Source organism: Acanthochromis polyacanthus, chromosome 7 (genome assembly GCF_021347895.1).
Source record: "Acanthochromis polyacanthus isolate Apoly-LR-REF ecotype Palm Island chromosome 7, KAUST_Apoly_ChrSc, whole genome shotgun sequence".
In the NCBI taxonomy this organism is placed as follows: Eukaryota; Metazoa; Chordata; class Actinopteri; family Pomacentridae; genus Acanthochromis; species Acanthochromis polyacanthus.
In genome coordinates this window covers 36,195,802-36,332,932 of record NC_067119.1, presented here as the reverse complement: position 1 = coordinate 36,332,932, position 137,131 = coordinate 36,195,802, and the positions used below count along the sequence as shown (strand labels likewise).

The 137,131-nt window shown below is 40.3% G+C and overlaps 3 protein-coding genes across 5 annotated transcripts; 2 read left to right on the top strand and 1 right to left on the bottom strand.

Moving 5' to 3' along the window:
* Nucleotides 1–18,148: 18,148 nt before the first annotated feature.
* On the bottom strand, nt 18,149–40,868 carry ptar1 (protein prenyltransferase alpha subunit repeat containing 1). The gene is made up of 7 exons (XM_022219956.2): nt 40,737–40,868; nt 32,280–32,449; nt 29,503–29,569; nt 29,120–29,224; nt 26,843–27,089; nt 25,456–25,814; nt 18,149–23,937 (listed from the first exon to the last, which is right to left on the bottom strand). Exons 1-7 carry the CDS (start codon nt 40,820–40,822, stop codon nt 23,559–23,561), a joined length of 1,413 nt encoding a protein of 470 aa, XP_022075648.1. The 5' UTR covers nt 40,823–40,868; the 3' UTR covers nt 18,149–23,558.
* A 9,157-nt stretch (nt 40,869–50,025) lies between these two features.
* apba1a (amyloid beta (A4) precursor protein-binding, family A, member 1a) lies at nt 50,026–127,363 on the top strand. 3 transcript variants are annotated; one of them, XM_051950662.1, is made up of 14 exons: nt 50,026–50,329; nt 52,049–52,142; nt 68,390–70,017; nt 76,149–76,247; nt 76,364–76,403; nt 96,746–96,891; nt 103,966–103,998; nt 110,139–110,225; nt 112,932–113,117; nt 113,217–113,396; nt 113,743–113,955; nt 117,726–117,845; nt 117,954–118,094; nt 121,671–127,363. In XM_051950662.1, exons 3-14 carry the CDS (start codon nt 68,461–68,463, stop codon nt 121,740–121,742), a joined length of 2,874 nt encoding a protein of 957 aa, XP_051806622.1. In that variant the 5' UTR covers nt 50,026–50,329; nt 52,049–52,142; nt 68,390–68,460; the 3' UTR covers nt 121,743–127,363. The 3 variants fall into 3 exon arrangements, with proteins under 3 accessions (XP_051806622.1, XP_051806621.1, XP_051806623.1); XM_051950661.1 differs by having other exon boundaries at nt 50,027–50,329; nt 68,387–70,017; XM_051950663.1 differs by lacking the exon at nt 103,966–103,998 and having other exon boundaries at nt 50,029–50,329; nt 68,387–70,017.
* A 5,864-nt stretch (nt 127,364–133,227) lies between these two features.
* LOC127534860 (uncharacterized) lies at nt 133,228–136,041 on the top strand. Its single transcript, XM_051951149.1, has 4 exons — nt 133,228–133,355; nt 134,387–134,450; nt 134,719–134,794; nt 134,992–136,041. Exons 3-4 carry the CDS (start codon nt 134,720–134,722, stop codon nt 136,039–136,041), a joined length of 1,125 nt encoding a protein of 374 aa, XP_051807109.1. The 5' UTR covers nt 133,228–133,355; nt 134,387–134,450; nt 134,719.
* Nucleotides 136,042–137,131: the final 1,090 nt, after the last annotated feature.

The window sequence follows — 137,131 nt, the reverse complement described above, 5'->3', positions numbered from 1 at the left end:
CCCACTTAACTATTTACTGCTGAAATTGACAAGTCTATTCTCCTGCTTGCAAAAACAAAAAATACAACTTAAACCATTTTCGTTGCTTTACATGCACAACTACAAGGTAAGTGAAAATTAAACATTTAGTAATGTTAAGGGCGGTAAGTGAGGACAGGGCGGTAAGTGACGGAGGATGTGGTAAGTGACGCACTTCCTGTAAGACGGATAATTCAAACAAAGCGCACTCACACATTTTCTTGCTGATTTACTTCCCCTAATCCTTCAACTTTAAAATAATAATAATCAGTAGAAAGTGGAAGTAAGTGTCTTTTAGATCCACTCGAGAGCACAGCGAGGAATATTTGGCCAGTCTGACGGAGTCCATAGATCGCTGGTACGACACGCTCGTCATGGGGAAGCCAAACCAAACCTCAACCCCTGCCCGGAGCTAAAGCTACGAAGCTCCGGGATAATGTTTCATCTGAAGCCATTTCTCCACCTGGGAACGACTCGACGGATGTTCTTGTCTCTATAGATAAGAAATTGTCCAGTCTCGACGCCCGTCTGAGCCTGCTGGAAGTGCTCCATCAGGAATTCCAGGCTATACGCCAGTCCCTGGAATTCAGCCAGCAGCAGGTGGAGAAGCTGACGCCGGAGAACACGAGCCTCAGAGAATTGGTAAAATCCCTCACCGAGGGGTTCATCCGACTCTCAGAGGAAAATTAAAAAATTAAAGTAACTGTGACTGATCTCCAGTCCCGGAGCATGAGAGACAACCTGGTGTTCTCTGGAATCCCGGAACAGACGGAGGAAGACCCCGAGTTGACGGTGAAGAATTTCATCCAGACTCACCTGAAGCTCCCGGAGGAAACCGTTAAAAACATCGCTTTCCACAGAGTGCACCGTCTCGGAGGGAAACGACCCGGAGAGCACAGGCCGAGACCCATCATAGCGAAGTTTGCTAACTACAAGCAGAAGGAGCAGGTGAAGCGTCAGTCCTGTTCCCCATCAGGAAGAAAGCTATAGCTGAAGGCTCTCGTGCTGTCATCGCGGTGGAGAAATTTATCAACGGTCAACTGTACCACGACCGGAACATCACTCCGTGGCTCTTCTGATGTCAGGTGATGTGCTTGATCTCACTCACAGTGTCATTATACATAACACTGCCATAAAATAATTAATACTAAATTTAATTCCCGTCTTCACTGCACTGTTCACAGCACCAATGCCCTTTTTAAATAATATTTTATTTTTTTCACTGTTATTCGTTTCACTTTTCACTCTTTTTCTTTCTCACCTTTTCACAGTTCACCATTATTTCACCTGTTATAATCATTTAAACCTCACACACAGACATGAGAATAGGATTTTGTTGACATACATCAGCACTATACACAGCTCACATAAACACATTTACTTAAAGCTTGTTGGAACAGCACAACCACGTTTGAAAATATTTAACAGGGTGATTCAGAATGCACACTTAGCTGGCATGTATGCACGTATGTGGCCCCTTTTAGATATAAGCTCTGGTAATATGCATGTAGCACTTACTTTGGTTGCTCAGTCATGAACACACTAAGGTTTGTCACTTGGAATGTGCGTGGAGCTGGTACAGGGGAAAAGAGACTGAAAATCAGTCAGCAGCTGCAGAATTTACAAGCAGACATTGTCTTATTGCAGGAAACTCATTTATCAAATTCATCATTGGATCTTCTTCCATCAGCACAGTTTCCACATGTGTACTCAGCCTGTTATAATTCCAGGCAAAGAGGAGTAGCAGTCCTTATAAATAAAAGACTAAACTTCGGTATTGATAGCACAATTGCAGACCCACAAGGCAGATTTATTACCTCCGCCAAGCAGGTTATGCGATCGGGTCCGTTTATTTATTTGTCCGTCTGTGTGCGTGTCTGTGGACAGGATTTCTCGGAAACTGCTTGTCGGATTTTCATGAAATTTTCACCAGAGGTGGATCTTGGCCCAGGGAAGACTCCATTCAAATTTTGTGTTGATCCGGATAAGGATCTGGATTCTGGATCCGGATTTAGATTTTCCAACTTCGTATCATTTCTCCAAAACTAATGAATCGATGGGAATGTAATTTACAACAACGTCAGATCTTGGGGTTCTCATCAATCAGTGATAATGTGCAGGTCCTACATGTATGTATCAGGATTTTGGATCTGGATCCAGGTCTGGATCCAGAATCTGCAATTTCCATAGGACAATTTTTCTAAACACTTACTGGGCGGATTTTCACGAAATTTTCACCAGAGATAGATCTTGGCCCTGAGATCACTCCACTGAACATTTATGGTGATTTGGATCAGGATCTGGATTCTGGATCCGGATCTAAATTTTCATACTTTGCAACATTTCCTTAAAACGAGCGATGCAAAGGCGATGAAACTCACCCGAAGGTCAATCTTAGGCCAGTGTTTAATCACGCAAATATTAAAATCAAATCTGTCAGGATTCTGGATCCGGATCCAGATCTAGAATCACATTTTTTAAATCAACAATTTATCCTTGAACCACCGCAATATTCACATCAAATCAGGATCAAAATAGATCACTGCTGATGATGGACTTTGACCAGCAAGCATACTGAAAAGAGGAGAACCAAGTAACTTCATAAGATTTTCACCTCACATTCGGCGGGGAGGGGTGTGTGTGTAAAATTCTTGAATCATATTCATACAAGTACATGTACACGAGTGTGTCATGATGCCTATGTTATTATGTCATTTAATTTAGTGACAATCATCATGACAGAATTAACTTTTCTTGTTGCAAAAAAAGATCTTGCTTTACCATCCACAGCTTCCCTTGGCAGAGGTCAGAAATCTCAGATTGCTCTTGTTATAGTTGTATTATCCATCCAAAATGTTAAACTGTGCATTGTGAATGTACACACGTGGACAAAATTGTTGGTACCCCTCAGTTAAAGAAGGAAAAACCCACAATTCTCACTGAAATCACTTGAAACTCACAAAAGTAACAATAAATAAAAATTTATTGAAAATTAAATAATCAAAAACAGCCATTACTTTTGAATTGTTGATTAACATAATTATTTAAAAAAACAAACTAATGAAACAGGCCTGGACAAAAATGATGGTACCTCTATAAAAGATTGAAAACTATTTGACCAGAGTGACATGATTAACTCAGGTGTGTCATTTAATTGACATCACAGGTGTTTCCAAACTCATAATCAGTCAGTCTGCCTATTTAAAGGGAGACAAGTAGTCACCCTGCTGTTTGGTGAAAAGGTGTGTACCACACTGAACATGGACAACAGAAAGCGAAGGAGAGAATTGTCCCAGGACATCCGAAAAAATGATAGACAAACATCTTAAAGGTAAAGGCTATAAGACCATCTCTAAACAGCTTGAAGTTCCTGTGACAACAGTGGCTCATATTATTCAGAAGTTCAAGACCCACAGGACAGTAGCCAACCTCCCTGGACGTGGCCACAAGAGGAAAATTGATGACAAATTGAAGAGACGGATCGTTGGAATTGTATCCAAAGAGCCCAGAGCAACCTCCAAAGAAATTAAAGGTGAACTCCAAGGCCAAGGTACATCAGTGTCAGATCGCACCATTCGTCGTTGTTTGAGCCAAAGTGGACTTCATGGGAGACGACCAAGGAGGACACCACTGCTGAAAAAAACTCATAAAAAAGCGAGACTGGAATTTGCAAAAATGCATGTTGACAAGCCACAAAGCTTCTGGGAGAATGTCCTTTGGACAGATGAGACCAAACTGGAGCTTTTTGGTAAGGCACATCAACTCTATGTTCATAGACTCAAAAACCAAGCATACGAAGAAAAGAACACTGTCCCTACGGTGAAACATGGAGGAGGCTCAGTAATGTTTTGGGGCTGCTTTGCTGCATCTGGCACAGGGTGTCTTGAAAGTGTGCAAGGTACGATGAAATCTGAAGACTATCAAGGCATTCTGGAGAGAAATGTGCTGCCTAGTGTCAGAAAGCTTGGTCTCAGTCGCAGGTCATGGGTCTTCCAACAGGACAACGATCCAAAACACACAGCCAAAAACACCCAAGAATGGCTGAGAGAAAAGCGTTGGACTATTCTAAAGTGGCCTTCTATGAGCCCAGATCTGAATCCCATTGAACATATGTGGAAGGAGCTGAAACATGCCATTTGGAGAAGACACCCATCAAACCTGAGACAACTGGAGCTGTTTGCTCATGAGGAGTGGGCCAAAATACCTGTTGACAGCTGCAGAACGCTCATTGACAAATACAGAAATCGTTTAATTGCAGTGATTGCCTCAAAAGGTTGTGCAACAAAATATTAAGTTATGGGTACCATCATTTTTGTCCAGCCCTATTTCATTAGTTTGTTTTTTTTAAATAATTATGTTAATCAACAATTCAAAAGTGATGGCTGATTTTGATGATTTAATTTTCAATAAATTTTTATTTATTGTTACTTTTGTGAGTTTCAAGTGATTTCAGTGAGAATTGTGGGTTTTTCCTTCTTTAACTGAGGGGTACCAACAATTTTGTCCACGTGTGTATGCCGAACAATAAAGCACCAGGTCCAGATGGTTATCCAGTTGAATTTTATAAAGAATGTTGGACAACATTGGCTCCCACCTTTCATAAAATGGTAACAGAAATTAAAAACAAACAAAAAATACCTTCAAATAACTTAGCCAGAATTATTTTGTTATTAAAACCAGAAAAAGACCCCACACTTCCATCTGTTACCGTCCAATTTCATTAATAAATGTAGATCTTAAAATTATCAGCAAAGCTCTCGCCAGTAGAATAGAAAAAGTAACCCCCCTTATAATACACCCTGATCAAACAGGTTTTATTAAAGGGAGACATTCTTCTACTAATACACGCAGATTAATTAACATAATAGATTATTCCACAATACATCACTTAGAATCCTCAATTATCTCGTTAGACGCAGAAAAAGCATTTGATTGAGTAAACTGGAAATTTCTGTTTGCAACATTAAACAGATTTGGTTTTGGGCCATCTTTTATAGACTGGATAAAAATCTTTTATAATAACCCGGCTGCTTGTGTTAAGACTCGGGATGGGAATTTCGACTAATTTCCGAACCGACTAGTCGCCAATAAAATTAGCGACTAGTCGGTTCGGAAATTAGTATTGAACTTGCAATTTAACCCTTTAAGCGCCAAAGTCGCAATATTGCCACAAGCAACATTGCTGAACATAACAAGCCATAGCTTCAAATATACTGCCTCATGTGCCTCATGTACTGTACACCAGGAGATGGCGGACATCTGGAACTTCAATCTGAGCATCAATTGTGGGCGTGTTTTCATGCAAAGTTTTGGAGTTTACAGAGTTTGAAAACCGAGGAGACCAGAATCGCCGTCGGAGCGTATCAGAGCGCAAGACGGCACATTTTAGAGTGAGAAAACTCACCGTACCGAGAGCTCTGGTCAACACTGACAAAGTACTTTGTCAAGTAATGGCTGACTCATATTCTGAAGAGGAATATTCACCCTCTGATGAAGATGTTCAGTCATCCACTGAGACAGAAAGTGCTGCTGCGTCTGTGCATAACGGCAGCGGGCCGGTGCGCCATGACAGTCCAAGCAGCACATAGTGGAGCCAATGCTTTGCTTCGGGGTGGCAGGAAGGGACGTGGTGGGTGTGGCTGGAGTGGTCAAAACACCGCTAATGATGAGGGGGATAGTGGGGGTTGAAAAAAGAGACATGCATATGCTACTGGCAGGATCAATCAGGTAGCCCAGACGGGACGAGTGTGCGGCGCACGGCCGAGCGAAGAGCTGCATGGCGGCGCCCGGTCGGGACTGGGGGCCGCGAAGCGTGGCTGTGCGGGGGGGCACACTAGCGTTTAACCGACTAGTAAAATACTAACCGTTTAATAAATGAGTCGACAATTAACCGATTAAACGACTAGTCCGCACATCCCTAGTTAAGACCAATGACCGACCAGACTTCTCCAAGTTTCTGTTTGCAGAGAGGCACCAGACAGGGCTGCCCACTTTCTCCATCACTTTTCGCCATCTTTATTGAACCTCTTGCAGCTGCCATAAGACAAAATAAAGACATCAGAGGAATCCAAGCCAACAATATAGAACATAAAATAAGTCTTTATGCAGATGATGTATTACTTTTCCTAAATAACTCCAAATCATCTATCTCCCAGACAATTACGCTTATTAATAAATTCTCATTGATATCTGATTATTCTATCAACTGGTCTAAGACTACAGCCATGCCTATTAATTGTGACATACCAAGAATGCCTAACATCACAATACAGTTTGGAAACCTCAGATATCTAGGCATAAATATCTCTCCCAGGATATCAGAACTTACAAAACTAAATTATGTTCAGTTATTGAAAACAATAGAGGATGATCTTTTACGGTGGAAGCACTTACCCATATCACTCATGGGGAGAGTTGCCACTATTAAAATGATGGTTTTACCTAAAGTTAATTATGTATTCTCAGTGATACCATCCAAACCATCCTCCTGTTGGTTGAAATCACTGGACTCACATATATCCAAATTTATTTGGAAAAACAAACCTTCACGTATCAGTTTAAAGACTCTACAACAGACTAAAGTTAGAGGTGGACTGGATTTACCTAACTTCAGTCACTACTTCCTAGCTAGTAAGTTGCAGTATATTTCCAAATGGCTAAAACCTAGTAATGTAGATGAGTTATGGTTAGATGTAGAGCAAGCAATATGTGAGGACATAGCCATTTCTGACTTGCCATTTATCAGCACAACTATTAAATCTCATCAGTGTTTCAAAAGCATTAATATCAGCTCCTCTTTAATGGCTTGGTGGGAATTTCTAAAATTAAGTAAGTCTTCAGTCATTCCACGTAAACTTACTCCAATCTGGAATAACCCTGACATTCTGCAAAATAAAAAGATGATAAATTTTACTCACTGGAGAAATCAAGGGATAAAACAGTTAGAACATATCATAGAAGATGGTAACTTTCTGTCATTTGACACACTCACTTCACAATATGGAATTAGCAACACAAAAGTTTTAGAATACCACCAACTTAAATCTGTTATAGGAAAAAAATACACCCTCAACCAATTACATTGACAGCTTCCTCTTAGGGTAGAAGAATTCTTAAGACTTTGTCCCCCAAAGCTATTATCAAAACTATATAGAATATTATCAAAGTTAGAAGATACAATCTTTCTTCCTACAGCAAAATGGGAAGCTGACCTATCCAGTAACCTTAATCAAAATGCATGGTCACAAATATGTTTAAATACCTTTAAAATGACAAAGAACTCAAATATGCAACTTATACAATTTAAAATTCTGCACAGAACTCATTATACAGGACAAAGGATGTTCAGGATGGGTCTGTCCCATTCGGATATTTGCTCACACTGCAGTGATAACATGACTGACAGTTACCTCCATGCCATGTGGTCCTGCGCACCTGTGCAAAGGTTCTGGCTTGAGGTATGTGAAGACCTGTCATTATGGTTTAAATGCAACATTGCTGCAAGTCCCACACTATGCCTATTAGGTTATCTAGGTGAAATCAACATAGGATCTAACTCTGTATGTATGGTTCTCACCAGCTTATGCATCGCAAAGAAAACTATCCTTATAAATTGGAAAGTCAAAAACAATTTGAACAATAAGCAGTTTAGGAATCTTTTATTAGACTACATCAGCTTTGAGACAATGTCTGCAGGTTTAAAGGATCAGTTAGCTGATTTTCGTTCCCTCTGGTCCCCTGTGATCAGTTCCATCACCTAATGTAAGGGGTGAATTGGGGCCTCACCACCTTGGCGGTCGGATGTTGGTGTGGGGGGCCTGGAGACTGGTGTGGGGGGCCTGGGTGCTTGGTGCTGTCTTGGCGGGGGGGGGGGGGTGCCCTGGATCTTGGACTGCGACGGAGGCACCGGTCCATGCCGGGTGGTCGTCTGGGGTGGCCGGTTCCCCTGGTGGTGTTGGCCCTCTGCCTGGGCGGGCAGGGGTTGCCTCTTGGATGCCTGGGGCCCAGGGGCCTGGGCTGTGCCCGCCCTGGGCCTCCGGCCCCTGGCGGGGTCAGCGGCCGCCGGTCTTGGTCGCCTGGGGCCCGGCCCCGCTGGACATTGGGGGTCCTGGCCGGGTTCTCCCTCTGCCCCCTTCCGGGCCGATCCGTGGTCGTCCTCGTGGTTTGGTGGCTCGGGTCTCTGCTCTGGGATCAATGCCGGCTCGCCTGGGTCTTGTGGGCTCTCAAGCCTGCTTCTGACCTTCACGGAGGTCAGAGGTCATAGTTGCATGATCACAGTCACAATTGCACCGTACTCTGCATGTGGACATAGCAACCATGTTTTCTTGTGGGGTGTTAAGATTGTCCTGGTGCCAAAATATCAAAAGACATGTTTCCTCAGTTTGTTCGTTTCACATAGATGTTCTGAATAATTACTAGCTGTGTTTCCTAACAAAACCCGTAGGATGCTTTCCGCTGTGTCTTTGTTAAGGGGTACTAGCTTGTTGTCTGTTGTGTCGGTTTCAATTGAAAGATTATTGTATTCTTGCACTCTTCCTTTTCTTTTCTCTATCCCCCTTTGTTGTTTTTTTCTGGGGTTTTTTTCCTGAGTTTTTGTTTCCCTGTCAGGTCCGGCAAATTTATGTGTATTTAACTAATCAACAAGTATTCAAACTAAATAAATTACTGAACATTATCAAGGGGGAGTCTTATACTTATAAACTCCCCTTGGAAAAGCAAACTTGTGTGGCACAATGCAGCAGCCAGATCCCCATTCTGCCTGCTCTGTTGCTGGACAGGACAAAAAAAAAAAAGTAATGTTAAGCTTAGCTAATCAGAAAAATCCTCAAAGCCCCCTTCCTCACTTTAAATCCTATGATGAAGTCAAGGGGACTTCTCAAAACAGAAGATCTGCTGTGAAGGAAGACAATCCAGCTGTTTGAAGAACATTTGGGAGGCTAGTGTTATGCTTCAGCGGAAATTGATCTTGAACAGATGAAGAAAGTTTCTGAATTCTCTTGATGTAATCATAAAGGAGAGGGGCTACATATGTCACTGGCTATAGACCAGAAATGAATTTTAATTATTCACTATATGTTATTTTGTTTTTTACACTTATCCTATAATTTGGAGGCCTATTAATGTTCCCCAGAGAAATACAAAAGTCACTTTTTCTTGTTAAACCTTAAGGTTTAAAGTTTGGCAACCTTTTGAATTGAGGGAGAATATGCAGCAAACTGTGCTACCAGAAACTGAATATGAGTAATTATATTGAAATCTGCATTTAAATACACCTGAATTGAACTGTTGAAAGCAAAATTGGAATTTACATAATACATTTTGAGTTTTCATGAATTAAATTAAAACAGTAATCTGATCAACATTGATCTGATTGTAATAGTCTGGAATAGGGACCATCAGGACCAAGCTTAGTTTGGGTTACCAGCTGCAGTGGTTTGGACAAACCCTTTTTCGAGCAGTACCTTATAAGAAGAGCTGTGAAGCTAGCTGTTGACCCACTGAGGAAAAAATTGTCTCCAAAACATCAAGAGTGTGAAGCTCATCACAGTGATCAAGCAGGACTTAGAAGATGTTCACGGGCAGGTCTCTCCAATAAAATCCTCTTCCGTCATCACCCAGCATTGCCCAGCAGCCTTTCCACCTGATGGACTTGCTCAGGTGATTTCCACCGCAGTTATTGTAGCCAGAGGTTTAGGCCTCTGCCTATTTTTGAGTAAATAGTTTTGCTTTTACTGTGGCTGCATGCATGTGATTTACTGCAACATTATTTGTAGAATACACAGTATACTGAATGTGGAAGTTTTTTGCTTAGGCTACAAGTAAACAACTGTACTAGGGCATATGACAGCAAGTGTTGAAAACAGGAGCTACTCTTGTTTCCAAAAAGAGCGACAGCTGATGCCAATAAGATTATTAATTAATTATGATATATAATTATTTGTAATTATTTCATGTACTGGTGTTGAGAAACGAACATATACAGAAATTAGAGAGGTTTCACCACTACTCATTTAAATTGCTGTTTAACTGAGGTCACATGGTGATGATAATGGTTCACAAATAACCTCATAATTTGGAGACATCAAAAATGAGTGCCCATGAAAAAAACCTGCTTTCTTAGTGTAGGAAACTTATTGAAGCCTCTGAGTGCACATTCACAGGACAGAGTGCCTCACCTCCAGACACACTACTTGCCTGGAGTATTTCAGGAGGTCTATCACTGCAGATATGCTTGAGTTACTGAAAAAGCAAAGCAATTTTTACAGTGTACAAAAATCTCCACATCACAGCAATGTTAACACCACTGTTGACTCAACAGTGTTGAGGAGCTGGAAATGTTGATTGGCCTCTACTTGGGCATGGGTCTTTGCCAACTGCCAGGAAATTTGACAGAAGTGATTTATGAAATAGGCAAGAAGAAGATAAGTGCTGGAAGATCCATCCATGACTCGATACAGTTTGCAAACAATGCCTAGAGATCACTCCAGAGGAACACAACTCTACTGATTAGCAAATGGTGACTTTCACAGGGACTCACAGCCCCACAAAGCAGTATGTCAAGGGCAAGCACCACCCAGAGGATTGGAAATTTGGGGTCGTTTCATCTCTGTGAGTTTGTTTTCTATTATGGTGGCACTGGGAAAAAAATGTCACTTGGCATGAGGGTGACATTATGGCCAATCTGTATGAAACTCTCCCATCAAACTAAAACTACAAAGTATTTATGGACAACTTGTTTTCTTCAGCACCACTGATACTTGAGCTCCTTCAGTGACAGATCTGCTTTGTAGATTGCATGTGTCACAAAGTATAAGCACCACATGAGGTCACAGAGGTGGTATGTCTGTTGTGGTAAACCATAATGCTAGGCCTTGTTAACACGTGGCAGATGTATCACCACTACTTGGTGCTCACAAGTACCGAAACAAAAGAGCTTCCATGCACAACTACAAGGCAAGTGAAAATTATACAGTTTTCACCTCGTGCATTCACAAACGCTCCACATCACCTCCCAAGAGATGTTGTGTTGGAGATCCAGATAATTTTCATGTGGACCAGGTTCACATTGGCCTGTGAAATGTGACAAGTGTGGCCAATGCAAAATCAATGCAACATCCACCATCTGTGAGAAAAGCGCAGTGCATATAAAACATTATTCAAGCATGGCACTGAGAATGCAAAAGTTTTTGTTTCTACATTTTGTTTAAGTCTGTTGCTCAGTTCTCTATAGCTACAGAAACTCATTGAGGGGATTTCCAATATGATTCAGCCTTATTCATATTTCATTAAGTTTACCAATTTTAGTGTTTTAAAACAAATATGGAAAAATATTTTGTTGTTTAACCTAAGAAGTAAAGCTATAGTTAAGTAGACATGCAAAAAAAGGACATGTCTATTTTACCAAGCAGAAAAGACTGTCCAGTTGATATATTTTCACATGAGTAATAAATTCACCAACGCCCAACATGATATATATGACACTGGTGGTGGTATTTTGAAAGAACTATCAGAAATAAAAAAGGGAAGTCAAGCATGTTGTTCTTACAGTATAATGCCCAGTAACCAGATTACAGTGACATTAACACTGACTTCCAATCTAAGCACAGCAGAATGATGTTTTTAGAAAGATAAAGGTAATTCAGGTGCTCATCATCATCGTCTCATGATAACCTGTTTGTTCTCTTAACTAGTTAGCTTTTGTTTCATTAGCTAACAGAAACTTAATTTACCACAGAAACTGTAATGAACCTTCAGTCCTGGATGCAGACCTCCACCTGCAGCGACTGTATTCAGAAGGTTTTATCTTCACCTTGTACAGCAGCAGTAGGAGGAGACGTCCATCCATCCATCCATCCATCCATCCATCCATCCATCCATTCTCTATACACCGCTTTATCCTCACTGGGGTCTTTGGGGGTGCTGGAGCCTATCCCAGCTGACTCGGGCGAAGACAGGGGACATCCTGGACATGTCGCCAGTCTGTCACAGGGCTACATATACAGACACACAATCACACTCACATTCACACCTACGGGCAATTTAGAGTAACCAATTAACCTCAGCATATTTTTGGACTGTGGGAGGAAGCCGGAGTGCCCAGAGAAAACCCACGCATGCACAGGGAGAACATGCAAACTCCATGCAGAAAGATCCCAGGCCCAGTCTGGGACTCGAGCCAGGGATCTTCTTGCTGCAAGGCGAAAGTGCTAACCACAATACCACTGTGCAGCCCAAAAAAATTTTATTTTCAGTAAAATTTGTCAGATAATTCTGCATCTAGTGCACAATTAATCATATATGATTATGACTATATAATATTTCCATAAATTCAGCTAGTAAAGGTTTGTGCCCTGGATGTGTGCATAGAGGAACATTTTAGTGTGAAGAAAACTTGACAGTGCCATCTGGTGGACAAACAATGTAAAGGAGAAATTGCTCCTGTTTGTTGAAAAGTTTTTTAGCAGTTACATGAGGGCAGGAGAAAGATGAAGGATGACAATCTCTGAGCAGCTGGAACTGATCGTTATCTCACAATCAAAGTAACAAATACAATGCCATGATGAACTCCAACTGAGCAAACTTTGGACTGTTTTGGCGAATTTTATAATATTCTAATTGTTAGTCATCTACTTTGCAAACTTGTGTTTTCAGTGTATTTTTATGTTTTGTTCTTTTTGTGGAGCCTGTCAAAGAAGAATTTCTGTCACTGTTTGGGACAGACAATAAAGTCTATCTATCTATCTATCTATCTATCTATCTATCTATCTATCTATCTATCTATCTATCTGCTTGAACTGTACGATGCAGTACAATACAAATGTAACAGGAAAATACATATATATTTTTCATATGTGGACATACAAAATGCTAACCTGTTAAAAGAAAGGTAAGATTCAATATTATTTTTCAGTTTTCACTAACACTATGAAATATCAGTCTTAAAGTCTGTGTAAATAAAAAAACAGGATGAACTGTGTTTTTGTGGGTCTAGCCTCCACTGTATCCTCAGATAGTCCTCCATTTCCTGCTTCAAAATGAGCATGAATCTAATGTGAAATATATGTGTGCCCTGAAGGATATAACCAGAGCTCAGAACTCCACAGCTGCCCAGTGTGGAAACATATTGCACATCTGGTTACGGTTATATTCAAAACATCACATCCCAATATATAACAGAAGGTCTGCTTCTGCTTACCCAGCAAAATACTTCTTGATTTTTTTCTGTGCAATGATAATGATATAACAATGTGAAATGAAGATACAGATGCATGTCAAATTAAAAGAATAATCAATGTGAAGTGTCTTAGTAAGTTGTTGGGTCACCATGTGCTAATGGAGCAACTTCATTACACCTTGATACTGATTCTCTAAGTCTCTAAACTCTACTGGATGCATGAAGCACCATTCTTCCAAAAGATATTCCCTCATTTGGTGTTTTGATAATGATGATGGAGAGTGCTGTCTGACTGGGTTAAGATCTAGTGACTGTAAAGGCCCTGGAATGTGATTCACATCCTTTTTCATTCTCATCAAACCATTCTGTTGCCCTTTGGATGGTAGCATTATCATCCTGGAAGAGATCCTCCCGTCAAGACAGAAATGTTTCATCATTCAATAAAGATGAAGAAAAAAGCAATGTTGTATTAACTGGCCAGGATCCCTGCCATCTCAGGCTGGAGTGAAACCATAGCAGCAAAATGCCTCCACATTTCAAACTTGAGGCAGCTCAGTTTGGGGGATTAATCTGTAATTAGATCTTTTTGATGGTAAGAAGAAGTTCATTGTGCTACAATACTGGTATTTGGCTATGATGAGATGTTTTTAGCTGTCTTCAAACCAGAAACTGAGCCTGAGGTATACAGGGAATTGTGTGTCCCGTATACAGTTAATTAAAACATCTTCGATCTTACAAATGCATTGACTGCTGTACTTTAATCAAGACAAAAATGCAACCCAAATTTCATAATACAGAGACACAGAATGTGGCATGTTATCTGTATGTAAAAGATGCTCAAGGAATCTGAAATGGGGCTGCACAGTGGACTGGTGGACAGCACTCTCGCCTTGCAGCAAGAAGATCCCCAGTTCAAATCCCAGCCTGGGATCTTTCTACATGGAGTTTGCATGTTCTCCCTGTGCATGCGTGGGCTTCCTCCCACAGTCCAAAAATATGCTGAGGTTAATTGATAACTCTAAATTGTCCATAGGTGTTAATGTAAGACTGATTGTGTGTCTGTATATGTAGCCCTGTGACAGACCTGTCCAGGGTGTCCCCTGTCTTCACCCGAGTCAGCTGGGATAGGGTGACTCGGGTGAAGAGTTGATCCCAGTGAGGATAAAGCGGTGTATAGAGAATGGATGGATGTAATCTGACATTTTTCGTAGTGATGTTATAATTTTGCCATTAATATGTGGCAACATCATGACACCACATTACCTGATCTTACTTTCCTATCTTGCAGCCATTTTGTTTCTAAGAATTTGCAGGTCTGTCAAAATACTTTGTGACTTATCCTTGTGAACATTAACTGATTGATTTCTCTCTCAGCAGTTTGGGATGGTGACCACAAGTGTGTCCTGTCTGACTGCCCTGAATGCACCTTTGCTGTCTCACTGCATCAGAGAATGCTGGTGAAGGCGTTATCAGTCAAGTAAAGTTGAAAAACAGTACTTGTGTTTTGTTTCCAAACTTGACACCAAACAGGTTGAATACTTTTTGGAAATCTAAATTTAGTTAAATATGTTTTCATTCAAAAGTTAATGTCTGGTTTACTTATCTGTTTTTTTAATCATAGAATATATTTTCATGTTAATGAATGTCTGCTTAACTTGTGTACTTAAGTTAAGCAGAATGGTTACAGCTATCCGTGCCATCATTGTGATCTCACATGTATTAAGCTATTGCAGTCTGTGAAACATCTTTGGCTTAACTAGTTCCTGCAGCTGTAAACTATCAACAGACACCAGAAGGATGCTTACACCATGCAGCATTTGATGCTGTCATTTTGCCATTTTCTGGTTACATTAATGGCTGGTGTGGAAGTTCAGGGATGTGAGTTGACAGACACAGAGAAACACACTAGAGACTCACATGACTTAGGTTGTGAGTAAGGTTTACCGACATCGGAAGTGACACCAACAGAGCAGCAGTGCACACAAGCAGAGCCAGCATCAGTTCTGAGGATCCTCTCTGATCTTTGGGTATATATTGTAGTTGGGAGGAGGTGAAATTTAGACCACAGACCATTGTGGGGATAACTAGTCTAATGTCAGAATAGTAATATTCAATATTAGAGTTCGCTTTCAATATTAGAGTTGCAGGGCTGCTCCTCTTCTTCTGATTCTTCTGGCATATCTTCCTCCTATAGCGTCTGCCTGTCTGAAGACCATTGTGACCTCAGAAATGGGAAAGAGTCATCTTTCCTTCACAATGGCCATGTATGAGTGAGAAAATGTAGTTAGCAATATAGCCTATTGTAACAGTCTGCTTATAGTTTCAGTGATTTTCTTTGAATTGAATTTGAGGTCAGATATATTGTTGATAAGGCATCTGACAAATGGGATCCAATAATTTTATTGACAGTATAACACAGCAAAGACATGGAAATTAGTGTAGCTCTTGACATTTACTGTAAAAAATAATCTTTACAATAACTGGGGAGATATTTACACTCAACAAAAATATAAACACAACACTTATGTTTTTGCTCCCATTTTTTATGAGATGAACTCAAAGATCTAAAACTTTTTCCACATACACAATATCACCATTTCTCTCAAATATTGTTCACAAATTTGTCTAAATCTGTGATAGTGAGCACTTCTCCTTTGCTGAGATAATCCATCCCACCTCACAGGTGTGCCATATCAAGATGCTGATTAGACACCATGATTAGTGCACAGGTGTGCCTTAGAATGCCCACAATCAAAGGCCACTCTGAAAGGTGCAGTTTTGTTTTATTGGGGGTGTCCACTCCTCTTCAATGGCTGTGTAAAGTTGCTGGATATTGGCAGGAACTGGTACACGCTGTCGTATACGCCGATCCAGAGCATCCCAAACATGCTCAGTGAGTGACATGTCCGGTGAGTATGCTGGCCATGCAAGAACTGGGATGTTTTCAGCTTCCAAGAATTGTGTATAGATCCTTGCAACATGGGGCCGTGCATTATCCTGCTGCAACATGAGGTGATGTTCTTGGATGTACGGCACAACAATGGGCCTCAGGATCTTGTCACGGTATCTCTGTGCATTCAAAATGCCATCAATAAAATGCAGCTGTGTTCTTGGTCCATAACAGATGCCTGCCCATACCATAACCCCACCGCCACCATGGGCCACTCCATCCACAACACTGACATCAGAAAACTGCTCACCCACATAATGCCATACATGCTGTCTGCCATCTGCCCTGAACAGTGTAAACCGGGATTCATCCGTGAAGAGAACACCTCTCCAATGTGCCAGACACCATCCAACGTGAGCATTTGCCCACTCAAGTCGGTTACGACGACGAACTGGAGTCAGGTGGAGACCCCGATGAGGACGACAAGCATGCAGATGAGCTTCCCTGAGACGGTTTCTGACAGTTTGTGCAGAAATTCTTTGGCTATGCAAACCGATTGTTTCAGCAGCTGTCTGAGTGGCTGGTCTCAGACCATCTTGGAGGTGAAGGTCCTGGTCTGGTGTGGTTACACGTGGTCTGCGGTTGTGAAGCTGGTTCGATGTACTGCCAAATTCTCTGAAACGCCTTTGGAGACAGCTTATGGTAGAGAAATGAACATTCAATATACCAGCAACAGCTCTGGTTAACATTCCTGCTGTCAGCATGCCAACTGCACGCTCCCTCAAATCTTACCACATCTGTGGCATTGTGCTGGGTGATAAAACTGCCCCTATCAGAGTGGCCTTTTATTGTGGGCAGTCTAAGGCACACCTGTGCACTAATCATGGTGTCTAATCAGCATCTTGATATGGCACACCTGTGAGGTGGGATGGATTATCTCAGCAAAGGAGAAGTGCTCACTATCACAGATTTGTGAACAATATTTGAGAGAAATGGTGATATTGTGTATGTGGAAAAAGTTTTAGATCTTTGAGTTTATCTCATAAAAAATGGGAGCAAAAACAAAAGTGTTGCATTTATATTTTTGTTGAGTGTATTACATTAACTGTGATCAATAATACAAAGCCAGTGTTGTGTTACACTGCCTTTCTTTTTAAAATAGTCCAAATGTTCTCCATTGGATTTAAATCAGGTGATTTACCTGAACCTGAAACTCTTTTTGGCAGTGTGCTTTGTGTTGTTATGCTGGAATATCTATCCTCTGTCAAGCTGCTGCAGACTGGGGCTCATCTTGTCAGACAGTATTTGATATATCCACAGGCTTTCATTGTGCCATCTATAAATGTTATCTTGGCAACACCTTTTACACTCCTGCACCCCCCCATGTCATGCCCCACATCGTGGTGGCCCTGGTCAGGTTCGTGGCAAACATGCTGGACCCCATCTGTGCCCAACAAATGTTTTGGTCTCGTCTGACCAAAGAATGCACTTTCATATCCATCAGGACCATTTTCATGTTTTTAAAAAAAAAATCAAAGTCACATCTAGCAGCTTTGTACTTTCTTTTCTTGGATGCCATTCAAAGTCACTGAGCTTATGTTTTATTTTATAACCCTACTCATCATACATGCAATCATGTCTCTCAGGACTTCATACTTTACTGTTCAACTTAAAAACAATGAAATTACTGTTGGGTGCTACAATTGCGAAGCATTTAAATGATACTGCATGCTATGAGTTATGCCGTGTCATGATGGTACTGATGTATGTCAGACTCCAATAACTGCAGGAAGTGTCATCAAAGTAGCTGCAGTAATTGAGGTTATTTTGCCCAAGGAAATCACCATGTCAGAGAATGCACGGTAAGAAGAGTGGACAGAGGAAACACAATATCAGAGAAATATGAAAATAATAGGATAAACCTTTTCAGACAGTGTTCCCTGGGGAAAAAAAAAAAATTTGACTGTGGCCAACGTTACATAATAGAAATATGTAAATAGAGAAAAGGTAGAACCCTGGCCTCTATCTCACCTTTACACTGCTGACCAATCACAGCACGAAGTAGGTATGAACAGATAAGCTTTATTTTCTTAGTAAGCAGATCATGAAACACTGAAAGTGAAGATATATTACTTTCACTCTATAAATAAGAAAACTGATGAGATGATGGGGGCATAGCCTCCCCTGAAGTCAAATGAATAACAATTTAAAAACAAACAAAAAACAGATGCTACATTACTGTTTTGAAAAGCACGTTGAACCTTTAAAAACATTTCTGCATAGGTAGTCTTGTATTCAAATCTCATGTGCAAGTATGTTAAAATACTCCCACAATACAGTTCTGATATGCACCTATTCCTGATGAATACACAAAATAATAATAATAGTATTAATAATACGAGCTTCAAGATTATCGATGACCATTTACACAGCCATTCAAGCTGACAAAGCATCAGACTTCAACTCTTACGCTGAAGGTTCTAAAAGAAGCTAAGAGTTATATGGAAGCACATGAAGATCGACTTAAAGTGAGCCAGGACGTTTTTGTCTATGCAACCTGTGCACACAGTGGTCACTAAAACCAAATTTCCTTTGAATCTCAAACCACTATATACGGAGGTGACAACACCCAAACTGCATCAAAGACTCAACATTTATGCTCCTGCCACATTTCTGATGTGATAAGGAATACATGTGACCACATAGTGTACGGTGTGAATACTTTTGTGCCCATATAAATAATGGCTATACTGGTAAGACATTATCATCTGTGAAAGTTCACGTATTTTCTCATTTGCGTGTCTGGAATACCATCGACAGAACTAAAAAACTTGTAACAGCATTCCATAACATCCTTAGAGAAAAGATGAAGTCTGTTCAAACTGCAGGCCATTCTGTTTTTTGAGGAACACAGGTCAGACAGATCTGTTAGACACAAATTTAAGAATACCATTCTTATTTATTTTAATCAGAATAGATGACAGATTATAGCAGGAGGAGCTACACTTTCTATGCAAGTGCACCCTCTTATAATATGGTGGAAAAGGTTCAATATTTTTCACAAGACATTGCTCAAAGTGATACATATAGAGAGTTTACTATATGAATATAGTACACTCAGAATGCATACTTAAATATTTGAAGCCCTCATTTGTTTTAACTTTGATGAGATCAGCTTACAGCTCCCACCCACCCCTTCCAAAATATAAGAATACTGCAAAGAGGGCCACAGAGATGTCAATCAAGTACACCTAGATACAAGAAGTCGAATCAGCTAATTAACTGACAATACCTGCAAACAGCCTTTCATTTCTCAGTCTGGTTCAGCACAAACAACCACAATCATGGAGAATACTGCTGACTTGACACTTGTCCAGAAGACAATCACTGACACCCTCCACAAGGAGGGTCAGACTCAGAAGCACATCTGAAAGGGCTGGCTGTTCACATATTAATGAAAGGTAACTGGAAGTAAAAGCATGGTAGGAGAAAGTAAAAGGGATGACTGCAGACCTGAGAGAATGATCAAGAAAAGCAGATTCCAGAATGTGGAAGAGATTCACAAGCAGTGTACTGAAGCTGGAACCAGTGCATCCAGAGCCACCAGAACAGACGTGTCCAGGAAGTGGGCTGAAAATGTCACAAGTCACTCCTGAACATCCAACAAATCTGAAGCATCTTACCTGAGCTAAGCAGAGAAAGAACTGGAGTGTTGCTAAGTGATCCAAAGTCTTCCTTTCAGGTGAAAGTAAATTTTGCATTTCTTTTGGAAATGAAGGTCCCAGAGTTTGGAAGAAGAGTGGAGAGCCACGGGATCAAAGCTGCTTTCAGTCTCGTGTGAAGTTTCCACAGTCAGTGATGATTTGGGTGCCACGTCATCTGCTGTTGTTGATCACCATGAATAATCAGGTCCACAGCACAGCAGGCTATGAGCAGAGTTTGGAGCACTACATGGCTTTGTCTACTGAAGAACTTTTCAGAATTTGGATATTTTTGTGATTATAAATCCTCTTGTAATTGATCTATGTTGATCCTTTGAATATTATCAGATTGATTTCATGTGTACTGATCCTAGAGTATGTTTTTCATTTTGAGCAAGGTCTGATGAAAATATTGAACCTTTTCCACCATGTTCTATTTATATGAGATGCGCTTGTATAACTGACGGGATGAACTGTGCAGGTTCAGCAAGTAACTTTAAAGGAGAGTGCTCCAAATTATTCCTTAACAAAGACATGATGTGAATTGTAACCCTGCTGTTGTTAGCTCTATTTTTATGCAGTAATGACATAAAGCAGCTGGCATACTGATACCTAGCTAGTTTGTCAACCCAAAAATGATTGATCTTGAAAGTCATAACTGTCTTCTATGTGAAAGTACACTCTTAAATTTATACTGCACATTAGTATGAATATGTGCATTAAGACCAGGTGATTGCTGTGCTGAAATGGGCTAAAAAACATTTTACAGAAACTGGCTAGAAGCCCTTTTATCTATTTAAAATACATCCATCACAAAATAAGTGTGAACGTGTTCAAAGAAGTGTTTTATACTTGGAATATTTCAGTATGAAAACAAAATTTGTGCAATAAACAGGCTACAGTGTTCAATTTGTTGCCTTCAGTAAAACATTTCACCAGGTGGATGTTTAAGAAAGTAACTCTTGATGAATTCCATTCCTGCTCAAGTCAGATGTCACTCTCACATTAATCCTAAAATTGAAGCGTGCTGGTTCCTTTAAATTTCAACAAAATGTACACGTCATATTAAGGATAGGGGATGACTGATGTCAGAAACTGTCAGCTCAATTGGACAAGAGTTGGAATATTTTGTCCCCATTTTTCATTCTCTATGTGGCCAAAACATTGTCAAACACCACTGTTGCATTTCTGTTTGCAACCAAGTCTTCTTTCTCAGTGTTTTTCTGCTGTTCTTCTCTCCTGTCAATCATTTCGCACTGTACATGTGAAACCTACATGTCTATGCAAACTCTGCCTTGAGAGTACATTGTTTTTTAGAAACTCAGGGTTTTCAAGCACCCTTAAATCGGAGTAAACTATGTTTGATAAGACAGACCTCTAGATTAGCCGTAGAACATGAGAACTGTGGGAGGTTTTTTTTGTTGTAGCAGGATGTGTTTGACTTTACATCACATTTCCTGTGATGCATCTATTGCAAATATTGTCATGTCAGTAGTGGACAAATATAAGATGAAGCCTTACTTCCAAACATTCTTGAAATCTTGTGTTCGAGGTGCCTCCAACAAGGGTGTAGGAAGCCCTCAGGATTATTTCTAATCTCTTGGCTCTGATGCTTTTGGGGAAACACCTTTTAATTGTAACAAGGTCTGTAAAGTCGTCTTAGCCCTAAAATGCTTAAAGGAAGCTATAGGGCAACATAGCTGCTACTTAAAAAAAGCATTTGTCATGTAGTTGTTTAGCAATGACACTACACAAAACAATAACCGATTAATATCATTACATAATTCATAGTGTTCTTAATTTTTGACCTGTTATACACGATACACCTGTAACACATAAAGTAGTTGTAGTAACATCAGTTTGTAGCACCAGTTAATATTTAGGGAACTCAATTCCCCAGCAATCTGTCTTTCAACGTCAAACATCTGTGCTGCTGAAGTAGTAAAGCTGATATTTCTCTGCGCATCTATTTAAGCGCTTCAGGCTGCATGAAGACTCCTAAGTTTGACTTGTTCACAGAGCTTTCTGTTGCTGTAACATTTCACTCAGCTACATACTTAGAACATACTGAATAGATTTACTACTAAAATCATATAGAACCCAACCGGGAAGTAGCAAAGGATCAGGAAAAGAAAAGAGAAAGAGAAAATGGCATGGTTTAAAGAAACGTTACCACCTTCAGAATGGAAATCTAATAAACCATCAAGAAGAAAAAAAAAAAAAAAAAAAAAAAAAAAAAAAAAAAAGAGTCTGGCTGTGCTTCAAACCTACTATTAACCAAGGAAGGCTGACTGAATTTTAAGACATTCATCAAAAGTGGCATAAACATAGGTTATAGAAAGTCTTTCAAGACAATTTAATCAGTGTAATGGTCATTCATTTTTAATTCCAAATTGATATAATTAGCTCTAAAAGGGCCAAGACTTAAAATACCTTATTGCCTTTAGTGTTAGTTTAAAAATGGATTCCTTTCCTACGGTCCTTGAACATATCAGGTGTGATACTGGGAACATTTACCAAACCTATGCTTAAGATTGGGATATTTCACACACACACACAAAAAAAAAAACAACACTTCATTCTAAAATCATCAATTAAAGATTCTCCAGAAATAAACTGTTCGCATCAGATTCCTATAAAAGAAATTTCTGCACTTTGAGAGTTTTCAGGTAAACTGCAGACTGCTTAAACAGAGCAGAGAGGAAACAAGGATAGAAACAAATTAGAGGCCGAGAAGACAATAAAGCATACTTGCACAATACGATAAATGTACAAAATGTACAGGGTGTAACAAATGTACGTATGCTGTATGTTCTAATTAGGTCAAACAGCACAAAAGACATTTCTGAGTTTTCTCTAGTTTCAGCTCTGGTTGTGCCGTTACAACTGAGGTGCAGAACTTAAAAATATGACAGGAGCATAAGATGCCCAGACACTGCTTGGAATTCAGAGGGCTAATAATAAAGTACAGATAATTAAAACATAACGTTTTATTTTAAAATATATTTGCTGACTTTGATAGCAACAATTTTATAGAATAAAATTTTTCCTTTCATTATAGTTATATTACTCAAAGCCCTTTTAAAAATATAGCTTTATTTCATAATTGCATTTTTCTGACACTTGTACATGTAACTTTTCTTTAAAGAGTGGTTGCTACCATAGATATTAGATTTGTAAAAAGGAGGGAATAAGTTCTAAGAATGTATCAAACCATGTTACATCTTATTCATTCTTTTATACTGTATTTCAGAATTTCTTGTCCACTCTTGTCCAACAATTGTAATTTAATAAGTCTAACAGAGTGTAAAATCTATTCTGCTCTCACCTCTGACATTGTTCTTGCATCTGTGGCAGCTTCATTTAAATTCTCTGCTGAAAAATTTGAACAAAAAATAAGTAAGGGGTGCAGATGAACACCTGCTGGCAATAAAATAAAATGTGGGAATTCCATCTTCGGCATTGAAACACCTGAAATAAGAAAACAATCTACTAACAGACGCACAGTGGGGAGATTTCCATTCTGAAGGGAACTGGCTCAGATGAAGCTCAAGAGAATCCAGATATTTGTGAGGGAAAAGATCCTCATCCTCTCTACCTACTGTCAAGAGGATAGAACAGTAAATAGGCTGCCCCATGACTGGTTTCTGAAGTCACCACTGCATTTAAAGTACGATTAATTTAACTCAGTACTATAGAAAGGTAAGTTGATCCTAAAACTAAGACTAAAGGCAACTTGAGTGTTGAGAAAGAATGGAGCCAACTGTTCTCTTTCTCAAGACCGCAGGCCAATAACGGTGTCTAACCACTTCTTGTACGCCACGGCGAAGCGTCTCTGCTCGGGGTTACAGCAGCTGTCCAAAATACTGTTAACAAAGCTGTGCTCAGAGGTCAGGGTGGGGGTGCCGGGCAGCAGGACGCCTCTCTTCAGTCGCTTGCTGTCATGCGGGTTTGGCAAGGACACCCTGTCTAGCTCCATAGGTTCACTAGCATGGCTCTGCCCATTCACACTCTCCTCCCGGCCTGCATAGCTTTGAGGGCTGGCCTCTGGCATGCCTGGATCACAGTCACTGAGGTGAAGGGAGTTGCTGTCTCCTCTGCTACTGCACTGATGCTCCCTCTTCCACTGGTTCAACAAGTAGAAGACATGTCGCCTGGCAGGTGTGGAAATATAAATTAACAAATACATTTCAACCTATTTAAACAGGCTGCAATATTTTTACTGCACTGTTGGATTTTTGCACTTGGGTCTTGAAAATACTGTTTGAACTGTCAGAAAAGAAAGATTTTCCCGTAAACAGTGCATTATACTTTACAGATGATGTGCCTTGTGCGTTACAAAGTCTTAATTTAGGTCAACAATTGTATAGAGTAAACGAAAAAGCAGCAAGGAGATAATCAAGTACAAATACCTCAGAATTGCACTTAGACAGCAATTTTGTAAATGCACTTAGTTTGATTACATCACTGCTTTCTGCAAATGCAAAGAGCAAAATCATACAAATCTGGAAACCCATTAAACCTTACAACAGCAGCAAAAGTAGAGCAGTTAATATAAACCTCTTGGCATCAGGACATACTTGTAAAATGTCTGTACAATGTATACTAAATGCTACAGTACACTAAAAATGTGATGTGCTTTTTCACCAAAAGATCCAGGAGTTCCAACTTCCCACGAATTTATGAACAGGAACTTTGCCAGTGGTAAAAGTTCCTCCAATGCTTTTGGGAGGTAACATTTTCCCCACAGAATTTAATTTATACCCTGATTGTTAAGGGGGAGCTTCACCCGGCCGAGTACTAAAAATGACCAATGTTGAAAGTTTCATATTGCACAAACTTTTTAAGATAAGGTATGCAACCTGTACATTTTTAGAGACCTCTAAACACCAACTTTACTGTGAAACCAAATTTGTTTCATTTTGAACAACTCTATTCAAATTAAATACTGTTGAATTATGGAACCCGAAATAACACTTCGTATTTGCCCCAAGCAAAATCTCATGCAATATTTAACATAAAATGATACCAATGCACCACATAGTACTTTAAGTATGGACCTGTGCACCTATTAGGCATTTTGTCATATTTCACTGTGGTTACCATGGTAATGAAACCAAACAATTACTACAAATATTTTCGTACATAAGTCAGCATAGAATGAGGTTATCAAAAAAATGGGTGCATTCTACATAGCCTATACTACTAGCATGCCAAAAATGGGAAGTTTTGGTCAAAAGCGTAAGAAGATAAATTAAGGGGCAGTTTATGTGTTTCCGAAAATCAAGTTTTGAGAAATCGGCACTTAAAGTTTATGATTGATGATGACTAATTATATAAGCAATCAAAAAAAACAACAACAATTCATCAGGAGAAAGAATACATGTTTAGGTATATGATAATCATCTTTTTTAAAATTTGACTTTTTCACCCAAATCTATCATATTTGAAGGTAAAGCTCCCCCTTAAGATAAAAATACAGGTAGGGGACTTGAGTTTCTCAAAAGATTCCTGTTCCCTGGGAAAAACACATTTTTAGTTTAACCGGAAGATCTGAACTATGAGTCTACTTTATGCAATAATGATTTTCACAATTTATTTACTAAATATTTTGAAGAGAAGTATTATAATACATCACTGCAAAATGAACATGTTTAGCTCTGTGGGCTCACCTGTGACTCCAGAGCGTTTCGTGTCCAGGAAAGGACTGAATCAGATCTGAGCACAGTTCCATCTCTTGTTGAAAAAGCTGAAGGACTGTGGTGAAGCTCAGTTGTCTGTCATCCTCATTGGCTGCCTCTGCTCCTGACAGCTCCCCATTAGTCTGACTGCAGCTGTGCTGGTGGGGACCGCTACTGGGTACTGTGCGGGACCAGTGCTGGGATGAACCGTTGACAGTGGCCAAAGCTGAAGTCTGGTAGTGCTCAGTGATCAGCTCCTTGAGCAGGAACTGGCGGTAGTGAAAGCCACTGTGGTCCGACACATGCATGGACACCCACAGGCGCATAGAAGACAACTCATCATGGAAAACCTGCCAGGAAACATGGTCACACAAGTGCTCATGAAGAAGAGGAAACTAATACCGAGGACTCACGACATTTACTAAACAGACTGATTGCAATAGGGTGTTGATTTTTTATTTTTTTTCACTCAGTACATCAAGTTTCTATTTTTGATACTGACACATGATCAATATACAAGCAGTAAAGGTTAACAGGTGGAATTATACTTCTTTTTGGCCGATAGATTTCTTCAACAACAATAGAAGAGGAATATCACAACCCCTTAAATATGACAGTCAGTATCAATAACATCTAAAAATCTCTGATTCGTAATAGCACAACAAAACAAGAACGCCAGTGAATGTATTTTAACATAAAGTCATATTTGGAAAAACTTGTATTTGAGCATAAAAGTTGTAATAAATGTAATAATAAATAAAAACACATTACTGTTAATATTCTTTCTCCAAAAAAATACAAAAGCAGTGGTGGCTGCATTTCTATCCTGATAGAAAAAAGAATGCAAATAACAAATAGGACTTTTATTGCAATAAATTTCAACTTCATTGCAGTACCACAAGAAATGACTGATTGTACCATGGTGCAGTCTTTTCCCAACACTGGCAAGCCATCTGTTTTATCACAGGATTTTTTGATAAATTTATGAATCTACGGGATTTGAGCTAACTACATAAATACAGGTGTGAACACAAACGTATGTATACTTGTAAAAACAATGTATATCATGGTCAAATCATTAAAACACGTGTTTTATCAGATAAAGCAATCATGCATTTTGGGTTTCATGTTAATTTATGATAGGCCTTTCTGATAGAGTCTGCTGGGTCAAAATTATATATACAGCAACTTGAATGATCAGTTTTAGTGATGTAGAAAGTGTTCATCAAACTTTCTCATGAGTGTTTATGATGGACCACAGCTGTTGTATTTTGTGAGTGAATTTAAATTTTCCAACATAAAATGTTTATTTTTCCTATGTATGGAAACTTACGGCCCACCCTGTGCATATAGACACTATGTACATAAAGATTCTTACTTTGCCATTGCCTTTGGCCATGTGCTGCAGCACCCAGATGCGGTGGGACCAGGCATTGTAGTTGCTGGGATAGCGGCAGGCAGCATCAGAGCATACCCTCATCTCTTGGTGGAGAGTCCTGGTCAGATGGTCACTGAGCTGTCGGCTGCTCTCTGCATTTGGCTGCTCTGCTTCACCCTGCTGCTCCTGAATCTTATTGTAGCTCACAGCATGGAACTGATCCAAATTCTGCTGCAGCACCCAGCGCCTGCAGGAAGACATTGTCTGGTAGGTTAGATAAGATAACTTCAATAACTGAGTGTGTAGCTACTGCTTTGTACAGTAAAAAAAACATAAGTATCCTTTTGCAATATCACTTATTTTTAAAACCATATCAAACCTGTGATTATTGAAACTAAATTGCACAGCTGTATTTTCAAATGAGTCTCAGTGAATGAACATGGTTTCAGAATGACAGCAGAACTTTCTCCATTTTGGACCTATGGGCTGCGTCTAGTGGCTCCACATTGAAAAGAACTGGTAGAGGAACTGACAAATTGATTCTGTGTCTTTATGATGGAAAATGATTCACAAAGTGATCAGCTCAGAAATAGAGGGAACACAGTTGCAGCAGTGATCATAATTACTTTACACTGTCTCTGTTATAGTGGATATACTAAAATACTGGCTCACAAGATGATAAGACAAAACAGAGGGAGACAGTATTACATGAAACACTCTTTTCCAACTGGAATTAAACTGCTGTGACCATTTGACTAACAGGACTCTACAGCAAACATTATTTACAGAAGGTTTTTTGTTTGTTTATGCGATCAAACATTCAGCTTGTCAGATTAAAAATAATGCAGATATTAGTAACAATTACAAACAATTTAACATTAGGGGTGCAACAAATAAAGTCAATGGCCAAATTACTTGCTTACAAATTCATTTGTTTAAATTATTTGGTTATTACTTTGTGACATTGTCTTGTATGTTTAACATGCCAACTTGGAATGCTCTTCCATGAAGGCAATACCTGACTGAAGTGTATCGCAAAGTAATGTGATAATATACAAGCACAGAGCACCTTCTGACTGTCTGGGGTCATAAGTTCATTGCACATCACCACTTAGAGGAACTAGAAGAAAATCGATGAAGCAAAAACAATAATAACCACGGCTACCAACAGTGTGTTGCAATCCTTGTAGCCTGCCAGGTTTAAGTTGACCTTCACCGGGCTGAAGCACAGAGTAGAAGTCTTTTAAACAACAGTTACTGCCAGGCAGTTTGGCTTGACCCAGGTACAATGGTTCTAACACTCACTAGTGACATTCAACACTCTTGGCTCCATCGAGTCAACAACCTTAGTCCAGTTTTAGAACTATATTCTCGCTACATTATTACTAGGCATACCTTAATGCCATCAGACTGTTGTAAAACCACACTAAAACCACTTATTCAAAAAAGACACTTGGCTGCAGTGGTGTAGCCTACTGGTCATTGCGGTGGACCTTCAAAAAACCCAGTGTGTTTTTAGCAGATTTGTCTGTTTACCAGCTTGCTATTCAGGGTGTGCATGTGAGAGTGTTTTTCTGAGGTTCCAACCAAGTTTTCATCAAAATTTAGTAAAGTTGAGCATTGGAAACTGCAGTTCGCTGCAATTCACATAAACACAAATATCAGGGATGGGATCAGCAAGTTCTGATTCTAGCAGAAAGTTGTTGGGGGGGGGGGGGGGGGGGGTGCGCGGCGGCGGCGGCGGCAGGGCAACTTCCAATCGCTGGTCCGTTTACAATCGTCGTTAACGTCGTTACCATCGCGTGGGAGTATCAGCGACAATAAAGTGTTCAAACTTTAAATGAAATCGGCGGAAATCCGCAGATCCGCGGTAAATTCCCATCCCTGACAAAAAGCGGAATTCCGCGAATTCGCGGAAAAATCACATCCCTGAAATATGTGAGTATTACAAAAGCATACAACCAACATCTTTGCTGTCTTTATTGTTAGCTAGCAAATACCTAAAATAAATTCAAGCTATGAAAAAACTAAAGAGCCATTCAGTAAGAATATTCAGTTTCACATTCAGTGTAATTCAAAGGCCTCAGGGTTGATTATTTGTTTCAATAAGCGACAGATTAGTCAACTATCAAAAAAAGTCCTTGTCTGCATCCCAAAGGGGTCCACTGACTTCTGTTGTACACTCTAAATAAATTGGTTAGAACATTATAGCAAGTGTGGATTTGTGAAAGTGACAGCATTTATAGAAGAATAAGGTGCTCTTCAGTTATTTTTTACCTGTGTATCCACGTCTCTGGGCTCTTGGGGAATTTGGTGAGGGCCAGCTGGCCCAGGTAGAGGTCCTTCTCTGGGTTAAGAACCCCACACTGCAACAGTTCCTTTCTGTAACAACAATGAGTCCTGCTTTACAAAAGATCTAGACAGGAGACTACATGCTAAGGTGAGCATAGCATGCTTTGGCCACTGTCACATGTTAAGCAATGATCATATGTTTATCCATAGAGGTTTCATAGCAAGTAGCCAAAGTACCAGTCTCACTATGTTCAGCTTGAAGTATTTTGTCTCAGTTTGTTAGAAGATGTTCATCATCAAGGGCATGGGCAATAAATAGCTGACATTCATGCGAATGTATTATTTTGTTGTGTGCAGCTGGCCTGTACCTGACATTCCATGCGGTGGTAAAGTCTGGGTTGAGCAGCAACAGAGTGCAGGTGATATCCACTAAAGCTGAGAGAAACACAAACATGAACACCAATCTGATTTTCTACTTGGAGCAGCAATGTAACAATATATTGGTAAAATTGGGAGCTCCTTGACTAATCACTTCAATCATTCAAAAATTAATTTCATGACCCATTTCAGACCACTTATTCAATCACTGGCCTCACTTGGTAAACCAATCGAAAACAAATGTGGCAAGATCTGTCAATCTTGAATTACTCAGATTAAAAAGAGATCAGGGGCTGCCAGAAAATTTAGAGTAACAGTCATTCATAAGAAAAATATATCACCAGGATACAGCATTCATGTATGATTAAAAATGCATAAAACTTAAATTATTGAATCAGGCATGTCATTGGGAAATTACCAAATAAGTGAATCCTTGGAAGCGAGGGAGCAGAGCGACCGAGCTGGGGGGAGGGTTTGTGAGTGGGGCGGGGCCCCCCTCCCATGCAAGAAACCTTTGAAATTTAAAGGCTGAAATGGTGCATTCTGGTGAACTCTGACACCTAGAATTCTTTAAACATGAAGGCTTAAAAAAATGTCGGTATGGGACCTTCTAGGCACCCCCCCAAAACAGCACAAAGTCATGCTAATGTGATGAAACCAAATATTTATACTGGATTCAAATTTGAATGAGCCACATGAAGTCATCACTATGTGTGCTTTCCGATTGACCATGGGAGTGAGCCTCTTCTGTTGAGGAACTTGTGGGGCAATGCCACTGGGTTGTTGCAAGCATAGACATAATAAAGAGTAGACGCCGCATCGACCGCCACTGTCCATTGGGGCTGACGAGCGGTGGGGTCGCCATCTTGGTCCGGTCAGCCGCTCCACTCAGCGCTGTTTGACAGCGCATTTAATCCATCTAACTCTGAATATTAAACTGATTTTCACGCGTTTTTTTTATTTTTTGCTGCAAACGTCATACATGTAGCTATGATACAGGACAAATGGTTCAGCGTATTTTACTATTCATAGCGGGAATAATAGATAATAATAATAATAATAATAATAACAGGTAATAGAATATTCTGATATTAAGCTCGACTGTAGACAGGTATTTTGCAAACACTGTAAACACACACACGCATACACTAATATATGTTAGAGAAGCAGATAATGGCAGTAAAGTCAATTATTTTGATAATTTGAAGAGACAATATACGAATACGCTATATATACATATATAAACAAAATACTGACTAATGAACACATTTCTATACAAAACAATATATATATATTATCATTTTCTGATATATATGTAAGAATTATATTGATAGTCTATATATGATTTATATAACTAATAATTTTCTCTGATATATTGATTATATTAATACTCCATCTATGATTTATATATATTCATTTTCTCTGATATATAACTTCTATTGTTTTATATAGAAATATGTGTTCATTAGTCAGTATTTTGTTTATATATGTATATATAGCGTAATCATATATTGTCTCTTCAAATTATTAAAATAGACTAATTGGCTTTACTGCCATTATCTGCTTCTCTAACATATATTAGTGTGTGTGCGTGTGTGTGCCTTCACAGTGTTTGCAAAATACCTGTCTACAGTCGAGCTTAATATCAGAATATTCTATTACTGTTAATCCCGCTATGAATATTAAAATACGCTGAACCATTTGGCCTGTATCATAGCTACATGTATGACATTTGCAGCAAAAAATAAAAATGCGTGAAAATCAGTTTAATATTCAGAGTTAAGATGGATTAAATGCGCTGTCAAACAGCGCTGAGTGGAGCGGCTGACCGGACCAAGAGGGCGGCCGTATTTCTCGCTGCGCAGCAGCCCGAGCGGCGTCTACTCTTTATTATGTCTATGGTTGCAAGTACACACTACTGATCCCGTATGTTTGGTCCTGTTGTCGCGTCTCTTCCCTCCGCCGGGTGAAAAAAATTGCTGGGCATTTGGTGGTTAGAGCGCTTTTCGTACAATTTCCTGGCATGATTTTTCGTTTTCATGTGGTCCATCAGCGCTTGGCATCCTCTGTCGCTGTATTTTGTGTCAACGTCGCACACCATGCACCTCGCTTTCCCAGCTACATCTAACTTTCGATAATGCTCTCCAATCGTTGTTTCCAACTCGTGCTTTTGCCAGCGCACTGTTGACAACTACGTGCGAGCCAACCCTATACCCCTTACACCCTTTTTTTTCTCATCGAATTTGGGCAATTCACGTTGGGTCTCAAAATTGATACCTCGATACGCGAATTTTCGCAGATCCGCGACCAAATGACATGCCTGTTGAATACAAAAAAATAAATAAAAAATGGCACTTCAATAAAATCGGATTTAATCTTCTGAAATTCTGAAAACAAATCTGTCACTACGGACATAATTTGTCCATAATGACAGACAAATATAAAACAGAAATACAGGCAGTAGGGTGCATAAAGAATTGCTAAAATCCATTTCATTGTCAAGGTGACTTCAGGGACCCAAGGCTTCTATGTGTAACAAGCACTACACTGTGCACCAGCTGCAGGAAACATTATGAAACTTGAATAAACTTGTACAAACTACAGCAATATTTATACTGTCTGCATCTTCTTCATGATTATGGTTGTGGTTTACAACAATTGTACAAATATGTTCTGGCCCAGAAGATAAATAGTTGCAAGAGACAAAACCTAAAAACAAATATAGTCTGCCTCCTGAAATAATTTACTAATGAAGACATTCAGTTACCTTCCCTGTCGAGCCAGTGTTTGCGTTGGCGGTAGAGCAGCAACTTGTTGTGGACATATGGCAGCAGAAACTTGACACACCAGCTCTCAACACCCAGCTTGTTTTCCACCAACACAATGGGACTGCGGTTGCAGCGGGCCTCTGGACATGGAATCACACCAATCTCATCACTAAGGGAGCAGACAGCAAGAATGAGGGCTAAGAGTGGAATTAAATTGCTTTATATGGACTTTTTAAAAAATCATTCTGAAAACACATCATGTGGCTTTTCTTGTGGTATATTCATATTCTTAGGAATATCTTGATTTCTTTGGAGACAGCCGAGTCTCAGAGCCATTAGAACTGGTCCTGTCTTGGGATTGAACAATTAATCAATTTCAGAAAAACAATTAGCAAATCAGAAAGGTTGCAGTTTAGTGTATGAGTTATGCAGGGCGCCTGAGCAAAGGTTTCATTTGCTCTGTTCTACGAATTCACGCTGTCCTCTTTACGTGACAGTCATGCTCACAAATCAGGGGTGGCCAAAGGCAACTGCATACAGCGCTAGTACAGTATTCAGCACAGATGGAATTAATCCATCCTGTTTAATAGGGCCTGCCCAAATAGCAATTACTGGGCTCCTGATATTCGGCCTCAACTGATGACGAATATTCAGATCGATTCATTTTGAAATCTTTTTTTCACTTCAACTTAAACAAGTCTTCTTTTGAAAATTCTTGTCAAAAAATACAAACAAATTAAAATTGGCCACAATTCAATACTGGAAAACAGTGAAAGGAGAAAACTTCCAATAGGAGTTAAAAATTTTTCCATAGGCATTGTAGAAATTATTTCAGTGCTGTTCCTGAGCCATAAACGAATGACCTACCTACTCCAATGCCAGAGATGGTCTCCAGAACGATCCTATTACTTTCTAATTAGAATTTCTTTTATTTTTTTAAGTATTTTTGGCAATTTTCTAGTCTGTAATTAAAGAACAGTAGAGGAGTGATGGAGGGGGGGGGGGTTCAGAGAGGAAATGACTCAGCAAATCAGCCTTATACAATTAGAAGCAACTCATGTCTTAGAGTTTTCATTTTGTATTAGTATTAAGAGCAGCTAATATTCTGATGGTATCTTATATAGTAGTGCCCAAGCATGTAATAAACCATTACATGAGGAAAATAGAACCACAGTTTGAATTTTTAAAATGATATCACAAGTAAAATGGCTAAATCTGTCAGAAAACCAGCAAGTAATTTAATAATAATAACTTAGTCCTACTCTGTATTCCAGGCTACAGTATCTGAAAGTCAATCAGCCACAGCCCAGCTTTTGTTGAGTTTCACTGTTCTTGAGGCCTCCTCAAATGCATGTGCTGATGCTCACCACAAGCATTTCAGTCTGAAACATCTTGTGTGAGCAAAAGGACACGTGTCTCAACTTTTAACAGTACTGTTTCAACCACCCTTAACACTGTCCCACCCATTAAAACCACAAAGCTGTTTGGTTTTTGTCTTAGGCCTCACAGCAGCTTTACAACAATAATGTCAAAGAAGAAAGGAAAGCATTCAGAAAGCAGCGCAGAAAGGAAAGAGGAGTATATTACAGATATTATTTCTCAGTATAAGGCTTTCCTGAGTAAATAACAGTCAGCTATAAAAAAAAAAAAAATACCAGAATACAATATTTTTCTGATATCATCACAAAGAAGTGGAATGCTGTAATCTTACTGCATTATTGCCAAGTGTTTTCATGTGGTAGGTCCTATCACTTTTTCCAGTTCAAGCTCCTGCTAGAATATAATGATTAACAACGGCTCTTGAAAGACAAAGTTTATCACCTCAAAATTAGTATTATTTCATCTGTAAATAGTCTGATCATCTCCGCAATTCTAAACTAACACAGTTTCCATAAGCATCATCTGCCCTCCAAACAGCATTCAGGTGGCAATTTTTTAACACAAATTCTGGTTTCTAATCAGAGTAGTTCTGACAAATATGTTATGATTCATGTTGCTTGTACATTTTTGCAGGTACCCTCTGATTCATAACAAACGTGTAATTCAAGTGGTCAGTGGTACACAGAAATTGCAGGTCTACAATCCTCAGTCAAATCTGATTAAAAAAAAAAAAAAACAACGCTTGTAAAGTTTGGTGATTTTTTTCCCCCTAACATAAGGCTTAAAAGTGTTTTTTTGTGCAGGTTATGCTTCTACTACATATGCAACTTGTTTCACACCACTGTGCTTCTGCAAGGGCAACAACACAATTAGCAGAAATGCTTATAATACACACGTGGACAAAATTGTTGGTACCCCTCAGTTAAAGAAGGAAAAACCCACAATTCTCACTGAAATCACTTGAAACTCACAAAAGTAACAATAAATAAAAATTTATTGAAAATTAAATAATCAAAAACAGCCATTACTTTTGAATTGTTGATTAACATAATTATTAAAAAAAACAAACTAATGAAACAGGCCTGGACAAAAATGATGGTACCTCTATAAAAGATTGAAAACTATTTGACCAGAGTGACATGATTAACTCAGGTGTGTCATTTAATTGACATCACAGGTGTTTCCAAACTCATAATCAGTCAGTCTGCCTATTTAAAGGGAGACAAGTAGTCACCCTGCTGTTTGGTGAAAAGGTGTGTACCACACTGAACATGGACAACAGAAAGCGAAGGAGAGAATTGTCCAGGACATCCGAAAAAAAATGATAGACAAACATCTTAAAGGTAAAGGCTATAAGACCATCTCTAAACAGCTTGAAGTTCCTGTGACAACAGTGGCTCATATTATTCAGAAGTTCAAGACCCACGGGACAGTAGCCAACCTCCCTGGACGTGGCCGCAAGAGGAAAATTGATGACAAATTGAAGAGACGGATCGTTGGAATTGTATCCAAAGAGCCCAGAGCAACCTCCAAAGAAATTAAAGGTGAACTCCAAGGCCAAGGTACATCAGTGTCAGATCGCACCATTCGTCGTTGTTTGAGCCAAAGTGGACTTCATGGGAGACGACACCACTGCTGAAAAAAACTCATAAAAAAGTGAGACTGGAATTTGCAAAAATGCATGTTGACAAGCCACAAAGCTTCTGGGAGAATGTCCTTTGGACAGATGAGACCAAACTGGAGCTTTTTGGTAAGGCACATCAACTCTATGTTCATAGACTCAAAAACCAAGCATACGAAGAAAAGAACACTGTCGCTACGGTGAAACATGGAGGAGGCTCAGTAATGTTTTGGGGCTGCTTTGCTGCATCTGGCACAGGGTGTCTTGAAAGTGTGCAAGGTACGATGAAATCTGAAGACTATCAAGGCATTCTGGAGAGAAATGTGCTGCCTAGTGTCAGAAAGCTTGGTCTCAGTCGCAGGTCATGGGTCTTCCAACAGGACAACGATCCAAAACACACAGCCAAAAACACCCAAGAATGGCTGAGAGAAAAGCGTTGGACTATTCTAAAGTGGCCTTCTATGAGCCCAGATCTGAATCCCATTGAACATATGTGGAAGGAGCTGAGACATGCCATTTGGAGAAGACACCCATCAAACCTGAGACAACTGGAGCTGTTTGCTCATGAGGAGTGGGCCAAAATACCTGTTGACAGCTGCAGAACGCTCATTGATAAATACAGAAATCGTTTAATTGCAGTGATTGCCTCAAAAGGTTGTGCAACAAAATATTAAGTTATGGGTACCATCATTTTTGTCCAGCCCTATTTCATTAGTTTGTTTTTTTAAATAATTATGTTAATCAACAATTCAAAAGTGATGGCTGATTTTGATTATTTAATTTTCAATAAATTTTTATTTATTGTTACTTTTGTGAGTTTCAAGTGATTTCAGTGAGAATTGTGGGTTTTTCCTTCTTTAACTGAGGGGTACCAACAATTTTGTCCACGTGTGTAGTTATTTATGGCCTCTGTGAGCTAAAATACACAGGCAGCCTAATTCTCATTTACAATAATTCACTACATGTTTCTGTCCAGTAGAACCTGCATAAGAATATGCACAGATCTACCTCCTTCAAGACAAGAATTATAAAAACAAATTCCCTCACCTTAATAACTATGTTTAAGACATGAAAACTCTAAAAGCGCAACATTTTCTACAGCTGGATGAGAATAAATTTCAGCCATTATTCATGCCACAGAATTTAGGTAGCATTTAACTAGTACACTGCTCCCTTTTGCTAAATCACATGTAAAAGCCCATGGAGTCCATTCACTATGGTAATGTGGCCACTAAATCAATCAGACAAAGCTAACCATGCCCTCATATCCCCACTCAGCCAGAAACCTGGGTGTCATGATTGATGACCAGCTGACCTTTAAGGTTCACGTGGCCTCAGTTTCTCGATCTTGTCGTTATGCCCTTTACAACATCAGGAAGATCAGATACTTCCTGACCCAACACGCCACGCAACTTCTGGTTCAGGCTCTTGTGATGTCACGCATTGACTATTGCAACTCTCTTCTGGCAGGTCTCCCTGCATGTACAGTCAAACCTCTACAGATGATCCATAATGCAGCAGCACATCTGGTCTTCAACCAGCCCAAAAGAGCTCATGTCACTCCCCTGTTCATCTCCCTTCACTGGCTTCCAGTTGCAGCCAGAATCAAATTCAAAACTCTCCTCCTGGCTTACAAAACATTTACAAGAACAGCCCCAGCCTACCTGGATTCCCTGATCCAGGTCTACTCCCCTTCACGCCCACTTCGCTCTGCATGTGAGAGACGCCTGGTGCTTCCAGCCCAGCACGGCTCCAAATCTCTAGCTAGACTCTTCTCCACTGTTGTTCCCAAATGGTGGAACAAACTACCAAACTCTGTGCATTCTGCCGAGTCCCTTTCTACTTTTAAGAGACAATTGAAGACTCAACTGTTCAGAGAACACCTAGGCACGTAAAGCTGCTGTCCGGAGTTTGAATCGCAGCGTCTCCCAAAACACTGTTGGTCCCACCCTCCCTCCCCCTGATTTCGCCCCTTTATTTGTGCACGCGCGCAGTACATGAGGAGTGCCCAGAGTGCTGCAGCATCTTGCCTGTTTTGCTGTTTTCCACTCTTCTACATTTACTAAATAATAAAGGAATTACGTTAGAATGCTGTATTGAGTCTAACTTGTCCTAATACCAAAATAACATGAACCTGCTAGGACGAACGAGTAAAGTTTCAATATGTGATTACACTCGTGTATCCCTCTCGATGACGTTGTTTATCAAACTTAGTGCATTTACGCGTGTATATGTGTTACATTGTTTTATTTCCATCTAGAGTTTAGAATTGCACGACTCCTCTGACGAAGAGCATGTCCCAGACGCCCCAACATCTTCCTCCAGAGGTCGGGCATCTAAACGAAGCCGTCAGGCGGTGGTCGGGGAGCGACGCGAGCACCCCGAGCCAAAGAACGTCCTGCAGTCTCTTGGCCTGACAAGCCGTGGGATTGGTAACCTTTCTGGAAGTTGCTGATCCCTGATGCTCTCTCCTCCATAAGCAAAACAAATGTGCGCGCGGTTGCGTAGTGCGTAGCTCGCCCACCTCTGCATGGGCTTGCTTGCTGTGCGCGTAACCGTTGATTGACAGCATGACAAAGCTGAAGCTCGAACTTGATTGGTCGGCAGCGACTGGCGCTTTTTGGAATAACATGGGGGTCTACGAGAGGAAGGCGGAGCTCAGGAATAAATTTTCATATTGCGTTATACTAACTTTATATTATAGTATCGAACTAGACTAACACATTTAAGCTTTGTTAAAAAATGATACATAAATTGAAAACAAACGGAAACTCCGGACAGCAGCTTTAATCTGACTCCACCTTAGGGGTAGAATAAGTCAGGTGGTCCAAAACCCTCGATATCTCTAGCCAGACTCTTCTCCTCTGTTGTTCCCAAATGGTGGAACAATCTACCAAACTCTGAGCGTTCTGCTGAGTCCCTTTCTACTTTTAAAAGACAATTGAAGACTCATTGTTTAGAGAACACCTTGGCACTTAATCTGACTCCACCTTAGGGGTAGAATAAGTCAGGTGGTCCAAAATCCAGCATTTACTTAGCGCTGACAAAGTTTAAAAAAAAAAAAAAAGAAAAAAAAAAGGGGGGTGGGGGGTGGGGGTGGGGGGTTGTCAATTCTTCTGCAACTTGATGGCAACACCTTTGACCAATCGCACTTGAAGCACTTTCTACAGGTTTTTCCTTATGTCTGAATTCTTGCTTGTGTTGTACGTCGCTTTGGACAAAAGCGTCTGCTAAATGAAATTGTAGAATTATAGAATCCTCCTGCAACTCTATGTTTTAGCAAAACTCAGTTTCTTTATCCTGTCTCAGAGCAGTTTGGAGACTGCAGCAACAACCTCAACAAGATAAAAAAATAAATAAATTATGTCATTTATTTAATGATTCATGGTAGTATATGTTTATCATACCACACCAAAGATATTTTTATGTTCTCTCTACTTCTTGCCATAGTTGTGTTGCTTTCAAAGACGTGCAGTACTTTAAATTGCGGTTACGGATAAACCCGGAATCAGTAAAACAGAGACAGTCGCTGCTTTGCTATGGGGTTAATACAAAGTAAAATGTTGAGTTTGTTAAGGGGCTTGATAGAAATTTAGATTTCTTTCAGGAGTTGCAACTCTGACCCAAAACATGAGCCCCTATTTGTTGTCTTTTTTTAAAAAAATCATGTTGGAGTCCACAGATTTACACCTTAAAATGTAAATATTTCCATGCCGCTTGCATATCATGGCACTTAAACTGAAATGAACTGAAACAAAATGGTCATACCCCCTTTTTTTGCAAGAAATTGATTGTCTAGAATAATCGACTAATCAGTACAATAGTCAATAGATTAATCAACAGAAAAATAGTTGCTAAAAAGAAAACCGAGTTGGAAAAACTGAGTCTGCATCTGTTAATTTGCTGCTTTCTTTTATTGCTTTGCATTTTGTCACTGTATTTTTGTTTTGTTCTGACCTCTGGTTGTGCTGTAAAACACACTGGATCAACAGTATTATGTATACATTGTTCTGTAAATTAAGCTGAGTTAGTATTGATGTCTGTATGACACTTTCTTGTTTTCTGTGCTTCTTCAAGCTGTCTTGGACCGCTTGTATAATTTTTTTTTGATCTAGTAAAATTGTAGACCTTTGGTCCCAAATATCATATCAGTATCAAAATTGTGTCTACTTTCTGTGTATAGTGACTTCTCCAGACGATGTCAAGCTTATAAATTTTGTATTCCAGCGTTATCATGTAGCCTTAATAAGCTGTATTTCAATCCCTATCTCATACCAGTTCTGTTGTCTGTCAGTAGAAATGGAAATATATGCAAGTAAGCACAGCTTTACTGGCAGTTGTGAGCACAGAGAGCAGGACTGAAGAAAACAGATGTAAAGAGCCTGGGTGATGTTCATTATCTGGCAGCTCTGCTGCTGTGGTACAGCATCAAAATTCTGCACAATTACAAGCCACATTTTTGTTCTGCAATCATTTCAACAATTCCAAGACTATTGCAGTGTTGGGTTTTTGGAAACATTCACATGTAACTGAGCTGGACGCCACCGTCATTGTCTAAAATTCTATTGCTGACTGCAGCTAAGCAATGACCAGAACCAGAAATAACAGGCATCATGATGCAACAATTACATGTTGATACTTCAGAAAAACACATGTTCTACTGAACCAAAGTTTAAAAAAAACATTTAAAAAAAAGATACAACCCTGAACAACATTGATGACATCGATTAAGATGTGATCATTTATGTGTTTTTTTTTTAAAATCTTTGTTTATTTGGGTGTTATTGTACATTCATGTCACTTGATGTTCTATCCACTAAGGTGTAAAGAACAATAGCATAAAAGTGACCAATGACTAAATGACAGAAAGGCATTACTGTAACAGACTGATAAAAAGGCAATGTTGTGTATTCCACGTCTGACAACGAATTTACCTTAATGCTGTTGCAAAGCTAATGGGTGAGCGCAGGGCTCCATCTGACAGTTTGTGTTCCTTAAAACGCGGTAGCCCTGCGTAATAATAGCTAACAAGACTTCAAATTGAAACGTTCTCATGTGTGCGAAAACAAATTAATCCCACAAATTCTGAGCTAACGTTACTGGCCGGTGCAGCATGTGTGGTTATAACAGCTATTCTATATACCATGTTAAGATGCTAGCGAGGGAAGTAAAAGAAACAACAGACAGATTTCTATATTTTGGTTATTGAACAAAGAATTGGTATTCTCCGAAACGTCTCTTTGAAACCTGACCTTTTACCAGAAATTTTTTTAAAAAAACAAACCGCTAAGCTAGCTGGCTAAGGCATAAACTTTCTATGGACGCTTCGGTTTCCAGGTAATAGTCCCAGCCCAAGCCGAAAATCTGCTTTGTAGCGTTGCTTGGTTTCGGTTTCGCTGGATGTGAAAAGTGACGCTGCAGTCTTTCTGCTCCATCCACAATCAACCATACTCACATGTTGGGATTCCTCTTGAACGCGTTACTGATGTCTTTGACAACTCTTTGGACCAAGACGTCCACCTCCTCCTCCGACTCCGCCATTTTTTTAGGGCACCGACTGACGTCACATGGATAAGGGATTTTTTTTCCGGGTAAAAATGACAACACGACGGAAGCCCGGATAGACCCAAAGGCAAATAGGCTAGGCTCAGTAGTGTGATTGCTTCGCTCTTCATGTTAATGCTCTTTCAGCTCTTTTTACACTCTAGAGCAGTGGTTCTCAACCCTGTTCCTCAGGACCCCATGTCCTGCATGTTTTAGATCAGGGGTGTCAAGATCCGTTCTTGGAGGGCCACTATCCTGCATGTTTTAGATGTTTCCCTCTTCCAACACAGCTGATTCAAATGATCAGCTCGTTATCAGGCTTCTGCTGAGCTTCATGATAAGCTGATCATTTGAATCAGGTGTGTTGGAAGAGGGAAACATCTAAAACATGCAGGATAGTGGCCCTCCAGGAACTGAGTTTGACACCCCTGTTTTAGATGCTTCCCTGCTCCAACACACCTGACTCAAATGATCAGCTCGTCATCAGGCTTCTGCAGAGGTTTGATGACGAGCTGATCATTTGAATCAGGTGTGTTGGAAGAGGGAAACATTTAAAACATGCAGGACATGGGGTCCTGAGGAACAGGGTTGAGAACCACTGCTCTAGAGATCCAAATCTTTAACAAGCCAAGCACAGAAAGTTTTCCGTTCCACAGTAAATCCTGTCCCACTATTAGTAGTTCAAAAATTCTGAAGACTCTTTATCTTGCTTTCAGGTGTCCCTGAAGCTGCCCGATGATGCCAACTCTTAGTTACATAGCTCTGGACAGAATTATGTGCCACTAGAAAGTGAATGTAAATACTTCATGTCTGAATTTGAATTGCTCAACCTTAAAAAATGCAATAAATATTTGAATTTGAGTCCCTTAATTTGAATTCTGTGTATCTACACTACCAGTCTGGACAGCCGTTTTTTATTTAATTGTTTTGTACATTGTAGATTAATAGTGAAGACATCAAAACTATAAAAGAATACATATGGATCACAGTCTTGGAAAAAATTATTAGACCACACTTGTTTTCTTCAAATTCTTGTTCATTTTAATGCCTGGTAAGGTACATTTGTTTGTACAAATATAATGATAACAACAAAAATAGCTCATAAGAATATATTTAAGAGCTGACATCCAGCCATTTTCCAAAATTACTTCAGTTCAATTCAATTCAATTTTATTTATATAGCGCCAATTACGGGCCAGATTGTCTCAAGATGCTTTACAGAACCCATATGCCTGAACCCCCAGAGTAAGCCCTAAGGCAAGTACTGGCTGTGTAATGCATGTGACAACAATCTTCCGTCTTCTTCATATGTCTGGGCTATGGGGTAGAGTGGCAAGATGGAAGCCTTATCTTATGAAGAAAAACATCTAAACCCGACTTCATTTTGCAAAAACACATCTGAAATCGCCCAATGTAGCCGCAAGGGGACACAAGCCAGTGTCTTATTGTGCCGGTCCCAAGCCCGGATAAATACAGAGGGTTGTGTCAGGAAGGGCATCCAACCTAAAACTTTGGCCAAATCAAACATGTGAATCAAATTCAGAGGGACAGCACATATTAGAGGCTTTGGAGATAAAGTCAGAGAGGCCAGAGTGAGATGGTTCGGACATGTCCAGAGGAGAGAGAGTGAATATATTGGTAGAAGGATGCTGAGTTTCCCACTGCCAGGCAGGAGGCCTCGAGGAAAACCAAAGAGGAGGTTTATGGATGTAGTTAAAGAGGACATGAAGGTAGCTGGTGTGAAAGAAGAGGATGCAGAAGACAGGGTTAGATGGAGGCAATTGATTCGCTGTGGCGACCCCTGAAGCGAAAAGCCGAAAGGAAAAGAAGAAGACATCTGAAATCTCCCAAACACGTGTGGAAAAATGTTTTATGGTCCGATGACACCAAGGTTGAACTTTATGGCCATAATTCCAAAAGGTATATTTGGGGCAAAAACAACACTGCTCATCACCAAAAGAACACCATGCCTACAGTAAAACATGGTGGTGGCAGTATCGTGCTTTGGGGCTGTTTTACTTCAGCTGGAATTGGGGTCTTAGTCAGGATGGAAGGAATTATGAACAGTTCCAAATACCAGTCAATGTTGGCACAAAACCTCCAGGCTTCTGTTAGAAAGCTGAAGATGAAGAGGAACTTCATCTTTCAGCACAACAATGACCCAAAGCACACATCCAAATCAACAAAAGAATGACTTCACCACAATAAGATTGAGGTTTTGGAATGGCTCAGCCAGAGTCCAGACCTGAATCCAATCGAACATCTGTGGGGTGATCTGAAGAGGGCTGTGCACAGGAGATGCCCTCACAATCTGCCAGATTTGGAGTGGTTATGCAAAGAAGAGTGGGCAAATATTGCCACACCATGTTGTGCCACGCTGAAAGATTCCTACCCAAAAAGACTGAGTGCTAGCCTAGCCGCGCTAGACCCATGTTCTGAAGGCACAAGGGTCTAGGCACGCTCGACAGGGAGGGAGGCGGGCTAAAAGGTTGTCTATCAAATCACTCTGCAGCAATTGGGTAGGTATACAACCAATCAGAGCAACGAATAAGCTCCTAGAGCGCCGGAAATCAGAGGATACAGTAGTTCGGTGAAGCCTTATTTATACAGTCAATGGGTGAAGCTCAAGTATATTACAGACATGTTAACAGAAAGATTATTCAGAGTCGGTGCTAATGGAGCTCAACGACTGTTGTCGTTTTTGTTGTCAACCCTGGCAGAGAATTAAATTCGTTGCCGTGAGTTGTCTAGCGTGGCTAGGCTAGCTGTTTCCGGTTGTTTCTGTCAGAATCGTCGCGCCTCTGTCGTCAGTTAGTTATACGCCCGCCTTCTGACTCTACACTTCATGGTGATTCGTCCGGTCAGTTTTAGGAGAATCCAGCCTCGAGCCTTATGGAGGGTAACTAGACCCACCCTGGCAGAGAATTAAATTCGTTGCCGTGGGTTGTCTAGCGCGGCTAGGCTAACTGAGTGCTGTAACAAAGTATTAATTTAAGGGTGTGCATATTTATGCAACCAGGCTATTTTAAGTTTTTATTTTTCATTTTTCCCCTTCAGCTTGTTTCAATTTGTTTTCCAATTGTGTTGTAAAGGATATAGATCACATTAAAGGTGTAAAAAGTTGTGAAATTATTTATCTTGGTATCATTTTTTTTACAGCACAAAAACCTGGCATTTCAACAGGAGTGTGTAGACTTTTAATATCCACTGTACAAAGTACAAGCTATCATTGAAATTGATTCATAGTTCACTGTTATGGTGTATGGCTCTGGAATTAAATATACTACATATATAGCTGGTAGTAAAATTGAAACAGTATGTAAATGAGCATATCAAGTGTAGTGAGGGTGATGCAGAGTAGATCGGTGGAAATGGGCAGCTGGAAGCAGTGGGCTGGAAAAAGATCAGCAGCAGCATCCCACAGTGGACATGATGGAGACCATTGTCAAGAGTAGCCCTGTACACGACCTGGTTCATTCGCCCTTCACACAATTACATTTGCCCTGTTCCATCCATACTGAAACAACCCCAGATAGTCACTGATCCACCCCCCATGTTTTACTGTAGTGGCAAGACAGTCTGGTTTGTCTGCTTCTCCAGGCTTCCTCCTAACCAGTCAGTGTGCTGGAGAGGGCATCAACTGAAAATTGGATTCAGTTTCAGTAGTAGTTGCTATAATTAAAGCACTTAAAAATAAAACATAAACATTGATCAATTTTATGTTGCAACCAGTAATGCATAATAGGAAAAACATAACTGACTTTATGTCCTGCAAGATGATAGTACTCTCAAATACGCACACCAATTACCTCACATACATTACAACACATGCATAACTTTAGTTAATATCACAGCAGGTAAAAATAATTGGCCGTAGAGTTACCAGCACTTGATCTGAAAACAACTTCAACAACTTATTTAGTAAACATAGTTAAATACAGCAGAGAAAGCAGACATCATCTGTAATTTATGCACAGGAAACTACCTTCATAACAAATCAATTAAGACTTCAAACAGAATGCCGACACCAGTCGAATACATGAATAGCACGCTTCCATGATTAACTTACGCAACTAGAGTTTACAAGAGTTAGTGATATGAAGAACAGCCATCCCCACATTTGAGGAGCAAATGGGTTTCATGGGGAATTCTTCAAATGGCCATTGTATCATCAGTCAGAGCTGGCAGCAGGATGAGACGGGCAATCGGTCTGGTGTAAATCTGGCAACTGATGAGATCTGCCACTGCTCTGACAGACCCACTCTGACTAGTCTTAATGACTCTGCCAATTGGCCACTGATCCTAAGGTAGCTGTAGATCAACAATCAGGACAATGGAATACTTGGTCAAATTGTCTGTCAGTTTTTGTCCTTTCTGGTGTGTCTAAAGAGTAGGCAGGTAGTTTCTGATAAAAATGTATCTAGAACTGTCCTGACAGTGGCACCATTACTGCCATGTCTTCACAGCTGGGTTATAGACTGTTTGAGACAATGCTGCGTCCTGCTGTCCACTGAGATAAGATAGTGGGAGTAATGGGATCGACTATAACAGTTCATGTACTGTATAGCCATGAGGTTTAGAGTAAATGATCCCGACCACTACAGCCAACACCATGGACAGAGCATCTTGAGAGACAGCCTCATTACCAACAATCGCCTACAAATCATTTTTAATCAAACAAATCTCCCTTTCCCAGACTCCTCTTAAATGCGGGGCATTTGGCAAGTTAAACTTGAACTGGATCTGCTAGTTTATTAGATGTGTCTTCAATTGTGGCTCCAAATCCATAAAGGCTTCTTTAAGCTCCCAGTTCATGCCACAGAAGTTGGTGCTACAAGTGGACTCATTGTGTCATACACAGGGAGGCACAGGCGTCCAGGAAAAGTAGCCCTGTGTTACATTACATTTTAAATAACAGCGTCAAAGTGATCAACCTTTTAAAGTCAAGGCCACTTAATGTGCACCTGTTTTGTCACCTCCAGAACACACAACTGCTGCTGCACACGGAAGTGCATTGGCTCTCCCGAGTAAAAATACAAAACCAGTTATTGGAAATACGATCTGAGGTACACACCTTTGTGATTGGGCATCATCCCCCCCTCGCCACCTTGTTCCATGACACAGACTGGCTTGCTAAGCTGTGTTATCTGAATATGTAGCTACAGGGCACGGACACCGGCTTTTTTTTAAAAAAAAAAAGTATTTTAGGGCTTTTTTAGCCTTTATTTGTTGTAGACAGGGGAGAGACAGACAGGAAATGTGGGGAGAAGAGTGAGGGAAGGACATGCAGTGAAGGGCCATGGACTGGATTGATCCATGGCGACTGCATCAGGGATTACAGCCCCTGTTCATGGGTCACCCGCTCAACCAGTTGAGCTATCGGGGCGCTCTAGACACTAACTTTTAAACCTTTATGACAAGGTTACCATTTTTCAGAGAGAAAGCTGAGCTGTGGAAAATGGCCTGTGTACAGGGAAATTTCACCGGCTGTCCTGAAGGGGATGATTTTCTCTCAAGTGAGGATGTGGACACTGGACAGAGCTCCGGTCACGTCAGTCATAGTGGGACTTTTCACCAACTTGATTCTAAATTTTCATTCCTATTTTCCTGGTATGGAGGAGAAATCTGCACAGCTGGACTGAGTGAGAAATAAATTTCTATTGTCTGAAGCAAACAGAAGGAAGCTACCTGTCACTTATCAGGAAAAACTCCTGGAAGGGCCTTCTGACCGTGGTTTCCAGATGAAGTTTTTCACCTACACACACACACACACACACACACACACACACACACACACACACACACACACACACACACACAAACACACAGGTCTGGGTGTTTGTGAAGCAGGAGCACTCTGACTTGGGGCAGAAAGCTTTAGAGCAGCTATTACCATTTGCCTCCACATATTTATGCATGACCTCCTTCTCTGCAATGGCTGTGAGCAAATCAAAGCAAAGAAACAGACTGTGCACGGAGAAGAGCTCGATCACAGCAGTTGCCTACTTGCCACCAAGTTTGATAAAGATCCTCAGTGAAGCACAAGCTCAGGGATCTCACTAAAATGTCCATGAAAAAGAACTAATTTAAATGCTATAATACAATAGTCAGTGTTGACAGATTTTGTGAACATTTTCCATAAATACTGATGCTAAAGATGTCTTTGTGTGAAGAAATATTTTTAATTAAGTTCATGAATACAGATGAAGAGCAAATCTCTACTGTCCCAAAAGAGGGCACTTGTGTTTGATAGCTTCTGTGTAGAAGTATGGCTCAGTGGGTAGCGTGGCCGTCTTGCAATTGGAGGGTTGTTAGTTCGATCCTTGGCCCGGAGATCATGTCAAGGTATCCCTGAGCAAGACACCGAAACCCTAATTGCTCCTGATGGGTCATGGTTAGCGCCATTAGTGTGTGACTGTGTCGTTTAATGTAAAGTGCTTTGGTTATCTTTCAGGTATAGTAAGCACTATATAAATACAGACCATTTATTGTTTAGAAAGCTTTTATTTTTGAAGTATTTTAACAAGTTACTATTTTATATTTCCAAATAGTTCAAAAAAAGACCACTACAAAGGAGCAATAGTTTGGCTATATTTTGTACCGTTATAAAATTTAATGAATGAGAAACTGATGATAGTGCTGTATTTTACATCTTTGTCTCATTTGCTAACTAAAAATGCTTTGTCCAGGTTAGGGGGTACATGACAGAAACAAAAAGAGGTTCCCAGGTCATACATCACTGAAAAAAGGTTGAAAACCACTGCCATAGATTGCATGAGAAAGAGGGACGTAGCTATGGTGAAAGTAAAGCCAGGATTTTGCTACTTCCTGGTTGACATCTTGGATTTTTGGAGCCAGAGAAGAAGAAGAAAAAAAAAGATTGGAAGAGGGCAGAGCCAGAGGGCAGTGATTGGGCAGACTCACTCAGAGTTGAGGACTGTCTGCACACCCACATTTGCCAGCTACTGCTGCTAACAACATTAGCATTCACAAGCAGAGCCAAACTCTACTGGTAAGTGTTCCAGTTCCAATGCCAAGACTCACATGCAGGCAACAAAGACAGAGCAAACAGGAATTTAAACACAGCTTTATTTACAGAATATACCGATTACAGACAATATGGACTGAGAAGCAGAACCACCAGAGAACTTGAGAGCCCCCTAAAGGATTGGTGGGGCACCACGGAAATACCAGACTACGATTAACAACGAGCGGAAACAAACAGAGTACAACAAAGTCAAGAAAGTTAAACAGTAACTTTACAGACTAGAGAAGAACCAAACACGAAAACAGCACAGCGAGAATTACCAGGAGATCCACTTAGAGATACTTACATCTAGATTTATAGAGATCAGCTCTCTAAATAGCTGAAAGAGGCCTTCAATCACAGTAACTGCCAACATGGCAGACTACAAACCTCGCGATAAACTATACGACAGTAAACTAGACCGGGTTAGGCAGACTGAGCAGGGAACTTAACTGCCAACTTACTGAGAGAAAGCAATGTGAATTAAGGCGGGTGGAGGTGATGAATGATCAAAGACCCAGGGTTGATCCAGACAGACAACAGGAGACAAACAGAGGATACTGGAGAGGGAACAGCAGGCAGCTGGGAATTCAGAACTACAGAACAGGAAAATACTGTTAGCACAAGAAGCTAAGTAACCAAACTGAACAAAAATCAGAACAGTGACTGCATTGTTCAATAGTCTGGCAAAGAGTAGTGAACTGTGTCTGGCTAATATGGCAGAAGAGAGTAGTTGTAGCTGATCACTCCCACCTGTTCATGATGATCTCATTATTACCGATTGGCAGCACCTGTCTGCAATGCCAGACACCATGCTCACGCCCACCTGGAGAGAAAGGAAGGGAGACATGGAGGGCATAGCATAAAGTTATCTTTGTAACTTGTATTTTTGTCCACATCTGGACAATATCAAACATTAAAGCAGTGAATTATGTTATTGTATCTGATGTTACTGCGTGTAAGAGTGTAAATTAACATTAGCTAACATTAGACTGTGTGCAACCTCTTATGGTTACAACATGTTCTGACATCTTGTTTTAAAGTTGCTCTGTAAATCTCAGGTTCCGTTTCCTGACTTTGTGTTAACACTGATTCAAAATCAGATTTGTCAACATCATAAACTAGTTTCCTGTGGGTGACCGAGTAGCTGAACAGGAATTGAGCTGGCGACCCATAAACAAGAGCTATAGTACCTGACACAGCAGCCATGGGTGACCCATGGCCATTTGCTGCAGGTCTTTGCCCCAATTCTTCTTCCCACGTTTGCCGTCTCTCTCTCCACCATCTTCTATAATAAAGGTTAAAAAACCAACGTAACCCTACCAGCATGCAATGTGGTGTGTTTCACATAGACAATGAATTTGTTGAGGGAAATTGCCGCATCTAGTGGACATGTACCTTTACACAGGGGGCTGTACTTGTAATCTGCAACCTCAACACTAGATGCCACTAAATCCTGCACACTGCTCATAGAGAAATAAAGAAAAAGGGCTTTTCTAGATAAGAAAACATCATGATTTATGTACAGATGAAAATTTGTTATCAGGTTTAATAAAAAATGAAAGTGTTTCTTGTTCTGATGTTTTATTAACAATGTCTAGGTCTGTTCATAATCACAGTTACAGGTGTACTCATATATGACTTTAAGCCCAAGATACTGTTGGGTGTGACTGAGATGAGATGTTGTACATTCACTATCATGCATAACAAAATTCTATCTAAACACCTTCAGTTTCATGGAAGTAGATGTACTCCTCAGTTTATTTAAATCTTTGGCCATAATCATTCAGCTAGTCAGTTGTATGTAAATGTTTCCGTTACTGAAAGGATGATGTTGAGCAGAAACCCATACTCTGTTGTCAAAATAAATAAATATATATTTCAGATGGCTTTGTCAATTGTTACTCCATATTGGAAAGGTTGCAAATGGTTCCCATTCAACAAAGTCTTCAGTTGTGGGTAAATTATTCAGATATTTTGAAATTCTTTTGTATTTTCTATACAGTTGTGCTGAAATCATCCCAATCATTCTATAATGCTTCATTAGATTTTCTTTTTTAACAACTAAATTGCTTTTTCTCACATATACAGTCAATCAAGTCATCTGGTGAAAAGGTCTGTAGAGCTTCATATCATATTGTGGAAGAATGCAGTAAAAGTAAATGTGACAATGACAATGTTTTGCAGTATATCGCGGTCCTGAGTCTGATTGTTGTGTGTCATATTTGTGATGCTTCTTCACCCTGATACCAGCTGAAAGTACTGCAAAGAGCTCTACACCGTCAACAGTAAACAGTCTGCTGCTGTGCTCTGTGATGATGTGATGGTGGCGATGGAAGGAAGGAGGGGCTGGGAGACTGGCAACACACACACACACACACACACACACACACAGCAGCCGCTACGGAAAGATGGAGGATGGTGTGGCAGCGGCGGAGCAGACTTCCAGCCTGTAGCAACGTCCCTCCGGTAAACAGGTAAGTGAGTGTGTTATTCGGGTGCTGCTCACCGTCAGCCGACACCTCCAGCACGATGCGGGACTGCAGAGCTGCCATCACCTCTGCAGACTGGCTTGTTGTTGAGCTGTGCAGTGTCGCCGCTCGGTTTGTTGACTGAGGAGTGGCTACAGGAAAACAGAACAGCTACCGTTCAGAGGAAATGCCATAGCAGGATCCAGATGTAAAGAAACGCAGCAGTGGCGCCTTGTGTGAGGATTTCTGCCGGCCCCGTGTGCGACAAGCTCTCAGTGCTGACATGAGTGACTCGGCCCACAGAGGCCCTGTTGTTCGGCAGGTGCACATCCCCAGAGGGCTAACCACACTTCACTAGGCGCCTTGGCCTGGTTCAGCCTGCTCTTGTTGCTTTCTGCGTTATGTTTGTTAAATACATCAACTCAGGGTCTTCTTTCATAAGCTCAAGTGATGCAGGAGCCCACATCAAACAGATGTTGTACAGAGGCAGTCTGCTTGTTGTTGACAGGATGCTGCAGGATGGTTTGTGGCTACAGCACCTCAGTCCAAAAGCATTAACTGTATATTCCTGATGGATCCTATTGAAATTACTTTAGGAGGTATTGTCATTAAAAAATTGAAATGGTGTTTAAAAGGCACTTTAACAGTTTTCATTAGCAGGCATGCAAGTTTATTTATAGAGTACTCTATCATACACACGGTTTATTCAAAGTGCTTTATAGGCCGAGGTAAAATACTAAAGATTATTGAATTAAAAACAGTCAGGCAAGTTGAATATTGTGCGTACAAATTTTATAAAATTGAGAAACAATAAGAAAAATAAAAACAGTAAAAATAAAGTATACAAAAATAAAATGCATCATTTGGGTTAAATGAATAACAATGCATATAATTTTAATGAAAGGTGATGAAGTTTCAGACAGACTTTATAAAGTACATCTGATTAATTAAAACGTGACAGTTATGTGACAATCAGCGTACGTTTGTCCTTCTGTTTGTCTTTCTGTGTGCAACATTACTCAAAAACGGACTAACAAATTTGGATGAAATTTTCAGGGAAGGTCAGAAATTACACAAGGATCCCCTCAGTAAATTTTGGCAGTGATTTGGCTTATAGTCTGGATCCACGGATTTGTTAATAATTTCTGTATCATTGCGAGACACGTGGCACGGCATCACTGTAACTATGACAACAAGTGAACATGATGTCCGCTGCTTGCTGATGATCACATGATTGCAATCCTAGTACAAATCCACCGCTACAGATTTATTGGGACTTATCCATCGGAAATGATGCAACAGCTGAGCAGCCTTGGCATAGTACTGTGCTCTCTGAGTGCTTTCCTTGTTTTTAAATGACTACATTTACAAGTTAAAGTTCCATGGGGAAATGATTTCAGGGGCATGATGACTGAACACCTTTTCACTGTGTCTTCTTTGCTCTCTGGGAACCAGTAACTGACCAGTCCTTGCAGACCTTCGAGACCTTTCAGACTTAGCAAACATATTTATGATATACACCCCCTGTCAAAAGTTTTAGACGGGTTCTAATTTATTTGAATGAGAAAGTGTCTCAAAATTTCGACAGGGGGTGTATTTTGGTCCCAGACCATTCAGAGAGTTACAGACAATAAATACAGCCTTAAACTAAATTCTTTATTTAATTGGAAGACAATGCAAGAACCTCAGAATCAGAGTAATGCATTCTCTCCTCTTGTTTCTCAGCATTCTTGGAGCAACATTTTGAATGGGATATGGATGTCTAATGGTCTTATCAGGACGTGCAGTAAGGAGTGCATTGCAGTAATCCACTCTACAGGTAATAAAAGCATGAATACATTTTTTAAGAACTTGCTTGAACACTGAGTTTCTCTGTTTGTGTTTAATACACCACAATAAGGTTTTAATTACAACACTAATGTCACTGCTGAACTTTAGATCCTCATCAGTAGTTGTATTGAGAGTATTTAGTTAGGAAAGTGAAAAGGGAGAAAAAAGGTGTCTGGGAAATATAATACCTGACTCCTTTTCCTCTTAGAACTGGAGCTGCATGTCAGCATTTGACTGACAGCTGCTGGCAGGTTGACAGACTGCTGTTACAACTGAAGTAGCTTGACTCACTGGATAGGTTGCGGGTGTAAGCCTGGCATTGGTCGATTATCTCACTCATCATTCTCCCTCGCTATCCGCATGTTGCAGTTTTCTACGGCCTGGTTAACAACACTAACAACTTCAGGGCAGCAAACAATCTACCTAAAAATGAAAGTAAAACTGAAAGTTTTGCAGTGGATTTATATCGTACAGTCAGGCAGGTCTCTTTATTTTTTGTGGTGGGTTATTCGCTTTAATCACAGTCTTTGTCGCCGTGCAAGCAAATGTTCTACCACAGCTAATCCAGTCGTCACTGTTTTGAGGGAACACTGAAGCGTTTTCCTTTTCATTGGTCACGCCCATAATGACTGTGATTGGCTTAGAGAAACACAAACAAGCAAGGGTGTTTTTCTCCCTATAGCAAAATAATAGTATGGTGCAGCACACAACTATGTTCCACAGAATGGGCTGGCTAAGCAAGATTATAGCTAAAGTTATGTAGCTGAAGGTGTGATATTGACACACCCACCCTCAGGCGTCCTCACATTCTCTCACTGTCCAAACAAATGTCCCACCAAACAACAGGATTTCTCACTGCCACCTACTGAAAGTTCTAGTAATTTACAGTATCAGTTATAACTATATACACAGCCACTCATTCAAGGGTTTTTCTGCATTTTTTTTCTGCTTACTATTTTCTATTAAGAACAATACTAAAGATATCAAATCTGTGATTTAAGACAGAGATAAGTAGTATACAGTGAAGTATAAACATTCTAAAACCTCTTTAAAGTGTCTTCAGAATAGCCTCCTTTTGCTTTGCTCATCACCTGGAGTGCTTTTCCAGCAGTCCTGAGGGAGTTCCTACAAATGCTGAGCACTTATCGGCTGTTTTTCCTTTATTCTGCAGTCCAACTTGTCCTAAACCATTTCAGCTGGGTTTAGGGATAGAGACTCTTTTGTGGAGGTCAGGTCATCTCATGCAGCACTTCATCACTTTGGTTCTTGGTCAGACAGGCCCCTGAAGGTGTTTTCTCTTGTTGTCCTGCTAGAAAATACATATAATGGTGGTTCCACTGAACTCAAACCAGATGGGAGGCGTGTCATTATAGAATGTTGTGGTAGCCATGTTTAGTGTTGCACTGAATTCTGAGTGGATGGGTAACAGTCCAAACAGCAAACACAAAAAGCTATCTTGCACAACTGATGGTCCCAAACACGTTAAAAAGAAAAGAAATTATATCAGCTGACTTATTACAAAACTTACCTGCTTACTGGAAACTATTCCAAGTGACAACTGCATAAAGCCAGTTAACATTTTGCTAATAGAGTCAGATCAAACTCCCTTATTGTCATTCAGTAATTAACATCTCAGATGCTATCACAAGACGAAACTACGATGCACTATACAGATAAAAACACAGAATAAAAACAGAGTAAATGTTGCATGGAATGAATATTATGCCAATAACATACAAATAGTCTGTAAAGCAGTCATCAAGGTAAACAGTGGCCACTTTGAGGAATACTAAAATATGAAACGTATTTTGCTTTGCTTAGACTTGTTTTGCTCACAACGTAATTCAATAAAGGCTCCAGAGTGCAAACGTTTTGGTTGCACAGGCAACCAACAGTCTGTCATTTGCAGCTGAACATTTTCATTTGTCACATCAGTAGACCTGACGACTGGGATGTTTCTGCATGGAGTTTGCATGTTCCTCCTGTGCCTTCATGCGTTCTCCTCAGGTTCTCCAGCTGCATGACACAGTCCAAAACATGCTGAGGTTAATTGGTAATTCTAAATTGTCCGTAGGTGTGAATGTGAGTGTTCTTGGTTGTCTGTCTCTCGGTGTTGCCCTGTGATGGACTGGCAAATTGTCCAGGATGAACCCTCTCTTCACCCTAAGTCAGCTGAGATTGATTCAGCACACCTGCAACCCTACAGAGGATATAGAAGAAAGTGGATGGATGGATATTTTGTGCACAGTCTGAGTACACATATCAGTGACGTTTCATATGCTGCTTAGTTAAGGTATTTTGCCTTATTGCAGACAATACTGAATCCCATGCTTTTTGGATGTTTTGGTGTCCTGCATCCACTTTATTGGTGTTATTGCATTCTGGTAATGGTGTTTACTTGTGTTTGATAACTTGCTGTGCTCTCACTGTTTGCTGCTGTCACACAGTTTGATCTCAGCTCATTTAGTTTGCTTGCTATGAACACCGTTGATGCATAATTTATGAGCAAAACCATGTGGACATCAGATCACTCTTGGTTTGGAGAGGGGTCAGCTGACTGTTTAGTTTGGCCAGTAACTCCCAGTAAGTACAAGTGCACTGTTGACCATACAGTAATAAACCCACCACTATTGTCTCTGCTACTAGCTCTACTCCCTCTGCCAATGCCCATTTTCAGCTCCTTTGTGCCAGTCTCCAGTTGGAGAACATCTGGACTGGGCAGCTTATTACATAGTGATTTTTCTTTATCGTTTGTGGCACAGCATCCTCTTCACAACGCTGAAGCCCACTGGTTACACTGTAAAAAAAAAAAAAGTTGTCCTGGCAAACCTACATGAAGAAGCTGGGAGCACCAGTACAACCAATGCAAAAATATATTCTGAAACTCTGTCATACGTGTCATTTCATAATTTTTATAACTGCAATTGGGTTCTAAATGTAGAAATTAGTCACAATTGTGTGATTTGTGCAGCTTCAGATAATGGAAGCTTAAGAAAGTGTCCATAACAGGTTAGATTAATGAGGCACCAGTAGTATCTCTTCTTCTACTGAATTTTGTGTAGTCTTGCTGAAACATAGGTCTATTAGTGCTTCATTTGTTGCTTACAGCTGATGATAGAATTCTGTACTCTCAGCTTATGAAACACTTGTAATGCTAACCCTGTCACATGCAGATTCACTGTTTATAAGTTACAGCCAAATTGTTACACACTGGCTTCATCAGGTTGAGCATACAGCATTTATGTGTGAAGCTTATTATTACAGGAACTCTACAGCTTTTCTACTTATAAAGGATATAACAGCGAAAACATAACTTACCATAGTAAATTATACCGAAATAACAGTCATCATTAAACTGTTCTGTAAAATCATTCCCTCCAAACATCACCAAACAACACCATAAAACTGAATTTCACTCTTGTTGGTAGTCAAAGATAGGCAGCACTTGCCTGTCAAAGGTGGTGGTGGTGGTGGTGGTGGGGGGGCAGCAATGTGTTTTTATTTATAATTAGATTAATGAGTAAGGACCACAGCAGCTGGGATAGGCTCCAGCACCCCCCGCGACCCTAGGGAGGATAAAGCGGTATATAGAGAATGGATGGACCACAGCAGCATTCAATCAGACCAAAAATGCATTTGCAACTATGAAAACCGTGTTTAACAAGCCATTTCCTTGGTGATTCCTAGATTGATATATGGAGTCAGACTCTGATTACTGGCAAAAATTTTTTTAGACTCTCTCTCTCAGCATGACTGAATGTCTCTGTCTGCTCCAGTGTCCACACCTGGGTTCAAGCCTCTGTTGTGACAGTATGAGCTAGCCGAAATATGAACCAAACTGACACTAAATCTAGCTCTAACTGGGTGTCGATCCCCTGCAGATCCATCAGGCTGTAGCCAACTAGTGGGCAGGGATGCACCGATCCTCATTTTTTTGCCTCCAGTCTGATCCCGATACCTGAATTTGGATATTTGCTGATGGTAGTGTCTACAGATACAGACCCGTACTCGTAGCCTGTGGGCTACGGATACGGCACTTTCCATTTGCCAGACAGATACGGACCGTACGTGAGTCTCGCGAGTCAAGAAGCTGCTAACCACTGCAAACTGTTGAAAGGTAAGCAAAGGTTAAGGTTAGGGTTAGTGTTAGGGTTAGGTTTAGGGTCCGTACCTGTAGTACCGATGCTACGGGTCAGTACCGCTAGCGTCTACCGGGAGTCACGTGACCAGATCTCGCGTATCTGATTTGCCAATGGCAAGTGCCGTATCCGTAGCCTGTGGACTACGGGTACGGGTCCGTACCTCTAGCAACAACCTTTGCTGATACCGATACTATTCCGATACCAGAGTAGTTGATGCTACAAGATCCAGTATACTTAATTTGTGCTGATCAGATGAAGCAGCCCTTTGTATTTTATTTGGAGAGGGGTAGTGTTAAAGAAGGCTATCCTTTGTGTGTATCTGTCTTGGATTTAATCAATATTGATAGATAATTTGAAACCCTTAAAGCCGCATGTCCACTAGATGCGGTTTTCCCGCACTTCAACGCGCCGCATCTGAAAATTGCACGAATGGCGGGTGGTCACTAGCGGGACACAGTATTGTCACGTGACAGCGCTCGAACAACAGCAGGCCACTACGTGGCACATGACATTGCTGTCAGCTTGATAGTCACTCAGATGAGTCGGATAAACACAGTGGGTTGGCTGGAAACTTTCTTATATTTCGAAAACACTTCAGCGAAAAGTATTTCTGAAAGCGTTTGAGGCAAGAAATAAGCTGTGTAGTAGCGGAATCTGTCCTTTTAGGTCAGCGATGGCTAGTTTAGACTTCTGAGGACAGTTTCACGATGCGTGACATCTCCGCACGCTGTGTCAAATTTGCATGAAGAAGTCAAGTCTACTTTATGGAAATGAGCTCCGGGTGAACACACCAGATCGCAGCTGAAAACGCACCGCATGTTGCATGCTGGTCTGGTTGCGGTGCGTTTCCAGCTGCGATCCGGTGTGTTTACCCGGAGTGCAACCCGGCGTTGTGACAATTACCTGCCAGAGCAGGTTATTTTCAGAGTTTCAACTTGAAAGGGCTTGGAAAAGCGCCACCCTTTCTCAGTCTTTTGGACATGACCTCACCATTTGTCAAAAGTCCAGTGGAGTGCATAAATTGTAAGAGGCTCTCTTCAGAGGGAGAGAGTTTTTAGATACTGGATCCTTTGACTTTTCCCGAGTATGTTCTCTATGAATGATACAGATTCTCAGCTGAGGGAACACGCTACGTATACAAACTAGTCTGGTGTACATTTCTCATGCCACAAAAACAAGCCGTACAAATGCAGTTTCCCAATCAGTCTGTATTGGGTTGTTTTTTGCCAAAGAAACCTGCATGCATTTAGTTTGTGATGCAGAAAATCTAAGGAAGAATACTATGTGCTACAGCATCTATAAGGTTGTTCATGCTCTGATTGAGCTGCAGAACATGTTTGTTTTTTGCCCTGGCCATTTGCCCACAGTGACTTAAAGAAGGCTTTTATAAAATTGCAGGTAGTCTGCATTATTTTTCACTTCATTATTAAATAGAATCATGGTTAGTTGTATGTAAATTCTAATATACGGATTTAACTACTTTATACAGGGAGGGGCACATGTTCCTCTCCCTGTGAAGGAGGTCAACATGTGAAGTTACTTCATTAAGTTAGTAGAAGCCTGTGGGCAGACAACAAAAAGACTTAGATGTATACATTAGGACTTGGGTCCAACCTCACAATATATGTTTAAGATAAAGTTGCACCCATAGGCCTCTCTGTGTACACAGAGAGCATATCCTGATCAGTGAGCTCCACCTGAAAAAATATTTAAGAGAATTCTTTATTCAAACACAACAGTGATAAGAGTACATGAAAACTTGCCTAGACATTTACCTCTGCGTGTGAGTCCAAAAGGGTTTGCTTCGTGTAATTTTCAAGTACCCGTCATAAGACAGCGTCACACCTAAATATACTTCTTCAATATATTGTTTAGGAATGCTGTAGGATATCAAGTTCAGACTTTTAAAGCTACATTGTATAACTGTCATGCTGGAAATAAAAGGCTGTCGTTAGAGTGGACAAATTAACTCACAAATTTACACGACCAACAGTTTTTTTGCCAGCATTCCTCCCTTGCCCTATTTGCAGCAACAGTGTTGCTTTTTGCAATTATATAGTTTTTTATATTCTCATAGCTATCCATTATGATAACCTGTTCCTCATGAGTAAAGTAGGTGGCACACGAAGAAGAAGAATCAAATGACGAACATATATGAACATGCACAGAACCTAATTCAGAAGAGCTGGGTTGACAAAGACAGTTGATAATCACCTTCATGATACTCATACTTGATTGAGGCTTTAGTTTTTGTTGAGCCAACTTGTACAAAGAAAGCCCTCAGACCTCTTATTCTATGCCCAGAGAGGTTTTAACAAAGTGGTAGCAGAAACTGATAGCAGAATCCAATCTATTTTCCAGGCAGTAAATGAAAGTCAAATGATATGTCAAGTCTGAGTGATGTCTAAGCCAGGGTTTTCTACAGAGGAGTGTAATTGGTGGCAGGTGAGTCAGCCTCTGCTCAGGTGTTTGCACTTGCAGCTGATTAGGCAGCAGTTCACTATGACAGGGAGAGAGGGAAGGAGGAGCAGAGACTGCAGCAAATCAGGGCTGGGGCAGGAATCCTGACACTGCTGCATTTCATTATGGAATACATACTACATTGCAATAGATGAAGGCTTATGTATTGTCTAGTATTTAGTTTGACTGAAGCGTCTTTATGTTGGTTCAAATTTTTGGGATTTTATTTTTCTTGCAGGGATCCGAATATTCGGATCTCAAATTAAATATTTGGATATCACCGTCACGACCAAATATTCAGATATTCGGGTCCAACCCTAGCTCAGACTGTATGATAAAATAAGTGGACATCTTGGCAGACATGTAAAAGGAACCTTTTGATACAGACAAATAGAATTTATTTGTTTGGGAAGGTTCCTGCTGGTTCATTGCTGTATCAGTTAAAATCAGTGAGAAATGTTTCCTCCAAGATGCAATTCAAGCCTCTGAGGGCTGTACTATGAAGCCAGTTTGGCACAGTCAGGCTTTGTTTATGTAAGCTGGCTCAACAAAAACTAAGCCCCAGTCAGAGATAACAGATATTTAGATATTTAACCCTGCTTTCTTTGATAACTCAGACTTTGTGCCTCGGGCTCTGAGTGCGTTCACATTAAAAGAGACGAATTCCGCATCATGTGATTCTTCCTCCACACAAAATAAAACTATGGTGTCCCACCTATTTTAGTCATCAGGTTATCTTAAATGGACAACAATGAGGAATATAAGAAATGTATTATGTTCTAAAGCACTTTCACTGTAAATGATGCAATAAAGGAATGCTGGTAGAAAACTGATAGACATTTATTAATATATATTTTTTGACAGATCAATGCAGCGGCATATTTGTATCTTAGAGCTGTTAAACTTTATACTTCATATATAGAATTCGGAGGAGACAATTTGGTTAAAAGGAGACATTCGTTGCAGCCAATTTAAATCCTAAACTCTGAACTATAATAATAAAATCTGCTATTTGGTGACAAGATCTGACCTATAGATTTAGAAAGGTAGTAATGGTGTCAAAACTGCCACTCCTATCATACGACCTGTAGGCATGGAAAAACGACCAACTCTCATATCATAAAAGACGGTGCACAGCTGAGTGTGTACAGCTGAGTATCCTCAGTTCTTCTTGGGTTGTTGTATCACTGCTACGAATTACTCCTGGATTTTTTTGCTGACAAATAAATCCCACAGCCCTCTGAATGCTGCCTTCTCTTGGTGATTTTTTTGATGATCTTTAAAGAAACTTTTTAGACATTTGAACACTCTGACCTTGCTTTGTACCTTAGTTTACACTTTATCAGTGCCCCAAGATATATTATATTAGGATTTGGCTCAGTATAATTGAACAGAGAACACAGCAGATGGAAATCAGTACCAAAGTGTCTAATTACAAAGTGCAAAAATGAGAGGTAATGTGTACTAGGTGAACTGGAAGTGAAACACAGAACTGCAATCTCTAGAATGACGGGAAGCATAAACTTAACAATTAAGAAAGCTAGACAATTGCCTCATACATGATCGCTTGTATTTATTGTAGCATTATGACAAATCGGGAAGAAAATACAAATAAAAAAAAATCACCCTTAAGTTAAGTACACCTTTGTCTGCATGTATATTAATATGTTTTTATTATAGTAAAAAAAAATGACCAAACTAATGACCAAAAGATGTTATTATTTCTCGCTAATTCTAAAAGACTACAGTGCTGAGGGCGAAAAAGTATTTTGGCTGTTTGTAACAATTCCAACAAAAGCATTCTAATACCAGAAAGAAGAGAGGTCTGAGGCACTCCGAGTACCTAAAAGTCCTTTATTGACTCATGGACAGCAGTTAACGCGTTTCAGCGTTCAGGTGGCTCGGACCTCTCTTCCTTTTGGCTGTTTCAATGGATTTTTTCCAATAGATCCTGAAGAGCACCCGTTATGCTTCTCTTTACTCACTGATGCACTCACCTTTTGCCTGTTTACTGTTTACTACCACAATTCTCACTGAAATCACTTGAAACTCACAAAAGTAACAATAAATAAAAATTTATTGAAAATTAAATAATCAAAAACAGCCATTACTTTTGAATTGTTGATTAACATAATTATTTTAAAAAACAAACTCATGAAACAGGCCTGGACAAAAATGATGGTACCTCTATAAAAGATTGAAGAGTGACATGATTAACTCAGGTGTGTCATTTAATTGACATCACAGGTGTTTCCAAACTCATAATCAGTCAGTCTGCCTATTTAAAGGGAGACAAGTAGTCACCCTGCTGTTTGGTGAAAAGGTGTGTACCACACTGAACATGGACAACAGAAAGCGAAGGAGAGAATTGTCCCAGGACATCCGAAAAAAAATGATAGACAAACATCTTAAAGGTAAAGGCTATAAGACCATCTCTAAACAGCTTGAAGTTCCTGTGACAACAGTGGCTCATATTATTCAGAAGTTCAAGACCCACGGGACAGTAGCCAACCTCCCTGGACGTGGCCGCAAGAGGAAAATTGATGACAAATTGAAGAGACGGATCGTTCGAATTGTATCCAAAGAGCCCAGAGCAACCTCCAAAGAAATTAAAGGTGAACTCCAAGGCCAAGGTACATCAGTGTCAGATCGCACCATTCGTCGTTGTTTGAGCCAAAGTGGACTTCATGGGAGACGACCAAGGAGGACACCACTGCTGAAAAAACTCATAAAAAAGCGAGACTGGAATTTGCAAAAATGCATGTTGACAAGCCACAAAGCTTCTGGGAGAATGTCCTTTGGACAGATGAGACCAAACTGGAGCTTTTTGGTAAGGCACATCAACTCTATGTTCATAGACTCAAAAACCAAGCATACGAGGAAAAGAACACTGTCCCTACGGTGAAACATGGAGGAGGCTCAGTAATGTTTTGGGGCTGCTTTGCTGCATCTGGCACAGGGTGTCTTGAAAGTGTGCAAGGTACGATGAAATCTGAAGACTATCAAGGCATTCTGGAGAGAAATGTGCTGCCTAGTGTCAGAAAGCTTGGTCTCAGTCGCAGGTCATGGGTCTTCCAACAGGACAACGATCCAAAACACACAGCCAAAAACACCCAAGAATGGCTGAGAGAAAAGCGTTGGACTATTCTAAAGTGGCCTTCTATGAGCCCAGATCTGAATCCCATTGAACATATGTGGAAGGAGCTGAAACATGCCATTTGGAGAAGACACCCATCAAACCTGAGACAACTGGAGCTGTTTGCTCATGAGGAGTGGGCCAAAATACCTGTTGACAGCTGCAGAACGCTCATTGACAAATACAGAAATGGTTTAATTGCAGTGATTGCCTCAAAAGGTTGTGCAACAAAATATTAAGTTATGGGTACCATCATTTTTGTCCAGCCCTATTTCATTAGTTTGTTTTTTTCAATAATTATGTTAATCAACAATTCAAAAGTGATGGCTGATTTTGATTATTTAATTTTCAATAAATTTTTATTTATTGTTACTTTTGTGAGTTTCAAGTGATTTCAGTGAGAATTGTGGGTTTTTCCTTCTTTAACTGAGGGGTACCAACAATTTTGTCCACGTGTGTACATCTCATTACTTTAATTGCAGTTTCCATCAGTTTAATTCCATAACAGCAAAATGACGAAGTTGAAGGGAATAGAATAATACACACTATAAGATATAGAACACTATAAGGCAAGCATATTATGCATGAAGGAAACTAAAACTCAGCATGAAAGTAAAGAACTATACTTTTAACTTAATGTAATGAGAACTTCATCCCTTCTATTGGGAGCATTGAGTCTTTTACTGTATGTTATCCTCTCCTTTCTTGGCATGTCTGATGTACCTTCTTCAAAGTAACAAATTAATAATAAAACATGACATTCTTTATAAAATAGTAATAATTATAGTACTAATAGTAAGATCTAATAGTAATGTAAGTTTGTAATACCATTATTTAAAAATGTTTAATGTCATTACAGTAGCTCAATATGTATATACAATACATTAATTTTTATTTGAAATAAACTCTGTATAACATGTGGCAGGGGTAAGAAGCACCCTATGATCCAGAGTCAGACCCTAAGGTGTTTCTTCCAGTTAAGATGATAGCTAGGCTTGTAATTATTTAGCTAATTTGATTAGTTATTATAATGAGATTTGTTACATTGCAACAATGTTTTTTTAAACAAATGGATTTATTCAGATATTAATTATATTCATTCAATTTATATTAAAATCACAGATATAGAGCTTGACTGACCAAACTCTAGAACACTGCACTAAAATGTTGTGGAAATGAATAACATTAATCATCTTGTTACAAAGCAGCATTCTGCTGGGAAACCTTGTGTTCTGATATTCGTAGGACAGTGCCTCCTGCCCCACAGGAAAAACATCTTGAGGAGCATGACAAGAGTCCAAGGCCTTCAAACTTATGAGATCTGCCAATCTTCTCAAATTCTGTAAACCTTCCATGTGTTTTTTCCCAATAAATGTTCAAATGATCAAATGATCCAGTATCTGAAAAAAATCAACAACGAAAAAGATCAGTACCTGAAATGCTAGGCCCTGTGACATACACATACACATACACATATGCAATAATAACTACATAGCAGAATAGAAAAGACAAATGAAATGATACCCCAGTACTAACCTAATAGTGCCACAAATTGAGAAAATAATCTTAAACAGGAGGTGCATCCTTTAGGTAGTAAGTCCAAGACTGATGTTAAAAGCCATATTTTCCTGGTCTTTCCCAGCTGTAGTTTTGTAGCAGCTACACATGGGCAGGAAGTGACATGTTGTGAAGGTTTGGGGGCACTGCTGCATCCTGGAGAGGTCACCTCCTCATCTGCCCTCCCACAGAGAGTAATTATGTTTGTGCTTTCCATGATAGCCAGTGGTCATGCTGCCTGTGAGAGTGAGAGAGAGGGGAGAAGAGGCAATGATGTGCCAGCCTTTAAGTATTCTCTCTTCTAGTCAATGCCACTGTCTGGTGAACAGTAACATAACACTCTATTACTGAATCACATACACGTCACCACTTGACAGAGCTCTATGAAAGAGAGTCATTGTTAAGTCAACATAAATCACAGTGTAAAAGACAAAAACCCCCAGCGCTAACTTATTTGTTTAACTGGCCTGCTTAAACTGCTGCATTCTAAACTAAAACACTGCTATGTCTGATTACAGTCTTACAGTGATGCTGGGATGTCTGTGACTAACTCTTGCTCATCAACCAAATGATGAAACATAAAAGCACAGGGTTCACTGACAGCATATTTAATTTGTTTACCTACAATATCCACTTTCAAGGTTTTTTTTGTTTGTTTTTTTTTAAACGATTCTTACCGCGAGACATACAAGGTGTGAACAAAAAATGTTTTGTTTTGAACTCTGACTCAACAGTTGAACCCTGACATATGAATTTCTAGTGCATGACCATGTGAAGGATAAAGAAAACAATGAGCTGACAGGCCTTGTTTTAGAAACTGCAGCCACTTCCACCGTGAAAACTGCTGTTTCTTGTCTTGGTGGAAGCCACAGACCCAGACCTCGTCACAAGTTTTGATTTTAGTCAAAATTTGATCACCCCAGCTGCTGACAGACAGAGGAAGAGATGTATTCTTCTCTCCTCCAGTTTGTGGTCAGTGGAGAAAACACAAATGGCCACCTAGCAATGGCTACGTTTTAATAGCTCCAAAAATAAACATTGACTGGCTCCTTGAAAAGATCTTAGTAAAATATTTAAAAAGTTAGCACATTCTTGAATCATGAGAATATACACTATCAGTCAAAAGTGTGGACACACCTTCTTGTTCAGTGCTTTTTATTTATTTGTTTTACTTTCTGCTTTGTAGATTAATACAGAAGATTAACACTGTTTTAGTTTACAACATCATTCCATATGTTTTCTTTTATAGTTTTGATATATTCACTATTAATCTACAATGTAAAAAATAGTTAAATAAAAACCACTGAATGAGAAGATGTGTCCAAACTTTTGACTGGTAGTGTATTTGTTAACCCTTGATCCTTTACCTAACACACAAAAAATGTCCCTAATCTTAACATATTCTTATGTTAGTTGCAAGTGACAAATTTAATGACAAAAGTTATGTCAAAGATCCTGATGGAAAGAGTTGTAAAAAAGGTGTAACAAATCCAAAAACTGAAACATTACACTAGTACTAGAATTCCATTTATGCTTGGTAGCAACTCAGAGAATAGCCACAGGTAATGTATGAAGTGGAGCTGTAGATTGCCTCCTGGGGAGATACATGATATTGGAGCTCTTCTTGCTTTTCATAGCAACATGTCACTTTCTTATCATTTCAATAGAGCATTATATTATCAGCTACCACAGTCTTTAGACATGCTGGTGCAATTCTGTCTTCAATATGTTCCCTGGACAAAACTGGGGAGTCATATCGAGTTCAGTTGCAGTGAAGGCTCAGCAGATGGAGTAGTAGGCTCATGGCTGTGTGTGGGCAGACACTTCAAATGCTCAATTCCATCTAACAGTTGTAGCTCCTCTATGTTGTGCTACCTAATGTGCTGGACTGCAGAAGCCACTATTACAATTTGTCCAGATCTGTCCTCCAGCACAGTGAAAGTGTTCCATGCTCTCTTTCTATGGCAGAGCTGGACAGGTCCACCTTTAGACCAACACGCCCTCAGTGGCTGGCGTAATCCAGATATACCACAGCGATAGGTGCACTAACAGCAGGGAGACTCAGCTTGGCAACACATGCCACTTCTTGAAGTACCACCTGGCGCTGCTCTTTGCAGGTAGAGCAGAGCTTCTTTAGAGTACAGTCCTTTAAAGTCTAACCACACCCACACTATCAACACTTTCATTTATTATTCATCTAAGCAGGGTGTTCTTCAATGGTATTGACATATTGATCATGAGCAATAGAGCATTACACTCAGTATGTTTTACAGCATTCTCTCCTCATGCTCGTGGGTTGAACTGTCTTTGATTTGGAATTTAGAGGAGCTTTATGTTGCCAGTCAGAAGTCTGTGGAAGCTTGACCACTGTGGAGTCACTGTCGCGGTAGAAAGTGACTGGTTTACCACTTTGAGCCTTTGGCAGATTTATTATATTTCTATACAGTGTCAATAGACTCTGGTTGGACTCTTTTGCATGTCAGGAATCGTGGATTGTTTGTGTCCCTTTATACAACCATTCAGTAAGGTCTTGCAGGGTATAAACCTACTTACTACTGCTGCAGATCATGGCCATTGTTAGATAGTACTCAGCAAAGCTATTCCTACAGCTACTGGGCAGCTTGCTGAGGAGTGTGTCTTTGTGGGATCCAAATATTAATTTAAACTAGCCAAGACCGTCCATTTTTCTCAACATTACCACCAGTGTATTAAATGCAGATGAGAACCCTTGGAACACATATGCATCAGCAATTTTCACTTCAGGTGAGTCTAAAATATACAACAATTCTCCTTGGCCCAACTGAACATACCATTGTAATGAAGCATGCATTACACTTTTGTTCATTGAGATATCTCTTTAGCACCTGACAAGCACAAGGCAAGTTAAGAGCTTATGTGGATCAAGTAAGCTGTCTGGGGCACTTTTCAATTCTAAAGTCACTTTCTCTTCCAGAACTAAATTGAGGCAGTTTAGGCTTTATAATGCCATATGATGTAGTCATGGTTCTTTCCTTCATGTTTAGTACTGCAGGATTGTTAAAGGGGACATCCTTGGACTGAAGTTCTAGGGTACATAGATGCAAACTGAGGTTAGTATGCTGCCAGCTGAAGCCAAGGCTGGTATTGTGGTGGTTGAGCCATATGGAGCTGGTCAGTGTGGTGCTAAAAAAGCAACTCTACACCATTTAGGTAGCTGTTAAGTAAGTACAGAAAAGGACTGTATTTTTAGCCCAGGGTGGCTGAATGGTGCAGGTGCAAACCCTGGTGGTGGCCCAGTTTAAGCTGAGCAGTAGCCGGATGAGCATACCGAGCAAAGCTCAGCTGTTGTGGTGCTGAACAGGCTGCAGTGTGGCGTGTACAGGCTGATGTGGAGAGTGGACATGGTGAGGTGCAGCTTGAACAAGACGTGGTACAGGCTGAAAGGCTTAAGGTTCAAGCCATAGAGGTGGTAGTGGTTTCTCTGTTCAGCACGACAGGTTATGGTGAAGCTAAATGATTTAGATGATGCCATGCTACAGGCAGTTAGGTTGACCTGATGGGCTGAGCTGGTTGCTGACCATATGCCATTGCTGAAATGTTTTCTAAGAATAGGCTTTATTGGGACTTTTTCTAAAACCATTTTTGGAGTAAAGACAGGAACGTCCAGGGTATTGTGGTGGGGGCTTCTCATGTTAGTACATGGGATACCTGCTCAACCAGGTGAGTTAGTATAGTGCAGTGTGGCACGATCTGGCTCAACCAACTAACTGAAAACAATAGACTGGGTGACTATAGCTGGCCTAATTTTCCTAACCCAGTGATCTAACACAGCAGCTCCTCTACTTCAGCTAAAGTGTTATTTGAGGGGGTTGGCAATCAGGACATATCCGTAAATCAATTAAATATTATACCATCAAATGACCACAAGGGGTCAGGGCATGAACATTAATGAGACTAATATCACACTGGCTTCAACAAGTTGAAGGACACATGACCAGGCTGGACTGTCAGGAGTTAGTTCAGCATGCTGCTAAACACAAACTAGTATAAAGAACACAAATTGTAGTCTAAAAACTGGATTAAACAAGCACCTCATGTGCGAAGCTAATGGCCAGTTAATCACCGCATTAGCTTCTAACATTGCAGTACTTGTATTGACAGTTTGTATGATTGCACTATGATGATGTCATTAATGGTACTTTGTCACTGATGCACACTGTTTTAAGATAGGACAATAATTGAAGCACAGACTGAGTTCTTCACATGGTTGAATGGGAATGGTGTGCTGTGACACTGATTGTATTCCAGCAGGGTATTTTATTCAAGTCTGTTTCACACGTACTTCCTCAGCACTTTATTCGTGTGTCAATTTCATTCATGCACAACACAAGCATTCAAAAAATTAGAGAAATATTGCGATATCGGAAGATAGATGGTACAAAATGTGTGTAACACAAGTCCTGACAAAATTTAGTATTTACCATCTGCTAAACATCAGAGTGGCATATTTCACAAATGATTAGCAAATTGTGATATTTGAGAAATACACTTTTCAACACAAAATACAGAATGCTACAAAAGGTGCAAAAACCTGCAGAGTCTGTCAATACATTACTTAAAACTCGTCGATTTGACTGCCTTACTGTGTGTAAGTTGCTGATGTCCTTTTCCAAGAGAACTTGGAATGGTCAGTAGCTGGTGTATTGTTCCATAACCTGCTTAAAGCAAGTAAGATATTTAGCATAATTTACCATGGTGATGTACCTCACTAATAAGTAAACCACTGTGTGTTGTACCAAAACCTAGAGGTAAACCCGATGTTACCTCAGTCATCTCTAATCCTGCAGCGTAGTACAGACCTCTGGTGACAATCATAAGACTTCTGGACATTTCTCTCATGTTTGTCCCTTTTTGTTACTCATATTTTCTTCCTTTCTCTCTGCCACCTTTCCTCACCAGCAGCCTTTCCCTCCTGATGATGGGCTCTTAAACATGTTCTCTGACACTTCAAAATAAACCAGAATCAGACTGCCATGAATCCCCATGAGATGGAGCCTGGTCAGAAAGTGATGGAGGAGACTGATGTTCCTCTTCGCAATCAACACAACAGCAACAACAGCCGATCCCGTAACCACAGCAACCAGGAAAAACGCTACAGACGCTCTGAGGCTTTAGCTGGAGGAAGTGCTGGTGGCAGAATCAAAGCATCACAGATGCACAAACCACAGGATGAGCCAGAGATGGAGGTTCAACATGGAGCTCAGTCTTCTCAACCACAGCAAATTCAGCCCATTCCTCGACCTGCAGTGACACGTTATCGCAGACAGGGGGACAGTGAGGCTCGGATCAGAGCCCAGCAGCAGAGGCACAGACAGAGGCAGCAGAGAGAGGCAGAGAGAGCGCAACACTCAGCACAACAGGAGAAGCAGCATCATGCAGAGATGACCCAGGAAGATGAACGAGAAAGAGACGATTCAGTGCTAGCCCGTTCAGCAAGTACTGAGAGTGGCTTCCACACCCATACTGACCGGGCCGAGGGAGACGATGGTCTGGTGATGATGTCTCTGGAGCCTGAGGGGCAGCCAGAGGTGGAAAATGAAGTGGGCAGTTATGGGCTACAACTACAGTCCAAACCAGAGGGGTACACTGAAAGTGCAGAGACTGAACAGCAACATCTTCATTCACATACCAACTATCCTTCTCAGCTCCCACCCCTTCCACGTGAACCCTTGCCTAATGTCCAACATTTACAAAGAGACGATGAAGCAGAAGACATACTGAATGCCGGATACTCCAACTATGTCCTTACCCAGCCCCTCAGTCACTCTGGGGAAAGGTCCAATGTCTCAGCTGATCTGAACCTGGAAAGTTTAGATGCCTATTCTGAGCCATATGACATTTATTCACTCTCTGAGCATGTTTACGAAGAGATCTGTGATGCTCCAACGTTAGTTTCATCTGATGCAGGTGGGACAAATGATACAGAGTCTCTCCAACAAGCAAGGGCAGGTATTCAGCTGTTGCAGGGACCGGTGGAAGGTAGAGATTATCATCATCAGCAGGAGGCGGTGGGCTCCCGTCTGCACCACTATGATGAACGGTCAGACGGCGAGTCAGACAGCCCCGAAAAGGAGGCTGAATTTGCCCCGTACCCACGTGCTGACAGCTGTGACCAGGAGGAGGATATTGACAGCATCACTGCTGAGGTAAAAGAAAGCCTAAGCTCTCTTGATCGTGCTGCAGAAGACACCATAGAGGAAGAAAATGAGCTTCTGCAGCAAGAAGACAAACCCCAACCTGAGACCCAAATCAACTCTGACAAAATCCAAAATGATGCCAGTCAAGAGAAAAAAGGTGGACAGCAGACTATGAGTCCTTCAGAGGAGCCTGTAGCTGTGAGGAACAGTCAGGAGAAGAGGGATGCTATATCTCTAGCCATTAAAGACATCAAGGAGGCCATAGAGGAAGTGAAAACAAGAACAGTGAGATCTCCTTATACACCTGATGAGCCAAAAGAGCCCATTTGGGTAATGAGGCAGGACTTGAGCCCCACTGCTGAATGTGACCTACAGCCATCACTTGGAGGTGATGTAAGTACAGCAGCTCTTACTATTCTACTGGAACTATGTTAAGTGTTTGAATAGGAATGTGTTGGTTTACTTTACTAAAGGTCAGGTCATCCAAAATACCTCGACTGGTCTCATATGTGGTAAGACTCCTTCAAGTCTGTTTACTTTTTCAACAACATCCCACACATCAGGAGATACACAACAATTCAGTTCAATTCAATTCAGTTCCATTTTTTATACCACCATCTTCATCATTTCATATCTGGGAGCTGGGAGCTGATTCTAAAGATGAGGGACTGATAGCTGATGGCTCTGCACCTCATTTTATTTTATGAAATTCTAGGAATCACAAGTAAGTCTTTAAGATAGATTGGAGCATTGTCATTGAGGGCTTTATATGAGTTAAAAGATTTTATTGCTTGCCTTTAGATTTAGTAGAGACAGATAGGAAATATGAGAAAAGTCAAACCAGGGAATCACTGACTCTGGTTGTTAAAGTTTTTGATCAAATTCCTCTTTGTGTTGGGGTTTGCCAAACAAGATTCTCATTGATTAGCAAACTTTCAAGGCACTGGCTTTGTTTTTGAACTTTGAAAAGAGGCAGGATGTTTCCAGTCTGCCATCAGAAAAGTAAAGTTAAAGGAGTAATGGAGAACCCCAGAATGTAATCAGTTTCCTCAGAAACATCATCATAGAACTGCAATGTTGTTGCATAGTATACTTCCCAAATGAGCAAAGTCAGTGTAGGAGTGGTGGCTTTGGGCTGTGCCAGACTGTCACTATTGGGCCTTCGAGCAAAGCACTTAACTTACTAACATCTATCTATCTATCTATCTATCTATCTATCTATCTATCTATCTATCTATCTATCTATCTATCTATCTATCTATCTATCTATCTATCTATCTATCTATCTATCTATCTATCTATCTATCTATCTAATATTATGATCTATGGCTCTACTATTCTGTAAGGGTCTGATCAAAAAATCTGTCACAAAATATTTAACCGATTTATTTAGATCTCTTGGAAATATGACAAAATCTGCTGGGTCAAAAATATACATTCAACAATGCTAATATTTGGTCCTTTGGTCATTTTCACCTCAATTAGGCAGTTTTATTAGCAGTCCACAAGCTTCTGGTTGTATCTTTGATCCAAATTTGTTGAGTTCTTCTGACATCTGTCCACCACTCATTCACCCATTAATTCACTCATTCAGTCATTCACTCACTCATTCAAAGCTCCAGATTTGTTTTTTCATCACAGTCCACAGGTCCTTAATGGAATTTAAGTCAGGGCTTTAAGAAGGTCAGTCTAAACTGTTAATTCTGACCTGATTTACCAATTTCTTTTCCACTTTTGATGTGTGTTTGGGGTCATTGTCTTGTTTGGAACAACCAACTTCATCCAAGGCCCAATCTTCTGACAGATTTTTGGTTTTGCTGAAGAATGTGGAAGTAATCCTCCTTCTTCACTGCTCCATTTACTCTGTGTAAAGCTCCAGTTTCAGTGGCACAAAACAGCTCCAGAGCAGAATACTACCACTGTCACGCTTGGCGGTTGGTGTTCTAGTGGTTAAAGGCCTCATCTTTTCTCTTCTACACATATATATGGTCTTTGTAGCCAAATAGCATTATTTTTATTTCCTCTGACCACAGAACTTTACTCCAGAAGGCATTTTCTTTGTCCATGTGATCAGCAGCAAACTTCAGTCTTCTGGAGGAAGGGCTTCTGTTTTTTACACGTCTCTCAGCTCATGGCGACATACAACACACTTCACTAACACCTATGTTCCAGCACCTTCTAATCATACAATAAGATAATAATAAGATAAGATCATTCAAGTTCCTGTTCATATGTTTTTGACTCAGCAGATTTTGTTATATTTCCAAACATCTATGCAAGAACCAAAATGCAGAATTGCTTTTGTGATAAAGATATTTGTGTCTCAATTATTTCATTGTAGAATATTGAGATTCATAGGAGTCACTGGAAACTCAAGACTGATGTGATATACATGATCTTTACATGTGTATATCAACTTTTGTGCATGACTGTAAGTGGTGCTCCTCTCCTGCAACTGCCATTGTAGTCACTCCCTCCTCTCAATGAATTATTCAGTAGTGGTCAAACAGAGAAAGGTAGCAGGTAAGACAAGCTAAATAATTCAATGAGGATCCAATAACAGGATGATGGGGGCCGTTTTCCTGTTTACATCACCATGATCGGAACATACAAGCCTGAGTGCTTTTAATAACAATAATGATTTTAAAGTTCATATCTAGATTAATGTGTCCATGCCATACTGTGTAAATTTATCTGATGATTAAAGAAGCCATGGCATCACAGTATCACAAGAGCAAATCCAGGCTGGCAGACTGTTGATTCCAAGATGAACCCTGATATCTCAGTGTCACTTGAGTAGCTGATTCTCAGTCTGCTGGCGCTGGTATTGCATTCATCCACACACTGCCATTCTCATTGCTAGTTCATCTGTGGCGCTTGGTGAGGTTCAGCTGTGCTTCAACATTTACTGTAAATCATGGAAAACTTTTGGATGTATCAGGTTGAAAAGTATGAGGAGGAACAAGCCAAGCAGAAGCAACAACCTGACCCCCAGGATCATGAGCAAACTGAGGTTTGACTGGTTTAAGTTTGTGATGTTTTTTCATTGTGTGTTAATGCTTTATAGCAATGGTGATATCAGTTGTCTCAGAAGTTTAATAATTTTATAATTAATTCTGAGATCACACTAAATTGTATTTCTTATTTCAAACCATTTGTGCATTTGTACAAAAGCTGAGAGTTTTAACGATGGTTATGGTTACGATGGCTCATGAATTAACTTTGTAAAAAAATTGTTCTATCTGTCTATCTATCTATCTATCTATCTATCTATCTATCTATCTATCTATCTATCTATCTATCTATCTATCTATCTACAGTGCCTATCATAAGTATTCACCCCCTTTGATGGTTCACAAAAATAAACAATAACAAATTATATGAAGTGCAGGGGGAGACAAAAAGCCAAAAGGGCTTATTTGAAGTCTCCACCTATAGAATAGTAAAGTTACTTAATAATATCTGAACATTTAAAATGCAAAAAGAAAAAACAAACAAACAAAATACAAGATACTCAAAAGTTATAACATACTGGTAACAAAATACATACTAACCACATTTTTGTAAAAAAAAAAAAAAGAAGAAAAATGGAAAGATCAAATAGAAATGTGAGTGGTGTATATGATCGTGTGCGAGTTCTATGAGGGATTATATTGCCCATGACTCCAGAAAAAAACTAGAAAAGCACTCAGAGAGTGCAGACCTCCGCCAAGGATAGAGATGAAAACAGGAAACCCATGCAGTAAAAGATCATGAGCTGGAATCAAACCTGTGTCTCTGACACAGTTCTGTTTACAAATCACCTTCTTAACCAGTTGAGCTATCTGGACACCTTGTTCCAATTTGTTGGACATACTAACTTATGATGTTTTTCAGAGAATCACAGCCCTATGGGCTGGGGAAGCCAGTGGCATCTTCATATGATCCAGTGGCATCTTCATATGATCCAGTTGTAGTTTTTCACTGAAGAGCTTTTTCACTTTTTCTTCAGATTCAGAAGCTTTTTCTCTCATTGACTCCTTAATGCCATCCACTACAATATTATGCTGTTTAGACTGGCCCTCCAGATATTCTGTCTTGTCTGTGATTGATATCAAGCTCTTGCAAATTGTGTCCATATCTGCTCTGATATCACTGTAGTTCTTGGACCAAGTTTTACATGAGATTTTAAAATCATCACACTCCTTTTGAATCATTTCCAGACTCACCTTGAAATCATAGATTTGCTTTGACAGATCATCAATCCTCTCATTTGAGGAGTCAACGATGATCTGAACACACGTCTTAAAACTTTTTTCCTGTTGTTCAATCAATGTTCTGTAGAAGTCTTTTTGCTGGTCTAACAATTCACGCACTTGAGCCATGGTGACATATTCCTCATTGGTGTTGTTTGAAGCTTTGGATGGCATGGTTTGGTCTTCAGCCAAGGCCTACTAGGCCCAAAGTCCAACAAAAGCCAAAAAACTGCACAGGATGTTAAAATTGTCTACAATTTTGCTTCAGATGGTTGATTAAGCTCTTCTTCATTTAAACAGCAGAAAAAACTTTAAGTTCCAAGTAGGATTCAACAGATAATTGTTGGATGAAATCCACTGTCAATTCAGAGAATCACAGCAGCAGCCACCAGCAGCCATCTTTTTCAGACACCTTTTTCAGGAATTGCCAGAATACAGATTTCTATGAGGTCTCAATTGCGGGATTATGTACTCATAAACAAAAGTTTACTTACTCTTGTGAAGACCATGTATATCATGTCACTCTTCAGTGACTCCTATACTTCCAGACTGAAATCCCTGAAATACATACATTCTTGTCACAAAAAGGGAAACAAAAGAAAACAATCTTACTTTTTGTTCTTTCATTGATTTATTATAGATCTTACTCAAATGTGGCAAAAATTGCTGACCTCATTACTTCCTCTAATTACAATTGATGACACCTGATGACTTTTTAAAACCAATTTCAGTCAAGCCCATGTGATATTTTCATTTGACTCAGCCACAAACACGACAGTAGGAAAGGCTAAGGAGATCGGCAAAGACTGGAAATTCATTGACTTGAACAAGTCAGGAAGTCACTTGGCGCCATTTCAAAGCAGCTCCAGATTCCAAAATCATCTGTAAAAACAATTGTTTCTAAGTACAAACTTTATGGTACATTGTGTTATCGCCACAATCACAGAAAACACAAGCGATCACCTGCTGCTGAGAGACAAATGATCATGATGGTTAAGAATCAACCAAGTCCACAGTCAATTAGAAGCTGCTGGAACACGTGTCAGTGTCCACAGTGTTTTACACTGCCATGCAAGGAGTAAGTCCTTCCTCTAGAAATGGCACCTTCAAGCTTGACTGAAGCTTGCTGCTGGTGATATGGACAAAGAAAAGGCATTCTGGCAGAAAGTTCTGTGGTCAGATGATAAAAACAAAAAATAAAGTTATTTGGCCACCAGAAATGTGTTTGGATGAAAGAATGTGAGGCCTTTATTCCCAACAAAACCAAACCTACCATAAAGCATTGTAGTGGTTTTCTGCTTGGAGACTGTTTTGATGCCAGTGGAACTGGAGCTCTCCACAAAGTGAACTGATTAATGAGCAAAGATTTCCTCTACAAGTTGGACCTTAGAAACAGTTGGATATTTCAACAAGACTTCAAACTCCCAACCAAAATGGTAAAGACAATGGTTAGATCAGACTAGAATTAAGGTTTTCAACTGGTCTCCGCAAAGTCCTGACTTAAGTCAGGACCCCATTAACAACCTGTGGACTGTGATGAAGAAACAAGCCTGTGCCAGAAAGCCAACAAGTTTAGTTTAACTGCACCAATTCTGTCAAGAGGAGTGGTCAAAGATAGAAGCCTGTGGATAGCAACCAGAAATTCTTAACTGAGGTGAAAATGGCTCATGGATGTTTAACCAAATATTAGCATTGCTGTATGTGTATTTTTTAGCAAATGTAACTACAAACAAGCATGCTGTTTTGACTGTAAAGCCAAGCCTATGTGTTCAAAGAAACTGCATAGCTTCTATGACCTGAAACTGATTATGTACAGACATCCAAGGACAGGCCAGTATATGCAGGGCATCTCAAGAAAGACTGTTTCTGAGCATCAACTTTTAATGAAAGAAGAATTCTCTATCTTCTACACATCAATCTTTAGGCACACAGTTTGTCTTCACATTTGTAATAGGAAATCAGAATTAAGAACCTAACATTTTAAGAAATGTGCATATATACAGTATATTGGCCTTTTCCACCTATTCTTGACATCTCTCATAGAGAGATATGGGAAGTATGGAAACAGAGTGAGCGTATGCAACAAAGATCTGTCTCACTGAGTGTTAAAAAGTGTACACTGCATGGTGGAATGCATGCACACCGTTTGGCTATGACGACTCAGAACCTTTTGAACCGTGACTGGACCCAGACCTTTTTGTTCACTGTGAAACACTCGTTATCACTGAATTTAATTGGTACTTGGTTCAGGATTAAAGATTTGAGTTGGGATTTTGTCTCTCCCTGCAGTCTCCTGGTTCAGGCTCACCCTCTCCTCCTGGAGCAGAGTCATCCAGCAGACATCTGCTTCAAGATGACAGCTTTGAAGTGTCTCCTTCCAGTAAAGAGGTGTGTTCAACATTTGACTATTTTTGAGATATTCATTGTGTATTATGTACATTTTTGCATCAAGTTGAAGTAATTTAAATAGTAGCATTGACATTATTTTTTGTTTTAATTTGTAGTCCAGGAGAAGCCTTGCATCCTTTCCCACATATGTAGAAGGTGAGTATAGAAGCTTCCCCAAGAGAGGTATGCTTTAGAGTTTAAAGTTGAAGGGAAGGTACAAAGGAAGCTGCTGTGTGCAGAAAAATTGGCAGGTACATACTGGAACTGCGAAAAAGAAAAGTTAGTTATTGCTTGTCGGTTTGGCCACTCAGACAGTAGGTTCATGACGGCTGTGACACACAGCTGATGGATGATTCGAGCTGTTTCTTTTGGATCTCACAAGAGGAAGGGGATGTTTGACAACAAGATTGCTGCCAGTCTACTGGTGATTTTCAAATGTCACAAACAATATTAAGCCTTGGTTATTAGCCAGAGTAATTACTGCAACTGAATTAAGAGATAAAGTGGTGGAAAAAAGCTTTCGGACACCCTTCAAATTTTACTCTATCTCAAATATTATCATGAAATGTTTATGGAAAAATGTTTTTCTAAGATAATTTCAAGTCCAAGGCAAAAACACAACTTCACACTTGTTCATGGAAATTCTGTTGCGATCACTAACAGAAAAACGCTGAAAGTGAAGATTTCATTATGGTCATGTGAATTTGAAGTGACTCTATTTTAAGAGCCACAAATAGTGATTGGACTAGCTGAGGATCTAATCAGTATTTGTGCGTAAAACTTTATTGCAGAATAAATGCTTGACAGAGTGTGTGGAAGTTCAGTATAAATATTTGCAAACGTGTATATGTGGTTTCTGAAACAGATAAAAATACAACAAAGTATGAGAATTATAAACAAGTACTGAAGAGACATTAACTATAAGGTGCAAAATGGCAATCGGATTGCCTGAATGGATTCATTGTTGTGCATAGGATTGCCACAATGAGGAAATACAATATGGCAATGGTATCAGCTACTCACACCAAAGTTGTCGCACTTAAGGAATACATAGAATAGCTGCCAGCTAAAAACAGCAACCACTCAGTAAGGAAGAGGAATTTATTCAGAAGAACTTGGACTTGGATTGGGAGAAAAGCTGGAATAGTGTATAGTGTTCTGAAAAGGTATTTGCCCCCTTCCTTTTGTCTTCTGTTTTTGTCGTATTTCTCACAGTTAAATGTTCCAGATCATCGAATATTTCTATTTTTTGATATAAGACAAGGATAACTAATGTAGTTTTGAAATGATGTTTTCTTGAATATTTATTGAAAACCTATATCACCCCTGTTAAAAAGTTACGGCCCACTTAAACCTAATTACTACAGCCATGGCCATAAGTTTGGACACAAGTACCATGACACTTGTGAATCTTAGAAAATACCACAAAATTGTCACTTACAATACAGTACACAACTCCTGAGAACTATGTTAAGTTTCATATTTTAAAAAAAACATCAAAAGAGTTTGGTGTCATTTTGTTATTCTTACCAGATTCGGTTGTGAAAGTACTGCATTTTTTTTTGTTATTTTCTTCTAATATTATGTTTTGGGAACAAAGTTGTTCCAATTGTTGGAATTTATTGATAATATTATATCCCTTGTCAATTTGTTGACTAATTAAACTGGTGCTGTCAAAAAATATTAGTTATGTTCTGTAATAGACATCAAAACAGACATAGTAAGTCATGCTGTGTCCAAACTTATGGCCATGGCTGTAAGTCATGCTGTGTCCAGACTTATGGCCATGGCTGTAATTGGTCCATCCTTGGCAGCAACAGCTGCAGTTAGACATTTGCAATAGCTTGTGATCAGTCTTTTACATTGCCATGGAAAAATTTTGGCCCACTATTCTCTTTGGAATAATTTTAATTCTGAGCAGAATTCATGGCTCCATCAGTTATGACAAGTCATCCAGATCCTGAAGCAGCAAAGCAGCCCCACACTACGGTGGCCGACAAGGGCATACGTGCCGCAAACAAAAAAACGCAATACAAACGGCCAAAACGCAATACAAACGATCAAAACGCTGCAAACACAGCAATGATGCAAACCCAAAAACACATAAAAAAATGCAACAGAGAAATGCTGCAACAAAAAAACGATGCATTCACAGAAACGCTGCAAAAGCAAAAACACACAAACCGACAAAACAAATGCAAAAGGGAAATGCTGCATACAAACCCCGAAACAACTGCAAGAGAGAGACGCTGCAAATTCACGGAAGGTCGCCAGGCCACTAGGGGGAGCTGTTCTGATCGGCGTCCCTAGCAACGGTCTGCTAGACAGACGCACGCTAATATTTGCTACGTAAATTTACTGCTGTTGGATAATACTGTAAGAGACTAGGGCCAAGTGTTTAAAAAAGACGTAAGGGAAAACATACATTTTTATTCTCCTCTCCAAGTGTTTGCAAACTTTCTTATCCCGCTGTCTTCTTTGCAACTTCCTCCTGGGTATTTCCTGTCGGTATAAAAGATCAGTCCCTTCCATATGGTCGGCTCCTTCTTTGGCAGGGTAAATACAATTCATAATTTTAAAGTGTGTTTCTTTAACTTTTGGTGGAATTGGAAGTTTTAAATACATTGTTCTTAGTTTGTCAATAGACGTTTTATCATATTTATTCCTTATGTCATTCTTATTCGTTATACCAATGAATAGACTGTTGGTTAGACAATGTCTTATGAATTGGTTTGTGCATTTCTTGTCAGTAAGGCAAACACCTTGAATTGCAACAGTACCCATTAGTGGATTGATGGGATGATGTTCAACTATGTTTTTGGTTAGAAAAATAAATTCTTTTGGCAATGCTTTAATAAGTCTTTTGAATTCGTATTCAGGAGGATTAAAGTTATGTTTGATACAGAATTGTTCGTAAGTTAGCATATCACCATTAGTGTTCATCAAGTGTACAATAGACCATATATTCTTGTTCATCCATTCTTTATAAAATAGTGACTTACTTTTGTACAATATATATCTGTTGTTCCATATTATAGTGGAGTGTGGGGAGTAATTGTGTACAAAAAGTAGTTTCCAATATAATAATACCTGTTTATGGAACTCTGATAATTTAATGGGTAGTTTATTTATAGTAAAATCCGATAAGAGTAATATTTTTAGCCCACCTAATTTGTTAAATATAAAATTTGGGACACAATACCAAAACACATTATAGTTATTGAGCAAAGATTTTAACCAATTAATTTTAAGTGCTCCATTAAGGCAATCAAAATCAATGACCTTCAGGCCACCATCTTTTATTTCTTTAACCATTTGATCTTTTCTAAGATAGTGAGGTCTGTTTCTCCAGATGAAGTTAAGGTTCATAGTATTAATTTTTTAATTAAGTTATTTGAGACTGCAATACTACAACTTGGATATATAATTCTTGATAAACTTTCCATTTTTGTTAGGTAAATGCGCTCTAATATCGAGAGATCCCTCTGAAGCCATAAATTCAATTTTGATTTACAATCTTTAAGTTTATTGTCAAAATTCATTGTGAGGTTGGAGTTTTGGTCTTTCGATATATATGTACCCAGATATTTGATTTCCGTTTTAATGGGAACATTGCAAATTTCTTTTAAGGGGGTGTCATGGATTGCAAGAAGTTCACATTTTTTTAAATTCAAAGTCAAGCCAGAGGCCTCCGAGAACAATTTTATTTTTTCAATAGCAATTGGAACTTGTTTATTATCTTTAAGAAATAGCGTAGTATCATCTGCTAATTGAGTTATTATTAATTCTGTGCCAAAGATGTCCAATTTCTTGAGATCTTCACAGTGTTTTAGGTGAATTGCTAACATTTCACTTACCAAAATAAAAAGGTATGGTGAAATTGGACAACCCTGGGGTATATCAAGAGAGATATTGAATCTGGGAGTGGTTCCTTTTGGTAATAAAACAGAGCTGCTGACATTCCGATACAACCCTCTGATTAAGTTTGTAAATTTAACTCCGAATCCAAGCTGTTCTAAAACTGAGAAAATAAACCTGTGTTCCACAGAGTCAAAGGCTTTGTAGAAATCTAAAAAAAAGATGAATGCATCATCTTTTATTAGATCTCTATATTCAACTAGATCCATTACCAATCTAATATTGTTATGAATTGACCTCTTTTTTAATAAACCAGACTGAGTATCTGCAACAATGTTTTCAATACCAGATTGAAGACGCATTTTGAAAATGTGTGTGAGAAGTTTATAATCTATATTTCTAAGCGTAATTGGTCTTCTGTTTTCAATAAATCTCTGGTCTTTATCTGCCTTAGGGATAGAGATGATAACTCCATGGGACATTGTGGGTGGGAGACAGCAAGTTTCAAAGATATCTGAGAAGACACAAAACAATAATTCCTTTATGTCATCCCAAAAGTGACGATAAAAGTTACCTGTAAGTCCATCTGGACCTGGGGACTTGTTAAGCGATAAGGTTTTAATCGCTTTATCAAGCTCTGTTGTTGTTATGTTATCATCACAAGTTTGTTTAAAGTTATCATCAATTTTAGGAATATGAGATTTAATACTATTCAGAAAGGCGTTGCGTTTCTGTTCTGAAAATTTGGAAGAATATAATTTACTGTAAAATTTAAATATTTCTGTTGAAATTAAGTTGTCGTCTGTTGTTTCCATATTATTTATTATCAAGGATTTTATTGCATTTCGTTGTTGTCTTAGTTACAGAAGTATGCAGTGTTTTTTTTCTCCCTCCTCTATCCATTTAGCCCTTGACCTAACAAATGCTCCTTTAGCCTTTTGAATATACATTTCATCTAATTTTGATTGGAGAGTGTGTATTTTCTGCTTTTCTTCTTCAGAAGGATTAAGTTTGTTACAATATAAATTAAGCTGTTGTACCAGATTGAGTTCCTTCTCTTGACGTTCTTTTGCAATTTTTTTGCCAAAGGAAATGGAGTATTGTCTCACTTTATATTTAAAGAATTCCCATTTACTAACATGGGATATAAGTTCTTCTAAAGCCATTACCTCTGAGAGAATGGATCTTATGCCTTCACAGTAAGTATCATTATTTTAAAGACTGGAGTTAAATTTCCAATATTTTGATGTTCCCTGATTTTTGTTTTGAGGTTTCAATTTTAAATAAATGAGACTATGATCTGTTAGAGGTGCGACAGAAATGTCAGAACTAATTTCATAAGATAATAAATCATTTGCTACCAACCAGTGGTCAATTCTAGATTTATAATTTGTGTTGAACCATGTAAATTTAATTATACCGGGATTAACAAGGCGCCACGCATCCACTAGATTTTGTTCATTGCAAAAGTTACTTAGGACAGCATTTGGATGACTTTCTATATACTTTGATGGCCATTTATCCAAGAATTCATCTGGAGCAAGGTTCATGTCACCTCCTATTATCACATTGTTCGTTGAGTATGTTAGCTTGAGGTGATCAAGCTGAAGGGCAATTTCTTCTAACAATAACCGGTTTTGATTTATAGTATTGTATCCCTATATGTTTGTCAAGATAAGTTTAATATTGTCTATGCCAATAATTAGTGTTAACCAATGACCATGTTCATCTTTATATTGAGAGACTACTTGACCCTGAAAGTTCTTTAGTAACACAGCAACCCCTGCTGACCTTGAAGTGCCATGAGAAAACAGGCTCCATCACCCCATTGTTTAGACCAAAATGTGTTGTCCTCAGGTTCCGAATGAGTTTCTTGCAGTAATATTATGTTTGCATTTTTCCCTTTACAAAATAAGAAAAAACTTTTCCTTTTGGTAATATCTCTTAAACCCCTTGCATTGATGGATATTAAAGATAAATCACTTTTCAAACAGAACATATAACACTAACAATAAACAAACAAAAGGAATAACCACTTATAAGATGGTATATATAAGTATGTTACCTTAGAGAATAAGAACATAGCATGTAGCCAAACCCTGAGTGCAACATGAAACACTATAACTCACATTTAGGGATTTTCGGTCCGTTTCTAGTTGAAACTAAGCAGACACTCTCTGTCCATTGATGTAACCATAACGTCCTCTGTACACCGCCTTTTCACCAGCTTCCCGTGCACGTTTCATCTTAGGCCACACAGCAAGGCGCGCTTCTCTTTCCTCCTTGGTTAGATCCTCCGCAAACTTGATTCCGAGCTCTCTGCACAGTGGGTGATTCTTGGTGGCGCGCCAGAGTTCCTCCTTGTGGGTTCGCAGCAAAAACTGCATTATCACTTGTCTGGGGCGGCCATCACTCGTAGGTCTGAGACGGTGTACGGTATCCAAAACCAGATCCAACTTATCATACCAATGTGGCAAAATTTTGATGATGATGTCGGCGACTCTCTTCCGAGTGTCTTCATCCTTTTCTTCTTTCAGCCCATTTAGACGCAGGTTCCACCGTCTTTTGTATTCCTCCGATTCTCCAGCCTTTTTCTCAACCCGACGGAGTTTATCTGTTAGCTCATTATTAGAAGCCTTAAGTTGTTTTATTTCCTCGGTCAATTCTTTGTTCTTCTCTTTGAGACTTTTGATTTCACTACAGTTCAAATCCACGGCCTTCACCAGGTTTGCGATGGCGAGTGTGTTTTGCTTCAAGTCGATTTTTACCTCCTCAAACGATTCTCTCAGATTTTCAACTGCGGCTAGTATGATGTTTGTCTCGGGACTTGTGGTGGTCTCTTCCTGCCCTTTTGGTTTTTTAAGAGGCACCGGAGCTTTAGCTGGCGATGTTAAGGCATTCTTGGTTCCCTTGATATTAGTCTCCATGGGCTCTTGATTGATAGCATAATCATGAGATATTAGCGCTCTGGAAGCTTTAGCGCCATTACCTTTGTTGTTAGCCATTATGCTAGGCATTGTTTAACTTGGCAGGCCTTTGTTTCTTCAAACTTTCTGGCAAAGTTTTTAGAACGCTGGACAGTTTTTAGCTTTACCTGTGGAGTTTATGTCAGTTTGCGAGTTAATCTCTTCTGAGTCCGTTTTTTTTTTCAGGGTTTACTACTCCCAGGTTTTACAGCACTAACGCTCTCTCCGCCATGTTCCGCCTCACCTCGCGTTTTGGCCGTTTGTATTGCGTCTTTTTGTTTGCGGCGCGTATGCCCTTGTCGGCCACCGTACCACACCATCACACTAACACCACCCAACACGGTCTCACGGGGATTCGTGAAACTGTCACGTCAGTTTTTGTTTCGGTTTCGTGCGCACCAACACGATGTCGTCATGTTTTTCGTGCCGCTCACCACGAGCGAAACCCGCTGTGGTAATCACATTTGAAAGTGGTTTATACCGGCGGATTCATGACGATCTAAGCTGTCCATTGGCGTTTGCAGCCGCTGCTGCGGCCGCCGGACATTCTTTAAATTCCTATGCAAATTAGGCGGATTCATGACGATCTAAGCTGTCCATTGGCGTTTGCGGCCGCCGCTGCGGCCGCCGGACATTCTTTAAATTCCTATGCAAATTAGGCGGATTCATGACGATCTAAGCTGTCCATTGGTGTTTGCGGCCGCCGCTGCGGCTGACGCTTCGGCCGCCGGACATTCTTTAAATTCCAATGCAAATTCGGCGGATTCATGACGATTTAAGCTGTCCATCGGCGTTTGCGGCCGCCACCACGGCCGCTGCTGCGGCCGGATGGACAGCTTAGATCGTCATGAATCCGCCGGTATAAACCACTTTCAGATGTGATTACCACAGCGGGTTTCGCTCGTGGTGAGCGGCACGAAAAACATGACGACATCGTGTTGGTGCGCACGAAACCGAAACAAAAACTGACGTGACAGTTTCACGAATCCCCGTGAGACCGGGCTGCACCACCATGTTTCACTGTTGGTATGATGTTATTCTTTAGAATGCAGTATTAGCTTTACACCAGATGGACCCATATCTTCCAAAAAGTTCCACCTTTGACTCATCAGTCCACAGGATGTTATCCCAAAAGCCTTGGGGCTTATCTAGATTATATATATATATATATATATATATATATATATATATATATATATGTATATATATATATATATATATATCGCTTTAAAGTACAGGCAATTTCCGCCCGAAATTTCTACTGAAGATCTACAGAAAGTAAATTGAATGCTGTTCTTGAACTGTTTGGAGTGCATGCATGGTTGGGGTCTCATTTGAAAGCAGACAACCTGAATTTTCACCCAGTGCAGTCAGAATTACTCTAGGTGCTACTGGCACAGAGTATTTCATGTTGGCACACACTGAATTCGGATGAATTTTTTTCTCGCCTACATTTTTTCCCTAATAAAACACCTGAAAATCAGTGTGGCAGCACTGTGAGAGCTTGAAAACACAATATTGCAAAAGCCTGGGGTCTTACATAGTTCGGGTCAAAATTTCAGAGCAGTACTACAAAAAATGAGTGTTTCACACATGTATTTGTACTGATATGCCCCGCCCCTGTCAATTTTGGACGGTAGTGTCTACAGATACGGACCCATACCCGTAGCCTGTGGCCTACGGATACGGCACTTTCCCTTACTATAAATATTAATGAGACGGACATGAATATTAATGAGCCGGCTGATGAACGCGCTTTGTGATTGGCTGGTAATCCGACGTACATAAATATTAATGAGCCGGCTTGGTAATCCGAGTGATGAAGGCGCTTCCGTGATTCGAGGTGAATCTGCGTGCCGAGCCTGTCATGTCAGTCATCTGCTTTTCTCTTTTCTATCATGCATAATGTCTTATAAATATCATTATCTGACTTTTTCACGGACAGCGATTTGGGGGTTGAAATCAGCACTACTATTAAAAATAGCTAAACTTTTTATTCACGTGACCCTGTTAGACTAAAAAATGGGACTTCCCTAAGGTTTGATTTACAGCGGGGCATACGCCAGGGCTGTCCTGCTTCCCCTTACTTATTCATCCTCTGTACTCAACTACTTGCAACTCATATAAAAAATAGCTTGTTAAAAGGTATCTTTATTGCAAAAAGAGAAATTATAATAAGTCAACTGGCTGATGACACCACGCTCTTCTTAAAAAATGCCTCCCAGGTCCCCATTGCTATCCATACAATAGATTTATTCTCTGCAGCGTCTGGGCTTTGTTTAAATCTCAAGAAGTGTGAGTTATTTCCTCTCAAAGACTGCGATGAGTCTACAATTTACAATATTCCTATTAGAAACAAACTCACCTACCTTGGAATTACTATTGTTAAAAATCAAACAGATAGATGTTACGAAAATTTGAATGTGATCATAGACAAGACAAGGAAAAAACTGAACCAATGGCTTCAAAGAGATCTGTCTGTGAAAGGTAGAGTTCTACTAACCAAGGCAGAAGGGCTGTCTCGACTTACTTACGCAGCTACCCCTCTTGCTGTTGAAAAACAGGTATGCAGTGCCATTGACAAATTGTTATTTAATTTTATATGGAAGAATAAGACGCATTATGTGAAAAAAATCTGTTATTATGAACACTTATGACTCTGGCGGCCTAAACTTTCTTGATTTCACTACTCTTAACAATACCTTTATCGTTAACTGGATTAAGCAGTTTCTTCATAATCCTACATCCACTTGGAACTTTATACCCAAATATATTTTTTCTGCCATTGGAGGCCTTGAATTTGTTTCATTGTGTAATTATAAAATAGATAAACTTCCCCAAGCTCTGTCGAACTTTCACCGGCAGATGTTGTTGACATGGTCCTTAATCTATAAGCACAACTTCTCTCCTCACAGATGCTTCATTTGGAATAATCAGTTTATCAAATACAAAAACAAATCTTTATTTCTCAACTCCTGGTTTAAGAATAATATAGTTTTGGTTACCCAGCTTCTCAGTGATAATGGAAATTTGCTTAACTACACAGAATTTCTTCAAACACTTGGTATTCCTGTTACCCCCAAGGATTTTGCAATTGTAATGGATGCCATTCCTTCCGGTATCCTGACTCTGTTAAGAGGTGCTGGAAAACCAGTCTGTCCTTCATTAGACCCCATATTAACACCAGTTGGACATTTGTGTTTTTCTACCACAACTAAGAAAAAAAATTGTCTCATCAGATCTTTATTTCAAACTGATATTACGACTACCACATGTGTTGTTCAGTACTGGTCCAATATTTTCAATGGGTTAAACTGGGTCCATATATGGAATCTTCCATACAAATATTTAATTACAAATAAAGTTACAGAAATATCTTACCAAATAATTCATAAATACTATCCTACCAAACACTACTTGTTGAGGTTTGGGAGAGATGTGTGTGTGGACTGTTCCTTATGTGGTTGTGAGCCTGAAACTTTGATGCACCTGTTTTGGGACTGTCATTATACTGCCACCTTTTGGAAAGAGGTACTGCATTATATTACTCTGAAAATTGACAAAGACTTTCTTTTGAAATGGGACAATGTGCTCTTTGGTGTTCATGATGTTAAAAGTAAAAAACAAAAAGAACTGTATGTCATAAATCTAATAATTATATTGGGTAAATATCATATACACAAAGCCAAGTTTAGCCATTCGAATCCCTGTTTTTTTGGATTTCAAAAGGAAACAGAAAAGTACTTGGAAAGTATATGTGACTCAAATAATAAGAAAGCTATGAAGACCTATCATTTGTGCTCTTTATTTTCTGTGTTTATTTAGCAGCCTTCCCCCCTTTGTAATAAAGAAATATGAAAAAAAAAAAGAAAAAAAAAAAACGTTGAATGGTTCCTTTGGAAACACGCTCTGAGAGGCGGAGTTTGAGCCGAACACCGGAACGCTCCACACTCACTCACTCCTCGCAGGCTGACAGGCAGGTAGACACACTGCGAGAGAACACTCGAACAGAAAGAAAATGCCGAAACGCAAATGTCATTTCACTGATGAAATGAGAAAAAAGTACCCCTGTTTTCGTCCGGGTCGTGTCAAATGGGAGGCAGAATGTACAGTCTGCAAAGCTGGGACTTATGTCTCTGGAGCTAATAAGAGAAGGAAAAAGAAGGAAAAAAGGACTGTTGACTTGAGGCATTATTTCTGTATTTTTTTTCATTTGCCATTAGACACATTATTTTGAAGAATGGGCTAACTGAACACTGAAGAATAGGCTACCTCTCTTTTTCTTTTTGTTTAATATTTTGAGGCATTATTTCTATTTTTACATAATTGATAATTGGGAGGTTATTTTGAAGAATGGTACTCTACCTCACTTTTCCTAACTAAGGTGTAAGTGTCAGACTTAAGAGAGATGATTATTTCTTATTTTGTTAAACATCTGAATACATGTGTTCCTACACAACTTGAGTCAATAACTATTAAAGAGTAGAGCATGCCATATTTGTATGTGACTGATTATATTGTTGAGGAGAATTGCTTTAAATTAATAATTAATTATAAAGCAACTGTTTGTGAGTGTTTTGGGCTATTTTTCTGTATATTCAGGTAAAGTGTTCTTTTCTGGGGAATTCAGAATATCTGTTTAACTGAGTTTGAAGCACAGAAAGCCCCCTGACCCACGGAAAACCCCTAAAAATGTGTGTGTGTGTGTGTGTGTGGGGGGGGGGGGGCTGAAAATTTTTCACGCGCGAGCTGGAAGTGTGTCCTCTTTTCAGAGAAACAGAATATGGTCACCCTAGACAAAGTATTATACTGGATTGTTTTCTCTGGATGGCTAAGCTTGGGTTCTGGCCGGTTTTTGTGGATTATCTTCATTTTGTCCAGGAACGAGCGTCCAAAGACCGTCCAACGGTGAGCTGTACACCTTTACGTGATTTGTTGTTTGTTGGACAAATGTGTTTATATTACCCGCTGTGGTAATCACATCTGAAAGTGGTTTATACCAGCGGATTCATGAGAATCTCCGCTTTCTATGTGTGTATAGTGTTTGTATAATCGCGTTTGCAGTGTCGTTCTATTTTGAAAATGCTTATGCAGATATCAAAACGGCCCGCCCGCGGGCCGGTGTACTTTAACAGGATATATATATATATATATATATATATATATATATATACCGGGCTTTGCAAAAGTTCTGTTACACTCGGTTTCATGATCTTTAGAGACGTTTACATGTCGGAGTGAAAGTTCTACCTTATAGGCAGGTGTCCTTAATACAATTTTTTTTCTCCGGTGAAGTTGTATCAAGATGGAAGTCAAAAGAGTTGAGATATCTGCTCTCCTTTGTGCTGAACATCAGCCGGATGACCGTCCACAGACCGTCCACTGGCCCGCGGGCGGGCCGTTTTGATATCTGCGGAGAGGCTAAAGAATGGTGAAGATCTTTCAGATCAGGGGGGATGTCCAGCGACAGGCTCGACGGTGGCTGTAGAGGCCTATTCTAGACTTGCAGACCCTCGAGCACTGTGGGTACACGTATGTGGTGTCAGATGGCGGCTGGCTTGCTGAGTCTTTTCGTCGTTGACATTTCTCTGCCGCTGCTGCTTTTCTGTCCTCCTCAAAGTTTTCTGCTGCTGACTTGATGGTTGCTCTCCATTCTGTTCTGTTTTCAGCCAGTTGCTCCCACTCGCTAGGGATGATGTTGATGTCTGACATAATGTCAGAACTAAGGTTGAAACAACATGGAAGAATTGGTACAGGTTAAAAGTAGATGTTTTAGATTTAAAGCACCTTTAGTCTGTGCTTCAACAACAATTGTGAGGAAGTATGTTAAGTATGTTATATATATATATATATATATATATATATATACTGTGCAAAAAAAAATTAAAGGAACACTTTTTAATCTAAGTATTGCATCAAATCAGTCAAACATGTGGAATACTGATCTGGTCAAGTAAGTAACAGAGGAGGTTTTTAGTCAGTTTCAGCTGCTTTGGTGTTCATAAAATTGACAACAGATGCACTAGAGGGGTAACAATGAGACAACCCCCAAAACAGGAATGAGTTTACAGGTGAAGGCCACTGACATTTTTTTCCTTCGTAATTTCTTCTGACTGTTTTTCACTAGTTTTGCATTTGGCTAGGGTAAGTGTCACTTCTGGTAGCATGAGGCGATACCTGGACCCTACAGAGGTTCCACAGACAGTCCAACTCCTCCAGGATGGCACATCAATGCGTGCCATTGCCACAAGGTTTGCTGTGTCTCCCAGCACATTCTCAAGCACATGGAGGAGATTCCAGGAGACAGGCAGTTAGTCTGGGAGAGCTTGACAGGGCTGTCAAAGGTCCTCAACCCATCAGCAGGACAAGTATCTGCTCCTTTGTGCAAGGAGGAACAGGATGAGCACTGCAATAGCTCCACAAAATGACCTCCAGCAGACCACTGGTGTAAATGTCTGTGATAAAACAATCAGAAAGAGATTTAATGAGAGTGGTCTGAGGGACCAGCGTCCTCTAGTGCCCGCTGTGCTCGCTGACTGGCACCGTGGAGCTCGGTTGACATTTGCCATAGAACACAGGAATTTGCAAGTCCACCACTGGTGCCCTGTGCTTTTCACAGATGAGAGCAGGTTCACCCTGAGCGCATGTGACAGGCATGAAAGGGTCTGGAGAAGACGTGGAGAACGTTATGCTGCCTGTAACATTGTTCAGCATGACCGGTTTGGTGGTGGGTCAGTGATGGTCTGAGGAGGCATATCCATGGACGGACGCACAGACCTCTACAGGCTGGACAATGGCATTCTGACTGCCATTAGGCATCAGGATGAAATCCTTGGACCCATTGTCAGACCCTACATTGGTGCAGTGGTCCTGGATTCCTTCTGGTGCACGACAGTGCCCAGTCTTATGGGGTAAGAGAACTCATGCAGTTCCTGGAGGATGAAGGAACTGATACCATTAGCTGGCCCCCACGCTCACCTGACCTGAATCCAATAGAACACCTTTGGAACATTATGTTTTGTTCCGTTCAACACCATCAGGTTGCTCCTCAGACTGTCCAGGAGCTCAGCGATGCCCTGGTCCAGTTCTGGGAGGAGATACCCCAGGACACCATCTGTCGTCTCATTCAGAGCTTGTCCCTACATCGTCAGTCATGCATACTGTCAAGGCCGGGCGGGTGAACCCAAGAAGCAGGCACTGACAGGTGGGTGGATCAATAATGATTTAATGAACAAAAAAAATATATGTATATAATAAACAGAAACTCTTAATCGAGGAAGCAGGGGAGGAATAACTGAGTGGAAAGTAAAACTGAACTGAACTAAAAGCGGACCCGAAGGCCGAGGTAAAAGCTAAACACAAAGCTAAATTAACACGGGAGGAAACTCACAAAAAGTCCAGAGAACGGAAGCCGTGGTCAGGGGGCAGAGCAGAGGGAGCCGGAGGTGAGGGGCGCAGCAATGGCAGAGTAGACAAACTGGCAAGGAGTTCCTGGGTGAGGGATAGACGAGGTGATCCAAGGAAAATAAAATCCAGAGTCCATAGAGCGACGTGTGTGAAGCAGAGGGGGTAGCTTGTGGAGAGCAGAGTGCAGCATGTTGTTTGTAATGAGCCAGCAGTGAGTCTAAGAGAGAGGCAGGCTTTTATGCTGCCTTGATTCTTGATGAAGAGCAGCTGTGCTCTGTCACAGCTGCTGGTGATTAGGCCGATTGCAGAGTAGGAGAGGGAGGAATCGTGACAGCACCCCCCCTCACTGTGCGCCTCCTGGCGCACACCGGGCAGAACGCGGCACCGGTGGGGCGTCTCGGGCCTAGCAGGACACCAGCTGGAGGGACTGCCCTGTGGGGCGGCCCGAGGGACGGGCGGGCTGGGACCGGGTGGGTGGGAGGGACAACGTCAGGACGGTCCAAAGGCTGGACCGGCCGGAGCCTGACAGGCCATAAGGGCCACTCTGGAGGACAGTCCGGATGCAGGACAGGCTGGGACTGGACTGAACTGAGAGCAGGACTGGACTGGACTGGACTGAGAGCAGGACTGGACTGAACTGGACTGAGAGCAGGACTGGACTGGACTGGACTGGACTGAGAGCAGGACTGGACTGGACTGGACTGGACTGAGAGCAGGACTGGACTGGGAGCAGGACTGGACTGGACAGGGCTGAACTGGGAGCAGGACTGGACTGGACAGGGCTGAACTGGGAGCAGGGCAGGAGCTCCGGGGGTCGGCCCAAAGGCTGAACTGGCCGGGTATGGACAGGGCGGAGGGTCCGCTCCGGAGGACGGACCGTAGGCTGGACAGGCCGGGGATGGACAGGGCGGAGAGTCCGTTCCGGTAGGCGGAGGGTCCGTTCCGGCGGGCGGACCATAGGTCGGACTGGCTGGGGATGAGTGGGCTGGTGAGTCTGTTCCGGTAGGCGGAGGGTCCGTTCCGGCGGGCGGACCGTAGGTCGGACTGACTGGGGATGAGTGGGCTGGAGGGTCCGTTCCGGTAGGCGGAGGGTCCGTTCCGGCGGGCGGACCGTAGGTCGGACTGACAGGCGGGGATGGACAGGACGGCGAGTTCGTTCTGGTGGGCGGCCCGGTCGAGGCTGGGCAAGCCGGAGGGTCCGATCAGGGGGGCGGCCCGGAGACGGGACAGGTCGAGGCCGGACGGGTCGGAGGGTCCACTTCAAAAGGTGGCCTGGAGACCGGACGGGCTAGGGTTTGACAGACGGGGGCCGGACAGACAGGCGGGGCCGCTCCGGCGGGCGGCCCGGGGGCCGGACAGACAGGCGGGGCCGCTCCGGCGGGCGGCCCGGGGGCCGGACAGACAGGCGGGGCCGCTCCGGCGGGCGGCCCGGGGGCCGGACAGACAGGCGGGGCCGCTCCGGCGGGCGGCCCGGGGGCCGGACAGGACAGAGGGGCCGCTCCGGCGGGCGACCCGGGGGCCGGACAGGAAAGAGGGGCCGCTCCGGCGGGCGACCCGGGGGCCGGACAGGACAGAGGGGTGGAGGCTGGCCTGGGAGCGGAGCCGGGTCCGGTGGGTCCTCCGGGGGCCGAGCCGGGTCCGGTGGGTCTTCCGGGGGCGGAGCCGGGTCCGGTGGGTCCTCCGGGGGCGGAGCCGGGGGCGGCACAGGATCCAGGGGCCCCTCCGGGGGCGGCACAGGATCCAGGGGCCCCTCCTCTGCCGGAGGGAGTGAGGAGGAATGAAGCAGCAGGCTGGGCAGGCTAATCGGCGTACGCAGGAAACGCAGAAGATCACTGGGGAGGTAGGGAACCAACTCTGGTTTTTCGAAAGCCATCCTGCGTCCCATAGACACTGCTGCATCTTTGTACACCTGCCCAGGTGGCTTTCTCTACACCTGGAGCAGGGAAACATGTCCATCAAAAAATCATAACTTTTGGGGGTCTCAAAAAAAATGTCCCAGGGCCAATAGGGGACGAGGGCAGGTCCAGGTAATCTGGGTCGCCTGCTGGGTTCATGGATGGCTGGCTCATTCTGTCAAGGCCGGGCGGGGTGAACCCAAGAAGCAGGCACTGACAGGTGGGTGGATCAATAATGATTTAATGAACAAAAAAATATATGTATATAATAAACAGAAACTCTAATCGAGGAAGCAGGGGAGGAATAACTGAGTGGAAAGTAAAACTCGTGACACATACATGCACATGGAGGCCATACAAACTACTGAATACAATTTCGAGTTGCTGCCAAGGAATTTCAGCAAGATGGACTAGCCTGCCACATCAGTTTTTCGCTTTGATTTTGGGGTGTCTTGAATTTAGCCCTCCTGGGGGCTTGATAATTTTCATTCCCATCAAACAATGTGGCACTTTTCATTCCTAACACATTATCCAGTCCATATCAATGCTAATATCCAGTTTGTTATTCCCCATATTGAAATATTATGTATTTTCAAAGTGTTCCTTTAATTTTTTTGAGCAGTGTGTGTGTGTGTGTGTGTGTGTGTGTGTGTGTGTACATATATATATATATATATATATATATATACAGCCATGGCCGTAAGTTTGGACACAGCATGACTTACTATGTCTGTTTTGATGTCTATTACAGAACATAACTAATATTTTTTGACAGCACCAGTTTAATTAGTCAACAAATCAACAAGGGATATAATATTATCAATAAATTCCAACAATTGGAACAACTTTGTTCCCAAAACATAATATTAGAAGAAAATAACAAAAAAATGCAGTACTTTCACAACCGAATTTGGTAAGAATAACAAAATGACACCAAACTCCTTTGATGTTTTTTTAAATATGAAACTTCATATAGTTCTCAGGAGTTGTGTACTGTATTGTAAGCGACAATTTTGTGGTATTTTCTAAGATTCACAAGCGTCATGGTACTTGTGTCCAAAATTATGGCCATGGCTGTATGTGCGGTAGAGATATTCTTTTATTATCGGGTGCTTTTAGTTGTTCGAGTTCTGTCTTCTCAGTTCATTTTGTGTGTTTTATTGTTTATTTGTTGCACCGTGGCTCATAGGGGTTGTTGGAGGAGTGATGTCGGCCCGCGAGCCAGTGCTGTGTGTTGTGTGCCGTATGCTTATTGTGATTGACAATAAAGCTGGCTGTGTGGAATTCAGAAAGCCTTCTCATCATTCTGCCTGAAGTCGGCGCTCCAGTGCTACAATATTTTAGCAAAAGCCAGACGAACCTTTATTTTCTTCTGGCTCAACAGGAGTTTGTGCCCTGCAGCTCTCTCAGGATGCCATTTTCACCCAGTGTCTTCCTTATTGTGGAATCATGTAGACTGATATTTAGTGAGGCAGATGAGGTCTGCAGTTCTTTTGATGTTTATTTGAGTTCTTTTGTGATCTCCTGGATGAGATGTTGCTCTTGGAGGAATGCTGGTAGGCCGGTCACTCCTGGGAAGGTTCACCACTGTTCCAGGTTTCTCCATTTGTGGATGATGACTCTCACTGTGGTTCTCTGGAGCCTTGGAGCTTCAGCAATGGCTTTGAAACCAATTCCAGACTGATGAATTTGTATGACTTTGTTTTGGATCAGTTCTTGAATCTCTTTAGAGTGTAGCACCATGTCCTGCTATTTGAGTCCCTTTAGCTACTTCACAATGCCAGACAGGTTCCATCTAAGGGCAATTTTTTTCACATAGATCAAGATGGGCTGAACAGCAGTTCCATTCATCCATCGCGGGGGTACTGGAGCCTATCTCAGCTGACTCTGGCAAAGGCAGGGGACACCCTGGACAGGTCACCAGTCTGTCACAGGGCTACATATACAGACAAACAATCACACTCACATTCACACCTACGGACAATTTAGAGTCATCAATTAACCTCAGCATATTTTTGGACTGTGCGAGGAAGCCGGAGTGCCCGGAGAAAACCCACGCATGCACAGGGAGAACATGCAAACTCCATGCAGAAAGATCCCAGGACCGGGGATCTTCTTGCTGCAAGGCGAAAGTGCTAACCACTACTCTACTGTGCAGCCCCTGAACAGCAGTTTCTCTTTAAAATAAAATCATCATTTAAAATCCATTTTGTGCTTTCTTGGTTTATCTTTGTCTTACAGTTAAATTTGTTTGGTGGTCTGAAATATTTAAGCGTGACAGATATACAACAATAGAAGATTCCTGGAGGAGGGGCAAATACTTGGCTCTGTATGAATGTGGCTGTCCTTCCTACCCCCAACAAAATGTACACACTCCAAAGTGCTGTCAACTAAGATATCTGCTAGGAAATTTGTCTGCCTGAGAGCATATTGTTGTAGCTGTTGTATTTATTTATTTGTAACGGACTGAGAAACAGAACATTCTGGAGCAACACACAGAGAATCCAGATATCCTCTCCCAAAGCTGTAAATTTGGTAAAACACCATTTCAGAAGAACACTAATCCAAACTCACATCCAAATGGAACATCCACTGATTATTTGTTTACCATTAAAAAAAAAACATTTTTGACCTGTGGAAGTTTTCTGAACACATCCCCCTGGAGGAGACAGGCAGACCCAGAACTCACTGGAGAGATTACATATCTCGTCTGGCCTGGGAACACCTCGGGATCACCCAGGAAGAGCTGGAAAGAGTTGCTGAAGGGAGGGAGGTCTGGAACGACCTGCTTCACCTGCTGCCTCCGCGACCCGGCCATGGATAACCAGAAGAAAATGGATGGATGGATGGATGGATGGATGGGTGCATGCATAAATAACCACTCACGGCTCTCCTGGAGACAACAGGAGGCCTCCTACCTCCTCCAGAATCTGATAAGGATCATAAAGTGTCAACTGTGAGGAAAACTGCAGCTCTGCAGAAGAGGATTTGCATTCTTCATGGTGACCTTCTGACTTCCCTACCTAACACACAGAACTTGCTATGCAGGATTGAATTGAACAGTTGAAATCACAACATTAAGGAAATGCAGCAGCAGCGGAATAACAGTCTGGACCAGGTTGAGTAGGACTAGTATGGAAGAAGAACACATGGAATCTGAAGTGTTTGTAGAGAAGCCCACTCCCGCTCTCTGTTTCTTATTATTGAATGTGTATGCTTGGATTTTTAGCTGTTCTAAATTTGCTTAAATGTAGCCCAAACTGTAACTGTATTGTTGTGTTTACACTTTTGATTATCTCAGGAACCATATCAGATAAACATATTATGTTTGGTGTCATTCTTATCCCTTATTTAGTGTTATTTTAGATCTGGTATTTAACAAATGCAGGTATTTAACAAATGAATTTGTATGTTTAAGAGATCACCTCAGATTAAGTTCTAAAGGTATTTGGCCTCTGACCTCTCCTGAACAGTGAATCTCAACACCACCCCTCGGGATGAACACATCCACGACTGGTTAGATGCTGATTTCAATTTGGCTCCAAAACTCTCTATAAAAGAAAGTCACTGGAATACAAGAAGGTTCGCTTGGGCTCAGAAAGGGAAAAAAAGAAGTTTTTTTTAATGTTCTCTTTCATGAAAACTTGAACTAAAACTTGACTTAAAACTGGGTTCCTTTATGATAGCTTAAAGAAACATATGACATAACTTTAAACAAGGACTTTATTTTCCTATGGTTACTTAAAGTAGGGCTTCTTAAGTTAACTTCAATAATACAACAGCATGAATATTTTCTGTATGACTGTGGGCTTTGACTCTTAGTGTTTTTACTTTGGCACACTTCTGCGACACAAACCTGCCAAAGTGCCACCTTGTCTCTGCGTTCCTGAACCAACTTATCCATCGGATCATCACCGCTACACATTCTGCAATGGGCTCATTCTTCCTCCTACAAAGGCTATGCAAGTATCATTTTCCTTCTGCTAAATGGATGAATTTAGAAATTATAATTGATTTTCCAATTCCAGAGCGATTCTAAATGCACCACCTTTCTTCCAGTGACGATTGCAATTAATTACTTTGTTTATCTGCATTTGTTCATTAATTTATTCACTATCTGTTGTTGCTATGTTATTATGTTGTTGTTGTTTATTGTTTGTTTGTAATAGCTAATAAATGTTTGTGTATAATTATCCTTGGTTCTACCATGTATTTCTTTGTTTGGGAACTGGAGGTCAATGAAATCAGAGTTTGATTGTGGGACTGATCATTACAAGTAGATGTGATTAATTAGCAGCTGATCAAACTGTAAGTGAAACTCGAGTTTAAATCACTTTTTAAAATAATTTTTATACCACTCTTATCACTTCAGTGCCTGGCCCCTGTGACCCAGAGGACCTGATTGATGGGATAATCTTTGCAGCCAACTACCTGGGCTCCACTCAACTGTTGTCAGATAAGACACCGTCCAAGAACATCCGCATGATGCAAGCACAGGAGGCTGTCAGCCGCATCAAGGTGAATACACTCACAGCACACACTTAAACAAGCTCAGAGTGTGTGTGCACACTACTCTGAGGTTAGCAAATTGCACATGTGTTTTTAAAAGCCTGGTTTCCTATGCTTCAAGTTTAGCTAGACTGTTGCGCTTTGGTTTTGAACTGGTAATGTGCAGTAACACTGGATACAACAGAAGCAAGTATACCCCTGTGATGTTATCTAATTATCAAATCACTTTGTATCATTTTTCAGGAACTGCATTTTTGTTGTTGTTAGTAGAGGCCCTGATATAGAAATTCAATGCAACAAAAGTGAATACATCTGTGATCACTGCAACACAACACAACACAACACAACACACTGAGAACACCTGTGAACTTCAATCAGCCCAACTGCATGACCTTAGCTATAAAATGAGCTATAAACATGAGAACTTTGACAGTTTTGAATGTATGCTCTGTGTCTATCTGCATGTCTGCATCATTGCTCTGAAAATGAACAGAACTGGAACGGAAATATCTGAGTATGTGTCTTCACAAAGATGGGAATGGATATGAGAAGATCAGTGAGAAAGTAAAAATCTGTCAAAACACAGTTGCAGTAGTAATCATTAGGTAAACACTGAGATATAGTACCACTTATCGGAGCTGCAGTTGTTGTCCTAAAATGACGCTGTTGACATTACACTACTTTTCTGGTCTACCTTTGAAAACAGATGCTTGATTAGGCACAGGGGCTGTCACTAGAAATTGGAGTCACTGTAGCAGATCAGACAGTGTTACGGTTATTGCATAACATCATCTTCTATGGATGGCATTGCTTGCTTTTCAGTACAAAACTGCAAGATAAAACATTGCTGGAATGTGTGAAAAGAAGTGTGACTATCATCTGACTTTCTTTGGTCACATGAGACCAAGACACATTAGTTTGGCTCACATTAGCCAAGCACCAAAATATGGGCTGACAACATGACTCTCAGTCCGCAGAAGCCTGGCAGATGAAAAATATTCCAACATATTCCAAAGTGCACTGCAAAAATCCCACAAGGATTTCTAAAAAAAGAGGACGAGAAAAGTATGACCTGGTAAAATATGTATAGCCTGACTTGAATCCAAAAGAGCACCTTTGGGGTAGTTTAAAATGAAAGACATAATGCCACAATCCCTCGCCAAAAAAACAGCTAAAAAGAATGCCTGAAGAATGACAGAAGATCTCCACAAATATGGTATCTTTCATGCTGAGTAGGATTGAGTTTGTTATTTGAAATAAAAGTGGGCATATGAAGTACTTTCAAAATACAGTATTTAAATCTTGGTTATTAAAAAAATAGTCACTTTTGTTGCACTGAGTTCTTACTGTGGGGCCTGAATGTTTAACATTGTAAATCTAATGGTAAACCTTTACTTTCCAAGATATTTTAGAATTTTTTCCTTATTTCCCACTATATTTAATTATTGGTCTTATTATATGACTATATAACCAATGAGATCTGACAATAGCTTGATATCTATTTATCTATTGTATGCACAGTATTGTACCAAAACAATGTCTTTGTCATGTTCCTTCTAATTATGTAATGATAATTTATTTAATACTTATCAGCTTTTAGTGATATATTATTTACTTCAATAACAGCTTTAGTAGAGCTCACCTGGATTTCTCTTGTAGACTCTTGAAGATGTTTCATTTCTCATCCAGCAGGCTTCTTCAGTTCTAACTGACTAATGGGGAGTTACAGAATTTATAGTCACTCCAGGTCACATGGCTAATGGCTCATTAATGACCAGGACTCACCAGACTCCAGGTGTGAATTGTTGTTGAAACTATGTGGTCCAACAACAATGACAGCGATCATAGTGTTGAGCTGTCAGTTAACACAACAAAAGATGTAAATCTGCTATGTTAGGAGCGACTGAACATGCTAACGATGGCGACACTTTCTGTGTAGACACCGTATCGCTGTGTTATAGGTGCTTGATAAGTTTTGTTGCAGACCCCCTCCTCCGTTTGGAGATGGCTGTTCCAGTTTGACATAGATGGCTTCCTTTACTCCTCTCTCTAACCATCAGTCTTTTCTGTCCAAAGTGTGTATATTGTTGTCCTCAAAGGAATGTCCCTGTTCCTTCAGATGCAGGTTAACTGCTGAGTCTTGTCCTGAGGAGCTGCTCTCCTGTGTTGAGCCATACATTTGTGAAGCTGTTGTTTAGTCTCTCCTATGTACAAGTCTGTGCACTCTTCACTGCATTGGACTGCATATATAGAGTTGCTCTGCTTGTGTGTTGGTGTTTTAGTGAACCAGTTTTTGTCTCAGTGTTACTGGGTTTAAAGCATATATACTTTTCTGATATTCCAACTACGTATGGTAAAACAACGTAGTATCTCCTGCTTTCTTCTCTTTTTGTTTGAGGTGCTGTGTTTCCTGCATCTTTTTGTAGATTTGATAAACGCCCAGGTGGAGTAGCTGTAGTTCCTCTGTGGTTTCCTAATCTGAGTGTGTTCCTGCTTCCTTCCTTCAACTTTGGAAGGAATGTTCTCAGCCCAGCGCTCTATGGTTGTGATGACCCCCAGTTTATGTTCCATTTGATGGTGGAAATCAGACAGCAGATACCGGTCTGTGTGTGTTGGTTTCCCATGGATTTCAATGTTGAGGCTTTTATTCTCCTCAACATGCACTTTGCAGACTAAAAAGGCAGAATAGTTCATGCAGTCAGGTCCCTAAATATTTGGACATGGACACAATTTTCAGCAATTTGGCTCTGTACACCATCACAATGGATTTAAAATGAAACAATCAAGATGTGCTTTAAGTGCAGACTTTCAGCTTTAATTTGAGGGAATTTACATCCAAATCAAGTGAATGATGGAGGAATAACAATACATTTTATATGTGCCCTCCATCTTTTTAAGGGACGAAAAGAAATCGGATAATTGGCTGATCAACTGTTTCATGGCCAGGGGTGTTATTCCCTCATTATTTCATTTACAAGGAGCAGATAAAAGGTCTAGAGTTCAGTTCAAGCGTGGTATTTGCATTTGGCATCTGATGAGATCAGGTCTCAAATCTCAATATGAAATCAAAGAACTGTTACCATCAGTGATGCAAGCCATCATTAGGCTGAAAAATTAAAACAAACTCATCAGAGAGATAGCAAACATTAGGTGTGGCTAAATCAATTGTTTGGTATATTTTTAAAAAGAAAGAACGCACTGGTGAGCTCAGCAACGCAAAAAAAAACCCTGGAATAATACAGAAAACAAGTGTGGTGGGTGAGTGGACAGAAGAATCCTTTGCCTAGATCACAACCAGATCAAGAATACTCCAGGAAGTAGGTGTGTCTGTGTAAAAGTCAACAATGAAGAGAAGACTACACCAGAGCAAATACAGACAAAACCAGCAAGATGGATTCTGAAATGTTTCTGCTCATCTTCAGCCAAATGCTTCACAACTAATTGGAAGATAGTTCACGGTAAAGTTGGACAATGACCGGAAGCATATTATGAAAGCAACCAAAGAATTTTTTAAGGCAAAGAAGTGGAATGATCTGCAATGGCCATTTCAGTCATTTTGACATAAATCCAATTAAACATGCACTTTGCACAAAATTGAAGGGAAATGCCTCAAGAACAAACAGGAACTGAAGACAGCAGCAGTAGAGGCCTGGCAGAGCATCACCAGGGACCAAACCCAGCGTCTGGTGATGTCTGTGGGTTCCAGACTTCAGGCTGTCATTGACTACAAAGGATTTGCAACCAAAGGGACGATTTGATTTATGATCATGTTAGTTTGTCAATTACTTTTGGTCACTTAAAAAGTAATATATAAAATGTGTTTTAATTCCTCCAACCCTGGTTTAGACCCAAATCCTCTCAAATTAAAGCTGAAAGTCTGCACTTAAAGCACGTCTTGATTGTTTCATTTTTAATTCATTGTGATGGTATACAGAGCTGAAATACTGAAAAGTGTGTCAATGTCCAAATATTTAAACATTTGAACTGCATGTTATAAATTAATTTGATTAATTGTGGTACTCAATGTCCCAGGCCAGGCTAATGGAGACCGGAAGCCAAAGTGACCAAATATGAATAAAGTCTATCTTGAGTCTGATTTTCAGCAGAATGATGATGCTTTTATAAAATGTGACATTGCTGTTTTGCTACCCTAACAGCTGCAAGATGGAGATTTCATGTGGTATTTGGAACTGTTTGGCTTTTGGCTATTACAGTGAGAATTATTGACAATGTAGAAGAGAGCAATGTGTTTATTTGTAAGAATGTTTATTTAACTGGGTAACCTGTGTTGCCCACAGGCAAGACATACAATACAATACAACAACTTTATTAATCCCTGAAGGAAAATTCAATTGTCTGGAGTCTCATCTGTTTACTTTTACATTCTACATAGCAACATGTAATACCAAAATAAAGTACGGTAAGTTGTACAGTTTCTAAATTTTGTCCCATTCTCTGCAGATTAGTTTTAGCTCAGCCATATTAGATAGTTTTCGATCATGAACTGCCCTTTTAGTGTCTTGTCACAGCATCTCAATCAAGATTCAGGTTCGGACTTGTACTTGACCACACTAGCACTGTTTGTTCTTTTTGAGCCATTCAAAGGTGGACTTGATTTTGGGCTTTGGTTCATTATCATGCTGCATAACCCATTTGAGCTTAAGCTTTAGGTCATGAACTGATGGTGGATAGTCTCCAGGAGGATTTTCTGATAGAGAGCAGAATTCATGACTCCATCAGTTATGACAAGTTGTCCAGGTTCTGTGGACACAAAACAATCCCACACCATCACACTACCACCACCAATGTTTCACTGTTGGTACGATGTTCTTTTGTGGAACGCAGTATTACCTTTACATCAAATGCAATGGACCCATGTCTTCCAAAAAGTTCCAGCTTTGACTCATCAGTCTACAGGATGTTATTCCAAAAGTATTGGAGTTCATCTAGATATTTTTGCAAATGCCAGATGGGCATTTATGTTGTTTTTTGTCAGTAGTGGTTTGTGCCTTGCAACTAGACACTGCGACGTGAGTTTAGTTGCCCGGCAGCCATGACACAAAGTCTACCAAACTACAGGAGCATTAGGAGCAATAAAGTGGCAAGCAGCTAACTGTGGAGAGAACAAAGTAGAGATTGGTTTCCTCAAACCTGCACATCCAAAACTCCGAAAACAGAGACTATTTTCGCCATCAAAGCTCCAGCTCTTCCCAACCTGTACACCACTGGTCAGATCGATATACAGGGTGATGCAAAAAACAGGAACTTTTTAGCAATCTAATTAAACCAAGAGTGATGGAAGAAAAATATTTTATTCATAGTAATTGAAACCTTAAAACATGCCATTTAAGAAACAATGACGGAATTTTCATTTTTTTAAAAATTACTTCCTGTAGATGGCGTCCTCCTGCACAAATGCATTCTTGAAATCTACCTGGGGCTATCTCAAGAGTAAAGTGTACATGACTCGACCAAGAACTCTGGATGAGTTAAAACAGAGAATTCAGGAAGAAATTCATAGTATCCCAGCTGAGATGTTGCAGCGGTCAATGAGGAATCTCAGCAGCAGATTTCAAGAATGCATTCGAACAGGAGGACGCCATCTACAGGAAGTAATTTTTAAAAAAAATGAAAATTCCATCATTGTTTCTTAAATGGCATGTTTTAAGGTTCCAATTACTATGAATAAAATATTTTTCTTCCGTCACTCGTGGTTTTATTGGATTGTTAAAAAGTTCCTGTTTTTGTGTCACCCTGTATATTATTTTAGGATGACCACTTTGGCTGTGATTAGTGGTATCGTGGCTTCTTTTATGCTCCCAATTACTGCTGTAACTGGTTTTGACTCATTACTAGGTCATTTATCTCTCTGTATCACCTTCCATCATTTTTAAGTCTCACAGTCAGAGATTTCAATTCTTCTGGCAATTATTTTCCATGTGCAGCTATGATGCCAGCGAGCAGATTGACACAGCCCATCGGTCCAAAACTGAGAAAGTTCTGGGGTTAACAGCTAGTTGTATTACCACGTTCATGTGGTTAGGCTAACTGCAAATCACAGGTGCACTCAATTTAGTTTCAGTGATCACAGGTTTTCCAACGAGTGTGTTAGTAATTACTCATGTGCTCACTTTTGTTGCACTGAGGTCTTCTTTTGGGTCCATGTTTATTTTTGATTGTTCATAGAAGAAAATATTCAACTTTTCAATTAAGAACAATTAATTATTAGGAGGTGATACAATTTTGAATTATCTGACATGTAAGTGCTATCAGAGGCATATTCACTTCTTTTGGGTACTGTAAGTTAATGAGGAGTGTAACTGAAAGGGTCACAGTGGAAGAAAAGATTTCTTGCTCCTCATGGAAAGGTAGGTCACAGACTTTGCAGCATTTTTGTATGCATGTGCAATACTGCACAATATGTGCAAAATGTCAATGACAATTCACCACATTGTGAAACATGTTCATCAAACAAAACTCATGAGCATCATACAACTCTGTCAAATACTATTAGTATTTTAAATTCTATGCACACTTTCAAGTAGCTCTCCAGTACTTACCTAGAGTCTACTGGAACAGTATAAACATTGTAATTTTGCATACATAACCTTGGTAACTCCTGAGTATTTAACCACTTGCACAATATTTCACACAATACTGTTAGAAAGCTACAACATGTCATTAAAAATGCCTACTTCATGTTCTGAAACTGTCACATTTCATGGTCTCCCGCAAGTGGCTCAGTCGTAAAGGTCCATGTCTGAATTTCCATCACAAGCTCAGTCCTCTTTAGCCTAAAACCCTGCAGCATAGTTCTGTATCTTCAAATACTAGTGGGCTGTACAATACCTAAAATTTGTAAGTATCCATACCTGTGATGTTTATGACACAAATACACAAACACAGCCATACAAGCAATGAGCTACTCAAACCAGCAAAGTGCAGAGCAGAGGCACTACAGATTAGGATTATTATTTTTAACATACACCCAATCCCTGCCTTCCTCCCTGTTATGTACTCAGGCTCTCCTGTGCATTGCTCTAACCCATTACTCTCCTGTCTGGTTTATTCCATGCCTGGCAGACGGCCCAGAAATTAGCCCAGAACAGGACAAAGGTGCAGTACCTACATATGTGTTTTGTCTCCACACTGCCAAGCGTGGTTTTTCCTCTGCTTGGCATTGTCTTTTTCTCTGTCTGTCTGTGTATCATCGTTCTGTCCTGTTTTTCCTCTTCAGTGTTTTGTCATTCTGATGAATTGTTAGCCTTTCCTGAATCCAGCAGCTAGCTTTGTTTGTTTAGAAACAGTGCTCATTGTTTTATCCCGTCTGTGTTATCTTTTTCTCCATTACCCTTGTCATTTTTTCATTACATTTACAACATTTTGTTATCTTCATAATTTGGAATACTATGCTTTTTGCCACACTGGAAAAAGTTCTTGTCATGTGAGGAATTCAGTTTGCTGGATGCAGGAAACAGCCATAATCTTTCTGACACTTTGTTACTGGGTTTGAGGTTGTAATGGATTTCATATCTGGTGCTGATTTCAAATCTGCAAAGATGCATTATGGCTCATAATAAACCTATTCCTCTCATCTGTCAACCACGCTAAAGTGAGATGCCAAAATGCAATATCAAACCTCTGTGCAATTTGTACAGACAGAGGTTTTGCATGTGAAAATAAGAGTCTGACTTTTCTTCTTGATATTCTTAGTTTATACATATGTGGTGACAGATGTGATTTCAGATTTAGCTGTTCAACAAAGCTGTGTTATTTCTGTTTCCACATGTCTAATTCATCTGCTGTAATTATTCATTTGAGGACAGAAATTATTAATGTATGTGCAGAAATGTTTCCCTGTGATTTTCACTGTAAGCAAAACTGGTGCCTGTCAAGAAAAACAAACTAAAGAGCAAGGACCACACCATCACTAAGATGCACACAATGGTTTATTAAGTGAGAATATAAGCGTGATGTTGATAAGAAGTAAGGTAAGTAGCTGCGGTGTTGGGAAGGCTTTGTTGAGGATACTTACCACCTTGGAGCAAATGTAAAGTTGATAAACTTCTAGAAACCTTCAGCTAGATGCCATCAAAACCGCTTCAGGACAGAGTGGCCACAAAAGTTGCATGAGAGAGAATATATAATACAACAGTCTGAAGTGCAAGAGGAACAAGGGTCAAGAACCAACTTGTTTGGACTGTCTGATGAACAGAAGGCCGGAAGGGGAAACCTTTAGAGATTTATTTTATCTATATGTGATGGGCTTTGGTGTGTACTTGTTTTGAAATGCATTGCAAGGATTGTATTGTCTTCTTGTGATGTCATCAACATATAGAAAAACAACACAACACACAATGAAATTGATTTTAGGTCATCCTGAGTAGGTTTTGCTTCCCTAGAGTGAGCAAGCCAGGTAGTTTTTGAATTGCAGTGATTGTTCAACACAGTGGAATAGGGATGGGAATTAAATTCAGTGGATAGTACAGTATAATGAGGACCGAAGGAAACCAATGGAAGCTTACAAAAAAAACAAAACATGGTTCCAGCTTGCACACCATGTGGTTGAGCCCTATATTTGGATCAAATGCAAGGAGAAGAGCTTAGAATATACAGGGACGGGTGGACTGAGGTGTTGAATAAGTTGAAAGCCCTTAGTAAGTAATACCAACTGAGAGTGTGTTGAACTGGAACCTGTGAATAATTCTGCAGTGAAACTGATACCTCTGAGGTGAACTTGTGTATTAGGTATTTTAAACTGACATCGACAAATGGGAATAGGACACAAAGATGAATGATGTGGCTACAACAAAAGTTAGTAGGAGGAATACATTGGACATGGAAAGTATGAGAATTGATTATTTGACCATTTGTGCTCACCACAAAAGGGGGCAGCATGATTGATGGGTACATTTTTTTAATGGCTGATAATGGTTACAAAGAACTTATTGAACAGTGTAAATGCAGTAGGCTATTCAACAGAAAACCAACTTTCAGCGTAGAAACCCCAATATTGACAGAAAGAGCAGCACCTATATAGACCCGAAAGTCATCTAGGTGGGAGCTGTAGGTTGGTCATTGTAGAAGAAGGTCAGATTTGATCTGTTGCCAGAGTCGCATCTGCTCTACTTAAGCTGTCAAGGATAACTGTGTGTTGAAGTGAGGGTGAACAGGCAATCTGTGACCCTTGACAAAAAATAGTGACTACAAGTTGCTGATGCAAATCGCTGAAATGTGTGGATCGAGCGACTTTCTGCTGCCCAAAATGGGAACAAAGGATTGTGGAGATGAGAGGTTAGAGGACAGTGCAGAACCTTGGGAACTAGGAGTGTTGGCTGTCATTCAGATTTCATTCATTCATTCAGAAAGAAACTGGTATACCAATGCCAGATATAAGAGCAGATGATTGTTGACATGGAAGATATGGGCCGATGAGGCTGGTAATCTGGTGCCAAAAATGATGGTCATGGACATTTTGATCACAGCGACAGTGTCCCATTCTGTAGGGTTCATTCTGTAATTAATGCACTGTCCATGGTGAATATTCAATGTCAGTGCAATGTCAAAAATAGCATATTGTCAGTAGAGAAAGCGAAAGAAAATTTCACCTGGACCAGACGGGGTTCATCCACCAGAGACAGACCCAAAACAGCTTGAGAAGGACTTTAAATAAAATGTGGAATATAAATCAAAATAAGACACCAGCAATGCTTATGGGATTAGATGCAGAGAAGGTGTTTGATTCAGTCAGATGGACCTTCCTGTATAAAGTACTGGATAAGTTTAGCTTTCACAAAACTCTTATTCAGGCTTTTCAAGCCAAATATAGTACTCCTGCAGCAAGAATTAAAATTGATGCCAGCCTCTCAAAACCCTTTGTATGTGAACGGTCATGTAGGCAGGGGTGTCCCTGTTCACCACTTCTCTTCGCCCTTTTTATTGAGCCTCTCAGTCAATTTATTAGACAAATGACAGAGATTACTGGAGTAAATATAGCAGGAGAGGAGCACAAATTATCATTATTTGTAGATGATGTTTCAATCTTTTTGACTCAACTCTCAAGGTCCCTACCAGCACTGTTATCTTTGGGAAAATTTGATCAATTATCAGGCTACAAGTTAAATGTTCAAAAACCCAGGTTTTGACCCTCAACTTTGAGCCACCAAAGCAACTTCTAAATAAATATGGTTTGAGATGTGATACAAAGTCAATGAAGTACTTAGGATTTATCCTCACCCAAGATTTTTTGAAGGTAGCTACGCCCCTCTAAACTTGAAATTAAAATCAAACATTTCCATATGGAATCTCCTACCCTTCCTTAATCTAACTTCAAGGATAGACTCAATTAAAATGGTTATTCTGCCTATTATATCTTTTCCAGATGCTACCAATTGAAATTAATGATCAGCTATTCATTGAGTAAGATAAGTTGATTTCTCGTTACATTTGGATGGGTAAGAAACCAAGAATAAGATACAAAACGATGCAATTGTCAAAAGAGAAACAGGGTATGGCATTGCCAATTTTAAGGGATGACTACTATGCAGCGCAACTAAGACCACTGGTGTGTCTATGTGATCCACAATTTAGGGCAAGCTGGAAGAAAATAGAAGAGGCAGAACCCACAGGACCACCACTACAAGCTATAATAGCAGATAGTGAATTAAGAAATAATCTACATGATAAAGACAACCCTTGGATAAAAGTAACTCTGAAAACATGGTGGAAAATAATCAAAAACCATAACCTGAAGGGTGCAGAGAAGATACTGCGGTGGTGTGCGTACAACGCGGATTTTATACCAAACAGGACAGACTCTAGATTCAAAACATGGAGGAGAACAGGGGCAACTGCTTACTGTTGTTTCATACCGAAGGGAGTTGTAAAAAGCTTTGAAATGTGCAAGAGGGAATATGAATATGAAATTGAAAAAAAAAGAAAATTTCACAAGTCATGTTTTGAGGATAGCTGATGTATGCAAAGGAAACTCTCCCTGCAGTTAGCACCTTGGTGCTGGGTGAAAGTCCTGTGTTGGACTAAGACCAACCCGTTTAATCCCACTGGCAACAATTGTTGCTGCTCATTACCGCCCGGCAAAACTGCGTTTTCCGGAAGGTATTGTTTTCAGCTGCATGGTCTTGCTTGCTTGCTTGCTTGTTTGTCTGTAACAATTTGATTTCCGCGCGATCACTCGATAACATATTGATGTAGCCTCACCATATTTGGTACACAGGTGTACCATGATAAGACACAGGTCAGGTTCACATTTGGTGACCGTGACCTCATTTTCAAGGTCACAGGGGTCATCTTTGTCGCCGGGCGGTCCAAGTTTGGTAAAACTTCTCGTTTTCTTTAAATTTTTTATTCTCGAAAAGTGTTGTTTTGGCTTTGGACAGCAAATGCAAGTTTTAAAATCAAAGAATAGGTTGTCTCCTTTAAATTGCATTAATGTCGTGTAACCAGTAATGGTCACATGGCTAGGCCTCTTTACTTCCTGCCTGCACTGATTTTGAAGGGAAAAATTTGGGATTAAACGGGTCCTTTTTTCCCCCCTGGCTCATGCATTGTCAGTGCGAAATCTAAGTTGCACAGATGTAGAAAGCATGAGTTGGCTTTAATAATGGCCTTATACCTGTTAGTTCTATCAGAAGAATTTATATTTTCATATTATATTGGTGGGCTGCACAGTAGAGTAGTGGTTAGAACTTTCACCTTGCAGCAAGAAGAGCCACGGTTCAAATCACGGCCTGGGCCTGGGATCTTTCTGCATGGAGTTTGCATGTTCTCCCTGTGCATGCGTGGGTTTTCTCTGGGTACTCCAGCTTCCTCCCACAGTCCAAAAATATGTTGAGGTTAATTAATCACTCTAAATTGTCCATAGGTGTGAATGTGAGTGTGATTGTTTGTCTGTATATGTAGCCCTGCGACAGACTGGCAACCTGTCCAGGGTGTCCTTTGCCTTCCCCCGAGTCAGCTGGGATAGGCTCCAGCACCCCTGCAAACCTCGTGAGGATAAAGCGTTTTATAGAGAATGGATGGATATTATATTAGTGGTATTATATTATATTACCATTGATTGATTTAAAATTGACCATAAAGTAAAAAATTATTCACTCTGTCTTATCTATTAAAGAATATAGCAACTGTCTAACTGCTTTGATTTTAGGGTTAGAGCACCAAAACAAATTCACTGTTTCTTGTGGTTTGCCTTTGTTTGTTATACCAAGCAGAAATTCCCCAAGCATAGTAGCAAAGCTTGAAATTGTTCCTTTTAATCAATAAGCTCGTTTGCTGTCTCTTACAGAGACTACGTCCGATGTTCTTAAGACTACACATATCACTGTTTAATATTTTAATCACAAAAAGATGTCAAACCGCGTACAAAACTTGTTGAATGCCAAAATGTGATGCTCCGTCAAAGCAGATCGTTTATAAAGCATACTGTTCAAATGCTTTATTATTATTTATTATTATGTGGGAGAATACATTTGCATAATATATCAACATTTTGGGAATTGTTTTTTTTTTTTTTGCTTTGTTGCTAGTAAAGCATTAGAAGAGAGATCTGAAAAGTATTTTCTCCATTACCATACAACACTTAAATTTTGCACCTTGTACTGTAACAAAAATACAGGTGCTCACGCTACTAGATTATAATAGTGCACTGAAATGAAGGAGGAAAGAAAACGGTCAAAAAGATTTATTTTATTTTTCTTAACGTAATGGGCCTAAAAAAACATTTGTCTTCTCTGATAGGACTTGTTATAGTTTTTTTATGGTAGTGTCTACGGATACGGGTCCGTACGGCACTTTCCATTTGCCAGACAGATACGGACCCGTACGCGAGTGTCGCGAGTCAAGAAGCTGCTAACCACTGCAAACTGTTGAAAGGTAAGCAAAGGTTAAGGTTAGGGTTAGTGTTAGGGTCAGGTTTAGGGTCCGTACCTGTCGTACCGATGCTACGGGTCTGTACAGCTAGCGTCTACCGGGAGTCACGTGACCAGATCTTGCGTATCTGATTGGCAAATGGCAAGTGCCGTATCCGTAGTCCACAGGCTACGGGTACGGGTCCGTACCTCTAGCAACAACCTTTTTTTATATTATTTGAGTTGATTTATTTCCTAATTTAGCAGCTGTTATATCTTTTTTGCTCTATCTTGTGTGCTCTGGTTGCACTGAGACATTTATGTCTGTATGAACGTTGTTTGATTGTGTGTTTAGTAATGCTTTGTGGATGTGGTTGTTTATATGTGTAGGCCTGTGAGGGAGAGCCTCAGCCCATGACCGAGGTGGATCTCTTCATTTCAACGCAGAGAATCAAAGTGCTCAACGCTGACTCCCAGGTACACCTTTTGAAGCTCAACACACTGTGGTACATTTTTCTGTTACCTCATTAAAAAAGCACCCTCAAAAGACTATTCTGCAGTGTAATTCAGGTTCTTGTTACACCAGTGACAGCATACAGTTCCACTCGTAATTTAGGGTTTATTTATTATTAGTAATATTGTTACCATTATTATTATTATTACTATTTAAATTTCTGATATCTAGGGGCTGGTTTCAGTTAGTAATTGCATAGTGTCCTCATGTCAAGAAGAAAGAGCTCTACAAGGCTATCAGAAAAAGGCTGTGAATGCCTATAGGTGTGACAAGACATTTAAAAAGAAGGATTTTTAAAAGATCTTCAAATTAATTCACATAAATAATTCTACTTTAAGGAAAATCATCTACAAGTTGGTCACAAAAGACTGCTAGTTTGTCCAAGATTGGCTGTCCTAGCCTATTCAGTTCAAGAGCTGACTGGTTGACGAAAAACAAAATCTCCAAGAATCCCCAAATTTCGACATAGGATCTGCAGGTGATTCTGTCAAAGGGCACGCTGGGGCATGGTTTGAAATTCATTTTCTGCCTCAGTCATTGATTCAACTCTGACCTCTGCATCATATCAAAGTCAAAACGAAACTTTATTGTCAATATCTCTACATGTGCAGTACAAAAAGAGAAACTTAAATGCCATGTTTCAGAGTCCAACAATGTTCAAAAAAGAAAAAATGCTAAATATACATATATAGAATGCAAATACAAATTAAAGCTGCTGTCCGGAGTTTCCGTTTGTTTTCAATTTATGTATCATTTTTTAACAAAGCTTAAATGTGTTAGTCTAGTTCGATACTATAATATAAAGTTAGTATAACGCGATATGAAAATTTATTCCTGAGCTCCACCTTCCTCTCATAGACCCCCATGTTATTCCAAAAAGCGCCGGTCGCTGCCGACCAATCAAGTTCGAGCTTCAGCTTTGTCATGCTGTCAATCAACGGTTACGCGCACAGCAAGCAAGCCCATGCAGAGGTGGGCGAGCTACGCACTACGCAACCGCGCGCACATTTGTTTTGCTTGTGGAGGGGAGAGCATCAGGGAACAGCAACTTCCAGAAAAGTTACCAGTCCCACGGCTTGTCAGGCCAAGATACTGCAGGACGTTTTTTGGCTCGGGGTGCTGGCGTCGCTCCCCGACCACGGCCTCCATAGCCCGCCTGACGGCTTCGTTTAGATGCCCGACCTCTGGAGGAAGATGTTGGGGCATCTGGGACATACTCTTCGTCAGAGGAGTCATGCAATTCTGAACTCTAGATAGAAATAAATAAACAATGTAACACATATACACGCGTAAATGCACTAAGTTTGATAAACAACGTCATCGAGAGGGATACACGAGTGTAATCACATATTGAAACTTTACTCGTTCGTCCTAGCAGATTCATGTTATTTTGGTATTAGGACAAGTTAGACTCAATACAGCATTCTAACGTAATTCCTTTATTATTTACTAAATGTACTAAATGTTGAAGAGTGGAAAACAGCAAAACAGGCAAGATGCTGCAGCACTCTGGGCACTCCTCTCATGTACTGCACGCGTGCACAAATAAAGGGGCGAAATCAGAGGGAGGGAGGGTGGGACCAACAGTGTTTTGGGAGACGCTGCGATTCAAACTCCGGACAGCAGCTTTAAGAATGTACTACAAATAGTACAAGAGTGCAAAATTGTGTCTGTATCAGTATATTTGGAAGAGACCAGAAAGACTCTGTCCAATGCTGGATGAGAGTGGGTGTGAATGGGTGGGGGGTGCATGTGTTACAGTCCATGGAGCAACCTACATTGACTGCAGAACATGCAGCCTGGAGAAGTGGGAGAGAAGAGAGAGAGTTCAGCATCCTGGCAGCCTGGTGGACAAAGCTGTCTCTGAATCTGCAGAAGCCTCTATGGAGGCTGCAGAACTTTCTCCCATAAAGGCAGGCGGCTGAAGAGGCAATTGGAGTCTACGATGGGAAGTTGGGGCTCCTGCTCTCTTCAGTGTGTGGAAGTACAGATGCTGCTGGGTTTTCTTTGCCTTGTTTGTCAAAGAGAGGTCCTCAGTGATAATGGGAGGTCATCTGTCTGAAAGTTGAAGCTGAACATGAAGTGAATCTTCCACAGGATATTGGCCATCAGCACATTAGCAGATCCAACAAAGAAAAACTCAGAAAGAAGAAATGGAGAATTACGGAAAGACCTAAACTAGAAAAAAGCCCATGTTTGAATCCCATTGAAATATTGTGGGGTGATCTGAAATGGACAACACATGCAAGAAAATCCTCAAACACATTGCAGCTGAAGGAATTTTGCAGAAAGAAGGCTCAAAGGTTCCAGCAAGTGAATGATATACAATGGTGGACTATTATGCAAAACACCCCCACCTGCTTCTAATTTTAAAAAAAAGCCCCTCAGGGTCAAATTAAAAATATCAATGTGTAAAATCATACAAAGAAATTGTTACACTTTATAGTTTAGTATAGTTTATAGTTTAAGAGCTTAGCAAACTGAAAAATATTTGTGTTAGTGCTCAGTTAAGATGTACTTATGGACAGTAACACTTAAAATGTTGACCTTAAAAGTATTTTTTTTGCAAGTTGTTCGTGTTTGGGTTAAGTTAAACTTGCTATGCATGGTTAGTTCACTTTGTATCCTCAGCTTTATATAAGGGCTGTCAATGGTTCTTTGTCCTCAAGGAAACCATGATGGACCACCCTTTGCAGACCATCTCCTACATTGCTGACATAGGTAACATTGTGGTTCTGATGGCCCGGCGCAGGATGCCTCGACCTGACTCTCAGGAGAACGTGGAAGCTTCAGACCCAGGTCAAGACAGCAAGCGCCAGTACAAGATGATTTGCCATGTGTTTGAGTCTGAGGATGTGAGTCCAACAGTGAATAATAGTTTAGTCTGAACTCAAGCTGATATACAAAAAAGATCACATCTATTTCAGACATTCTAAGTCTGTCTTGTTTTCTAGGCCCAGCTGATTGCCCAATCCATTGGGCAGGCCTTCAGTGTGGCTTACCAGGAATTTTTACGAGCCAATGGCATTAACCCTGAGGACCTAAGCCAGAAGGAATACAGTGACTTGCTGAACACTCAAGACATGTACAATGACGACCTCATCCACTTCTCCAAATCTGAGAATTGCAAAGACGTAAGTAGTCTGTGTATTTAAATACTTTTGAACTTGATACTTGATCCTTGATAGTAATTTTGCTTTAATTAAACTTTGTATACTATTAATATAGTGATCTTGTACTTTACTACTGCTACAGTATTCCTGCTAAGAATTGCCTAATTTCAAAGATTTACTGTCAATCACATTTATATGAATGTATACTAGTAGACAATTTAGAAACCACAACAAGTACAGTAGTTCATAGCATGAAATGTCTTAATTTTTTTATAAAACATGTAAAACTCTGAAATAAATTGAAAGTTCATTTAAAATGCTTTTGTGTTGTTTTTCTTTGCTTGCGGGTTACCTGCTGGTACCGCAGGTGTTTATAGAGAAAGCTAAAGGGGAGATTCTGGGTGTGGTTATTGTGGAGAGTGGATGGGGATCCATCCTACCCACTGTCATCATTGCCAACATGATGCATGCTGGTCCAGCTGAGAGATCGGGCCGACTGAACATAGGAGACCAGATTATGTCAATCAATGGAACCAGTCTGGTGGGACTACCGCTATCCACCTGCCAGAGCATCATAAAGGTATATGTGCATGACAATATGTTTATAGACATTGATTTATAACAGGTGCACAGGTAGGCAAAGTTCTTGCCAACCACTGCACATACCCAGGATTTAATGCTTTAGACATGTATGTTAGTGTTAAGGTGAAAACACGAGCCATTACAATAACAATACATCTCATGCATCTCATATACAGTGCCTTGCTAAAGTATTCGGCCCCCTTGAACTTTTCCACCTTTCGCCACATTTCAGGCTTCAAACATAAAGATATAAAATTTTAATGTTTTGTCAAGAATCAACAACAATTGGGACACAATCGTGAAGTGGAATGAAATTTATTGGATATTTTATACTTTTTTAACAAATAAAAAACTGAAAAGTGGGATGTGCAATATTATTCGGCCCCTGTACTTTCAGTGCAGCAAACTCACTCCAGAAGTTCAGTGAGGATCTCTGAATGATCCAATGTTGTCCTAAATGACTGATGATGATAAATAGAATCCACCTGTGTGTAATCAAGTCTCCGTATAAATGCGCCTGCTCTGTGATAGTCTCAGGGTTCTGTTTAAAGTGCAGAGAGCATCATGAAGACCAAGGAACACACCAGGCAGGTCCGAGATACTGTTGTGGAGAAGTTTAAAGCCGGATTTGGATACAAAAAGATTTCCCAAGCTTTAAACATCTCAAGGAGCACTGTGCAAGCAATCATATTGAAATGGAAGGAGTATCAGACCACTGCAAATCTACCAAGACCCGGCCGTCCCTCTAAACTTTCACCTCCAACAAGGAGAAGACTGATCAGAGATGCAGCCAAGAGGCCCATGATCACTCTGGATGAACTGCAGAGATCTACAGCTGAGGTGGGAGAGTCTGTCCATAGGACAACAATCAGTCGTACACTGCACAAATCTGGCCTTTATGGAAGAGTGGCAAGAAGAAAGCCATTTCTCAAAGATATCCATAAAAAGTCTCGTTTAAAGTTTGCCACAAGCCACCTGGGAGACACACCAAACATGTGGAAGAAGGTGCTCTGGTCAGATGAAACCAAAATCCAACTTTTGGGCCACAATGCAAAACGATTATGTTTGGCGTAAAAGCAACACAGCTCATCACCCTGAACACACCATCCCCACTATCAAACATGGTGGTGGCAGTCTCATGGTTTGGGCCTGCTTTTCTTCAGCAGGGACAGGGAAGATGGTTAAAATTGATGGGAAGATGAATGGAGCCAAATACAGGACCATTCTGGAAGAAAACCTGTTGGAGTCTGCAAAAGACCTGAGACTGGGACGGAGATTAATCTTCCAACAGGACAATGATCCAAAACATAAAGCCAAATCTACAATGGAATGGTTCACAAATAAACGTATCCAGGTGTTAGAATGGCCAAGTCAAAGTCCAGACCTGAATCCAATGGAGAATCTGTGGGCAGAGCTGAAGACTGCTGTTCACAAACGCTCTCCATCCAACCTCACTGAGCTCGAGCTGTTTTGCAAGGAAGAATGGGCAAGAATTTCAGTCTGTCGATGTGCAAAACTGATAAAGACATACCCCAAGCGACTTGCAGCTGTAATTGCAGCAAAAGGTGGTGCTACAAAGTATTAATGCAAGGGGGCCGAATAATATCACACGCCCCACTTTTCAGTTTTTTATTTGTTAAAAAAGTTTAAAATATCCAATAAATTTCGTTCCACTTCACGATTGTGTCCCACTTGTTGTTGATTCTTGACAAAAAATTAAAATTTTATATCTTTATTTTTGAAGCCTGAAATGTGGCGAAATGTTGAAAAGTTCAAGGGGGCCGAATACTTTCACAAGGCACTGTAATTAGAATACGTATGTATGAATGAAAATATTTATTTTTGACTTTGTCTGGTGAGAAAAATACACACACACAGACACATAGCATTCAAAAATTTGGACTCACTTAGAAATGTCCTTATTTTTGAAAGAAAAGCAGTTTTATTCAATGAAGATAATATTAAATTAACCAAAAATACAGTCTAGACATCGTTAATGTGGTAAATGACTATTCTAGCCGGAAACAGATGATTTTTAATGGAATATCTACATTGGGGAACATTTCCAGCAACCATCACTCCTGTGTTCTAATGCTACATTGTGTTAGCTAACGGTGTTGAAAGGCTCATTGATGGTTAGAAAACCCTTAGCACAAGAATAAAAGTGAGTTTTCATGGACAACATGAAATTGTCTGGGCAACCCCATGCTTTTGAACGGTACTACATATATATATGTGTGTGTGTGTGTGTGTGTATTCTAGACTCATTACACATAAATTGAAATATTTCAAGTCTTTGTTTGTTTTAACTTTGATGACAACAGCTAACCTTCCCGAAAAATATTTCACAGAGGGCCGCAGCAATGTAACTCCAAGATCCCTAGACCCCACACAGTAATGAGTAGAGCTCTAATCACCTAATTAACTCAAAACATTTGCAAACAGCTTTTAATTTCTCAGTCTGGTTCAGTACAACCTTTTCCTACCACAAAGTGTGGTAGGAAAAGGTGCACAAATAAAAGGGAGAATTGCAGACCTGAGAGAATGTTTAAGAAAAGCAGATTCCAGAATGTGGAAGAGATTCACAAGCAGTGTACTGAAGCTGGAACCAGTGCATCCAGAGCCACTAGAACAGACATGTCCAGGAAGTGGGCTAAAAATGTCACGACAAGTCACTCCTGAACATCCAACAAAATCTGAAGCATCTTACCTGGGCTAAGCAGAGAAAGAACTGGAGTGTTGCTAAGTGATCCAAAGTCTTCCTTTCAGGTGAAAGTAAATTTTGCATTTCTTTTGGAAATGAAGGTCCCAGAGTTTGGAAGAAGAGTGGAGAGCCACGGGATCAAAGCTGCTTTCAGTCCAGTGTGAAGTTTTCAGTCAGTGATGATTTGGGTGCCATGTCATCTGCTGTTGTTGATCACCATGAATAATCAGGTCCAAAATCAATGCAGCCATCTACCAGCAGGTCTTGAAGCACTACATTCTTCCATCTGCTGAAGAGCTTTTTGGAGATGCAGATTTTATCTTCCAGCAGGACCTGGCATCTCTTCATATTGTCAAAACCACTCAGAAATGGTTCCCTGACCATGGCGTTACAGTGGCAGATTGGCCAGCCGACTCACCAGATCTGAGCACTGTAGAAAATCTGTGATGTGTTGTCAAGAGGAGAATGGGACCAAAACAATAAAGAAGAGCTGAAGGCTGCAGTTGAGGCAACCTGAGCATTCATTCCACCTCAGCAGTGTCACAGGCTGCTTGCCTCCATGCCACCCTGCACTGCATCAGTACTTTAAGCAAAGAGAACCCTGACCAATTATTGAGCGAACATACTTTTCAGAGTTTTGATATTTTTGCATTATATATCCTTTTTTAAATTGATCTTATCAATCCATCCATTATCTATACACTGCTTATTCCTCTGTTGGGTCATGGAGGGCTGGAGTTCTGGCTGCACAGAAGTTCTTTCTTCCGTGCAGCCCAAAAGCTCTAAGCCATTATCATCAAAGTTAAAACAAATGAGACAAAAAAATATAGCCTACAATTGGTACTTTATGCAAACTGTGAAAGCAGAGAAATGCCCATGGAAGAAGAGAAAAGGTATGGTAAAACCAGAACTTCTGATCATAAAACAAACATAAAACAATGTTGAATGCTGGAATTAAATTTCAGGTAACAAATAACTGATTAAAACCAAAGCAGTGAATTTGTTTCTGTAGTTCCATGCAAGGTTTGACATTTCACTTACACCAAGTGTTTTCCTGTGTGTAGGGTCTGAAGAACCAGTCTCGGATCAAGCTGAACATTGTGAGATGTCCCCCAGTCACTACTGTGCTCATCAGACGGCCAGACCTTCGCTACCAGCTGGGATTCAGTGTCCAGAATGGCATAGTGGGTTGCACAGGGATTCTGCTTTATGTTCAATGATACCCACAGTTCTGTCAAAATACTTGAGTTAAATGTTAGCAATTTAAAAGAACTGATGTATTCTTTCAACAGATCTGTAGCCTTATGCGCGGTGGCATTGCTGAACGGGGTGGGGTCAGAGTGGGGCATCGCATCATCGAGATCAACAGCCAGAGTGTGGTAGCCACACCCCATGAAAAAATTGTCCATATCCTGTCCAGCGCTGTGGGAGAGGTGAGATGTTATACTGGAAATGATACTGGAATTAGGATCCTTTAATGAAAAAAGTAAAATAAAATCTAACACTTTAAGGAGCTACAGGGAAACATCCCATTTGTATTAGAAGTCCAAAAGATTATTATAGTTATAATCAGTGAAAGACACTGAGCAGAACAAAGCATCAGATGTCTCCTTCATTCTTTTTATTTAGCAAGGAATGGTGGCACTTGTTTGGTTGTAAACAGCAGCAACAACAGCTACTGTACATGACGCCAAATGTGCATGTCAGGCCACCCAGTATAAGCAGCCCAGCACATAAGACATAAGCAGTCAGAAAAGTTGAAAAGTAATTATCTTTAGTCTCCTAAATGAAAGTAACTATATTTAATACAAAACAACAATATTGAACCAACAGTAACAGTGGCAGCTGCACTCAAGGAAAATATAAACGCAACACTTTTATTTTTGCTCCCATTTTTTTATGAGATGAACTCAAGATCTAAAACTTTTTCCACATACACAATATCACCATTTCTCTCAAATATTGTTCACAAATCTGTCTGAATCTGTGATGGTGAGCACTTCTCCTTTGCTGAGATAATCCATCCCACCTCACAGGTGTGCCATATCAAGATGCTGATTAGACACCATGATTAGTGCACAGGTGTGCCTTAGACAGCCCACAATAAAAGGCCACTCTGAAAGGTGCAGTTTTATCACAGCACAATGCCACAGATGTGGCAAGATTTGAGGGAGCGTGCAGTTGGCATGCTGACAGCAGGAATGTCAACCAGTGCTGTTGCTCGTGTATTGAATGTTCATTTCTCTACCATAAGTCGTCTCCAAAGGCATTTCAGAGAATTTGGCAGTACATCCAACCAGCCTCACAACCGCAGACCACGTGTAACCACACCAGCCCAGGACCTCCACATCCAGCATGTTCACCTCCAAGATGGTCTGAGACCAGCCACTCGGACAGCTGCTGAAACAATCGGTTTGCATAGCCAAAGAATTTCTGCACAAACTGTCAGAAACCGTCTCAGGCAAGCTCATCTGCATCTCGTTGTCCTCATCGGGGTCTCCACCTGACTCCAGTTCGTCGTCGTAACCGACTTGAGTGTGGAAATGCTCACATTGGATGGCGTCTGGCACGTTGGAGAGGTGTTCTCTTCACGGATGAATCCCGGTTTACACTGTTCAGGGCAGATGGCAGACACTGTGTGTGGCGTCGTGTGGGTGAGCGGTTTTCTGATGTCAATGTTGTGGATGGAGTGGCCCATGGTGGCGGTGGGGTTATGGTATGGGGAGGCGTCTGTTATGGACCAAGAACACAGCTGCATTTTATTGATGGCATTTTGAATGCACAGAGATACCGTGACGAGATCCTGAGGCCCATTGTTGTGCCATACATCCAAGAACATCACCTCATGTTGCAGCAGGATAATGCACGGCCCCATCTTGCAAGGATCTGTACACAATTCTTGGAAGCTGAAAACGTCCCAGTTCTTGCATGGCCAGCATACTCACCGGACATGTCACCCATTGAGCATGTTTGGGATGCTCTGGATCGGTGTATACGACAGCGTGTAACAGTTCCCGCCAATATCCAGCAACTTCGCACAACCATTGAAGAGGAGTAGACCCCTCCAATAAAACAAAACTGCACCTTTCAAAGTTGTCACGAAACTAGGAATCTGGACCCAAGCAGAGAGCCTCACAATCAGAGTTGGGTGGAATGAAACAGTTTTTATTGTGGGATGAATGAGTTATGGAGGTGGGTGAGTTCCAGACAGCCGGCGGCAGACGAAGGAGGGAAGCCGGTGGGGAGGCAAACGCAGGGGGAGTGGAGCCGGGAGTCCAGGGGAGAAAGACAGGAGCCGAGTGGTTTTCTGATGGGTTCCAAGGGGACTGGGCAGGAGAGAACCCGGACAGCGGGAGTCTTGGCAGAGCAGAAACACAGAGACGTTAGAACCTCCAGTTTTGCAACGTACCTTAGAAGTTGGCTAGAAAGTACTGACGGGTAGTCAAGTTCAACGATCTGGCAGGGTGTGGACAGTTCAGCCGGTCTTTATTGCAGCAGGTGTAATCTTGGCAATGAGTTTCAGCTGTCCGGGTCTCACGGTGAAGCTAATCACCTGAGTGGCGGCAGCTGTGAGGCCACACTCCACTCAGGTGAAGCGCTGAGGAGGGAGAGCAGAGAGAGAGGGAGAGAAAAAGGAGGGAGGTGCAGAGGAGAGCAAGAGAGGGAGAGAAAAAGGAGTAACTGGGCAGGCTGAAATAAAACGTTCAAAAATCAACATTTCTGAGCAAACATTAATGCATTTGATTTCCTAATAAAAAACCAAGCTTACATGTAACAACATCCTATTGAACTAAACATTTCCCAGTAAATAATGCATGGTATTTACAAAGCAAATTAACGGAAAAAAATTCTCGCTTATATATACTGAAATCTAATGAAGTTACAGGCACTGTGTTTATTTACATGGTTTTCTGGTATTTTTAACTCTTCAGTGCTGAAGAAACATTTACAGCAACTGTCAATGAATAGCAACATGGTTCCGACGCATAATCCAATTCAAATTAATAGAATTTGGCATCAGATTATATCAATATGCAGAGGAGAGTAAAAGAGGGAGAGAAAAAGGAGGGAGACAGATAGGATATTTGGGATGGCAGGTAGGAATAGAGTGAGGAGAGGATCCTGACAAGAGTGGCCTTTTATTGTGGGCAGTCTAAGGCACACCTGTAGCCTCGCTGCGCTAGACCCAGCTCTGACGACGCAAGGGTCTAGTTACCCTCGGTAAGCCTCGAGGCTGGATGCTCCTAAAACTGGCCGACGAATCACCATGAAGTGTAGAGTCAGAAGGCGGGCGTAACTAAGTGACGACAGAGGCGCGACGATTCTGACAGAAACAACCGGAAACAACTAGCCGAGCCACGCTAGACAACCCATGGCAACAAATTTAATTCTCTGCCAGGGTCGTCAACAGAAACGACAACAGTCGTTGAGCTCCATTAGCACCGACTCTTAATAATCTTTCTGTTAACATGTCTTTAATATACTTGAGCTTCACCCATTGACTGTATAATAAGGCTTCACCGAACTCTCGCATCCTCTGATTTCCGGCGCTCTAGGAACTAAGTCAGCCTATTCGTTGCGCTGATTGGTTGTATACCTACCCAATTGCTGCAGAGTGATTTGAAAGACAACCTTTTAGCCCGCCTCCCTCCCTGCCGAGGGTAACTAAACCCTTGCGTCGTAAGAGCTGGGTCTAGCATCTTGATATGGCACACCTGTGAGGTGGGATGGATTATCTCAGCAAAGGAGAAGTGCTCACTATCACAGATTTAGACAGATTTGTGAACAATATTTGAGAGAAATGGTGATATTGTGTATGTGGAAAAAGTTTTAGATCTTTGAGTTCATCTCATAAAAAATGGGAGCAAAAACAAAAGTTTTGTGTTTATATTTTGGTTGAGTGTATTACTGTTCATTAGGATGTCCTGTTGAATACGATGACCTTTGCTACAAAGGTGTTGAATAATATAATTCCATGACGTATGCCTTCTTCATTTTGTGTGTCTTAGATTCATATGAAGACTATGCCTGCAGCCATGTACCGCCTGCTGACCGCCCAGGAGCAGCCTATTTACATTTAATAAGCAAAGCCCTGACCTCACATCTTTTAAACTTCCTGCAGTCAATTCCCACTCCTTAAGGCAAGCACCTCAACCCAGCCCAGTTCTCATTCTGTGCAGCTGATGGATTCTAGTGCGTTGTTGGTAGCCCTGTTCTGTTGCTCAGACTCATCTCGTGGCAACATAGAAACCCAAATTATCCATCTGTATCGACTGAAATACTTGTTTTCTTACTTTAGTTAAATGTATGATTAATGAATGAATCTTTACACCTAATGCATTTTCAACACCTAGTAGTGTCCCACAATCCTTTACTTATCTTTGTGTTTCACAGTTGATGTTTTGAAACTCCAACGCAAAGTAAAGAATTGGGAACATTTGGAAAGTGTAACTAACAGTTTAGGCAACTAAGACAATTTAGGTGTCACACAATAGTAACCTCATTTTCATGAGCTTGGAACTGCAGTCTGTGCAACCAATCCTGAGTGCACTTTCACCCATGCTGCTACTTCACTGGCAGGAGACTTCCTGCATCTCGGTATATATCCTCCATCAGATAATTTCCATGAAAAAAATACTTTTTATGTGCAATTACATGGTCATGTTGTAGCTACATATTTTGGGACCAAGCCTGTTTCCACTTTCAGCTTCCCCTTCTGCTGGTCACTTTCTCTCATCACATACACTCCCTGTGTGTTGGTGCACAGAAGTCTCCACAGAGAATCGTGGTAATAAGCGATTGTGTCAAGACACTATCACTCGTTACATTCCACACATTTGCTGCATTGTTGTAGCATCTATGCTGCAGGTCAAGTTTGCACTCATTTTTCCTCATTTTTTTAAATAGTAAAACCTTCCAACTCCATCGTTACAGGTTGTTATAGCAGTTGCATTTCCATTTACTGTCTCTAGATAGCACCAGCAGTAGCTCCAGTTATCATGTAATTACCCCAGTTAGCCTAATACACCTCTTACACCACATACCTATGTCCAAGCAGTGTGTCCAAAGATAAAATTGATAACTTGGGACTCTGTTATTTGCACAAAAAAACACAGGAATGGAATGTTGCTTAATGCCAGTACTGTTTGTTTCCACCAGACTGATAAATGTATGTGAACTTAGTGCTTTTCTTGCCCTAAATTTTATAAGCAGCCAGAAACACTGAAACACTATTCTACCTATAGTATTAAACACAACACATGAAACAATACCAGAAACCCTGTTTTTTAATTTGGCTTCTGTAAAAAAAGAAAAAAAAAACAACTAGAAGAAGTTCATATTTAGAAAATATTTAGCAGTGTGCATTTGTTGGTTGACTAATAGGGAGCAGACTTATAGTCTGCTTCCTATATCAATATGTGGTTTTGTGGGACTCCCTAAAGAATGTATACTAAACACTGCTTGTTACAAATACAAATAATGCTCAAGCAATTTCAGATTTTCAAGTGATAGCTCAAGGCATGTGTGGCATTAACAGACAAAGGTTGGTTTTTAAAGCACATATGCTGAACCAGTTTACTGCGGTTTCCCTTTATTGAAACAATTCTTTTCTCCTTTCATGATATAAATAGAAATATTAAATTGCAGATGTTTTTTTCTTACCATTCTTGGATCAGTGTTAGATCGTTGGAACTTGTCCTTTGAGAAACTTAATGGCTTTTTAATGATAAACTCTGGTGATAAGAGTCACAGATAGTATCTCAACTATGAATGGGTTAGTTGGGGTCAGTGTAAAATGTAATAACAGTATAGCATAACTGGGAAGTGTGAGCAAAAGCAATGATAAGTAAAGTGGTGAGTGTGACATGACTGTTGTTTGATGGAATTAGTTAGTGGAATTTATTAAGGCAACAGGTAAACCCGTTGTGTTGGATGTGTTTAGTTTGCATAGTCAGCAAACCAAAAGTCAAGCAGTTGAAAACAGAAAACAAGAATGAACGACACAGACTTGAACATGTGTCAGTACATTTTATCGAAGTAAGGCTTATCAGCAGACAAGTTCAGGGACAGCTCCTATTACAAATCATGGAAGTACAATGAAAACAGTGTAATTACTCAAGTGACAAAGTTTCTTAATTAAATAAATGTAACTGCCAGGTACATTTATTGATCACCAAAGACCACTTTCATTCACCTTCTAATGTGGAGCACCATTTAATAACCAAATTTGTGAATAGGTTGTTTGAATTCTGCAATGATATTTCATTTTTTGATTTTTTTTGTTATTGTAAATGGAATACATGAAAAAAGTTCTGTCATTTTCATGGAAAGAAAGAGTGGGAAGGAGAAACATTTTATATGACATTACACGCTGTTTGACAAAACAGTAGTTTCTCTGTCCACTCTGTCTCAGACCATACAATGACATCATACCGAAAGACATTCAGAATGTCATGTCTGCTAAAGCTCCACTGTAAACTGTTTACTTTCCTCCAACTGTCCCTTTTATGCAAACTGTCCATGTGTTCAACTGTTTTCACAAGTGCAATGACTTCTGTGTTCTTTTTGTCAACAGACTTGAAACATGATTCTTTTTATGTCTTCAAATCAGCTGATAATATTCTGTATTTATACACAAATACATCATTGTAAGGTATTTTGTTTTTTGCATTTGAATGGTGCTGGTCATTTTTAGGGTGCATTGTAATCGCCTATTTTTCATCTTTCACAACATCAACTGGAAAAGACATGGATTAATTAATCCTTAAAACTACTGCTGTTGTCAAGGTTTCCAGTTTTTAGAGGTGATTTTTTAGACTGTGGAAGAATAACTAACTCACCAGATGTAGATGTAAGCCCACCATTTCCTATGCCCATTTCAAACATCTTTCTCCTTGCCTTCTGTCATCTGCGTGTTACATTTTCAAAATTGCCCTTTGCTACAGGAAGCAAGAACAACCTCTGAGCAGCAACCTACATGCTTAAAATTCAAACTTTTGCAAAAGATTTGCATTGTGCAGTAAGGCAGCCCTGCTTGTTTTTTTTTTTTTCAGCGAATTATCCATTTTAATGACAGTGCTTGCCTTCCTTTGCGCAAATAGTCCACCAAAACAATTCCCCATCACTATTTTGTGGCAGCATGTTGCTGTAATCAGAGCACAGTGGCCGAGGCAATTGTAATTGGTTTTCAGCAACACAAATCTGTGTTTCTTTTCCCGCAAAATGATTATGAGGTGCAGCCAAACCAACTCCAGAGAGAGAAATAAGTACGAGAAAATAAGAAAGACGTTTCTGCAATGGAATATGTCAATAGACTAGTAGAGAAAAGGCAGTAGCCTATTTGTGCTCCTGACACTGGAACTGACTTTAATACTTTCAAATTTCTACCATTCTGAGGTAAATATATTTTTAATAGATCTGTGTCATAGAAGTGCTGAGATAAGACAAAGTCACATGAATTTGAACAAAGAAGTAAAGCAATGCAGTTTGTCCTGTTTGTAGAGGGAATAAGAGTAAAAACAATGATGTTACAGGAAATGTTTCCCTCCTGTATAGTCCTGTGCAAAAGCAAAAGTATAACGAGGATGGTTTCAGAAATACTGCCATGAATCTTTTTTTTTTTATCACCTTCAGACAAAGTGCAGAAAAGAGGACACAATAAAAATCAGCATTTGGTGTAAGCACCTTTTGCATTCCAAACAGTAGCAGTTCTCCCTGAACACAATGTCCTGTCCTGTCCTGCCTGAAAGGATGCGCTGCTCGAGCGGAGTCATGGAGCACAGAGGAAAATAGGTGGAACCACGTCCCCTCATCCTTTCAAGCACAAAGCTTTTAGTTTTTTTTTCGAATGCCGACAATGAAGAGGCCTCGTTTCTAGTAGCTGCACAGGAGCAGCATTGAAATCAATAGGTTTCATAGTGCAGCAATGTGTTTGGCAGTCTGTGCCTCATGTAATCCCAGATAAATTCCATAATTTTATATCAAAGCTCTTTGGGGCCATGCCACCAGGACTCCACCAGGATTTTTTCTTTCTGTAGCTTAAGAGTGCCTGAAACTTTTGCATGGCACTATTATGGCTAGAACACATGGAAGCACATTTTGAACAGATTTACTTTTACTGGAGAAAGTGTCCCACAATATTTTCATGTATCAGGAAATCATGTATAAATCTGAGTCTGTGTAAGATAGACTTAGACATTGGTTAAAAACATTTTTTTAAAAAACGTTTAGTCTATTTCTCCTAATATGCCATTTAATTAACTGATTGTCTTTGGAGATACTTTATGTATTTGCAATCGCAAAATATCCCCAAGCTGATGTGCTTCATGTAAAACTTCATTGATCTGATTAATTGAATTTGGCATATTTTGCCTGTAAATTCTCAGGTGACATTATTTCAAAATATATATATTTGTCAACCAATAGTCAAGTCATTGTATTTGCATTTATAAGATACAAATCAGATTTCATTTTTATTTGAGGCTCAAATTATTTGTGTAACCATTTTAAAAAACACAACTAGTGCATGTACTGTTCACATCAGCACACGTGTTTTGTGTCTTTTGGAATAGACATCTACTGCAGCAGATACTTTAGCTTCCACTGAAGTTGACTGTCACCACTGACCGGTGACAGATATTTTAGAGTTTACACAACAAATGGTGAATTACTTTGATGGATGTAAAACTAAATCAGTCGAAATGGAGATTTATTTTACTTCTGACCTATGGTGGATATATCTGGAACACCTCCTGTTTCATTTGAACTCTACCCCAACCCCTCAGACCCCATCCTGTCTCTGGGAATGTACCTGCTACATCACATGTCAGATGCTGTGAACAGGACTTGTGTTCACCTCTTTGACTCTTATATTTTTAAGACTAACATTTTGCTTCCTGTATCCCCCAGCTTCAAAACCCTGTGCTTATTCTAAATGACTGCCCTTTACAAAGAAACTTGTTTTGGCCTTACTACTGCTACTGGACTTTTCATGATGTGAAAACTGATACTGAAGAAGAATAGGGGAGAAGCGAGCCAGTTCTGGACTCAACATGACCTTCTCTGGAGGAGTCATGTGATTATGCTGTACTGTTCTTTCTTCTAGTGTATGTGTGTGGTGTATGATTACAACCAATGTACTCCATATTTAAAAAAAAAAATTGCTATATAAATATATATATATATATATATATATAATACACATATAGGTATACTATATAGACAAGTATGTAAAGGTATATACTTTATTGGTTTTGTGTGTTTGGGTTGGGATATAATCAGATTAAGTCATTAGAAAGAATCTTTAAAGGTGGATGGAATGTAAGAAATGGATTGTGTGAAGTGATGTGTGTATATTTACAGCTAGAGCACAAGTGTGTGATATTTTCCCTTACTGGTCTGTCAGGGATTGTAGGCTAGCTCAAGACAGCTAAGCTATCAAGGACACAAGCACTTGAACATAGCCAGGGCAGGCAAATAAGTATTTACAAATGCACTCATTTTGAATGTAACTGAAACATTAACTCTCAGTGTGTCTAAACATAAAAAACATTGAAGAAAAATGATCATTTCTGTAAGGCAGCAGCAATGTTTATTTATTTGCTAGCTTTTTTTTTGTGATGTTCTTGCTGTTGGAGCTACATTTCTGTATCAGAGCCAGAATGTTTGTATCTGTAATTACAATAAATGATTCGCAGAGGGACTCAGGCTGTGGTTTTTAACTAACTCATACATAAGCTTGTTCTTGAGAATTTGATGCAGTTTAAATCCTTTAAATTAAAAAAGAAAGAAGCAAGTGTAATTGCAACTTGTTGAGTTTCCAGCATAGGGGAGAGGGGAGAAGATGGCAGTCATGCTGTTGGCAGTTGCCAGCTACACTCTTATAACCATGGATCTGGCTGACACTGTTGAACTGCACACAGTATGTCAGTTTTTGAAGTGACTATATTTCCTGCTTTCATCTCTTAGAATGTTTGGTTTCTCTGCAGTGTTAAAGTTGAAGAGTGATCCATTATTAAGTCATTTTCTCCTCCAGTTGCAAACAATGAAAAGCTTTACCACCAAACACTGTCACCTGCTGCTGAGTCAACTGCCTTACTCCAATTTGGACTAAAACAAACTTATTTGGCATGAAGCAAATATTTTCAAACTTCTTGAAGAAAATGATTGACATTTCAGAAATACCTCTGCTACTTCTCCAAAATGCCAAGGCGTTTGTTACCATCGCTATTGAATGTTATTGAAGATAACATAATTATATCGGTGCATGATTTCCTCAAGGGTTAACCACAATACATGCCATGTACAACAACAACATTAGTGTGGGCGATCGTGTATTTATGCCACACCATTTACCACAGCTCTCTGTTTCATTAACTAATAAACCCACAGTTTACTGACCAAACAGTTTTTCTTAATTTTGAGGCTTTTATCAGTTAATCCAGCATCTACTTTTTATTAAGGAAAAAGCAAGCTTGATAGAGTGAATAGCAATAGTGTGATAATTCTTCTGAGGTATTTCACAAAAACAGTCAACGAATTGTGATTGTTGACATCCTAAGATCTCAGTGACACAGGATTGCCCAATGGACTGTATCCATCATGGCAGTCCGGTAGTCATAAGGCCATCGCCATCCTGCCCCATGCCTTATTTTTGTTTTTACATAAGTTCTGTTTCTGTAACGGAAATTATATATATATTTATATTTATATATTGGGACTACATCAGGGATCAGCTCTGAGCCCTTTCTTGTTTGCTATGGTGATGGACAGGATGAGAGACAAGGTTAGACAGGAGTCTCCATGGACTATGATTTTTGCAGATGACATTGTGATCTGTAGTGAGAGCAGGGAACAGGTGGAGGAGAAGCCAGAGGCATGGAGGTTTGCCTTGGAAAGGAGAGGAATGAAGGTTAGCCGCAGCAAGACGGAGTATCTGTGTGTGAATCATAGACTGTATATATAGTGGACGTAGCATCTAGCTCCAGAATTGAAGCCAACCCGGAAGTGTCAAAAACGTGCAATATCCCGCCGTCCGCTACGGCTGGCTCCAAAAAGCTTTTGCTCCATAGACCCCAATTCGTTTTTGGAAAAAATAAAATTTGATAGACTGATTTTCTACAGCTCAGGATTTTTTTCACGTTAGTTTTCATGGTCAAAATGAGAGATCAGGTGGCCGATCTTAAAATAAATCAATACTGAATTTGAAATAAATCGTTAAAGTTGGCGGAGCCAGGGGGCGTGGCTATACTTGATAGACAGCAACAGAAGCCTCTGCGGTAAAACGTGGGCGGGATAAGAGAGTTCTCAGCCAATCCTGCCCCTAGTTGCTCTCCGGTCCAGTCTGTTTGATGACGCTTTTTACGTCACTGGCTCCAAAAAATCCAAAACGGCGACCAGGAAGTAGCAAAATCCGGGCTTCATTTTCTCGCCGTTGAAACCAACGGGTGACGTCACGGTGAGTTTACGCCTGGTGTGAATGAGAGGGACCCAAGTGGAAGAGTGAGGTTACAGGGAGAAGAGATGAAGAAGGTGGAGGATTTTAAGTACTTAGGGTCAACAGTCCAGAGCAATGGAGAGTGTGGAAAAGAGGTGAAGAAGTGTGTACAGGCAGGCTGAAACGGCTGGAGAAAAGTGTCAGGTGTGATAGAAGAGTTTCAGATAAAATGAAAGGAAAGGTTTACAAAACTGTGGTGAGACTTTGGTCTGGAGGCAGTGTCCCTGAGGAAAAGACAGGAGGCGGAGCTGGAGGTAGCAGAACTAAAGATGCTGAGGTTCTCTTTGGGAGTGACCAGGATGGATAGGATCAGGAATGAGTACATCAGAGGGACAGCACATGTTAGAGGCTTTGGAGATAAAGTCAGAGAGGCCAGACTGAGATGGTTCGGACATGTCCAGAGGAGAGAGAGTGAATATATTGGTAGAAGGATGCTGAATTTCCCACTGCCAGGCAGGAGGCCTAGAGGAAAACCAAAGAGGAGGTTTATGGATGTGGTTAAAGAGGACGTGAAGGTAGTTGGTGTGAGAGAAGAGGATGCAGCAGACAGGGTTAGATGGAGGCAATTGATTCGCTGTGGTGACCCCTGAAGGGAAAAGCCGAAAGGAAAAGAAGATATATAGATAGATAGATGGATAGATATCCCTTTAAAATCCTCACCAAGCAAAAGGCAATGAAAATATTATTTCTTTATATTTCTTACCTCAACAATCAATGTTTTTTATGAATAGACCAAGTGGTTTTTAAAACATTAACCTCTACCAAACGGTTGAGAAGTCATTTCATGATAAATGTACGATTTCAAGAATCTGTATACACTTTTATGTATTTAACTGAAATAAATGACATTACTATGCATATATAACTCTTTCTACTTTCAAATTTGAATAAATTACAATAGTCAAGGTATCAAAATAAATTTACAAATACAAAAAAATGTCAAACAACTCAAATAAACTGTAGACTACAGCAGAAACAAATTGAAGTTGATCGATTGCTTGGTAGTGACGCTGCACAAATGTTTTAGGCCATTAGATTCACTTCATTTCTGGTGGTATGGTATGAAGTATTGCTGATTTGAACGTAAGTGCAGGAGAGCGATGCATTTCTGGCACTTCCATCTGTACACACCCTTTCCAGAGGTTGCACCGCCCCTGCTTGTAACAATAAAGGGACAAATGCCCACAGTTGTTGTCCCACACATCTAGCTGTGGTTGTGAGGGTCTTGGGGCATATCGTTTCTTCAGTGATGACTCATGTATTGGTTAGGTGGTTGATGGTAGGCCAACTTTGGATGCTGGTTTGTTGACTTGCTCAAACTGTGCGTGACTACTAGTCAAAACCTACTTGTCATGATATCAGCTATCACAATGAAGCATGACTTGTGGTGCCAGTAGTCCTCTATGGCTGGGAAGGTAAAAACAACCATTAGAAAGTAGTACAGCAAGAAAATCTTCAGTCTCCTCAGAAATAGTATTGACTGGATCCCCCAATTCCTGGGCAGAGTACATATTGGTATGGTGAGCAATACGTTCAATCATCATCATGTTGTCAGAGACAAGTGTTTTGAAGTTCTGAAATGTTGCCTTAACAGCATCAGGGGCTCAAAAATTGGATCAGGAACCTGGGATATGTCAATATCCTCAAACTTCCAGATTCTTCTGCCTTTATTTTGGTTTAGGGGTGAACCAGAGTCAGGACTGTCCTCCAGATCTGCTCAGGAAATGGCTTGAGGACATTTTCCCCTCTTCTCCTCTTTTCATGGGGAGTTGGTTTGATAGATTATTGAAGCAACTTCCTCCTCATCCATAGAGTCAAAACAAGAGTCTCCAGTCTCTTCTGTTTGTCTGGGCGAATAATCAGGATCCATACAGTCAGATTTTCTGGTGTAAAGGCCAGAAAGATGCATGGCCCAGCACCATAAAATGGTGAAATACCATACTTACATAAGCATTTATTGATGAAATTGCATTAAATCAACAGTAATGGTGTTTTTATTTCACAAAAAAATGTGAATAGGTTTTTATTCCACATTTTTAAAAAATGTAATCATTGTAAATAAATGGCATCACCTCTTTTACTACAAAAGGACAATTGAACCATTCAGTAAAGTATGTTTTTGGACATCTACCAAAGTTATTTTGTCATATAATGGTATTGGATCAAAATTTATCATGTGAATATCAATAAATGGTCAGAACAGTTTTTTTTTGTATGTGTGTTTTTATAGCAAATAATCAATTTTAATTTAATTTGCTTAGCTTCACTACCTTTACCATGAAGTGCCAAATCAACCGTTTGGTAAAGCATGTTTTGCAAAAATTATTTGACCCTTTTAAATCTTTTTTTTACATTTCAAATGACACAGTTATGTTGAGCAACTCCTTAGGCACGATAACATGTCAAAAGTATTACTTTACCTATGAAAATCACAGCAAAAAGAGGCCTCATGTGAGGAGTAGTTTTGCTCGTGCTAACTTCCTGTGAGCAGGCTAACATGCTCTGCATGTTATTTCAAAACAGAGTGATATCTACTGGATTTTTTTAGTATAATGTACCTTAGTTGAGTGGTAGAGATGGCTGAAACCGGTGATATTAAGTAAAATACATTCTTCAATAAGATATAGTGAGTCAAAATGTGTTCTACCAAGTGGCTGAGCAGAACATTAAAGATATATATAAATAAATTTATAAATAAATTTCATCCTGATACCTAATGGCAGTCAGAATGCCATTGTCCAGCCTGTAGAGGTCTGTGCGTCCCTTCATGAATATGCCTCCCCACACCATCACTGACCCACCACCAAACCGGTCATGCTGAACAATGTTACAGGCAGCATAACGTTCTCCACATCTTCTCCAGACCCTTTCATGCCTGTCACATGCGCTCAGGGTGAACCTGCCCTCATCTGTGAAAAGCACAGGGCACCAGTGGTGGACTTGCAAATTCCTGTGTTCTATGGCAAATGCCAGCCAAGCTCCACGGTGCCAGTCAGCGAGCACAGCGGGCACTAGAGGACGCTGGGCCCTCAGACCACTCTCATTAAATCTCTTTCTGATTGTTTGATCAGAGACATTCACACCAGTGGTCTGCTGGAGGTCATTTTGTAGAGCTATTGCAGTGCTCATCCTGTTCCTCCTTGCACAAAGGAGCAGATACCTGTCCTGCTGATGGGTTGAGGACCTTCGACAGCCCTGTCAAGCGCTCCCACACTAACTGCCTGTCTCCTGGAATCTCCTCCATGCGCTTGAGAATGTGCTGGGAGACACAGCAAACCTTGTGGCAATGGCACGCATTGATGTGCCATCCTGGAGGAGTTCTGTGGAACCTCTGGAGGGTCCAGGTATCGCCTCATGCTACCAGAAGTGACACTTACCCTAGCCCAGGGGTCGGCAACCCGCGGCTCCGGAGCCGCATGCGGCTCTTTCAGCCCTCTGTTTTGGCTCCCTGTAACTTTGGAAAATAAATTGTTCTGCCTTTCAGGCGCGTTTCTATCGAAGCCTGTTTCCGCCACTTGGAAAAAAAAATAAGTCAAATGCTATCTCATAATTATGAGATACAAAGTCATAATTATGAGATACAAAGTCATAATTATGACTTGCTATCTCATAATTATGACTTTTTATCTCATAATTATGAGATACAAAGTCATAATTATGAGATACAAAGTCATAATTATGAGATAGCAAGTCATAATTATGACTTTTTATCTCATAATTATGACTTTGTATCTCATAATTATGACCTTTTATTTCATAATTATGACTTACGATCTCATAATTATGAGATAGCAAGTCATAATTATGACTTTTTATCTCATAATTATGAGATCGTAAGTCATAATTATGAGATAAAAAGTCATAATTATGACTTGCTATCTCATAATTATGACTTTTTATCTCATAAATATGAGATAAAAAGTCATAATTATGAGATACAAAGTCATAATTATGAGATAGCAAGTCATAATTATGACTTTTTATCTCATAATTATGACTTGCTATCTCATAATTATGAGATACAAAGTCATAATTATGACTTTGTATCTCATAATTATGAGATACAAAGTCATAATTATGAGATAGCAAGTCATAATTATGAGATACCACACATACCACACATACCACAGCAGACACATGTTGCGGGAGACAGCCTATGAATACCTGTCTTGCAGTCTGTCAATGTTCCTGAATTAAGGTAAGCATTGTTTTACTGAGCGTAATATTAACGTATTAGTATGTACTAAACGATCTGTTTCTTTTGTGAAAGCTCAATCACGGTTCAAATCTAGTTAATTTTACAAAGAAAATACACCTACGTGTGCGGCGCTGCCTCTGTTACCTTTGCTAATGTTAGCTAACTGGCTGGTGATCGTTCGTCAGATCCCACTCATGTTAACGTGAAATACAAGCATCAAAAAGACGCTATTGTAAGTTTTCTGGTCTCGTTATTAATGACCATTTGATGTGCAGTGATGTACACAGAGGCTGCAGTTGTCACTGTAGAGTTATCTGTGATGCTAATCGCTCGCTCATTTTACTCTTACTGAGCTCGGAGAATAATGCTTCTGTGTGGCTTAGAAGCAGCTGGTCGTATATCAGTGGGAATGTAAATATAACACGATTTTATTTATGGAGCGTCAGATTGCAACTCTTTAATATTTTTGCCGCATTGCTGCTTGCTTTTCAAAAGCACATAGAAGCTAACTTGACTTAACAAGCACTAGGTTCGACAGTATTTATTGCTGCTGCAGTGGGATGACAACCGACTTTAAGTTGAACTAAACTGCATCTGATGATCAGCCTGTATAACATGTAAAGATTAACGAGTTTTTGTATTTATACCTCTGCAAACAACATGTAGTGTATGTACTTCTTAATTATACATATCATGTAAATAGTTGTTCAAGTTTATGCAACTGAACTGTGTGCACATTAGCCAAAAATGTATTGTATTTGGGGCTGTAGCTTATGAGGCTGAATGTGGTTGTGTTGCTTGGAGTACATATGCTATGCAAATGTAAAACTTGCCATCAGTGTGCCTTTTAAATCAGCCCTTCACTACTGATGGCAGTACATTGTGGGCACATCACACTTGTAAAGTAAATAGTCAATGAAACTGCATAGATATCATTGTATTTCTGATTCCTGCTTCATTGAAATCAATTAACTAAGTTCCGTTACAGTGTATTGATGCTATATTTATGTTCAACTTTGTTCAACTTTTAGTACATCTACCCAAAAGTTCACCCTACTGAGGGAGAATAATCCTGTGACCTGGATGTAATTGCAGGTAAATTATGGTTGTTGTTTTTTTTAAAACTTAAATGTTACATTGTTTTCACATTTGCAAATGTGAATGCAGTGTGTTGAATAGGACTAAAGTTAGGGTCAGTTGGACGAATTATAAAATAATGCAAGAGATTAAACCAATATGCATAACTCTAAAGAAGCAAACATACAAACAATCTGTTAAATAAAGATATTCTGTGAAAATTATCGCTATGGTTCATGTGTCATATTTGCAATTAATTTAAATAGCTTTCGATTGTCTGTCCCAGGATGGATGAGCTGTGTGACTTTTTAAGGTCACGAAATGTGTCTGAGGAAACCATACAGCATCTGGAAAAGGATAAGGTAGTTAGCTTGTTAAAGGAACAATTAAAATGAATATATGTGGAAAAGAGTGATACATCTTCTACATCTGTGCTTTTTTTATCCAGCAGTACCTAATAAAATAATTTATACTTTTATAGAATAAGTATTAAATATATAGTGTATATAGTATAGTAGTTTTGTATAGTATTGATGAAGTTCTTCTCTTTTTTTTTTAGATTGATTCCAGTGTCATACTGCTGATGACAGATGAACAGCTGAAAGAGTATCTGCCATCCTACGGTGACCGGCTGGCTGTTCTTGGATTTTGCAGGCAGAAGGGCAATAATTCTGTTTCCCGTAAATCAAAACTTTTTGAGCGACTGAGGGCCAAGATATCAAGAAACAGAAGTGATGGTCATGAGCATCAGTCTGAGCAAGAACCACCTAGGAATGCTCAAAAGAATGTGCGAAAAGTTGAGATAGGTTGGATGCATTTCCGTGAAGGAAAATTTTTGCAAGTAAGGACCAAAAAAGGTGGCGGTACAAGAAAAATCTCTATATCAAAGAACTGTAAAAAAAGTGAGTTGATTGAAAAGGCAGTGGACCTGTTTTTTCCTGGTCAAAAAAACGCAGAGGGCAGCATCACAGATTTCGTAGTTGATGTTACTGATTTTCAGGAGCACTCATTAGATGAGCAGATTACAGTTGGACAACTGTATGAACAAACAAAACTACCACTCTTGCGTTTTTACTTAACAACCAAAAAGAAGGACATTAGCATTGACACACAGCCAGTCAACAGCAGTGGAACAGCTGCACAAGATTTTGAAAACATGGAACAGACATCCAGCTCTACTCACCACAATCCCAGCACAACTCTGGTAGAGGCTGAGGTACCAAATACTGTTGATGTCATATATGTAGAAAGCAGCAATGCTCTTTTAGACATAAGCAGCAATGATGTTTCCTTACTGTACCCCAATGCTGACATGAATGATTTGTCCAGTGTGCAAGAGTTTGAGGGAGCGGTTAGTGTGGATGTGTTAGAGGATAGTGGCACTGTCACATTCTCCACAGGCCATGTCTCTGTAATGGACAGTGTCAGTCTTGATGACACTTTACCACTTTCTCTGCCATCATACGGGTCTGTGCATTCTCTTCACACCTTGATATGTTACAGGAGCCCATTGCTCAGAGGCAGAGAACAAAGAAAATTGTTGTTCTTCATCGTGGACAGATCCTTAAAGAACTTATTTCACATTTTTGTGATGAAAATGTCATGCTAGAGGACATTTCTATCCAAGTGGTACTTCCTGATGGAAGGCTGGAAAAGGCTGTTGATGCAGGCGGAGTCCTGAGAGATGTGCTTTCAGAATTTTGGCAGGATTTTTATGAGCAGTGCACACTGGGGAATGATTTTAAGGTGCCTTATCTTCGCCATGATTTTGGTCAGCAACAATGGGAAAGCATTGGTCGAATCATTGCATTTGGTTGGCAGAAAGAGAAATACCTGCCGATAAAAATTGCCCCTGTAATATTGGAACAAGCAGCCCTGGGATGTATTAAAAGTAGTCTTGTTGACAGCTTCCTCAGGTTTGTTACCGAGTCAGATAGAATGGTCTTTGAAACCTGCCGATCAGATTTTGAAGGTGTGGACCAGGAAGAGTTGCTTGAAGTAATGGATCTCTATAGCTGCCGAAGAGTGCCAACAGGTGATAATTTCAAACAACTGTTGGAGGAGCTAGCCCACCAAAAGCTGATCCAAGAACCTGCCTTTGTCATTGAGCAGTGGAGCAATGTGCTTGCAGCCTTAAGGTCAGAGCTAGAAGGCATTACAGCTGCATATGAAAATCTGCAGCCAACATTGAGAAAAGTTATGAGATCAGTTATTTACCCATCTACCATGAATGACCAGCAGAAACAAACTGGAAAGTATCTAAGCTCATACCTTAGAGAATCAGACACACAGCACCTCTCCCTTTTCCTCCGGTTTTGCACTGGATCTGATTTGTTTCTTGGTAAGAGCATCACTGTCAGCTTCACACAAATGCAAGGCCTTCAGAGACGGCCTGTTGCCCACACATGTGGATGCTACTTGGAGTTGCCAATTAATTATGACAACTACCCAGACTTCCGACATGAAATGAACAAAGTGTTGGAGAGCAGTGTGTGGATAATGGACATAGTGTAGCAAAGTTGAGTTGATTTCCCGCAAGATTTAAATGTCTTAAGAAAAAATCCTCAAAAATATGTATTTTTTGGTTTATGTTTACATTTTCTGAGGAGGTTGTTCCCTTTGTAAAACTGGTTTTGTAGATGATTTTACTTGGCAATGTTTGAAAAGAACTCCCATATTGTTGCAATATACTTTATTTT

Excerpts from the sequence above, each read along its gene's own strand:
- ptar1 (XM_022219956.2), bottom strand. The coding sequence starts at position 40,822 with ATGGCGGAGTCGGAGGAGGAGGTGGACGTCTTGGTCCAAAGAGTTGTC. Across the intron at positions 32,450-40,736 it reads TTCAAGAGGAATCCCAACAT|TGATGAGATTGGTGTGATTC; the intron begins GTGAGTATGGTT and ends CTGCTCCCTTAG. Across the intron at positions 29,225-29,502 it reads ACCACCGCATGGAATGTCAG|AAAGGAACTGTTGCAGTGTG; the intron begins GTACAGGCCAGC and ends TTGTTGTTACAG.
- apba1a (XM_051950662.1), top strand. The coding sequence starts at position 68,461 with ATGAATCCCCATGAGATGGAGCCTGGTCAGAAAGTGATGGAGGAGACT. Across the intron at positions 103,999-110,138 it reads TAGCCCAGAACAGGACAAAG|GCCTGTGAGGGAGAGCCTCA; the intron begins GTGCAGTACCTA and ends TTATATGTGTAG. Across the intron at positions 110,226-112,931 it reads TGCTCAACGCTGACTCCCAG|GAAACCATGATGGACCACCC; the intron begins GTACACCTTTTG and ends TTTGTCCTCAAG.
- LOC127534860 (XM_051951149.1), top strand. The coding sequence starts at position 134,720 with ATGGATGAGCTGTGTGACTTTTTAAGGTCACGAAATGTGTCTGAGGAA. Across the intron at positions 134,795-134,991 it reads AGCATCTGGAAAAGGATAAG|ATTGATTCCAGTGTCATACT; the intron begins GTAGTTAGCTTG and ends TTTTTTTTTTAG.